This window comes from Calidris pugnax, unplaced genomic scaffold (genome assembly GCF_001431845.1).
Source record: "Calidris pugnax isolate Ruff unplaced genomic scaffold, ASM143184v1 scaffold113, whole genome shotgun sequence".
Classification (NCBI taxonomy): domain Eukaryota; kingdom Metazoa; phylum Chordata; class Aves; order Charadriiformes; family Scolopacidae; genus Calidris; species Calidris pugnax.
Window position 1 is genome coordinate 2,619,427 of NW_015090879.1, and position 142,239 is coordinate 2,761,665.

Below are 142,239 nucleotides of genomic sequence, written 5' to 3' on the forward strand. Positions count from 1 at the left end.
GCAGGACACTGTGGAAGCCCGAGTGGGTTGTGGCCGGGCTGTAGCTTGGGTGAGCTGGGTGTTAGCAAAGGTTTCTGCTCTTAAAATCTAAAATTTATTGAATATCATGGTGAGATTGGACCTGTCTCCCTTTGGAGGGGCAGTGCGAAGGAGGGCAGAACTGGTGGTGTGAAGGTGGTGGGGATGAACCCATGGAAAGCCTCAGCAGAGCAAGGGCTTCAGGCTGCCCCGCTCCCTGGGGCCTGACGGTTCTCTCAGGGACAAGGATGCTAAAGGGGCGGGCTGGAAATCATAATCACTTTACTTTAAAATGGCATGGTCTCCTGGGCTCTGACCAAGTAATTATGTTTCAAACTTGAAATGAAATGTCCTTCTTGAAATGGGAATTTAAATGAATTAGCTGCATCTATCAGCAGGCGCTGAAGGGGCTATTTTAATTTAAAAGCTAGGTATAATCCTGGCTTGGCACATACAGCTTAATTACAGTCAGTTTTAACAATAAACAAAAGCGCAAGGGGAGAGCAGAGCCTGGCCTAGGGAGCTCTGGGATTTACAATTTTTTTACAAGTATTGAAATTGCTTTCTAATTAATTTACTGTGACCTAATGGTATGCCTGTTGGAGGAAGTTAGTTAGCCCGGTCCCTTGGCTGAATTATATCATTTAACATTTAAATCTGAGACACGTGGTAAGAGGCGAGGCTGTGAAGATGCAGAGTGCTCCCCTTGCCCCCACGGTGCCTGGAGTCTCTGGGAACGGCTCCTTCTGCCCCAGGGCTGGGTGAAGTGACCAGGATAGAGGGAATCTGCTTAAAAATAACTGGAGTATAGTAAATGCCTTTAAATGTACCGTATCCCTAAATGAAAGGGTTGAAGATTATGCCTCTCATGAAAAAGTCGTAAGAACACAATTTCATTTTCTGCCACTAGTATGAAATTGTTGGAGAAGTGCAACAGAACATCCTGAGGAGGAGAACTCCTCCCCTGGCTGGTCATGAAATTGTACGTTGATAAGATTGCTAATTCTGCATCTGGTATTTATTTAGCAGCCAAAAAATGTTTTTTGTCATATTTTGGAAACCCCATCATTAGCTCTGTTATTTGTCCCATTAACAGAGCTCATCGTGCGTCGGAGTTTGCGGCTCATCACAGAGTTAGCACGTGGCTCAGAGCATGGCCCACGATGGAAGACAGATGTGTATCTCAGGCCTGATTATAAGCTGTAGCTGGCAAAACGGGGAGTGATTTAATGAAGTTTTGATACAGCTCATCAGATACTGAAATGGGAAGATGCAATATTAATTTAGAAACACATTATCGTTTCAATTGTAGTCATTCTGAAGAGTATTAATAACAGGGGAGATTGTGGCAGTTTGGAAAGATGATGTATTATTCTAAAGGCAAAAATATTCTTCAGAATTATGTTTCATTTGACACCTAAACATCTAGCATATTCCTATTATCACTGTGTAATCAATTTTTTTTGCCGTGTCTTCCATGCTTACAAAACATAATCACTTTAGGCATATCCTGCGCTGTACTGGAGGCTTCTGAAGTGGGTAGGCAGGACAAGCTTAAAACACTAGGTTGACAACTTTTATCTTTTAATCCTCAATTCTTCTGTGGATTTAAATGGCTTGAAATTCTCTTTGACAGCAGGACCTCCTTTTGCTGTCACAAGCAAAAGAAAGATGCAAATGTCATCTAAAACTTGCTCCACCTGTGGCAGCCTGTGACATTTCATACAGAGGGATCTGACCACCACTGCTCTGAAACCTCCAGTCCTTTCTACACTGAAGTTAGTGCACTTTGGGGGAAAAAATGAGTGGATCCTGTTCTGCTTAAAGAGCAGTGTAATTCCCAGTGTCTCTGTCGCTGATGACAGAAGATGTCAAAAGCACATACTCTGATTTTTATGACCCCAAGTAGAACTGAATAGAAAATTTGGCATTGGGTTCATGAATTGAACAGACTTGAATTGGTACTTGGTGATCTTATGAAGCCACAGTTCTTCTGACCATGACTTTTGCTCAGGCTGTCGCTGCGCCCATGTTCCTCCCTCTGTGTGAGAGCCGTCAGTAGGAGCTGGCAGGAGGGGATATGCCTTCTCTTAAAAAGTATATTTGGGGATGTCCCTCATGCTGTGTCTGCACCTGTTGGGTTTCCCTATTCCTCAACTTTCTGAGATGTGACAAAAATGAATGTTGTGGAAAACAGGCCTATGTGCCCTGAGCCACGCACTGCATGGGGGAAGCACGGAAACAAGTGTTTAAGTGGATCCCAGTCTATCACCAGCAGCAGGCCTGTAGCCCTTCATTGGAATTCTCAAATCCTCCTGTGATACGGGTACATGATCAAGTCCATGGGTGTCATCTGTGCCTTCTCCCTCTCCCTCCCAGCCCAGGGGAGCAGCTCCTGAGTGGATGAAGGCTCGGGGGGGGTGGCTGTGTGCCTGGAGGCTGTGTGTGAGGTGTCTCTGCGTCCTGTTAGAGCTCTGCTAACACAGACTCCCTCTGAAACCGCCGCTCACAACTTGAGCAAGCTCCGGTCTGAATAACCACTTAATTAACATAGTCTCCTGGCAATGGTGCGCAAGCGAATTTCCCATCTAAAAGCAGAGTCAAGGCAATATTTTGTGTCTATTCTTAGTCACATCCATTTAATCTGCAGATACTTGAAATCATCAAACAGTCTGGCTGTGGGGCAGCTCCTTCCCGATGTGTTACAGTGAATTCCAGCCTGTTGCACTCCTCTGTCAGGGTGCTGAGCTGGGTCCAGGACTGGTCCTGAGCTGACCTGGTCAGGGGGAGCTCAGGGGAATGCACCCAGTGGCTTCCCCCCAGTGGGAGCTGCGTTCCTGGGGTAAGTGGGGGCTCTCAGATGGCTCCAGTGAGTATCAAAACCAGGTGTTTTCTTCTGTTTCTAGCCCAGTCCTGAAGATACCTTTCTGGTGGCATCTCAGGAAGTTTTTGTGGCTGTCACAGCCTCTGGACTTCAGCTGTCCTGTGTGACTTCTACTAACCCCTTACTGGTACCTCATTGGGTTCTTGGCAGACGTGTGGGGCTCCAGCTGCTCGCATTGCTGTGCTTTCCATCATTTCCTGACACAGACAGCAAAACAACCTTGGCTGGTTTCTCCCAGGCTGTGGGATCTGTCACTCCCAAGAAGGCTTACAGATTTTATAGTGAAGCCTGGTGCTGGTGAGGGTGGGGATCCATGGAAGGTGTTTTCTCACAAGTGAGTCATCCCAGCAGTGGGTGGACTGTGGATCCCAGCTGCACGGGATGCAGATCCCTCTTGGTTTAGCAGCACACACAGTTTTAGAAACAAGAGGTGTTCGGGATGCTGCCTCCCCAGGGAATATACTGGAATAGAACTGAGCTTTTCTTAGGGAAGTGTGAGCCTGCTCTTGATAGCAGCATTAGTCCTTACTGACACTGGAATTTTCAGTGACTGCATGTAAATACCATCTCGTGGGTGTTTGGTAAGTGTGAGCCTGCCCTTGCAAGCAGGATTAGTCCTTACTGACACTGGAGTCTTCAGTGGCCGCATGTAAATACCATCTCGTGGGTGTTTGGTACTTCTGAGAGGCCCTGCTGTAGCTCACCTGCACAGCTTTTGTGTATTTGGTTGCCCAGAGTGGAAATACAGGGGCCTGGCTGCACCGTAATGGCCAATTACACAGTGCTGTGCCCGAGGAGGCACTGGAGGACACGATGGCCTCGGGGACAGGCTACATCTTAGCTCCTGGCATGTTCTCACTGAATAAAAATCTATAAAAATAAATCCTTGTGTTAGACTGCTAGTTTCACAATAACTTAAATCAACAAAGGCCGTAGCTACCTCTCCCGTGCTCGCTGCTCTGGCCATGTGATGAGGAAAGATAAATAATGAGGCAATATTTTACTCTTCAGGCTCTGCCATTGGCAAATGCCTCTAAATGTGTTCTGTGAATTTATGATGCTGGTGGCAGACTTCCATGGCAATCCTTGTAATTAATCACTCAGTTTAACAATGAGGAACATTTCATTGGTCTGATTAGCACCAGGTGAAGTGATTAGCACAATTAATCAGGTGCAGGGAAGGACTGGGATTGAATTCAGGTAGAAAAACTTTTGTTTGAAAACCAACTGTTTCCTGTTCTGAGGTGTGAAAACACCCTCAGCATCGTGTCCTCAGCTCGGGCAAAGCTGCTGGGCTGAGCTGCTGTGGGCTTTGTCCTGGGCTGGTTGTCTGGGGGGGATGTCCCAGTGCAGGGGACAAAGTTTGGATAAAGTGGATCTGTAAAAAAAGATCCCAAATATTACAGGCTAATGTGACCGTCCCTCTTGTGTAACTACAGTGGTACTGGAGCTTTCTATCCTGTCCCTGCCTTTGGAATTCATCCTGTAGCTGCACATTAGTTTTTAAATTGCAGCTGGAGGCCCATGTCTGTATCACAGACACTCAGGTTTGGGATTTTAGTAGTTCTGGTTCATTGTATTATAATTGGACAGCCTTGGGGAAATCGGTGTCAGAATTGATAGGCTCCCAGCAATTTTTTTGTATCTATTGGTGAATTACCGTGTACGTTTTTTCAGCTGTTCATGTGTTTATACATTCTCCTGGCTCTGCATTTCCTTCAGAGAAATGTACTAAGAAATTAGCGTCACAAGCAATGGGAAGGGACAGATTTCCTTTAAATAAGGTGATGTGTGCAATCTTCAGAATTGCTGAAAAGACCAATAGAACAATTTTAAAACAATGAGAAATATCTTGAGCTGTAATTAGTCTCTTACCCTGTGCCATCATGAAGACTTATGTGTTTCCAAGGCTGGGTGGGGAGCAGTGGTGCCTGTCGGTGAAGGTCTGGAGGCACCTGCAGCCCAGGCTCTGCTGAAGCATCTCTGGCCTGGGGGTGACTGTCCCCTGGGACCTCTGGTGTCAAGTGAGGTGGTTTCCTCTCTGGGTCATCAAGGCGTGAGGATGTTTTTCCTGCTTGTGCTCTGCTGTGTGAGTTACAGACAGTCTGTCACCTCTCCCCACCTCAGGTGTTTGGGGTTTCCCAAAGGCAGTGCGTGAGCACGTACCCATGCAGAGTGTGAGAGCACCAGCATTAGTTTCTCACTCTGGAGTTTCATTATTAATGCTTTCACTTCGTACTAGCAGCTACTGATTGTTACTGGTCCCCTCTGGGTAGGAGGGGGGCTCTCCCAGGAGCAGGTAGGCAGCAGCTGTGGCATCTGTGTCACCAAATTACAGAGGAGACCTCAGGCAGGGATGGGGTGATTCATCCAGATTAAGGCAGGAAACATGTTTTCCTGGTGCGTCAGATCCACCTTAGGAATCCCAAGGCAGCTGGTGTTCTCCAGCAGAGTTCACTGAATCCTTTGCTTAAATTAAACACTCCAGTGACAGAGGGATGCGGGAAATAGCTCTCGTTCCCTGGAACTTGACTGCTCAGGTTCCTTGTTTACTCAGTGTATTTGCCTTTTCCAAGAGTAAGGCCAGCCATTAATTTAGTAATTTGTGAGCCCAGCAGACTTGGAAGCTTTCAAAGGTTATTGCTCACCCGGCTTCGTCTCCCAGCCCTCTGGGATGAGCTACGTGAAATGCTGGAAATGGTGCGTGATGAGGGAATGCCCTTTGGAAAAGGTTAAGCCTCTGCTGCTTCATGGCAGCCCGGGAGGGCCGGGGGGAAATCAGAGGGAAGCGGGTGCTGCGCTGATGAGCGTGAGCCTCGGTGCCCTGCCTGTGCCGAGCCTCTGGAATGGGGATGAGCCCTGCCTGTGCCGAGCCTCTGGAATGGGGATGAGCCCTGTCTGTGCCTGCATGGAATGGGGATGAGCCCTCCTCTGCCCGAGCGGCTCTGCTGCTGCTGCCTTTGACATCACTACTAATCTCTTGGGGCGGTGATGCAAAATCCCCTCTCGCAATGTTCCTGGGATAGAAACTTCTCCCGCCTCCTCACACCAAATGGGTTTGTACTTATTTTAGTTCTGGCCTATTAGTAAACAAGCTAAATGCTTTTTTTTTTACATTGCTGGTGGCTATGCTCAGTTTTGTTCTTTTTTTTTTTTTTTTTCTGCAATATGTGTAATTCTGCATTTGGAAGGGAAATGGGACACAGCCATAGTCTGGACAACTGGAAGGAATGAGAACAGAAGTTGATTTTTAACTAGTAATAGTTTATACTGTACCACTGTAAGCACAGGTTGCTGTGTGTGCGGGGCCAAGCTGGGAGGTGCTGGCAGGTGCTAATTGGGGTTTGTCCCCATTTGCTTGTGTGGGTTCCTGCAGATGGGGATGGGGGAGCAGCCTCCCAGGGCTGCTCGGAGCTGTGATTCCACCTGCGAGTCAGTGAGATGCTGCAGAGGCAGCTCCACAGGTTTCCTGGCTCCTCCTTTGTTACAGCACACATCCTGGCAAGGCATTTTTGGTACCTCCAGGCAGAGAGCAGAGGGGGTGTCCCCGGGGACAGCCAGCCCATGGGCTCTCCTTCCATCCCCCACGCTGCCCTTTAAAGGGCAGAGCTCACAACCTGTTTGCCTTATGGTTAAACCAAGGTTTGCTTTGCAGATTATATTTATCACATTTGACCTTCATAATATTTTCATTCTTGCTACCCCCAGTGCCTCAGCTATGCCATAATTGTGGAGCTTTGTGCACTAAGTACTTCTGGATTACTTCTCTTTGTTCCCCTTTCTGTGCAGTGAAGCTGCACTTGGTTTTCCTCCTCACCAAGAGGACTGAGCCTCTCACCATCAGCTGGGGAGGGAGAAGGGGAAGTTGAAATGGGAAAGCCAGGAGTTTGCAGCCTGGTCAGCAGGCGATGAGCTGGGCTCTGTCAGTCCTCCCCTGCCCTGGGTGAGCTGCCTCTGAGCAGGGAATTCTGCAGGTCCCTTCTCCAGGGCTTGCTCTGGAAGGGAGTGTTCATGCAGCTCTTTCAGCTCCATTAAGTAGCACAGCTGCCCAAGCAGCTAAATGGATGAGGCTAATGAACATGTGCACAAGCTTGATGGTTCAGGAGCTAAATTGCCTGGGAGCAAGCAAAACAGAATTAGGCAAGTAAAGAACCTGATTGTTTTTCAAGTGATAAAAGATTGGCATGAATTACAGGAGGCATTAGAAATTTGGGCGATACGTAGATTTAAATGGATACATTTGTTTCAATTAAATAAAGAGGAGGGAATGAAATGCCTGTTCAGAAACATCATAGACTGAGGTTTCCATTTTATTTACTCTGATTCCTGGGCTAAGAATTATTGTCTCTAGAGCTGGGGATTGAGAGTTTTGTTTTGGTTGTGGGGCAGCCCCCCGAAGCAGAGGGAGGGCAGAACAGCTCATTGGGGCCAGAACAAGAGACCGACCCGTGGCTGCTCTGCAGGTGTGGGCTTGAGCCAGGATGGGGCTGGCTCCTGAGCTGGTGAGGCATTTTAAGGCATTTGAGCTGCCTTTCCCAGATGGGCTGGTGTGAGCAACCCAGCTCTGGGCTGGGCTTTGGCTCAGCTCAGGTGCACAGTTTGGGGAGGAAATGCAAAGACCCGGTACCTGCGTGTGGGGTGTCCAGGAGTCATGGGGAAGGGTCCCGTGGCTGCAAACCCCGTGTGCTGGTCACAGCCACCCTCCGGGAGATGGAAGGGAGGGCAAACCGAAGTCACAATGAAAACCTCACCCTTCCCATACAGTTCTTCTTCAGTGGATCTAAATCTTCCCATTTCGTCTGTGTTTTAAACCAGAATTTTAATTGGAAGTTTTATTAAGTTAGTTTCCAAAGCTGGTATTGCTTTTTTTTTTTTTAATTACAAGTGTGCTGCAGCCTTTGAAAAACACAACATTTCTGTGAAGGTTTCGGAAAGTATCTTAAAGCAAATTTTGATTAAAGCTCTAAGGTCTGAAACATGTGAAAAGTGTGGTGTTAGAGACAGTCTCCCCACGTAACGTGCTTTTATGAAACGCATGGATGTGTTCATTTACACCCACTGCCCTCTGGGGGGAAGGACATTGCCACTGGTTTTGACAGACAGACAACAGGCTCTAACCCTGAATTTCCCTTCCTTGTGTCCCATCTTAAAGATGTTTCCCCTCAGCCCCTGTCCCGTGACGATTGCCCCAACTCTAACCCTAAATTTCCCTTCCTTATGTCCCATCTTAAAGCTCCTGATGTTTCCCCTCAGCCCCTGTCCCGTGACGATTGCCCCACAGGGTGTAGATGCTGCCTTTTCCCAGCCCCACAGCCCTTCAGATAAATCTATCATCGGGTTCCCACCCCCGGTGCTCGGCAGCTTCCCTCCCGTTCAGCTCTCGAGATCACTGTGGCATTGATTGAATGGGAGATTCATGGAGGGAAATTAAGCCTCCAGAAGATACAATAATTTAAATAATTGGCAATTTTTTTTGTGTATGTGAGAACATGAGAAATACAGAGTGTTCATTCACCGTAAATTCCTCCAGGACCGTGGTACAGAAGCAGATGAATTCTTATGAAACAAAGATTCTATTTTCATGCAAATATCCCTCAGTAATAAAATACCAAGGGAATAAAAATGACAGGAAAATGTATGATGTACAAGCAGAATTGTTTCCAAAGCAGTGTATTTTCCACGAAGCCTCAATAGCTCTTTATGCTGGAGCCTGTGTTAGCAACAAGGTGCAGAGCGAGATGGGGCTGTGCGTGAGCAGCGCGATGGAGAGAGCCCCGATTCTGCTGCTTGTGCTGCTTTTTGACCGCAATTTCTGTGCGGAATCAGCCTTCTCCAGGCGTGTGTTGAGACAAGGAGGAGTCTTCTCCTTATGCAGGGTAGGAGAGCACAGAAGAAGGCCCAAAGCCCCCATCCCAGCTCTCAGTGCTGTCCAGATCCAAAGCATCCGAGATTCACTCGCAGTCCCCTCGGGGCCGCGGTGCAAGTGCGGGCACCAGCTCTGCCACACACAGCCCTGCCCTGCTGCTTGGGGACACAAGGAGGAAAACAGCTCCCACATTGCACGCATTTAGGGCTGGTTTGGACTATCCTTTGCCAGCAGCCGTTCATCAGAGGGACTTCTCTTCACCATCGCAGCCTCCGACAAGTGCCAGTGCGATTCCAGGGCCAGGACGGTGCCCCTGCTGCGGGCTGAGTCAGGCCGTGCCCCATCACCCAGGCTGCTTGGTGCAGTGCCAGGCTGCTGCAACATCCACCAGGGCTTTCTCTGCTCTATCTTGCGCCTTACAAGCATGGTTTTAAACATTAGATGAAACTAAATTAATCAATGTATAAATTAATTACCAAAAATGACTTAGCCTCAGAGACTGAAGCAGGGATGTGTGAGAGAGAAACCTAAATGCCAAAATTAAAATCTCGATTAAATTTTACAAATAATGGATAATTACAGAGCTTTTTTCTTTTTTTTTTTTATGTTCATATTAAATTGTAAGGAATTATTAGATATTTAACTGACATTTATCCAGATAGCCCACAGCAAGTTAGGTAGCAGTTACATGCTGTAATAAATGTCAGCATTTAAAAATTAATTGCTATGCTATCTAACTTGCTGTGGGCTGTCTCGTTAAATATTAATGGGATGTCTAAAAATATGTTATGAGCTGAAAGGATTATTTGGATACGGGATGGCAGAGTTATAAGGCCTGGAGGCGGAAAGCTGTGTTTGAGCATCATCAGTTCACGGGGGCGGCTTCCTGACGGGGCAGCTCCCGGAGCCCCACGTCTCTGCAGCAGGAAGGGGGCTCTGGGGGGAGAGGGGGGCTGAGCCCCACTGCTGGGGGAGCCCGTGCCCAGCAGTCTCTTCTCCACAAACAAGTGGATCCCTCGGCTCCTTTGATAATGCACTAAAGGGAACCAGTCCTTGCAGGGATCACAGAATCACAGAATTATCTAGGTTGGAAGAGACCCTCGGGATCAGTCACCTTTTCAGCAAGGATGGAGGTGTTTGCTTGTTTTCCCCTCTCCCCAGAGGAGCAGCAGGCTCTGTGGGTGCCTCGGGGACCCCGTGCTGCTGGGGGGCAGAGTAATCCCACCCGACTGCAGCTGCTGTGGCTTCAGTGGGATTCTGAGGAAGGAAATACCAAAAAATTAGACGTAAATACCTGTTTCTGCCTGTTTTACCCTCTGTGTATAAATCTTTGAGAATTTGGGAAGAAAACTAAACACTGCGTGTGTCCCCGAAGGCAGTGTCACATCCCTCCTGCACCCCTGTCTCCTGCCCTTAGGCTCAGGCTGGGGGAAAGGCAGTTTAAGTGTGGCCCCCCTGTTCCCTTCCATGTGGAGATGATACCTGGTGGGGCAGGGTAAGGATGAGCGAGGGCGGAGGCAGTCCAACCTGAGTACTTGTATTTATTATTTATTTTGAGTAAAAAAGTGCTAAGTGCTTTGCAGAGAATCCACATCTGAGTGTGGCAGGTGTTTAAAAAGCAACGCAAGGACTGGGAGGGAAAAGTCTTTTGCAGCTCAGTGATACAAACCGAAGGGATATTTTTGTTCTAACTCAATCTCCCCCCATGAATAATGCATGCTGGTCTCCCAGAAACACAGGCTAATCGGAACTATACTGTGTCGATGACAAACACAGTGCATATTACTGTAATAGAGCTTAAAGACCATTCCCATTGACTCTTACTATTTAAAGCTAAGAAACGTGCAATGTGTTTTCCCAGTCAGCCACCACTTTAATGCTTTGCTATTCCCCATACACTAATAAAGTGTTTAGAGTGAGCAAGAGCTCTTGCACAGAGCGGAGAGGATGCGGGGTCTGGCTGTGGGATGGGTTATTCCTGTGGCCAAAACCTTCGGAGCAAGTACAGAAGCCTCGTGGGGTTTCCTGCCTGAACCCCTCTGCAGCAGGGCCACTGACAGAGCTAATTAATGCTGCAGCTGAGGAAATCCCTGTCCCCAAGCCCCCCCACTCAGCCGGGCAGACAGAGTGAGGGTCTCTCCCCAGAGCAGACCTGTGTACACCCTGGGTGCTGGTAGCTGCAGGGCTGATGCACAGCCCAGAGCAGGGGAGTTTCAGGGCTGTGTCAGGCTCCTCTGCCTCCCGATTCCGTCTCTTGCTTTTGTAGCTTCCAAGATAAAATACCCCACGATGTGGCTTTTCAGTCAGCTGAAGTGTGTGACTTGGATCTGTGTGGTTTTTGAGGGGTGCCGTCTCTGAACTAGAAATGGTGGGGCTGCTGCAGAAATACTTCTATGAATCCTCTGCCTGCCTTGTGTGGGAGATGTTGTCTTTCCTCCGGCACAATTTCTGTCCTTTCCAGCCCCCGTCTGCTCCCAATGTGCCCTGTAATACCCGTGTGACGCAGAATATCCTCTGTGAGCACCCAGTGTGACGCTTGTCCAGCAGCCTGGCTGTGTGATTCAACAGAAAATGACCATAGAACTGAATTTAAGATGCTTTGGAGGAATTCCCCCTTCCTTTGCCCTGAGCAGGCCAAGGAATGCGATTTCATTCATCATGCACTCAGTTCAAAGCACCATTTACTGCTGAAGGATTGAGCAAATATAATTTAAGGTTCCACTGTGCATGTGGCAGATTTAATTAGTGTACATGGGAGCTCAAAGTTGTTCAGAAAGTATTTGTTTGCATAAAAATAGGCTATGTCTGCAATTTAAACTGGAATAAAGTACTGCAGTTATGAAGAATTTAATGAGTTGTTGCATAATGTTCTTTATAAACACCATCCTAGATGGAAAATTGTATTAGGAAATAAAAACTGGGTTAGTACAGGCAGCCAAACCCAGCCTTCCATATCCTTTTGCTTACAGTGGCTGTAATTCCTCGTTAATGCCACTCGGTTAATCTGAGAGGGAGCTGTGTGTCTGCGGTGGTTGTCAGAGGAGCTGGGGTGAAAATCCCTCAGGCTTGTGATCTCCTCTCTGTGTTAGTGGGAGTGGGGCTCCCCTCGCCAGCTGTGACAGGGGCACGGGTCTGGGACCCAGGTGTCCCCCAAACTGTGGGGTCACTGCTGCTCCTCCAGCTCTGCCTTCATGTGGCTGTCTGGGACCTGTTCTCCCATGGTGTCCAGAGAGTTTGTCCTTAAACACTGCAGCTACTTGTGCAGAACTGTCAGAAAGTTACTGATCTGTGGGCTGAGAGGCTGGTACAAAGAGAGGAGCTCTGGGTTTGCTGTTGTCTTGTAGGAGTCTGTTTGCCACAATCAAATGTTGCATGTTAATTGTAAAACTGCTGGCAGGCTGCAGTGAAACTGGTGAGATTCGGGTTGGAGTGAAATGTGATGACACGGCACAGATGTATCTGAGGAAAAGAGGAAAAGGCTTTTGAGACAGGGATCCAGCTGCTGGGGGGAGACAAGAGGATTCACAACCAAATCCCAGCACTGATGTTCACAGGAAGGTGTGTATGGAAAGAACGAGCAACACTGTGTCTCCTCAAGCACGGTAACCTTCAGGTAGTGATTAAAGCCAATTTAGCAGGCAGGTGGCTCTTTCTCTCTCTGGATTCCTGCTCTCGTGTGTCTCGGGCCGGGGGCTCGGCCCCGTGCGCAGCGGAGCTTCGGCAATGAGTGAGCGTGTCCCAGTGGGACCCTGCTCCTCGTGAGGCTCGGGAAGGTCCCTGAGCTGTGACAGCTCACTCTGTATTTAAAGAGCACCCAAGCCACCCAGTGCTGAGCACCCACACTTGGAGACAGTCTTTTACCAGTCTAAAATGGAAAAACAGAGGGTGGGAGATATGAAGGACCCGGGGCTGGCACTGGGCACGAGGCTGCAAACCCACCCCTGGAAACACCAGCTTCCCTACAGGAGCCTCTGACTGGTGTCCCTGTAGATCTGTTCCTGGTGCAACTTAAATTGTAAGAATTATGTTTTTTATTCTAGCCCTTCAGCAAACATTCCGGATATTTGCTAAGAGGGAGACTAGAGCATTGTGTATTATTTTGCTTTTCCATCTCTGTCCAGTGGCCTGAGGTCATTCGGATGTTGTGTTTCAGCAGTGTTGGAGCTAGTGGGAGGCGTGGGAGGAAGCAGCATTCAAACAAACAGCATATTTAATTAGCTGTCTTTTTTGTAGGCAGGCTGCGGGGATGGGGATGTGGGTTCTGTTCTGGTAAACTTGTTTCAATGGAATTTCCATCTTACACTTCTCGTAAACCCCAGTAACTTGGGCAACACCGAGCTGCAGTTACAACCTTGTGGGAGTGAACTCTGTCATTTCCTACTTGGGAACTTCAGTTGATGCCTCGTACCTCTGGAGGTCACTGTAACAAAGACAAAAATACAGATACGGGAAATTGTTTTAAGATTTTTATTTGGCTGTTTGTTCTCTTAGTTGTTTTCTGTGTAACAGCACATGCGTGTGTGAAATCTGACCAATTCATGCAGATGTTTTAATTGATTTCTGCATGGGAATGTCTTGATCCTGCAGGAAATTGATCCCTCAGCCCGTCTTTCTCGGGGCAGACGTGGTGCTGTGGGACATGGATTAGTGGTGGTTTTGGCAGTGTAGGATTAAAGGTTGGACTCGATCTTCAAGGTCCCTTCCAGCCTGGACAATTCTATGATTGACTGCAGTAATCATCACCTACTGTGCCTGCCCAGTTTGAAGATTTTCCCCCTGGTCAGAAATGAAAGCTCTAACCTGGCACTTCACATCCTGCCCTCAATGGTTTAATATACTCTAATCTGCATGAAACCCCCACAAGCTCTGATCTGTCCCTGGAAAGCCAGGAGGTTTCTGATATTTAGTGCTCTTCCTAGAACTGCAACGTTGGTTTCTTAAGAGAGATAGTTTTAAATGGGAAAAGTAAAGTGAGAAGGCAAATTAACTCAAGATAGCACCTAATGGCAGCTCCAATATGTAGTGTTGGCCACCGAAGTATCAGTTGGTCCTTCTTAATAAAGCGAGAGATGCTGACAAATTGCAGTGTAATTTAACAGCTGCTAATTGTCTTTTTTGTAGTACGCAGTAAACCAAGAAGGGGCCTGATTCTCTCAGCATTTTAGTCTCTCTTTAGGGCTTCTTCCTCCTGCAGAGTGGTCTAAAAGAGCTGTAATGAACAGAGGAGCAAGAGCCAGCCGTGCACGTTGGCCAGATGTCAACACTGTTTTTCAAAACAGACTCAAACCTTCATTTTATTGACAGTGTTCCTTGAGCCTTGACTTCGGCTTTGGCATAATTGTATTTCGAAAGCTCCCCTTTTACCCCCTGTGGGTTGCTGTGTAACAGAAGAAAATCCTAATTCATGACCGTAATGAAAACACGTTGTTCCATGAACAGCTGAATTAACAAGGCCTGTGTATTGATTCTTGTTTATAGATGTACATCTTGTATTTGGATTCTCTGCTGTCTAATGAGGCATGAGCTCTGACTTGCAGCCTGGAGCGTTTAAACTATCCCTCCTTACTCTCTGTCCTCTGCCCCTGAAAGTCCTCTGCTCTTTGCTAAAAGCCTGGAGCAGCAGCTCATGGCTTCCTTCCCTCTCCCCTCTGCACAAACACCTCTTCTCCTGAAGTCAGTTGCAGCAGAAGTTTAGTATCTCTGCTCTGCACCAGATGGGGCTGAAACAGGCTACGGAATTAGAGGGTCACTGAGAGAGGAGAGAATGAAAACAGACTCCTGTTTCCCCAGCAGGAAGAACAGCATAGAAGAGGTGAGTGTGTCCCCAGTTAGAGGTGTAGGGGCCACTGCTCCCCATCCAGCCTGACCATCCTGCCAACGCAGGAGGCTGGGGTGGTTGAATTTGGAATAAAAATGTAAATATCTCTACAAATAGAATTTCCATTAATGCTACTATTTAAAACATTTTTTTATTTGAAAGATATTGATGGAATGATTTCCCCTGGTTACTGTTCGACAAGTTCTTAGTCCTTGCCAGCAGAGGTGGGTGCTGTTTCACACAGTATGTTGTGTCTTTTTAATCCAGTGTAGACAATTGCAGCATCAATCAAAAGGTATTATTCTAGGACTTTCTACGACAAATAAGAATTCATCATTCCGGTGATAGGCAGCATGACCTTCAACTCCTAGCACCCTAAAATAAAGTTTGTCTGAACTTTCCGATTGATGTAACCAGGCTGCAGTACAGAGCGTGAAGGTTTCTCATGATCTGAAGCTTGTGCTCTCCAGTTGTTTATCACCTGAAAAGCACAATGTCTATTCCCTGATATGTCAGGGTAGAGACACTATTTTTTGTTTGATGGCTCAGCTTGACTTTTCAATGACTGAAATTTCCATCCTGGGTTTCAATCACGTAAGTTAGTTCTTAGCCAAACTTGAGATGCCTTTGATCTCTGCCCATGGGTTAACTGCTTTGAGGAGTCTCAAAATTGTTGGTATTGTTGAACAGACAACATATTTTTCTTTTGATTAGACACCGGGGCTAGCACAACTGTCTGCTTTTCAGAGTTATCTGAGCAGCTTTCTCAAGTGCTGGAAGTTTACCCTTGAATATGACAGGTATAAAACATGTTTTCTGTGTCTGTGTATCTTTCGGTGCAGTGATTGATCTGCTGCATTAGTGCAAGCTTCAGCTTTGTCACCCTGGCACTTGGGGCTGAGCTGTGTGCTCTGCAGGGGGAGGTGACCCAGTACAAGATTACCAAGGACACTCCCAGGATGGAGTGATCACCAGTAGAAGCCTTTGCATCATTTGCAAATATATGATATTTGGTTAGTGTACTAATAACGCGCAAAATGTCCATAACAGAAATTGTTTCCAAGGGCAAACGCAGAGCCCGGAGGGGACACTCACAGCTCCAGCCTGTGCCCTGTCACTGCCTGCTCTTCGGTGTGCCTTAGCTGTCAGAGGTGTTAGCAATCAGCTGGCTAATAATATTAGCAGAGGTTTTTAACAGATCTGTGAGGCCGGATGGGAAATACATGAGGAACGTGGTAGGAGCTGTGTTTTGCAATTTTTCTGTAAATTAATTTTTGAAAATGAGCGCAGAAGCGCTGAAGATACATTGCAGAAGTAGGACAGAGCATGGCATATTCATTCGTTTTATTCGGGATAGTGATGATTCCTAATGAAAGTAGGCAGGAGAGCAAGGGCCTATCAATTAGTCCCAGTAAGGTGTTAAGTACAGCTTAAGTAAAGCGTTTTTTCTTCAAAGAATCACTTCTATCTCTCTACATCTCTGTGCTATTGCTCATTCCCCCAAATGTTGGGAAGCAACCAGTCAGTTCCAGTATGTGGTTTGTGATCCACTGTGCTGTGTTTCAGGGCTTCAATCAGCCCGAAGTACAGAGGAACCTCCTGCAGCTGGAATTGTCCCAGTACAGAGCAAACAGCACGAACCCCTTGCAGCTGGAATTGTCCCAGTACAGAGCAAACAGCACCCGTTGTGCGGGGAGATTATCTCCCTGGTTTTGCCTTGCAGTCATGACATGAAGAAAAGAAGGGAAAATCCTCAATAAGAGTTAAACAATAGTCTTCACACCTGGAAAGTTAAGAAATGCTAAATAGCAATTATAATTTTTAAAAGAATGTTTTTTACTGAAAATGATTTATTTGGAAACGAACATTTAAAGAGAGACAAAACTTGGTGTGTAGTAATGGAAACAGAATGTTCCAGAGTGTTGCAGCCCCCGTGACCTGGAGACACCGGGCAGAAGCAGATGCAGCTCGTCCTTCCCTCACCGTCCTGCTGACGCGGTGCCTGGTCTCAGTGGGACTGCAACATTAATTCAGGATTTGGGACCTTTTTTCTCTAAGTCTGCTGGTGCCACAGCAGCGGGTGGCATCGACCTACTGGGAACTCGGCAGAGCATGAATTGCCAGATGAAGCTGGGGAAAAAAAAGATATCTTGGAAGTTTGAATGGCAGCTGTCAGACGTGCAACTGAGACCAATCTCTGTTTAATTTGCCTCAAGAGATGAGAAATTCCTTGGTGACATTTAGTTATGTCTCCAAAGGTGGTAGAGGTTAGGTTTTTCTGGAGACCACTTCTCTGAAGTGTCACAGAATAAGTATTCAATTCACTTTTCTCCCAAGAGACTCTGGGCATCTCGTTGAAATACCAAGGAGAGAGAAGTAGAAAGACATAAAAAGGTCGTTAGAAAAATTTAAGAAAGTGGCATTTAGCAAGTGTAAGGGACTTGTGTCAGCTGAAATGCCAGCCTTTACACTAATTGTTGCACGCAAAGATCACTAGGAATGTTTTTTAGGGGACACCTCAGTGAAATGTTGCAATTCTCGTTTGTCAACAGACTTTAGTAAAGGGCTGTTCATGGAGTAAAAGGCAGGTGCAACACACCCTCCTATTGCCAGATCCCTAGAGTAAAGGAGTCGCTTGGAATTAGAGTAGCAACTGCAAACACTAATAGGTGGTATCTCCCAACTTAATTGCCAGAAGTGCCCATAGGAAGAAGCTTCTGGAGACAGAAGAATTTTCTTCATTAGTGGTTGTGTGGTGCCTCTAGAAGCACAGACGTGGAGGGATTTCCCTGACAAACCTCTCGCTGCTGTCGCTGGTGTCTTCTCACAGAACTAGTGGAATTCACTGATCTGTGCGTTATGAAGGGACGTGTTAATTAGCAGCTTGGCCCTGCCGATGCCGGAGGAGTGTGGGGAGCAGCGCTGTGGGCTGTGTGGAGCCAGGACTCCATCTCCCCAAGGGTTTCTCCCATTCTGCTCCCAACCCCTGAGCCAGGGAAAGCTGGAGGTTGCCTGTAGCAGAGAGTTGGCTCTTCCTGGGTTTTGGTTGTTTGCTTCCTGAATAACCTCACTGGGGAACTTTGGGGATGGGTGGCTTTTGGGAAAGACAACAAACAAGCAGGTATTAAAAAGAATTGAGGGGGTTTTAGTATTAAAATTAGTATTTTAGTGTAATTCCCCACATCCACAGAGTCAAAGTGCCAAGGGAGAATGGGATTATTCCTGGTGCCAATGTGCTGACTGGCTGCGAGGAAAGCTCGTTAAGAGGATTTTTCCTGAGTTCCTTCAGCTCTCCTCATTACCCCTATTTGATGCGGGCAGATCTGGTATGAAGACAAATGTACCTTCAGTGCTTAGGAAGTGCCAGTGTCTACTGAAATAATGAATTAAGTTACTGCCATGAAGCTTGTTTCACCTTGTGATGTGCATGTTTAATTATTTGACAGGTTTTGATAGAAAGTACAGCATTTAAGTGTCAGTATATTCATAGCATCTGGTTCAATGAAGTGATCTTTATGTATTCATGCCTTATAAATGGCTTTGAATGCACATCTAACAAGGGACTGTATTAGGCATAATAGCACAGGTACAGCAAAAAGGAGGATGTTTCAATTGGCATCTAAAAGGCATCAGTTTCTATATGGGATGACAGTGTGAAAGTGCCTCTTGGAATAACCCACGGAAAATGCAAGAGATGAGTTAAATGTGAACCCAGGAGGAAGGTCTTGAAGATTGTGCTTGCAGCAAAAATCTGATCAATGGAGAACAGCAAGCGAAACAATGGCAAAGCTCCCAGCTAAGTAGGTCACCAGTTAACAAGACAGTGACTCACGCAGAGAGGGAGAATTTAATTTTTAAACACCAAATCCTGAGTTTGCTTGAAACAAAATGTATATATAAATTTAGTAGCTGGTCAAATAGGATAAAAATGTGTTACGTTATTTCATTCTGCTGTTTGCAATGTTTATTCTATTTACTTATACAACGCTTTATTAACTTTTAACGTTTAAGTCTTTATTATATGTAAATGCTTTGTGTTGGTGTTGTGAGCTCCGGGCTCACCCGAAGCAGTTGGTACCCGAGCGATGGCGGTTGATCCGGGCGGTGCAGTGACGCTCACTCATCCAGTTCAGATCACTTGGTACCTGAGCAACTGTGTCACCCTGAGAAGAGCTGCTTGTTTTTCTGTTAGTGTTGCTCTGTATCATTTTCTGGATGCTGGACTCAAATTTGGGGGATAATAGAGTGTTGTCTGCAGACAGAGTCAAGTTCTTTGTGTCCTAACTATTCATAGATATAAAAATCTACATGTGGGTATGAAAAGCATGATCTATAAACCCACTGATGCATTGCCAGGGAAAGTGGCTGCCCTGTCAATTTAATTGGTGTATCCTTTATGTTGCTTAAAGGATGTGCAAAGTATAACTAAGGTGACATAATTCGGATCAATGCTTTCCTAACATATTTGTTCTATATGAACAGTCGATACCGTAATGCATTGCTTTTCCTCCAAGAGCTGCTCTGTGTTTGCTCAAACCTCATTTGAAATCTTTCTGCAGTTAGAATTAGTGTTTTGTCTTATTGATTAATGGAGAAAAATCTATAAGGCATATCTTAAAATCATTTAGCAATAAAACACTGTGTAATGATAGTGTCTTTGTGATATTTTTAATAATGACACAAAGAACTTATTCTTCCTTCTCAGATGTTAACACTGAGTTTATGTTAATGAGGGAAATTCACTGCAGCTCCCTGCAGCCACAGCCTGAGCTTCTGGTAGTCCCCAGCCTGGACAGTGGAGCTGTTTGTGGCTCAGGCTTCAGTCCTGGAAGGAAGTGCTTAATAATGATGATAAATCACTAATAAATGCTGTGAGCCCCACTGTCTTCTTTTGTCTGCTACACGATTTTGTGTCAGTGGAAAAAATCTCATCCAATTTTTGTACCTGCATCCTTTTGCACCCAGCAGTCTCTTCCTGTGGTGGTTTTAGTGGCTGTATCTGCTGGCTGGGGTCTGACCACGCATCGAAGCAGCCCCTGGGTCTGAAGCCATGAAGGGGCTGGGGATGAATACGGGGAAGGGAAGTCACTGTCAGCCCAGCCCAGTGCCTGTTTTTGGGGTGCGCTGCTTCAGAACTGAGTGCACTAATGGAGGATGCTCTTCTTTTGGTCTGCAGAAGGATGTATCTCGTTATTTTTGGGTCCCAAGCTGAGCTGAGTTAAGCCTACATCATCCCCTCTTAAACAGAATATAAAACGTCCGTGTGAAGCGATGCACCGACTTAATCGAATAGCTCTTCCGAGCTGTTGAATTCTAAATTGCAGCCAGTGAGTAAAGGTGAAATTCTTGCTATTGTACCGAGTCTTCTGCATTATCCAGACCGGCTCATTCTCCTGAGGTTTTTAAAAGCATCCTTGAGACATGAGCACAAATTCCAGACAGTGAAAGGAATTCAACTAGCAGTAAAATGTTTTATGTCTGGAAAACGTTTGAAAAGAGGTTTGAACCCTCGCCAAGCTTTGTTAGTGGTCGGCAAAAGAGAAGTATCTCAAAAATCCTTCAGCAAGAAGGGATGGAGCAGGAATCAGGAGAAAGTTTTAAACAAAAGCAGAGTAATTTTTGTGAAAAATTCGCAGCAGTTTTGCATGCAAGCAGTTTCTGATTTGCACCTTTCCAATGAAAACATTTGTCCTGTGTTAGTTCATGGGCAGAAGCTCCTTCTGTCCCCCTCGTGCGTGGCAATGCCAGACTTCCTGAAATCACAGGTTTTTCTCCATGGCATCCCCAGTACCTGATAGCAACTGGTGCCTCACACCACTGGGGTGCCCTTCAGTGGAGTCTGGGGTTTTACAGGGACGAGAAGGTGCTGTCTCTCCCGTTCACACGGGATGCAGCTGGGGAGGCCCCGCTTCACCCCAAAAACCGTTCCTGCCTGGAGCCGTAACCGCCGGGGGCTGCCCTGAGATGGGGGTCACTGGGGGGCGGGGGCAGCTGTCTGTGCATTCTCTTCTGGTAGATGTTTTTGCAACGATATGCTTCTAGGCATTGGTCTAAAATAATGAAATGCGTATGTATTTTTAGAGAGGATGTGAATTTTGGATTAATTAAGAATGTAAGTTCCAGGCTTCTTCTTTAGATGTGAGCTCTTATTAATATTTATAAAAAACTATTACATATTAATACATTCCTAATACATTAGATATGTGGCACTATCACTTTTAATGGATTTATTTTTTTTTTTTAGGACATCTTTGTAACTGTGGGGATGTTCTCCTCTGTCCTTCTTAGAGTTGAAAGAATAATCATATGGATTTATTCTCCCAGTGTTTATACAAGATTTTTTTTTGAAAAGCCTCCTTTTTAATTACCTTGCCAGCCTATCAATAAAAGGCTGTAGGCAATGCAATTTCAGCTGCAAGTAGTTGTATAAACTGCAATCAGAACACTCAAGGAGCAAAATGGCTGTAGGTATGAATCTGATTGAATCCAATACAGGGCACCGGTGCTGAGAATGCGAATGAGCGGGGAGCGTGGGCTGCTCTGGAGGTGACCGGGGAGGACTGGGAGCCTCCCGGGAAGCCTGGCACGGCTCTGGGAGCTCTGTGGGCACTGTCACCACTGTCACACCACACCAGGAGGGCTCGGCAGTGGCCTCACCACGGACCTGCCGAGGGTCTGCTGTTGGCACAGGACTGGGGGTGGCTTATAACTGACCTCCTGCATACCAGAAATGACTTCAGACCTGTTACCTGGAACTGAGTCAGGCTTTCATGGACAAAAAAGAACCTTCAGTCCTTCAGAAAGTGACCGTTTTAAAAAAACAAAGCAAGTGAGGTCTGGGCTTCTGGTGTGGTGGTTTCCGTGCAGGTTGGTACCGGTGTTGGGCTACGCCGTGCCGAGCTCCTGCCTCTGCAGGAGTTAGGATTCCATATTTTTTTTTTGAAATCTTTTTAGCATTCCTCGTTTCAAAGTTAATTTGCTTTCAGAACAACCCAATTAGAGGTGAATCACTCTGTATATGTGCAATTCTGCACTAATTGCTTTATTTGATCATTTTATATTTATAAGGTAAATGCTTTATTTTCTTTAGAAGGGAGCTATCATCGCCTCCCACCTATTGCGTCTCAAGGTCTTTTCCATTTTGTGGCTGGCTATTAGCAATAAAGAATAATGTTATTACAGGGTTGTTCAGAGAATTATGTAATTTGCAAACGAATCACAGTGAGAAGCCATCACGTCCTGTTTGAAGGAGGTTTGTGAGGGCCTCGGGGGAGCCCTGCTCACTCTGTTTGACACCACGGGAGCGGGAGCTCAGGTCCTGCTGGATCAGAGCCCTGCTCCAGGAAATGAAAAAAATAATTCAGTCCCTTGGGACTGGCCCTCTGTGGTGCTGAGGGGATCTGGTACCAATTCCTGGGCCCAGCTGATCACACTGCTCATGCTAACCCTCAGCAGCACACACCATCCCGTGTCCTGTGCTGGGCTGTTTCTCTGGGGGAAATCCCTACCTCCTGGTTTTGCAGTAAAGATCCAGACATAGTTAAGGACAAGCCTCTTTTTTTTTCCATGTTTTGTTTCATGAGTTTAGGATTAATTCTGAATTAGTTCACGGTGGTCTTAAATAAAATTAACTTAAAAATATTTTGCTATTAGCATATGTTGGCAAGAATAAGCAAGAAAGCAGGCCTGGTTTTCAGTCAGCCTCACAGTGTGAGAGCTCCAGCTCTAAATGTTCACAGCGTGTTCTTTAGGCTGTGTTAATAGACATCGATTCTCACAGACAAATTAACAGTGAACACTTGCAGGCAGAATTTTTATTAGCCGGGTCAGCTGCAGTAATCTTACTGTAAGTGTGAGCGCTCTCGATGGGATTTTGCCCAAACCTTCCCTTATTTCTGCTTCTCCTCGGGGCGGGTTGTTCTGACATTGCGCCCACAACACGACAGAGGATGATAGCGTGCTCTGCAGCCTGCAGCAAATTTTCATGGGAGAGAAAGAAAGTTCTGTTTCTAAAATTAAATGAATAAATTAACATTAGGTAAATTTTCTGGTGGTATTTACAATGTTAACACTTGAACTTTTGGTTTATTTGTCATTTCAAGGACACTGTAGCCAAATTAGTAATAAACATTGCTGTCTTGTAACATTTCAGTGTTGCAGGCAGTGCTGTCTGTCTCTAGCAGAATCCCATCTAACAACCCAGCAGCAAGGAAAGAAATTGGCACAAATTCAATTCATTCGGGCTGGAAATAAGATTGAGGAATACCATCACCTTAATTCATTATTATTTTCACTCTGTGAGTTGTAATCTTGTCATTATCCTTTATGCCATCCTTAAGATAATTCTGTTCTCTGGGGAGTTTCAGATATTTCTTGCCAGGTAGAGATGCTGGCAATAAAAGTTAGATGTCAGCGCACCGAGCGCGGCACAATAATTACAGGGGACACACAATCTCATTTGAAACCCGGGGAGCTCCTGGATAAGCAGGGAAGGTGCTGTGCCTGTTACGCCGCGTGGCAACTCTTAATGTTGTTGTTATACAGGTGTGTATTAGATCAAACTGTTTGCTCATTCCATTATGCATTTCCCGGGTAATCATAACTACAGGCACAGGATGCTCCTGGGATACTGGGGGGCCGTAAGGAAGTATTGAAATGCCCTTCTTCACCACCAGCTGTGTTTGAAATAAGAAGCTATTCTGAGTAATTTCCAAACCCACTGGACCAGAGAGCCGAAGGGTGAGACCCTGGAGCCTGCAGAACAGGGAAAGCTCGAGAAACACACAGGAAACCTTTTTGTTCTTTTGGCCTGGATCCAGCGAAGCAGCGTGTGTCGGACTGGGGAGGCTGGTTCCCAGTCCCTGCTGGTTCCCAGTCCCCCTACCATAAAAAAAAAGCCAGGACCGGTCCCTTCAGTGATCAGAGACTTGGGGCCCTGGGCAAGGAGTGGGTTGTGTTATCAGAGCAAGTTGTTGTACTTGAGTACTGTGTCCAGTTTTGGGCCCCCTACCATAAAAAAGACATCGAGGGGCTGGAGCGGGTCCAGAGAAGGGCGACAAAGCTGGTGAGGGGGCTGGAGAATAAGTCTTATGAGGAGAGGCTGAGGGAGCTGGGGTTATTCAGCCTGGAGAAGAGGAGGCTGAGGGGAGACCTTATTGCTCTCTACAACTCCCTGAAAGGAGGGGGTAGAGAGGTGGGGGTCGGTCTCTTCTCTCAAGTCACAGGCGACAGGACGAGAGGAAATGGCCTCAAGTTGTGCCAGGGGAGGTTCAGGCTGGATATTAGGAAAATTTTTTTCACTGAAAGGGTTCTCAGCCATTGGAATGGGCTGCCCAGGGAGGGGGTTGAGGCCCCATCCCTGGAGGTGTTCAAAAGCCGGGTTGATGTAGTGCTGGGAGGTCTGGTTTAGTGATGATGCTCCTTGTTTGTTGTGTGGGTGTCTATTTTTGTCAGTTAGGTTGACGGTTGGACAAGATGATCTTTAAGGTCCCTTCCAACCTAGAAGATTCTGTGATTCTGTTAGAGGTGACTGAAAAAGGAGATATTTGGTAAAAAGACCTGCCCTGCACTGGAGACTCCTCATGGGCAGGGGAGCCTGGTCCCCTTCCTGCCCTCCCCGGTGGCCACCAGACAGCAGTGTCAGGGGAGCAGGGGTGAGGGTGGGCAGCGCTGCTGGGGGACACTGGGGCAGGGACCTGCCTGTCCCTGCCCATCACTGCCTTCATCACACCGCAGGGATTTGTCCCCGCTCAGTAATCAGAGGCACCGGGCTGAGGCAGGGCTTGACAGCGTGATGGAGAACACGCGCTGCCGTGCAGGACAAATGGCTGTAGCTGAGCTGCGGTAACAGCCTGTAACGCGGGGGGAAAATAAACCAACCACCACCTGGAAGGCACAGACAGGGTGGGCATCCCTGCAGCCCCGGGCAGGGACCCTGTGGGGGCAGCTCCTGTGGCTGCCCCCGGCCCCCTCCAACTGCCAGCCCCCGGCAAACGAGAGACTCCTGCCTCTCCGTGGCTGTGAAAATACATGATGGGGAATATCTGTGAGAGCATCAATCTTCATGAGTGAGGAGAGGATGGAGTAGGGGAGTCACAAGTGAGTTATCCTGTCACTCCTGACAAATGAAGATAAATTGTGTGACACTGGCTATTTATTTATACACTTTGCTGGGTACGCACATGGGTGTGAGCAGGAGGAAGAGCGTTATGGCACCGATGTGACTGTGCTGGAAAGGCCTTTTGTAGAGGTGAGGTGTGGGTGGTTATTGCTGGAGCATCAACATGTAACCTGCATCCTCCCCTGGTCACGCTCCTGGTGGAGGGGGAGCCCTGGGTGGGTCCCTGGGGCTGAGAGTGGGTCTGTGCGTGGCATTTCGGGATGGGCAGGGACCGTGGGCAGGAGGGAGCTCTGCGACTCTGGAGAGGAACTTAAAAACTGCTGTAAAATGCCAGTGCTGCCACAGCCTGCCTGTGGGGTGTCGGGCAGATCTTTAATTATTCCAACAAAAAATCACCTGCCCATCAAACTAAATGAGACCAAACAATAATAAGCCTTATTTTGTTGAATTTGCTATTTAAATAATTTTTTTTCTTAAGTCGTGTTTGGATGGAAAACATAATAGATGCTTTCCCATGAAAATTTTTATCTTCTCTAAAATGTAATGAAATTATTCCCCTCCTCAAATCTCCTTAGTCTCTTTGTTGCTCAGTTACATGTGTACATATGGTCCATGGAGTCTCTGAAAATTCTCAGCTTCCTTGATCAAGCAAAATACAAAACTTAAAGCTGATTTCCTCACTGTCAATGAAGAAATTGAAATAAAGTGGAAATAAAGATATTTGAACTGCCAGATAATATTAATCCAGAACAAATGGTTGTAAACAGTGCAAGAATAATTTTAGATGAAAAATGAGAGAGAAAAATCAGGCTGTCAGGAGACAGAGCCTGAAACAGCCTTCCAAAAGAAATTCAAGGGAATAAAAAAAGGCATCTGCAATTATCAAGTATATCTTCACTTTATGCATTCTGTGTCAGGATTGTATGGCAGGGCTGGAAGAGACCATGGGAGACTTTTTTCTGGCTGATGCTTTCTGGGGTGGATCTCTTTGTTTTCCTCAAGCCCACAGCACTGTGAAGACTGAAGCCTGTAATTTTGAGAAGTGTGTATTGTTGGAACAAAGCGCTGATGGAGTGTAATCCCTGATGTTTTGCAGTGTTTGCAGCACACGCCTGATCGGGGGAGTCATGAAGATGCAGGACGTATGGGCCTGGGAGAGCATCAGGCACTTTGCATTATGCATCTTTATAGATGCAAATTTATTTTCAAATGAACCCTCAGCTCAGTGAAGTTCCACTAATCCTTTTACGAAGGCATGAACTGCGAAGTCCTGCACTGGGTTTGCTGCTGTTTGAGGGCCACCTAGGTTAGTCTTCGTGTTTAAAATGAAATTTTTATTATTTATATTGAGGGCGCAGTTTAAATTGGGGGTGACTTTTTGCTGCTCTGGAGAGGCTGTCCGGGAGGTAAGTCCTGCACTGGGTTTGCTATTGTTTGAGGGCCACCTAGGTTAGTCTTTGTGTTTAAAATGAAATTCTTATTATTTATATTGAGAGTGCAGTTAAATTGGGGGTGACATTTTGCTGCTCTGGAGAGGCTGTCCGGGAGGGAGCTGGTGTGAAATCTTCTGTCCAAGTTCTTCCTACCACAGAGTTGTAGCAGAGGAGGTGCCGTGTCCTTTAGTGTCCTGAGACCCGGATTGCAGCTGGATTCTGCCAGTGGAGCAGTAAAAGGTGTTCTGTTAATGCAGGATTGTGCCTGGTGCCCCTGTCAGATAGTGCCGGTGGGATCGGAGCGAGGGGGAGAGGCTGGGGGCTGGAATAGCAGAGTGACAGCCGGGGGGGCACACGTGTAGCCTGGGCTGGGTCTGGTGGTTACCCATTACCTTCCATCAATATGTTGATAAACTGTTATCACTAAATTATCCTCACAAGCTTCACATCAGTCGGGTATGAAATCCATTACTGTCTGTCATCCCGCTTGGCTAATGGAAGGAAGCCCTGTTTTCTCCATTAGATTTTGGTTGGGTTCCTTTATCTGCCCATTACTTCTCCTGTAACTCCTCCTAATGGAATCAGACTAATACAAAATGACAAAGAATCAGGAAAAATGACACCGAAATTGGGGGAGCTGTAAAAGCCTGTATTGCCCCTACTTGACCTTGTTAAGGGACGTGAAGTCTGAGTTAGTTTAAAGATTTGTTCCTTCAGTGACAGATCCCATGAGCTGGTTTCTTTTGCTTAATAAAATAAAAAGTAATTTTTGTTTTGCAACAAACTCAGTATACAAATGTCAGGACACAGAAAAATATTTACTACAATTAGTGCAATAGCTTCCCTGATCCCTTTGTCTTTATAAAAAGCACAGAGCATGGCTGCCTTATAATTTACTATTGTTTTATTAATTTAATCTCACTGCTCTTCCAGCAATCGTTCCTCTCAAAGGAAGGGATTTGTGATCCAAACCAGCCAGCCAAAAACCAAAACCTGTTTGCAAACAACTGAATAGAAACATTAATAAGCAGGAATGTAATGCACGTCCTACAGTCTGGGTGTTCCTGCTCCCCCACCAGCCCCACGGTTGGGATGAGGTGTCCCCAGGTGCTGTCAGGGCTCCTGCAGATGGGTCACCCCGGGTGCTGCGATGGCCAGAGCTGTTCAGGGTGCAGGGACTGGGCTGGGGGTGCAGGGGCCAAGCCTGTGGGTGCTGCTGGAGGTGTGCAATCCCCTCTTCCACAGGAGTTTCATGGGGGGACCGTGCCGGGCAGTGCTGATGGCAGATGTTCGCAGATATTTACTGTGAGCTGCTCCCGAAGGAGCCACTGATCTCTGAGCGCTGGGGAAGGCAGCTCTATGATCTGCCAGGGCTGGTGGCATGGCCCAGCCATCCCTCTCTGCTGGCTGTTGGCACCGGGGAAGGGATGCGCCGCAGGCAGCGCACACCCCGCCAGCTTCTATCTCCGCGGCGGCAGAGCCTTTGATTTACTGTGAGTAATACATAAAGGGGCTCCTGAGAAGCAGTTAGGGAATAGTGCCTTCGGGGAAGAGCAGGGGAAGGAGCCCTGCTGTCTGCTTAACAAAAGTACTGCCTCTCCTGGCAGTCCTTGCCTCTGCTTGAGCTGAGTATTTTTCTAACATTTCTGGCTGAGGATTTTAAAGATTTAGTGGGTTTGCGGGTTTTTTTGTTGTGGTTTTTTTTTTTTAATATTGCATGGACACATGAGATGAGCCCAGGCTATATAATTTTCTTCCCACTCCCTGTGTGCAGTCACTGAATTCATCTTAATTTCCTGCACCAGTGCCCATGGACTGGGAGCTGGTTTTTGCCACCTGTGAAGTCAATGGTGCTGCTCACAGGCTCAGGTGATTAAAGCGGTCAGACTCCAGCTAGGACACAAAAGTGCATTTTCTCATGTATGTTCTCAGTGTATAGTGCAGGGAAAAGATGTGGGATTATGGATATCGATGCAGGGGGCTGGAGGATGCCTTCAGATGCCATCGCCATTTCAGTCACAGCCACGTGAAGAGGTGGCAAAGCAGAGCCCAGAGAGCAGGTACCAGGGAACAGACTGGCTGGTTAATGCCTGTCTGAGCCAGAGCTGGCTGTGGGGTCTCCTGCGTGGCAGTTCTGGGGTCTGCTCAGCAGTGTAAACGAAGCCTTTAAGTCCCTTTGTACCGCCGTATCCATCACTTCACTGCAGCAGATGAAAGCTGTGATGCTTAATGGCACTTGCATCCTCCCAAACCCCAGGCCATTAGTTGAGGTTTCCTTGTCCCCGTCCTTCCCCGTCCCAGCTCCAGCACTGCCTTCCCTTCTCCATGTGCCTGCTGCTGCCCTTGCACGCTCTTTGTCCTCTGGCAGTTCCTGCAGACTGCAGGTTTTTTGAAGATGACAGTTCCGTTCTGGCTCTAGTTTTCACTCCTAGTCTGTTTAGTGTTTGCAGAAAAAGCAGTGAGAAAAGGACTTGGCCAAATCCCAAACAAAATCAGACGCGAGAAAAGCTCTTGGTTTCCAAGCTGCAGCACTGACCCTGGGAGTTTTCCTGTGCTCTCACTGATCCTCACTTCTGACATTTGTGTCTAAAGTTTCCCTACATGCTGGCTCTGAACTGATTGCTTTTGCTCTTGTGAATCTCTAATATACTCTTGCTTCCTTAACAAAAATATAATCCTGATCAAAGTTCCTTTCTTTCTCACTTGATTAGAGGGGAAAAAAACCACGGCAACAGTCTGGGGCTGGAGGGAGGATGAGCATTTCCCATTCCCACTGAAGGAAAATCTCTTCAGTCTTCATCCTCGGGCTGCTGCTACACTGAGCAGAGTCTTTGGTGTGCCCAGGCCCCTGGGGACTGAGTCATCGTCTCCTGAGAACTGTTAGAATTTAATAGAAATAAATATAGTAAATGAAGAGTGTTTCATGGGCAATTGAAAGGTCAGCACAGATCACGCCGTATTATTTGCTGTTCTTCAAATATCCTTTTCTGGCTGCTCATTAATCCCCAGACAGACAAGCCACAACTGCGTTAGTTCTCTCTCCCCCTCTTTTCCTTTTCCCCACCTCTGGCCAGCACCCACAGGGCCCTGGACTGTCACTGCTGTAACCAGTTGTACACTCTCCTCTGCTGCAGATATTAATTTTTTGTTTATAGAAAAATCCATAAGGTTTGAGTTATCAAAAGCTGTGTGCACTAGTGGGAAAGACACAAAATCAATGCTGAAATATTGCCTTATTTAATGGCTGCTGTAAATAGCTCTGTTATGATTCTTTAGTAGAGGTAAATTATGGAGGCACAGGAGAGGTCACTTGAACGTACTTGTTTGCAGCCTGGTCCCCAGCAAGCCCGTGCAGCTTCCCCAGCCCTGTTAGCATCAGGTGACAGGAGGCTGAGGTATCTCAGTCCCTGGGTTTGTCATCACTCACCAGAGAAAAGAGAGAGGAGCACGGGCTGATCCCGACGGGCTCCTGGTGCTTTGCTCTGTGTTTATTGGTACTTCCTTGCTGCTGGGGGAGCTGAGCCATCCCCTCCCGTGGGGATGCTGCTGGTGCCAGCCACGTCTCGTGGCCATGTCCTCCCTCGGGACCCTGGGCACAGCCCTCCTGTTGCACAGAAGGAATTTCATCTCATGTTTCTTCTCACTTTCTCCTTTTTCAAGGCGTGTTTTCAGAAACATCATTGAGGCTGATAAATGAGGCTTTTAAAAGGCTTTAAATACCTATTACTTTTAATGGTTTATTTCTGTGTCATTGAATGTAATTATCTCCAGTTGAAGTTCTTTCTAGAAGATATTTGGAGAACACTGGCATTTCCCCCCACGTTCCTGGAAAGCCAAGTCCCAGGTTGGGGTTACTGTGGTAACCCAGCTGTGTTTCCACCGGCAACAAGACTCACTACGGAGGAGAAAAAAAAAAAATAGCATTGTAGGATGCCTTTCTTGAAAGTCACAAGGAATTAGGAAATCCTGCTTTGCATAGCTCCTTGAAGGTCAGACGGGCTCACTCAGTCCAATCACACGTGTGGCCTCCAGCTCTGCAGGGCTCCCCGCAGCCGATAAGAGCTCTCCCTGAAGCGCTGCTGCAGCCGCTCGGGTACCGCCTGCGTCGCCCCCCGTCAATATTTAACTCTGGGTCAATACAGCTTGATGTTTGGCTTAACAGAACTTAATATCTGCCTAATGTCAGCAAAGTTCTTGCAACTGCACCGCTCACCACCTGGTTTCTGTAGGGAAGGGGTTTCTGGGCTGGGGACCTGCTGCTGGGGTGGTGAGAAGGGGACACAGCTCTCGTTGACCCCGTCTGCAATTCACCCCAGCTGATGGGGATGCAAACTTGGCTTACTGGGGCTGTCCTGGTAAGAGCGAGCTGAGTACCAGGGGACGTGGCTGTCACTGGCACAAGGGACTGAGTCACTGGTAGGGCTGCACTGCTGGGGTCAGCCTCATCCCCCACCCACCTGTACAGCCCACGGGGACCCACCAGTGCTGATGGGCACTAAAGTACAGAACTGGGGTCCTCTGGTCCCTGTCAGCCTCTGCAGAGGGGTGGTGCTGCTGGGTTTGTTTAGCTCTGGTGAGGGCTCCCCTTCTTTCCACCCTGCAGAGCTGCTCCGAGCCCGATGCAGTGAGGGCAGGAATCGCTGCTGGCTCCATCCTCCCCGCGAGCTCCACGTCTTCCTCCCTACGGGGACCCACCAGTGCTGATGGGCACTAAAGTACAGAACTGGGGTCCTCTGGTCCCTGTCAGCCTCTGCAGAGGGGTGGTGCTGCTGGGTTTGTTTAGCTCTGGTGAGGGCTCCCCTTCTTTCCACCCTGCAGAGCTGCTCCGAGCCCGATGCAGTGAGGGCAGGAATCGCTGCTGGCTCCATCCTCCCCGCGAGCTCCACGTCTTCCTCCCTCCTGCAGACTCTTTCCTTGGGCAGCAGTTAGCCAGTGAAGGTGCTTTCTTTTTATTATGGTTTTAATATTCATGATACATGCAAATTAGAAAAAAGGTAATTGTGCCAATTAACACTAAATAGGTTTTTCTCACACATCTTGAGTGATTTGATGCTTCTGCTTCTCTCATAAAAAATTTCCTGGTGGAACTGCCTCAGACTTGGTGTTCATACAAGAGCCTGCTGAGCTCCTGTAATTAAGCTGTGATTAGCCAGCTATAAATACGTGGTTTTGAATACAACATTGCACTCTCTGGGCAAGTGGAGATAATAAAGTGATCGGATCGGTGAACACCTAAGGTACATCAGTGACGGTGAGACAGTTGGTGGCCGTGGTTCAGTTCCCCTGGACTCTCTCTGAGCTGTGGCCAGAGCTGGACCCAGGCTGTGACCTCTGGGAAGGATGGCTGTGCCTGTGGTCCCTGTGCTCGTGGCTCTGCAGGTGGGTGTGAGGGACCCCACCTGTGGGGTGCCCTATGGAATCCCCTCTCTGCTCAGTGGTTAACTCAACCTAAAAATGCCTTTCCTTTAGGATGACCGGTTGGGTGTCCCTGGCTGTGAGCTCTGATGAGCTGTCAGGGCAGCAGGAAGGATGGAGCCCTTGCAGAGGGGCAGGCAGTGCAGAAACTCCCCTTCCCTGGGAGCTCTGTGGCTGTTACGTGCCTCTGCTGGGAGCACGAGGGCTGAGTCTGGGTGCCCACAGCTGGTTTCTGTTGCCAGATGTCAGGGAAGATCAATTCCACCAAGCGCTTGGCACCCTGTCTTACCCTTTATATTTGAGAGCGATGGTAAATTTGCTTGGTGGCCCCCTCTGCTCTCCCTGCCCCCGGTGACTGGGGCTCCAGAGGTGTGTGGTGAGGAGTCCAACAAGCCAGATCCTCCTTCCCAGCCAGAACAGAGCATTTCTCCTTGGCTTGAAACCATGGGCCACAAGGTTGCGTTCGTTCATTCAGGGATGTGATGTATCTTGTGGCCTCTGGGCCCAGCTGCAGCTGCTTGTAATGTCAGGGAGCTGCTCTGAAATGAATTACAGCTGATATTTCATCACACACATTATTCGGCTAAAGAATAAACTGGAGGAAGCCAGGACAATTCAGTGAAGAAAGCAAGCTGACAGTTCTTGAATAAATGATTCATTATTCACTCAGCTCTGGCCGTTTAGTGCACTTGCCCCGACTCCTGAACAAAACTCAGCTCCCTTCAAACCCTGCTGCATTTCCATTTCCCTGCTCTGACCTGATGTGGCAGATGAAATGTTCATGAACACACTTATCTTTCAAATTAGAAGTTCTGTCAAATCTGATTCTGTGAACCACTTGCAGAAAATTCGTATCAGCTGCTAATTTTCATCCCCTTACATCTCAAATACCAGTTGTGAGCTTTCTGACTCAATGTTATTTCAGTTTTAAAAGCACTTCAGGAAAAACAACGCAGCATTATTTGGCAAAAGAGGCAATTGTCTAAAGCACTGTCAGAACAAGCACGTTCTTTATCACAGGCTCTTTCCTCCCCATTACAGCTCCTGTGGGGCTGTTACTGACTTGGCCCCTTTGGAGCAGGCACTGGAGGAATAATGTGCACAAAATCCCCATGACCCCGAGCTAAATGGGTGCTCGGTGGTTGCCTTTGGATGTAGCCAGACGGCTCCACTTGAGCCAGTGGAAGGGAAATGCCCCTTCCATGTGTCAGAGGATGAGATCCATGGATGAAGGCAAGCGCTGCTTCTCTGTGTGTGAGCCCAGAGCAGAGCTGTGGCTCAGAGTTAGGCTGCTCTGCTGGGAGAGACATCCACCTGCCTGTCCCTGACACACGTATTCTAAGCCAAGTCCCTGCTGTTGAGCTGAAGGCAGTTTTTAAGGGGTTGGGAAGCGTCATGGATTTTGTAGAGTTTGGTATACTGTCGTGGAAGTGCTCCAATGGGTGTGAATGAGGAACCAAATGGGGAAGTTTGAAACTCCAGAAGATTGTGCAGGAGCAAAGAGACACGTGAAAAGAGGGGCAGCACCCGAGAGGGAATGGCAGAGCCCACGCTGGGTGGAAGGGGAAGAAACAGAGAGATGGAGGAAAAAACAATGAAAAGATTTCTGCAAGATCACAACTGAACAAAATATCCTAGCGAAGGAGAAGATCCTAAACAGAATTTGGAGAAAGGAAAAGTCCTGGGCTGTGCAGGAAAGCGTGTCACGTTCCACGCCAGCCCCTAAAAACGAGTGAAAATACCTGTGAACAATCAGATCCAAGCTGCCAGAAGGAAACTTCACCCCGAGGGTTGTGAACTCATCCCTCGTCACGGCAAGAGCGCCCGCTCGCTGTTCTAGCCCCAGGCAGTGTTAGAAGAACCACAGAGAGCACGGGAAGTGTTAGCTTCAGTTCGAGTTGTTTCGCACAAAGAGCTCTATCCGTGTGTGTGCTTACTCAGACTGGGAGGAAACATACAGTATAGATGGAAAACTTTCCTTTTCATTGCTAATTTCTCCATCTGTTTTCTATCTTTGCTTTGTTCGCTGGCAGAACTGCGTGGGTGCTTGTCGGAAGAAGGGCGTTCCGGAGCCGTCGCAGAGCTCTCCTCGGTAAACACGATGTGATAGTCACTTCAAGTGGGGCTTTTGCAGTAATTCTCACATTTCATTCCTTTCTGCTCTGCCGATCCAGCTGAGACCTGCTGCTCCTCTTTGTCCCTTCGCTATTCCAGTCCATCCCGGCCCCCCACATGAACGCACAGAGAAGTACTTTTTCCAATTTAGAGCTGAGCAATTTTTATTTGTAGCTGTAAGTGGGTCCATTAGTGCTGGTCAGAGGAAAGCTGAAGAACATTTGGCAGATAATTGGGCCCGGGTCCATCAGAAGGTCTGGATGCGGAGCCTGCTGCACTATTTGCTGGTAAAACATCTGCGTAAATAGCTCTGCAGCTGAGGTTTCATTAGAACTGCCCATCACGACACTCCTCTTAAAGCTCTAAATACCCAAGGGACTCCTCTGCGTCTACCCAAAATAGCAAGCTCTCCACTTAGAGCCCTGCACTGAGACTGGGGTCGTTGCATTTCAATGTTCCTGGCTGTAGGCATGACCCCGGAGCCTTTGCTGTAATGTGCTGCACTATCAAAGCCCTGCTCTTCAGAGCACCTCATTAGTCTTGCAAGAGGTGAGGCTGGGGATGGCATCCAGCTGTGTCCCTGAGCTGAGTGTATGATTTTCCAGTCACATCTGGAAAGGGGGAGATGTGTAATTGGATGCAAATGGTCATCTGTCAGAGGGAAAAATGTCTTTTCCAGTAGGATTTTCTTTGAAAAGAAGAGTGTAGCTTTGAAGGAGAGGGGATAATTGTAGTGTTTGTGGAACTGAGTGACAAAGTCAGATATAATTTCAGACTCTTTCCCCAACTCTGTTCATTTTCAGCCTGGCAGACACACAGAGTTTTGCTGGGGCCCCTCACTGCTGTCTCCTCCCAGCCCTGGTTTCCCCACACGTTTCCCCTGGCTCCGCTGCTCTGAGCTCCTGCTGCTCTCACTTGTTGTTTCCAGCTGCCCGTGCCCAGCTCTGCTGCTCTGAGCTCCTGCTGCTCTCACTTGTGGACCTTCTGCATCTTGGTATTTGCTCGTGGCCTAATGCTCACTGCAGCTCAGGACTGGCTTCTAAAACTGCCTAGGGTTTATTTAGGTGATTGTCACAGGATCACAACCTCCTTTGAACCAAGAAAATGAACCTTCAAAACATTTAACACCGAGAGAAGATGCAAAATAGAGCTGTTCTCTTGATGCTGTCCCTACAGACAGGACCCCGTGTCATTGTCCATCACCAAACACCACCATGATGGTGGTGGAAGCTGGGGCTGAGGAGGTGTGGGGCTCCCTGCCTGTGGGGCAATGGGTAGTGGACCTTATTTCAGGTTATTGTTGCATCTCTGAGACCAGGTCAGAGGAGCCACTGTTTGCTCGTGGAGCTGGGGGTTGGTGCTGTGTGGGATGAACACACACCGAGTGGGGAGTTTTCAGACATGCAGATTTGTTTTGCGGATCATCATCTGTTCCTTCTGTGTGCCACTTAAACTGCTCGTTGTTATGCAAATCCCATAATGTATTTATGAGTGCTCTCCAGAGATTTCAAATGGCATCTAATCTGGTTAGGAGATCCATTCTGCAAGAGACATGTGTAACGTATTCAGCTAAAGATGAGATATTGGTGTTTTATGCATTTGACTAGAGACAGAAGCTGTTTTATCCTATTCACCGAGCATTACAACGCTCTTACTGACCCGAAACCCGTGTAACTGCCAGTAAGAAGAATAAACACCCAAATAAATGTGAACAAGCATGTACCAATGCATTAGGAGCTCCTGACAGCGTCTGCATCAGAGTCACTGCAAACTGTGAACTCCCCTGTTCCTGTGAATTAGGCAAGGCTGGGCTGAGTCTGTGCCTGGGTGAGGGACAGCAGGAACAGCCTCTGGAGGTGGAAGTGCTCATCCCTTCCCGAGCAAATCCATCCTGACGGCCAGAACCCTCTGGAGCTGACAGCACAGCCCGCTCCCTTCTCACCCCGCTCTTAGTTTCCCAACTTTAGACTGGAGTTTCTCAGCAGGGAGTGAATCCAGGCTGGGCTGGACTGCTCTGCACTTCTGCTTTGTGTCTTTAAGCTGTTTCTCCTGTCTGTGTAGCCGAGTTTGGTCAGGTGTTTACTGCTTCGGGCCCAGATCACTGGAACTGCGTACCCCAGTTACTGGTTGTCCTCCTAGAATCGTTATTTTATGGCCTGTTGCATCTTTCCTCTGCTCCCCCATCTCCCCCAAACTGGGTTCAGGGCTGGGTCCAGGTCCCCGCTCTGTCCCCCTCCACCTCCAGCTCTTCCTTCAGGGTGAGGTCAGTCCCTGCTTCCCTTCGGCTCCAGACGCTGGGTTTAGGGGGTCATTTTTGGTTTGATTTGCAAGCAAACCCAGAGTTTTTCCTGGTGCTGCTCCTCACGATTGGTGAGAGCTTGGTGTAAACAGCTGTAAAGGCTGCCCAGGGAGGTGGTTGGGTTGAGTCCCCATCCCTGGATGTGTTTCAGAGCTGTTTAGATGTGGTGTTGGGGGACATGGTGTAGGGGAGAACTTTGTAGAGTAGGGGAGATGGTTGGACTCCATGATCCCAAGGGTCTCTTCCAACCTCAATGATTCCATGATTCTAAAGTCATTGCAGTCATTCTCCCTGAGTTCTGGTCAGGGTGATGTGGTAACACCTGCCCAGGCACTGGGGCTACTGGTCCCCGAGCACCGTGGCTGGTCCCTTTCTGGTGTCCCCCCCTCTCTCTGCTGCCACGGCATCTCCAAGAGGAAACTGATGCATTTTCATTCTGTGACTGATAATTATTTTCTTGCAAATGAGTGTTTCTGCTTTACTGGCTGAAATGAAAAACTACATGTATCCTCTTGGAATGTTCCACTGCAAAAGCTTATTTCTGGCCAAAATGAAAAATTACAACACAGACTTTTTGATCAAGTGGCACATTTAGTTTCTGTTCCTTGATGTAAATGTTTCTGATTTTTTTTTTTTTTAATTCTGCATTAGAATTAGATTGAGGGAAATTAACTCAAACTCATCTTACTGAAACAAAAACTGATCATTTAAAAAGTCTCTGTGTTTTGACTCCAAAAATAAATTTAAAAGGCAAATGTCTTCAACAAAGCAGCACAAGTGTTTGAATAATTTTGATATGCATAAAACACTTTATCAAATTAATGTTTCATTTGAAGACAATAAATATTGTAAAATTTATAACCATAATTTCCCCCTAGTCATAGTGTATTTTTGAAATGCAGAATTGGGAATAGTTCTCATCTCCCGTGTGGCTCCAGGCGGCACAGGGCAAGGCACGGGGGGCTGGGGGGGCCCGAAGGGGCAGAGAGCCCCCCATTTCCCTGCAGCATCTTCCGTCCCTTCCCTGTCCTCTGCTCCCCAGAACTGCCCCACGTGCCACTGTAATGTTCCCTGTCAGATGACAGATTCCAGGGGAGCATTAGTAATTAGGAACTCCACTCTCATCGAGGAAAATAATTAGTGAGAATGCATGCAGTTTACCAAAGCAGTTCAATTAAAAAGAATAACAAGCTTTTTACAGCAACAAAGGAAGGACTAAGTAGACCTCAGTGAGTAAATAAAGCTGTAATCAGTGTGATTAATTTAAAATCTCAGGAAGGCATGAATTGGATTGATATTCCAAAAGTCTAATGTGTCTCCTGGGAGCACAGAATGAGTCATTCCACGTTTTAGGGAGAACATGAGGCCTCACTAATTGTGAACATCAAGAAAAAGTAAAAACGGACAGAACTTATTTTGCAATAAGTTTCTTTGGAAACACTGATTTTGACTAGTGTTTTCTTTAATGAGGCTCACACAAAAATCTGTTGCATTTAATAATTTTCCTTCAGTAGTATTTTTTATTCTTACTCATTTTTCTCTCCTCTGTGGTATGTTCAACTTTTCTACTCGGTATTTTGCAGTGGAAAAAGAAAAATCATGTGAGGGTCTTAAAATTGGTAACTCACATGACAACTATCTCTGGGCAAGAGCCTCTGATTCCTGGATCTTTCCCTTCGGAGGCGGCGCTGCGTTGCGGGGGGGTTCTGAGCAGTGAAGTGCAGGGATAGAGCAGCCCCCCCGTCCCCTCCTCGCATGGAGCAGCCAGCCCCTGGCGTGCATCCAGCCAGTTAGCTGGGCAAATCCGCCTTCTTGGAAATACAACTTGGTTTCTTCTAATTCAATTATGTTTCTCAAGGTCTCCTCTTGCTAAAAGTGGTAAAATTGTGTCTCAGCTGAAGAAAACAAATACTCCAGTGTGTGTCAGCCTCTTGTGGCACCCCGGAGAGAGCTGTGGGATTTAGAGCAGACATCTGAACAGGTAGAAGCAAAACGTACCCTCATTAAAAATGCAGCTGGATAAAGAGAGCTCTGGTGTGGTCCCGGCAGCCACCGGAGATGAGTCCTCTCTGGTGGGGGGGAGGTTGTGTGAGCCGGGGGGACAGACAGAGAAGTGATGGCACACGATGGGGCTTGTGTCAGTGCCCGCAGGAGAGACTCTGGTCCTCATCTGGTCAGCCAAAGGCCAGTCTCCGGTTGGGAAACCTGGTAAAAAGTTGCAGGAGAAGCATAATTCTAAATTGTAATTCTAAAACTTATGAAGTTGTCACCTTATTAGTGTTGCCTGGGCTGGACGTGGCCCTGGGACACAGCCTGCCCGTGCGACCCCAGCGTGCCCTCCGTGGGATACAATACATGGCACCTACCAAATACCTGTTGGGCTTTGTAGGTGTCCAGCAGGACTTGTTGTGAGGACACATTCCTTGTCCCTGTCCCCACGAGGGCAGCATCTGGGCTCCTCAGGGAGTGGGTGTTACGTATCCTCACCCTCACCCCGGACCCTCCGCCTCCCCATGGCAGACAGAGACCTCCTGATGCTGTTCCACAGGTCGTAACAGACCCCAATCAAACACTGAAGCAGCTTCAGAGGGAATTTCACTTTGTACTTCTTCCGATTCTGCACTGTTTCCCCCTCCCAGCTCCCCACAGTATTATGAATGATTTTTCAAATTTAAACGTACTGTTTACGTGGACCTTGTGTGTGAACTCTGCAGCGGCTCGTATCGCAATGTGAACGGCAGCATGAAAAGAACCTCTCCCTAAATAAATGCTGGATGCCGGGGAGCACCTGCAGCATGAATGAAAAATCAGGGGCGATAGGGCTATTTCAGCAAGTTCAAATTCCAACCAACCTCTTTGCAGCAGAGGAAAATGCTATACCCATACCCCCCCAAACTGCTCATTCTCACAGGAGAAGGATCGGCGTTTGCATTAAGTTCTCCCAAGTTTTGATAACCTTATTTCCCCCGAGGGAGTTTTCAGGCAGGGTAATGTATAGCCCGTTGTTGTATGTTCCGGATTCCATTTGCGGGAGATCAGTATTTTATTGCCAGACCAGCATTTAAAAATTGCTCTCTATTTTCTTAGCTCTGTGGGAACTTACGGGTCCCGGAATGGAAAGAAAAGGACTTTTTGATAAGGTGTGGGCTTGATTTGTATTTATTAGTTTTGACGGGAATCTTTATGGATTAATCTTGCTAGTTGCAGAAAGTAGTTCCTGAAAATGCCGGGGGGGGGGAGCAGGGGGTGGTGGGTGACCCCCCTCCCCGGGCACAGAGAGGGGACATGTGCCTGCAGAAATGCCTGCTGGTTTGAGTGCTCGGCCACCGGCGTCGCGGGGCTGGCAGTTCCAAAATGCGAGGGAGTGCTCAGCTTTTCCTAAAAATAGCACCTCTTTGAGGAGTTTCAAGTTCCTTCCTTTCTTCCTTTCTTTATGCCATCCTTTGGCAGCGGCCGGGCCGAGCCGTGTGTTACACTCTAATGCCTCCCGATGGGCTGCCTTTTGACTGACGCTGCGGTGCCTTCAGATCCCTGTGCCCCTTTCTGCTCTTCCTGCCACCCAGCCAGTCCCCGCAGAGCTGCCTGTTCCTGGAGAAGCAGCTGGATGGTGGGCTCAGAAGCTGGAATTTCCTCCTCTTCCTCTTCCTCTTCCCATCCCTGAGCGTCGCCTCTGCCCTGGCCCCGCTCCCTGCCCTGACCTGCTCCTGGGACTCAGCCCCAGGCTGCTTCCTCCAGCCCAAGATTCCCAAGGATCGACATCTCTAGGATGTGCATTCACACCTGGGTGAAGCCAGGGAGCCCAAATGCCAGAGCAGCCACAGTCCTGCTGGGCTGTCCATCCCATACTGGGTGCCTGCTCCAGCCAGGGCTGTGCTGGGGAGCCCCGTGTGCCCCCGCGGCCACCGGTCACCTCCTGCCAGCTTTCCCTTCATCAACTTGCCCCCTGAGTTTTCCACTTGTTCTCTATTCACTGAAATATCTACCAGAATGTCTCCCACTCCCGGGTCTCCTGAAGGGCTGAGGCTTTGGTGCAGATCGTAGGAATTATTCCTGGGACGGCGTTTGGGCTGTGTGCCACTCCAGCACAGCTGAGATCCTTCAAATGTATGGGCTCCTTTCCTGAAGCATTAACAGAGAAATTCACTAATTGCTAATTGCTGCTAATTAATCCTGTGTATGGTTTATTGTGTTTATGAGTAGATGAAGTATAACTTTCTTCCCCTCCTCGACAACTTGAGAACATTTAAGCCTTTTGTGTGTCTTGTTACATTGTCACGTTTCTGAAATACTCAGTAATTAGCTCCTGTCCCTGGGTTAGTGGTAACTGTGTGGATTGTTTGTTTTTTTTTCCTAGTCCGGTGCTACTCCAGGTATTTTCATGTCATGCAACAAATTAATTCCATTTTAATTTTGAGATTTGTCTCCCTGTGAGGCTGGTTTCTGTGTGGGGAGGGCTGGCAGGCAGTGGCCCCCATGCCACCTTGCAGTGAAGGACTTTTTAAGGTCACTGAGACCCTTCTGGCTTTCCCCACACTGGGAAGGGCTCCGTCCCTCGCACGCCGCAGCCCTGGCGCGGCAGTTGCAGGCTCTATCTTTAGTTAGGTACTAACTGCTAATTGTGTGCCTTTGCCTGGAGGTGTCTCTGCTCTTCTGTGTAGCTGAGTCCTGGCGGAATCTCTTTCACACTCTGAAAACTTTGGATGAAATGAAGTGAACCAGTTTTGTGGCTGTGTGTGCACATCTGGGCTGCTGGGGCTGGACTCTGAGGAGGAAAAGCCTCTTCTGTGCCCAGCGCTGGTGGGACAGTTGGATTGTTGGAGCTCCTGGACAAAGCTGAGTTATGAGGTCTCCTCCTTATTAGTAAATAGAGGATATATATTATTTTTTTAACACTTTATGACCTTAAGTTGCTGTCTTCTTGCAAGGAAAAAACCACTTTTAAGTCTTTTAGTCCAGTCCTTGTCCCCTGAAAGCTCTGTTCTTCTGAATCTGCTGTAGAAGAGCGGCACTGGCTCTGCAAATGGCATCATACTTGTTGCTTCTTGATGGCAATGGGAGATAAATGGATCTTCCATTCCCTCCAGGGGTAATGACAGTTTAAAAATGCCCTGTCCTGCCTCCACTTCCTTCATTTGGCAGATTTTTGGTAGTTTATATAATTTGGCAGCGATCCTCTGTCTAAACCATGTCCAACATTTCATGCAATAAACTTAATGGACTTTTCCATCTTTGAACAGCTGAATTCTTTCTGAGCAGCTGCTCTGGGTTATTGATGGCCTAATTACAACGCTGCCTTAGGCCTGCCACCAGCCTAGGAAAGACTTTTTTTACATATTCTGGTGTAAAACACAGAAGCAAAGTGTTTCCAAATGATCTTGCTTAAAGGAAGGGAGCAGCTCCGGTCGGGATTGCAGCGGCACGGAGCTGGGGTCTGGGGAGAGCAACAGCCAGAGCTGGGAGAGCCATTGAGCAGATGATGGGCCAGGTCCCGAGACATCGTTAACCGGGACACCATCAGCCCGGCACAAATCCTGCTGAGGGGCTGCAGCAGCTCCATGCAGAATTTTGGGCTTTTTTGGGGTGGGGGTCTGCCCGTTGTACCCGCTGCCAGCCCAGCGACAGCTCGAGGGCAAGCTGCTGGGCAGCAGGTCCCTGCAGCCCTGCCAGGAAAAGAGGAATTTCTCTCACCACAATGGATTGAGAAAATCTAAACAATTGTAGATTGTTTTTAAATTTTCATTAGAGACTTTGTAACGAAAATTATTATCCCTCCCCCCATGAAAAACAATAACATTGCACTTTCCACCCGGCGTTGTTGTTTACTTCATCAATCATCCGTGCTCATTTCAGAGCAGTGCCGTGGCAGCTTTCTTGGGTGTGAAAATTGAAATTTCAGTTCTTGTGCTTGCATAGAGAAGTCACCTGGTCATCAGTGGGTTTGTCCGGACTCTCTCATCAGAACTCAATCCTGAGGGGAATGAAAATTCCAGCTTTACTTTCTGGGACCATTCTGCAACATCCACCTAAATTGCACTGTGCTAGAAACCATTTGGGATTGTACATTTGTTTACCAGCCCTTTCTAGCTATCAGCATCCACTGGAAAAAAGCCTATAGGGAGTAAGAATGAATTCAAAAGGCTTCCAAATGTCGCATTTAACATTCATGGTCATTTAGACATTTCTTGATGTCCAAGTCAGAGCACTTTTGTACCTCACAGCCCAGCCTTGCCTCTTGCAGACAAGGCTAAAAGAGGTGAGAGGGAGAGAAAAAGCCTGATTCGATGAGTCTGGAAGGGCCGGGTCCTGGAGGAGCCGTTTGGAGAGGAGTCTTTAAGATAATGGAGGGTTTGTGTTTGCGTAAGCGGGTGCCAGAGGGCCGCTCTATCCAAACTGCTTTTAAACCCAACTGCCCATGGTGTGCACTGTAAATCCTGCTAGAAATAAATAAATAAACAAACCCACCAGCAGCGATTCAGCCGTCAGAATCTCAGACGGTTTTGTTTGTGTTATTTTCATTTGCCTGGGTAATCGAATTTGTTGGAATTAGGGGTTTGTCTGGATAATAACATTTTCTAACCCTCTGGAAGAGAAGAGGGCTGTGGAGAATACCGATGTACAGAGCGCTGTATTGATTGGAGTAAACTGGCCCTAGATAGCATCAATTACCCACTTCTGATGGATGTTTGCTTGCCGGCTGCCAGGTTTGGATTGCACAGCATTAGTCGCCGTCTCTGTCGGCTAGAAAAGCTCTAAAGAGAATGTGCCCCTGCCTTTGCTGGGGGTCTCTGGCGTGGGAGACCCCCTGCAACACCATCGGGTGCAGGGAACAGAGCACCCTGGCATCCCCCCCGTTGGCAGAGTCAAACCCCGTATGGGTTGCAGCCTTCAGCCGGGATGTCTGCGGCCGCTCTACTTAGCTAATTGCCTCTTTTCTAATGTTCTTTGGCGATTACTAAAGTCTGACGCTGCCAGATCTTTGGTGACAAAAACAAGGGCAACCTGTAATGGTTTGCAAAGCACCTTAAAGGCTGTTCCTCTGCCTGCTTCTCGGTGAGGCTGGGGAGGGAGATGAGAAGTGGTTTGTGAGCAGAGCGTTGTGAGCAGCCGTATCCTGGCTGAGCCCAGTCCTGCCCTGCCGGGCATTTGTGTTCTTGTATAGCTCTGTGGGGAGGAAAAAATGCAGCAGCTACACTTAATTTCTGCACTTTCCCCAGGGTTGTTCGGGCCAGAAGCAATGTGGGTGATGGTCCCTGGGCTCCGGTGTGTGAGGTGGCCCTGGCCGTTCAGCCCTGCGGTCTGCACCCACCTGATTCCAACCCAGGGCCTCTCTGGTGGCCGTGGTCCCTTGTGATGGGGGTCCAGCCCTGGGGACTCCCCACGGGCTCGCTCCCTGTGCCCAGGAGCAGGCAGGGACGGCTGACCCTGGCAGGCTCAGAGCCTCCAAGGAGGTTTGGGGTTAGAGACAAAGTGTGGTTTGGACCATGGAAGCACCAGGGCAGCAAGGCAACGCGGAGTTTGGATGTGTACGTAGGAACAAGCTATAAATGTGAACAGGGCTCTGAGTGTGAGCACGTTGCAGTGCATCAAGAGGACTAGGATTCATCCTGAGACAAACTATGGCAGTAGAATTACCTGTTGTAGCCGCGTGATCATTTGCAGGATAGACTGGGATTAAACAACCTGCTGCCCAAGACCCAGCTACTTGAGTCTCCCTAATGCTTCTGTGAACTGAAGGAGCCCCCCGGTCTGTTCCCGTCTGAGCAGATGAGTGGCAAAGCCATTAGCTTGGAGCATATTCGTTAATGTGGCATAAGCAGCCAAAGAAGATGTATTTATGTTCCTTCATTTGCAATTGATAATCTCCAGAGTGAGAGGCTGGCAATAAATTCCCTTCGCTGGTGCTGCTGTCCCTCCCCAGCCCACGCTGCAAAGGGAATAGACAGCTCATTTACATAAGATAATGAAACTGCAGCAAAATAGTAAAATTGCAAAGCAACTTTGTTTTAATAATGACAGATGCTTCTTAAACACTTCAATTATGTCTCTCGGAGCAGTTTTAGCTAGGCCACAAAAAAGGAGAGCAGTATTGCTGAAGGACTGGGGGTACAACCCATTCCCTCTCCTCAGCTTGAAGTTTCCTCCAAACCAAAACTTTTCTCCTTTGCTCAAGTGCTTTTCTGGTTGAAGGACTGTCCCTTTGGGGTCCTGAGAACCTGTAATGGTTTGCAAAGCACCTTAAAGGCTGTTCCTCTGCCTGCTTCTCGGTGAGGCTGGGGAGGGAGATGAGAAGTGGTTTGTGAGCAGAGCGTTGTGAGCAGCCGTATCCTGGCTGAGCCCAGTCCTGCCCTGCAGGGCATTTGTGTTCTTGTATAGCTCTGTGGGGAGGAAAAAATGCAGCAGCTACACTTAATTTCTGCACTTTCCCCAGGGTTGTTCGGGCCAGAAGCAATGTGGGTGATGGTCCCTGGGCTCCGGTGTGTGAGGTGGCCCTGGCCGTTCAGCCCTGCCAGCTCTGCACCCACCTGATTCCAACCCAGGGTCTCTCTGGTGGCCGTGGTCCCTTGTGATGGGGGTCCAGCCCTGGGGACTCCCCATGGGCTCACTCCCTGTGCCCAGGAGCAGGCAGGGACGGCTGACCCTGGCAGGCGGTCTGCACCCACCTGATTCCAACCCAGGGCCTCTCTGGTGGCCGTGGTCCCTTGTGATGGGGGTCCAGCCCTGGGGACTCCCCACGGGCTCGCTCCCTGTGCCCAGGAGCAGGCAGGGACGGCTGACCCTGGCAGGCTCAGAGCCTCCAAGGAGGTTTGGGGTTAGAGACAAAGTGTGGTTTGGACCATGGAAGCACCAGGGCAGCAAGGCAACGCGGAGTTTGGATGTGTACGTGGGAACAAGCTATAAATGTGAACAGGGCTCTGAGTGTGAGCACGTTGCAGTGCATCAAGAGGACTAGGATTCATCCTGAGACAAACTATGGCAGTAGAATTACCTGTTGTAGCCGCGTGATCATTTGCAGGATAGACTGGGATTAAACAACCTGCTGCCCAAGACCCAGCTACTTGAGTCTCCCTAATGCTTCTGTGAACTGAAGGAGCCCCCCGGTCTGTTCCCGTCTGAGCAGATGAGTGGCAAAGCCATTAGCTTGGAGCATATTCGTTAATGTGGCATAAGCAGCCAAAGAAGATGTATTTATGTTCCTTCATTTGCAATTGATAATCTCCAGAGTGAGAGGCTGGCAATAAATTCCCTTCGCTGGGGCTGCTGTCCCTCCCCAGCCCACGCTGCAAAGGGAATAGACAGCTCATTTACATAAGATAATGAAACTGCAGCAAAATAGTAAAATTGCAAAGCAACTTTGTTTTAATAATGACAGATGCTTCTTAAACACTTCAATTATGTCTCTCGGAGCAGTTTTAGCTAGGCCACAAAAAAGGAGAGCAGTATTGCTGAAGGACTGGGGGTACAACCCATTCCCTCTCCTCAGCTTGAAGTTTCCTCCAAACCAAAACTTTTCTCCTTTGCTCAAGTGCTTTTCTGGTTGAAGGAGCGCTCCTTTGGGGTCCTGAGAGAGGACAGATGGGTCTTCCCAGGGAGGTGACCCCCAAGAGAAGGGATGCTGTGGGCTGCAGGCAGTGGGATCCCAGACACCAGCCTGGCCATGGCTGGGGGGAACCCTGGCACCCCCAGCCCCTCTGCTCACTGGGGAGCACAGGGGGCTGCCACCGACTCTAAAAATGGTGCAAATCTCCATGGTTAATGATACCCACAATAATGACAGCGTGAGCAGCAGCCTAAACTTCTCTGAGCAAAATTCTCTGTCAAAGCACGGCAGACCCTTTGCTGTGAAGAGGCAGTGAATGGTGCGTCCAACAAAGCACAGGGAGAAAGATAAACACATTAATGGAGAAAAAGCCATAATGTGAATAAACAGCATGCGTGTAGAAAATGGAAAGAAATGGTGGGCAGCAGGGGAGGATGGAAATAAACTAACTAGTGCTGAAGGGTAAAAAGCCCTAAAAGGATGGGATGGTGCCTGATGTGCCTGAAATCTCCCTGCTGCACACCTTCAGGCTTTTCTGCAGTGATCCATCTCAGCCCACACTCTGCCTCTGCCCCCTCGCTCCCTGTAATGACCCCCTTCCCCTGCTGCTGGAGGTCGTGTTCTGGTCCCGCCTGCTCCCCTTTAATGCCCACAGAAAGAAGCCCCTGGTCTCCTTTCAGCCGGCACTGTGTGTCTTCGGGGTTGTGAGGTATTAGCTGTATCACAGTCAATTTGCTAATCTACAAAAACCATTTCAAGGCACATTATATCCAGAGCCCATATGTTGCTTCAGCGCTGCCAAAAGAGTTCTTGTTTACTCGGATCAGGCTTTCAGTCGGTGTTTGGTGTGTACTAAATAGCACCATTGATACTACTTAAAATAAAAGGTGTCAGCCCCTTGTCTGCCCCAGAAAATTGCTCAGCACTTTCGGCTCTGACAGTGTCCCTGTCACTAACACCTCCCTCTCAGTCGCCCTGGCTGTGGGGCCTGATTCTGCTCCTTTCCTGACCCATCCCCAGGGCTCTCTCGCAGCTGTGGACACAGCTTTTGGTTTTCCTCTGCATTTCCAGACATTAAAAGTATTAAAATAAATAAAAAAGCGCAACACCCCTTCCCCAACCTAAGAACAACCTTGCTAAGGCTGCTCTTGCCTGGCCACCCCCTGCGGTGCCAGAGAACCCCTGTCCCCAGGGAGAGGGGAGCACACAAGGATGGTCTTTACGAGATCCTGAAGGGCTCTGGGTGCTGGAAGGGCAAGAGCTTTTCCACGTGGGAAGTGATTTTATTCTGTGCAGTCAGAGCTCCCCGTTTCCATGGCTGTTACTGGCCCGTACGTTAGTGATGCCCACCCGGTTCCGCTGACACCCAGTGACCACGCTTGGTCTGTCAAACCCCACGGGGCATGAGGGAAGGAGCTGGGTTTCCTGCTGCCTCCTTCTTGGTTTCCATTACAGAAATGGCAATATTTTGCTTATGAAAATGTTTGTGTTCGAACTTTCCTGAGCCCTTCCTGAGTGACAAAGGTTTGGTTTGAAGGAGGAGGAAGGAGCTGGTGTCCAAACTTGCCTGAGCCCTTCCTGAGCGACAAAGGTTTGAAGGAGGAGGAAGGAGCTGGTGTCCCTCGTTGCTGGCCGGGAGGAGTCGTGGCCGTTCTGGTGGGCTGTTCCCCGGGAGCAGGCACAGGGATGTGTCAGAGCTCTGACACCCGGGGTCAGGAAACCACCTGCTCACAGATGTGCAATTACCGCTTTCAAATGGGATTTTTGCTGAAAAAAAAATGCAGGTTAAAAATTGTTCTCTCTGCTGAACTGAAAATCTGAAGTGTCTAAGGGTGCCTGGATGGAAGAGGGAGGCAGGAGGTTGGGCAGAGATGCCTCTCACCATTTCCCAATTTTCTCCCTCTTTTGCCCAGAGGGACTAATTGGTGCTCAGAGGGAACCAATCTCCTCCTTTATGAGTGAAATCTGCTATCTGATTAATTATTCATTTGTAGCATGATTGGCAGCTTTGAGGTGGTGGGTCCAGAGGCAGTAGGGGGTGATCCATTGACTGACAAGGTTAATTGCTGCCTTGCGTGGTTGGTGATAACGATTTATGTTGACAATTCCTGGGGTTTCCAGCGCAGACGGGGGGTTGTGGCGCGGGGTCGGGCAGCGCTGCCCCATCCTGCCCCGTGCTCTCCTGGCAGATGGGAGCAGCCCTTCCCTCGCTGCCACCCTTGGCACGTGGGCAGGGGTGTCATCCCCAGCAGCTGGTCTCTCGTGCTATAAGCGAGGAAGAAGCAGCTTTGCAAAGGCAGCCCTTGCTTTTACCTTCTTTTCCCATTCTTCCTTCTGACACATTCTCTGCATATTGATCAGGGTTCAGAACATAACAGTGAGACTCGGCTCCGCTCTGAAAGTCCCTCCTTGGCAGCGGCGTCAAAGCTGCAGTTTTCCAGGGGGGCGAGTGAATAGAGATGAGAAAGATTTATGAGGGTGACCCTTCAAAATAATAAAAATGGGAAGGAATTGTCTTTTAAATCTCAGCGTATAGGAAACGGCAACTTCTGGGGATTGTTTAATAAATGCACGACCGCAGCGTCTGAAATGCCACCTTTCCACCCAAAACATGGTTCCAAGGCAGTGCCCGTCTCTTGCAGTGAAGGAGAGGAGGGCTTTGGGGGCCAAAGCTTGCTGGGCTAACTGTCCCCAGGGCTGGGCTAGCTGTCCCCGGGGCCGTGCCTCTGCTTTTAGAGTGAGTTTTATTCTAACCTCAAACAGCACAGCTCAGGTCACTCTCATCGTTCCCATCCTGGAAACCACAGACATTTTTTCCTGGCCTCAATGTAATAAAGCAGAGTCATAAAGATTTCAGACTAATAAACATTGGCCTTTAGGGTGCTTTCAGCTTTTATCAGGCTAATAAGATTTTTGACTTACATGGAAAGGGAAAGCGGGTAAACAGAGCTTTTATGAACCCTGGAGCCCGCTGGGGACCGCGGTCCTGCCGAGGCTCTGGGGCTCGGGCACCTTTTCATAATGAAAAGCAGAGGTGGCCCTGGGCAAACCACGCGGGGAGAGCGTTCCTGCAGAAGGCTCTTCCTGGAGTTCCTGGGCTTCATTATTTGTCTGGTACCAGACTTCCCACAGGTGCTGGGGGCAGGGGGGGTTACACCATCTGAGCCTTATCTGCCTTACCCCGCCCCCGGTCGAAGGTGAAGCAAATGGGGCTGTTTCCTTCCTCCCGCCCATCATCACCAATCCCAAACCCACAGGGGTCCCCTCTGGCAGCAGCACCCACAGCTCTTCTCCTCACAGCTTTGGGTTCGGTTGTGAACTGATTTTTTATCATTGGCTTTTTATGGCTGATTATAGGAGGGATGGTGGATGTCGCTCAACAGCTTGTTCTTCAGGATAACATTTCAACAGGGAAGAAGGGAGTTGCTCAGCATAAACAGGCATAAATGTCATTGTTTTCTAGAAATTATTTTTATTTAAAATTTAAAACCATATTACTTCATACAGCAAACTGTGCACTTTGATATATCACAGTGTCTTAAAAAGGAAAATAATCAGAATTTTTTCTTTTTTTTTTTTTTTGGAAATTTTATTTACATCAGCCTAGAATGATCAGCAAGTAACACAGTTACTATGAAACCAAAATTGTTACAAAATGTTTACAAAAAACTATATTCATAGAAATTCTGCATGTCCACAAAGGAAAAATCCCCTGAATGTCATGGAGACCATTTTTTCCTTTATTTCCCCTCTTTCCTGTTTTTTTTTTTTTTTTCTTTTTCTTCTTTTTGTCCTTTTTTTTGAGAAACATGTCAAAATAAGGTACAGAGAGCAGAGGGCTCGTGACGCCGATGCCCAGCCCTGGTGGTGCACGGTTTGGGGGGGTGTGGGGCTCAGGCTGGTGACCACTGGGTGACAACTGCCAGCGTCTGCGGGGTCCCTTTGCGGTGACATTCCCAGAGACCCCTCGGCCAAATCCTGCTCTGCAGAAGCGCCTGCCGAGGGGAGGGCGGTGGGTGCTGGAGCTGGTTCCCCTCTGTCTCTTCCATCTCTTTGTGGATCCGTCGCTGCCGTCGCACCCAACGCGCCGCTGGGTAACTCTGGACAGAAAAGCAGCCCCCACCCCAAAGCCACCCGCTGTGCCCCTGCTCTGTCTCACAGGGGAGCTGGAAGGAAAAAGCAAGTGATAAAGGGACAGTGAACTGAGGTGGCAACAGTTTAGATACAGTTTAATAGCCCAGACCTGTTCTTTCTTTATTTTCTCCTCACGTTTTCAGTCCTTCTGCCCGCCGAGAGAAGAAAGGAACTGGTTTGAACCAGGTTGGAAGCCGGGTGGTTTCTCAGACGTGAGTGGCCGATGGTCACAAGCAGGTCCCCAAACAGCTCGCAGAAGGCTGTGAGGCTGCGTCTCCAGCTCTGCCCCTCTGGAGTCTCCCAGCATATTCCTGCCAAGTGTTGGGCTCCTTCTCCTCCTCTGCCAGAAACACCCACGGCTTATGGGCTCCTGTGCTGCCGGCCCCACGGTGAGGAGCACCTGGGGACTGATGGAGAGACCCCCGTCTGTGCTGAGCGGTGCAGCAGCTGAGCTGCCCCTGGTCCCGTTGGAGCTGCCCCTCATCCCGTTGGCAGCTGTGCTGCCCCTCGTCCTGCTGGAGCTGCCCCTCGTCCTGCTGGAGCTGCCCCTCGTCCTGCTGGAGCTGCTCCTTGTCCTGCTGGAGTTGCCCTGGGGGCAGGGGGAGGGCTGGGGGCTGGGACCCCCAGTTGATGAGGGGCAGGGAGAGGGCTGGGGGCTGGGACCCCCAGTTGATGGAAGCAGGATGCTGGTGGGGAGCAGGGAGACAGTGGCTCCCCCAGCCCCTGCCTCGGTTTGAGCGGTGCAGAAACACTTCCTTGCTCTTACACCTCAAAAGTTTTAACAGTTGGGAACCAAACACGGGCCGTGGTGTAGGTGCACGGAGGTCGCTGCTGTCTCAGGGCTGGTTTCTGGGGACGTGGGGAGGGCAGGGAGGGCTCTGTCTGCAGGTTCGGTGGGGCTGGCAGAGAGCACCCTCCTTCTGGACACTCCCCTGTCACTCTGGGGTGTTTGTGAGTAAAATCAAAGCGGTGTCAAAGATAAATAAATGGGGGTTATGGTATTAGTAATATTTATTTATTTGTTTTCTAGAAATCTGTCAAGAAGAAAAATGAATGCTATTTTCTGTGGTATTTTACTCTCTGGATGTTTAAAGCCAGTTTCAGGCTTTGTTTTTATCTCTGCCTTAATTGTAAAAAGCTTTTTCTAAGAGCTTAAAAATCAGCAAGGAAAACAAAATCCACTACTCTGAGACGCCTACGGGTTTGCAGAGAGCTGCAGGATGTCAGCAGCTTTGGGAAGCAGACCCATAACTTCCCATCTATGCTCTGCTGTAGGTGTTTGAGCAGCAAACTGTTAAGAATATGATGCCTGTTGAGTTGGCAGCTTTCACCTCAAATTTTTCATGGTGTCTATGAAAAGGTGAAAATTAACGTAAATTCTTTGCATATCTTCACTTGAGTCAATATATGACAAATTACCTATTTTTTTTTTTTTTGCTTTGGGTCACTGTGATGGTTCTTTACATCATGGAAAAAAACAAAATAAGGACAAATTCTGTTCTGTGGTGGGAGGGGGGAACAGCTCTCTCCCCTTGAGCTAATTTGCTAATTGTGATGAGCTCTACAGACAGCCTTCCTAACTGAGCCTGGGACAGAAACAGGTGGGGAAAAAAAAGCTGAAATCAGCTACAAACAGGTTTGTTCCTTTGGGCGAGGACAAACTCTCCAGAAAGGCCTTGCAGCGTGGGGAGGGCAATCGGGGTCAGTTCTGCTGCTGGTTCCTTGGGGGATGTGGGACCTCGCTGTGCTCAGGACACGGAGGGGGTTTGGGGGTGCAGAGCTCCAGCACGGGCTGCTCCATCCCTGCCCTCCCTCCGGAGCGGGATTTGGGGGTGGGTGCCGGAGGGGTTTCCAGCAGAGCGCGGTCTGCAGCAGGTCACCGTCACCCTCACGTCTGCGAGGGGAGGAGGTTGCTCTTTCCTTCAATGACAGTGTTTAAATCACAGCTTTTAAGCACCTTTGCAACACTCTCCTCATGGTGTTCTGGGTTCCAATGGGCAGAGCTGTTTCTGTGTGTTTCATTTTGCAAATTAATCAGCAGAGTGTCCCACTGCCCCCCCCCGGCGCTTCCCCTGGAGGGATGGAGCTGGGTGATGTTGCTTGGGTGTTACTTTAGGTCAGCAGAGGGGTCTTTGGTAATTCTGGCTAAATTCATCTGCAGGACCAGGCTTGTGGGTTAAGCAACCTGAAAATAAGAACACAGTTCATGGAAGATTTCTTAAAAACACTACATTTAGTCTGTGTTTGCTTGAATCAGGTGGAGATGCTGGGGTTCACCGGGCAGAGAGGGGGGGTCAGGCTTGGCTCACACGGCGCTGCTTGTCCCGGGCCAGCCCTGGCCCTGCCGGCTCAGACTTTGTCTGTGGGGTCTCTGACGCCGTGGAGAGCGTTGGACCAGACACAGGGTCCTCTCCTGGGCTGAGCGTGGCCGCAGCGGAGCTGAATTTCAGGGAAATTGGTACCGTTTGGCTCTAGGAAACGGCTCTGTTCCTGTTTGCTGCCTGTGGGATCGGCCATTTCCCGTGGGATTGGGTGCTTCCCGTGCATCTTTGCAGGAGAGATGGAGTTTTGTGGGAAGAGTGAAGGAGCTGAGACCTGGAGATGGTGGTGTCACCCTCAGGCTGGACTTGGTGGAGGTGTCACCCGGAGGCGGCAGTAGCTCCCACACACTGTCCCATCCCTGGCCAGGAGCTCGACTCCCTTCAGGCCAACTCGCCCCTTCGCAGCCAGCTCTCCTGGACCTCCTGGTGAAGATGTGCGTGGTCTTCTCCCTCCTCACCCTCAGGGACCTCTAGCTGTGGGTGGCCACGGCCAGCACAGCCCGAGGTGAAGGGGCTGCTGTGAGATGCTTTGAGAGAAGGCGCAGCTTTGACCATCGTGGTGCTTCCCAGATGCCTCTCCCTTCCCGGACACGGTGTGGGAGCTGTGCTGTGTGTGTCGGTGGGACAGACGCTCGGCTGCACCTCAGACTGTTCCATTTATTGCCATGATGGAGGAGCCTCGTGTGGGGGCTCCTCCGTACCCGCCGGGGGTCGGTTTGGCTCAATTCTGTTTCGCCTCCGTGTGTTGTCAGTATGTAAACATCAGACTCCTGGATGGTGGTGTGTTTGGACTCCATGAGGCCTGTAGGATCTAAGTGTTAAAAAAAAAAAAAAGGGAACGAAAAATAACAAAAACAAAACAGAAAAGCCCCAAGACCCATGTTACAGTCCGTGCTTTGAAGTTCTTGCTTCCGTGCCGGTGATGGATGCAGCTGTGTTGTAAAGGCCTTGTTCTTGAAATGAACCAAACCAGGCTTTTTTTTTTTTTTTTTCTATTTTTTTTTCTTGTTTTTTAATCCTTTCTTCCCTAGTTAAGAGTGCATCCAGCCTCGTCTGCTGCAGTTCCTTCCCTCCCGCCCCCCCCCGTTCCCGTTCCCTAGGGAAACACGGGTGTCAGCCCGGTGTTGCAGCTCATGTTGTCCTTCCCCGGCAGCCGTCGGTCGTTGAAGGTGTGCATGTTGATCACGGCGTCCGTCTTCACCATGACGGGTGGCTGGGGCTTGTGCTTCACCCGGCGCTGGCAGGTGAGGGACAGCCGGATCTCGTCGGCCACGGCGCTGCAGAAGGAGCGCTGGGGACAGCGGGGACAAAAAAGGCAGAGTTACTGGGGGCAAAGAGCCCTGCTCCCCTCTGCAGGGTGGGAGGGGGCTCGGATCGGGCTCTGAGGGGGCAAGAACCAGGGCTGGGCTGCATTTCACAGAATCACAGAAACTTAGTGGTTGGAAGGGACCTCTGAGTACAAAACACACGCCCACCAGAAACACCACACCCACCAACTAAACCCCACACTCAACACCTCACCATAAACCAATAACCTTGGGCACTAGAGCAGGCCCTGAAGAGCCATGTCTATACGTTTCTTAAATCCCTCCAGGGATGGTGACTCCACCACCTCCCTGGGCAGGCTGTTCCAGTGCCTGACCACTCTCTCAGTAAAGTAGTTCTTTCTAATATCTAATCTAAACCTCCCCTGCCGCAACTTCAGACCATTTCCTCTGGTCTTTAAGGCATCGATTTAAGGCATCGGCTGCACTTAGTGGGACTTTGGTGACACACAGACATCTGGTGGACCCCTCTCTCCTTTGGCAAGGGCTGTGCCTTTGACAAAATCCCACAAAGGAGCAGAGCTACAGGTGGCTGCCCGAGTGCTGGGGCTTTGGGTCACTCCTGCTGGGGGGCTGGGAGGTCTTTGTGCTGGGAAACAGAGGGCTATTGAGTCCTGCTGGGCTGGCTAGTGGGCAGGTTTCCTTCATCTATCTACTCCATCACGTGGCAGCGTGCTGTGATTTCTGCACGTCCCACTGCCTGCAGCACAGCACGCGGGAAGAGGGCAAAACATGGAAACAGTTCTCTTGTTCCATGAGCACTGATCGGGCACCGCAGGTGGGATGGGCTGGTTGTGTCAGTGTTGTGAAAAGTTGATAAAATAGTATGAGGCTTCCTGGTGGACCCTGACAAGTTTCTGGCAAGTTTCTTGAGGCCCTTTGAACAGGAGCAGGGAGGAGAGATGGAGACTTCATGGTGTTACACCTGGAATGTGCAACACGATGGCCCATGATGGTGCTGAGAGGATGTAACAGCTCAGAAAGGTCCCTTCCCAGGGACCTATGTCCGTAATTTTATGACTTATGTGTTGGCTTGCTCAAAATTACCCTCCAAATGTTTACTGGTCTAATTATTGCAGACCCTGCTCAGAGCAGACCTGATTTACCCCCTCCCCTGAGGCTGTCGGAGCGGGACGGACACAACGAGCCTTAGGGAAGGGTGTTTTGGGGGTGCTGCATTCCAGCCCTCGGACCTCCAGGCAGTGGGGGCCGGGCTGAGTGCCCCTCTCCCTGCCTGTCTCTGGGGCCAGTGGGCAAAATCCTTAGCGGTGGGGCTGGTGGTGGTGCAGGGAGACGGAGGAAATCAGTACCTGCTCGCGCTCCGCCGTTTTGCGCAGCTTGTAGATGAACTCCACCATGGCCACGAAGACGGACAGCACCAAGCCTGCTGCCAACACGATGAAAATCCCACCGATGTTTTGGATGCCCAGGGCACTGGCCTCTTTGTTCTCATCCTCGGGGCAGCCGTTCCCTCGCCACCACTTCTCCTTCATCACGTGGAGCTTGTCCTCCTCCTGGAGCTGGAGGATGGCGATGGTGATCTTGTCCCTGTACGGGGACCCTGGGGAGGGGGAGCACCGTCACACACAGAGGGAAAGCGAAAAGTCACACCAAGCAGGGAACGTATCTGCACTGACCAGGGCTCTTCAACAGGCAGAGAGTGTGAGCTTTGGTCCTGGGAAACTCGCTGGTGGGAGAGGGCCATCTTAATCCCATCTGTTGTATTTGTGGTAACAGCCCCCCTCCAGGGCTACCGATGGAGACCCCCCCATGCCACTTACCCATGGGAGTGCCGATCCCGTAGCCTTTGGAGTCGATGAGTCCCCCGATCTGCGTGAGGTTGCAGTTCCTCTGGGTGATGTATTCGATGGTGGTTGACTCCATCAGCAGAGCGTAGTCGGCCGTGAGCGTTCGCTGGATTCCTTCCTCGTTGTTTTTAACAAGTGCCGTGGGTTTGCTGCTCATGAAAGCCCACATTTTTTCAAACGTGGAGATTTTGGATTTCTGGAAAAATGATCCCCCCATCCCCAAAACAAGAATTAGTCATCTTTTTGCTGAAACCGTGTGTCTTCCCAGTAAATGATAATGACAGTTTGAGAACAGATCACATAATGGAACTATTGCCAATTTGTCCTTGTCTTAAACATCTCTCTACTTTTCCTGCCCAACACTGTTTGGCTTCGCCTTGCTGTGACAGGAGACACAGGTTCCAGCACACGTTGTGCAGAGATTCAGCATAAAGTCACTGCCCCAAAGCCCTTGTCCCATGGGTGGAACCGAATTGTTCCTTCCCTTCCCTAAGGTAGAGCCAGACCCTGCCTTGACGCGCCGCGGAGCTCGCTGGTGTGACAGGCCATCGGTGTGGCTGCTTACAGGGATTAGGTTCTGAACCAGAATTTTGTTTATCCTGTAATATTTCTGCACAATGAGAGAATACAGAGAACATTTCAGGGGACATGTTTTTCTCTTTTGCACACACTCTATTATATTTTTGTCTTTCCTCAAGCATCACAAGGAAACATGTCTCCTCTGAGATATGTGCAACTGCCAAACAAGTTTAACGTATCCACGTAAACAGAGGCATAGAAATATTCAAGAAGATTGTCTTACGGCTAAAAATAAACATGGATATTCTTTCACTACAACAGACATTCTGATAAAAAAAGGAGGAATATGTTTTCTAGCTTACTAGTCACATTCATGTCTTTTTCTTCTTCTAGAAAATGTGTTGGGTGAGTAGAAACATGGTTATTTTGTGTCTTTCCATAACATTTGAAATATACCATTTCTCTAGGACCACCTTCTGAATTGTCTCTGTGTAGGTTGTCACAAAAGACATAACCAGCTTCACTCTGGGAGGACACCCCAGGAGAGGGCACATCAGTGTTCCCTGTACCCCGTCACTGGTCACTACATTCCCTGTACCCCATTACTGATCACTGCGTTCCCTGTACCCTCATCACCTGTGTCCCTGTGGGTGACCGTAGCTCTCCTCAGCCCCGCTCTGTACATCCAGCTGGGCTCTGGAAAGGCTCTTGGATATTAAGGCTTATTGCTGCCTGCTCCTTTATGGGCCATTTTTCTCTTCTGCCTAATTTCTTGTTTTCCCTAGATCTCTTTTTGCCTTCTTGCTCTGGAAGAGGCGGCTTAGTCAGCCAAAACCTCCTCCTCCACAGCCCTCCTTAGCAAGAGCCTGAAGCTGGCTGATAAGTTGGAGGGGCTGATAACTCTTTGTGCCCTGAATCAAGGCAACTGCTCACCTGCAGCTGCACGAGGAGTTGCTGCGGCAGAAGCTGCACTTTCTGGTTGAGCTGCCATTTATCTCCGTTTCAGGGCTCTGTCCTTCCATAAGAAAGCAGGAGATGGAGCCCCAGCCCATCCCAACTCCTGCTGTCACATCTCCCCCTCACTTTTCAACATCACCCCAAACATGCCAGCATCGGTACTCCTCATAAAACCAACCACTATAAATAAGGGTAAATTAGCTAAGAAAAAAAAGTCCTTCAGAATGCATTATATTTCAAATGCTTTGCCTGGCCAGCTCCTTTAGTCAGTGCATTTAACAGAAGTTGCCATGTGGTTTAACACCCTGAAGCTGGGGAGTAGAGCACGGTGACAAGGGCTGTTCCTCTGCCTTTAACCCCGTGGGCTCATTCTCCTGCCTGAAATCACCGCAGAGTCATTTCTTCTCAGTTAAAGCTCGTGCTTGTTATAATCCACTTGATGAACGTGCAGTAGTGGCTGCGCCGCAGCAAACTCCATTCAAGAGGCAGGATAATCTCCCTCACTTGAAAATCTGGGCCAATGCCTGTAAGGTAGATTTGTGGCACCTATCAAACCTCAAAGAGCAGCAAGAAATGTAGCCTCCAAAAGGATTATTAAATATCTGTGCATTACAATGGGTAATTGAAATGAATAGCATACTCGGCTGGCTGATAACGACTTGTTTAACATTTATATAGTTCACATCAGAGGCCTCTGGGTTCACTGCCTCTCCCTTTCTCTCCTTCTCTTCCTGCATTTAATGCTCCTTGGGTGTTGACACAGGGCGCTTAAACAACATCAGTGTTCTCCCAGTTTAAAGCATAGAGCAAAATAAACTGGCAAAAAATCAATAGGCTGCATTTAGTGAAGCTAATAGGACTTGCATGAGGTATTGTAGCTCTTCAGGCAACTTAAATTACATGAGACAGGGTTCCCTGGAAGAGAAAAAACACTTTTCTCTTCTCTTCTTAAATCACCGCTTCTGACCAGCTGAAAGGACTTAATTGTGTTTTGAAATGCCAGGAGCCCAGTTTCCTTGGCTCCTGCTAAAGAAACAGCCAAACCAGAGCCCCGGCGATGAGCCCCTCCGCAGGGAAGGGCTGTCTCCCCACAGGGACACCCCACCGGTGCCGTGGCCTCCAAAGACAGGGCTGTGGTAGCCCAAGCTCTTGGCGCAGGGAGGGTGCTCCACACGTCTCTGCTGGAGGCGTTCTCCAGCTCTCCCCACAGCCTAAAACCTGCCACCTCCTCGCTGGGAATTTATTTGCTGTTAGTTCCTTTAACTTGGCTAAAGTGAGATAAGAACGCTCCTTTTCCAAGTGAAAATTCCTCAGCTGTAATTCTCAGCAGCGGTTTGATAGACCGGGCTGTTGGTTAAAAGTCCAATTTAGGAGGGATTGTCGGTCGGGGTGGGAGCAGTCAGCAATCAGCAACTGCAGAGCAGCCCCGGAGAGGAGCACGGGGGGCTCCAGCACATGCCCGTGGCTGCAGAGCTCCCACCACGCTGCAGTTCAGCATTTTTGGGGGAAAAGTTGTTCCTTCCTCCCTTTCCTCCTCAGAATGCTTCGGCCGTGCTGCAAAGGTGGTTGCTTATCTTATGGGAATTTGGGTGACCTCACTGGAGCACACACCATTCAAATAAGCAAAACCACCTTAGCAGTAATTTAATAGTCAGTAAAGGATGCACCTAAATTGTGTTTATTTTCTTGGATTTTTTTTTTGTGCGTGTGTACATGGTGTTTTGCTGGACCTCCGATTTTACAGCTTCAGTAATTTGCCTTAAAAAAAATAGTTACTGGTTTGAACTGGTATTTGCTGTGCTATGGTTAGATGCAAATTTCTTCTCTGTGGAATGGCCGTTTACTTTTATGGGCAGCAGAAAAGAAAGCTGAGCTGGTGGTGGGCAGAGACCCTCCCGCGCCCCTGCATCCTCCAGGGGGTCCCCAGGCCCCCCTCGATGACAACTTCGCTCTGTAGATGAGGAGGAACCGCTTGGTTGCTCCGAGCCATTAAGACAAATGGCCTGACACTGACTTCTTCCTGGCAGAGAAATTCCGGAGCGGGGAACTCCGGGACGTTGGGAATGATGGAGGTTATTGCTAATAGAGAACGGCGGTGTTTGACGCTGATGAGCGCAGCCACAGTCCGCCCCCGGGGGGTCCTGTCTCTCCCCTCCCACCGACGGGTGTGAGTGGAGCTTCTTGTTTTGGTCGGGATTAATAACATCAGAATCTGGGCCGTTGTCCTCTGTATCTTCATCCAGCCCCGAGCGGGTGCCAAATGAGATGCAGGTATGAAAAGCCAAGGACCAGCCCCTCTGAACGCAGCGATTGCAGCGGCGCCGAGAACGCCTCTCAATTCATTCTTCAGAGTCACAGCTCAGAGGCTGCCTTTAATAACCAATGCTTCAAGACCAGTCACCCAAATAAATTAATGGAATAGTTTAGAGGAGGCACTACAAGGCATCTTGCCAAGACATATATGCTTTTTTATCAGTGAAATTGGCAAGAAAGTAACTTTCGGGCTTAAGATTTTCAATTCCAGCCTGTATGAAAAAATAAATTGATTTTCACCAACTGAAGATACTTACTCTTGAGGATTTAACATTTCTGTACAAGTGAATATATATGTACACACACACACACTCACACACACTCACTCCAAACCACACATTAGACCTGGCGTTTCTTCAGCGGGAGACGGCATCCTTTGCAAGATATGAAGGATTTCTGGTGTGATTTATAACGAAAGCTCGATGCTGCTCCTAAATTAATTGATGTGTGTTTATTCCTGTAACTCCATCTGCGTTGCCAGGGAATAAATCGCTTCTCAAAAGTTCCTCTCATGAAGTCAAAATCTGCCAATACAGTGGGTAGAGCTCTCTCCTGCCCCCCGTGTGCCGGGCGGCTCGGCTGCCCCAAGGACCCCCCCATGGGAGTGGGAGCTTTGGCTGTGGGTCTGCCCCACAGATGTGGGGCTGGCTCAGTCGGGAACTTCTGCAAAGACTTGGATGAGCTCTATGTGACCCTCGTGCCTGGCCATGGGCAGAAATCTGGTTGGCATTTTGGGAGCTGTTGCAGGGGACGGTGAAGATTGAAGATGGAGAAGCGGAGGAGCGAGTTCCCAACGTGAGGGGAACTACTTCGGGGAGGAGTCACACAAGGAGCAGGGAAGCAGTTTGGGCTGAGTCCAGGTAGAAAATCCATGAAATGGGTACAAGGAGGGTCCCAGTGAGGATGCTGCCATCGGTCTGTTCAGCAAACTGGAGGGTGCTTGTCTGCCAGACCCCCGGGAGCGCTCCGAGAGCCGCAGTCGCACACCCTGCGGGGCTGTCTCTGCCCGTACCCCCCGCTGGAGCTGAGCAGGGGAAGGTGCTGTGAAGCTTCGTGCCCTTGGCCATTCCTTCCACCCGTCCAGAGGGAGGACAGATCCTCTGCAGACACTGGAGGTGCCCATTGCCCTGTCCCCAGACCCTTGTGCTGTTTGACAGACGTCCCCGTGAAGGTGGCTTTGAAGGTGGCACTGCCAGAGCAGCCGAACTGGAACCAGCGGCTTTTGCCCCGATGTTGGACACAGACCCCACCGAGGGGTGGGAGAAGGTCTGGCTCTCCCACATTTCACTGTTCACGGGGGACAAGTGAACAAGGTGTCATCCCATCAGCACTCTCACTGCTCCAGCAACAGAAGTGTTTGTCAGAAGGGACATCCCTGAGAGTTCATCTCCAAACAACAATAACAATAAAAAAGAAAAGGGAAAATAGGCTGCACCGATAAACCCTGCCCAGTGCCCGCCAGCAGCCTGAAGAGTGACTCTGATGGATAATGATATGAAGCAATAAATGTACTCTGTCCTTGATGATTTTTAAGAAAGACCGTTTCCTTTTATTTCCACATAAAACTCTTACTGGAAACAGTAGTTAAAACACAACAGTAAAAGTCTGGCTGTTCCTGGTAGCTGCTGAGGGTTTATACTGCTCTGTGGCCATGCATCTGGCCCTGCCCCAGACAGACCTGGAGGCACCAGCTCTACTGTGACAAACTCACCCACAGCAACCGGCCCTTCCGTGCAACGTTTGCATTGCCCAGAATTAATTAAAGATCAACCCAGATACTGTGACAAACTCACCCACAGCAACCGGCCCTTCCGTGCAACGTTTGCATTGCCCAGAATTAATTAAAGATCAACCCAAAGTCCTCCATGTTTCTTTCCCAATCTGTGTTCCTGCCTCTCAAAGTAAGCACGGAGATTCACAAAGTGGCTCCATAACCAAGTCATGGCCAAGAAAAGTTGCAGGAGGATGCTGCTGTTCCCTGGTATTAATATTCAGCACGTTGGCTTCCTTTAATGAGTCTTGGCAATTAAACTGCTGACAGCCCAGCGGAGCTGCCTTTACACTGTGCCTATTCAAATTATTGCAGTATTCCAGGCACAACCTGATCTTTAAAGCATGAACTGTCTTTGTTACACTTTGGCCCGTATATTTCCTTCTGAATTGGGTTCCCGGGGGGGAAAAGGACCCTTCCCTGTGCTGCCCCAGCAGAGGTGGGGGAGGGACCCCCATTCCCTCTGGCAGAGCTGTCCCCAAGCTGTCCCCAAGCTGTGACCGGTGCTCCCAGGGGAGCCCTGAGAACTCCACACCTTGCCCTGGAAGGCAGCTTTTTGAGTTCATCATTGAATTTTAATTCCTCTACAGATCATTCCGTAGATTAATCATCCCTCATTTCTATCCCTTTATCCTCCCACTCTTTTTTTCAAAGTGTGTTTTTACAGGCCAGCTGTGGGTTTAAAGGTCTTTTTAAGTGCCTTGGTTTCTTTCAATATTTTAGGCAATAGTGAAATATGAATGTTCTCAGCAACCTCCTCTGCAGTGTTGGCTAACTTCTGAAATTAATTATGCTTTAAACAGAAGAAATTAGTATAATTTGATTCTGATGCATTGGTGGTGTTACCTTGTACTGGCTTTCAGAGGTTAATAAAACTTGACTACATGAATGTGAATACCTGAAGGACAGGAAAGATATTTCAGCCATAAAAAATCCTGGTTGGAGAGGACACTTTGCAACATCTGCCCAGATTTAGGCTGGATTTGTTCCCTGTCCCTGCAGGGTGGCTGGGTCACCGAGGGCCCAGGGGAGCTGCTGTTGGAGAGACAGGGAAGGAGCTGCAATGGGGGAGACGTGGAAATAGGGAAGATACTTTAGGGAATGTAAGATTTTTCCTGTAGGGCTTTAATATAAGATAAGCCTCTCCTGCTGTGCCTAATATGTTCCTCGTCTTAGGGTGTCAGATCCAATAGTGGGTACGGTCTCCAAAGCTGTAAAATCAATAGAACTTTGTAATTCTAACTTCAATTAGCAACAGGGAGCGGGGGATTTAGCCGTGATGTGAATCTGGGTAAGTTAAACTGACAGGGGTCAGAGTTGGGACAAGGGTGTGAGACTGACACAACCTGCTTATAGGAGAAGCAGTGGTGGCTTAGGGACCTTTTTGTCTCTGGTTCTTTGTTCTCCCTCCCTTTGGCCCGAGAACATTGTGTCTCTGCCGGGATGGCAGAAAGCCTTTGCCTGGTCTCACCTTGAAGAAGGTCATGGTAGCTCCATCCTTCACTGCTCCGTACTCTATTTTTGTCTGCTTTGCCAAGTCATCTGCTGAGTCGATGGGGGATTCCATCCTCTCCACCGTCAGGAAAGCAGCAAGGTTGGCCGTGTAGGACGAGATGATAATTAGGGTGAAGAACCACCATATGCCACCAATGATCCGTGTAGACAATGCTTTGGGCATCAGCTCGGAGCCTGGGGTTGGGAGAGGGGGAAGGAGAAGGAGAAGGAAACAAAGAGAAAGGACCTCCGTCAGGAAAGCAGCAAGGTTGGCCGTGTAGGACGAGATGATAATTAGGGTGAAGAACCACCATATGCCACCAATGATCCGTGTAGACAATGCTTTGGGCATCAGCTCGGAGCCTGGGGTGGGAGAGGGGGAAGGAGAAGGAAACAAAGAGAAAGGACCTGGTTTAGATATCCGTATGTACATTATATACATACCCACATACTTATAAAAGTTTAGGTTTCACTGTCAAAATTGCAACAGCTGCGTAATTAAAGCCAACTGGTTTTGAGGCAAATTATCCAGACGTCTTGCATGCAAGGAAGTCGGTGGGGTTTTTGTAGCATTTGCAGAAAAACCCTCTCCCTTTATTGCTGACCTTGGGTACAGTGCACAATTTACAGGAAACATTCAAACTGAAGTAATTAACTAGGCTGCTTTTATGAGATTTAAATAGCAAGCCATTTATGAACTTTTATGAGTGTTTTGTTCTGCCATTTAAAAAGTGCTTTGCCTTTCTATGGATTACTTTTCAAAGGACTCACTCTAGGGAGTGTGTTCAAATACACAAGGTTTAAAAAAAAAATATCAAACGGCAAGAGAAAGGAACTATCAGGGTCCAGTACTTTGAATGCTGGTTAGAAGTGGGGAAGCAGGAGATGTTACAGCAGAAAAGGTGTAACAGGTCTGGAATGACTTTTATTGAGCAGCCATGAAGGACTAAATGGGTTGTGCTATTTTTGTAATTGCCCAAGACACCTTTTAAATCCAGGAAAGAGCTTTAGGTTTGAAACAGCTGCGTGCAGAGGATAAATCCAACCTGGAATTGGCAACAAAGATCGGGCTTTGCAAAGCAATTTTAAGCAGTGTGGCATCAAAGCGTAGCACGGGGTGCAGCTCTTCTCCCGGCTGAGTGCGGCGAGGAGGCACCAGGGAGCGGAGGAGCCTTGGGGATGGAGAGCTGCTTCTCCAGATCCTGCCTCTTCCCCATCCCATCTCTTGCCCTTTGATGCATTGGAGGGTGTGACATCAGTCTAGCTTTGAAATATTATTTTTCTTAGATGCAGAATAGAGTTAAAAAGAATTCGGCTCTTTTCATTTATCAGCATCTGATAAGAGGATGATTCATCCTGCTAAACCCTCTTGCTGGGAACTGTCCCTGTCCATCAGAGCCGAGATCTGGGAAGAATTTCTCTCTCAGGCTGCGGCAGCAGGAGGAGAAGGGAGCAGCAGCTCTGTGTGTGCCACCAAGCTGATACTATGGTTCTTTTGCTTTCTGGGTAGAACTACTGATACACGGTAAATTAAAGCATGGCAAATGTTTGACATTTTCTACTTATTTCTATTCCTGGATTTTCTGCAATTAGATCACAGCTGAATTTCGTTCTTTATTCAGAGCTGCTCACAAGCTCCCCCTCTGCTGTCTTCCGAACAGATTTACTCTATTCATTCCTTCTATATATATTCCATTTGCTCTATTCCATCCACATATATGAATGTAATCCCATCCATATCCCATTTCTAAGGTTCCTGTCACTGTGGTATCTCACACCGATGACGCTGACAGCGTTGGGTCTCGCAGGCGGTGGCTGCCAGGCAGAGCTGCCTGGGGGAGCTCCTCACCATCCCCTGCCCCTGCGGCCCTCACCCTGGAGTCTGGGGCCATCTCAGTGTGCAGAGTGACCAGATGAGGCTAAAAATGGAGACAGAGCAGAGGGAGAGGTGCCCTGTCTTCTGTAAAAGTTGATTTAAAACTGAGCGAGCCAGGACAGAGATCCTGAAATTAAATGAGTCGGTTGAATGAACATAAGTAGGAATATGCAGAATCTGTGGGGTGCTGCTGAGTTGGGTGAATTAAACAGCCGATGGAGACAAAGGCAGGGTTCCTCCTGGGGGCATGGTGGGGGCTGCTCTGTGCACCCCAGCAGCAGCACACGTGCGAACACGGCACCGCTCCATCCTCTGGGTGCTCCCAGATGGCAGGCTCCAGAGCTGCTCCTTCTGACACCTGCCAGAGCCTGCACGCTTCATTAATGGTAATTATTGTATGCAGTGGCACGTGTGTGCTGGTGGCTGGCTGAGCCCATGGGGCTCTGCGCTGTGGGGCAAGCGAGGGGTCTGTCCCCAGGGCTGTGGGGGGAGCTGCTGGGACGTGGCCTTGACCCCTCAGGGGGTGGAAAGTACCAACAGAGGCAGGTGTCAAAAAACAAACAAAAAAAAAAGACTGAGAAGCTCCAGCCTGCTCTGGCACAGAGGAAATCGGATGGTTTTCTTGGCATAAAAGCCTTGGACCTTTTCCTGGTGCCGCAGACAGGGCTCGGTGCTGGCACCCGTCCCCCTGTCCCTCCGTCCAGGCTGGTGCGGTGCGTTGGCTCGGGGGGTGTCTGCGTTGGCTCGGGGGGTGTCTGCGTTGGCTCAGGGGGTGTCTGAGCAGGTGAAGTTCAGAGTGAGCGAATCACAGCAAACGCAGTCCCCAGGAGCCCCTGAGCTGCGGGTGGCAGCTGGTTCCCCTGATGAGATTATTGTCCATGAGCCCTTCGCTGGCCTCAGCCCCAGCCCGAGGTGCTGCTGTGCCCGTGGCTCCCCAGGGAGCAGCTCCCCAAGGTGCTGCTGTGCCCTGGGGCACATCCCCATGGGGAGCAGCGGGTGCCCAGTGCTGCCCAGGACTGCGGGTCCCGGGGGGTGCTGGGGGAGAGCTGCCCCCCCTCTCCCACACCTCACTGCCTTTCAGCAGGGAGCCGGTGCTGACGAGCGCTTCTGTGCCTCTTCAGATCACAAACAAAATAAATTTTAGATTTAAAAAGCCTCCGTGCTGCAGAGCTGGGGGTGGGTGGGCAGGGAGGTGCCGCCGTACCTTGCTGCATCAGCGCTCCCATCCCAAACCAGAAGCTGTTGAACAGGGTGAAGTTATTCTCCACGATGTCGGAGCCGGGGTTACAGGGATGAGCATCGTACCACTCGTACGGGCTGAACCTGCGGCAGCACATGGAAAGCGAGAGCTCGTTAGTCGGGATGTGGCATGACAAGACCCTAAAGGAACAGGAAAAAAAGAGCCTTAATGCATCTCGTGCTGCTGCACAGGGCCTGCTGCCCCCTTCCTTGTGTCAGACAAATTCAGCCGAGATTTTCAGAAGTGACCAGCGTGGCTGTAAGCCCCGTGTCCTGCGTTGCAGACAGCAGGGAAACCTGGGAAGCCAGGTCCTTCTGAAGTATCTCAGGTTGCTTCCCCAAAGCCTTTGGTCACTTCGGATCATCTCCGCAATGCTAGGTCAGACGACAGCAATGGAGCACACAACTATGGGATGGGATGTGCAGACACACGACCTCCAGCCTGAGAATGCATTTATTTCCAGAGCGTGGGGGAAAGTGGCATTTCTAGATGGACTGAGGAGAGATGCTGCAGTGGTTCTGCAGCGGTAGCTGGGACAAAAAGCAGAGTTTGAGGGGACTTTCCTGCTATTGCCCTCGGGAATCAGGGTGGGATTGAGCTGAGTGAGAAGCAGAACTTTCCACCATCCAGACAAGCAGGAATCCGGCACGGTCAGGGCACCAGCACAACAGGGGACACTGGTGTGGGTTTGCCATGGAACTGCTGTGATGCTCGGCCCCATTGCAGGTGGTGGGAGAACATTATTCCCTGTGGGAGCACATTTATTCCCTGTGGGAGCATATTTCCATGGAGCACGCTGTAGCTCTTGGGAAAAACCAAGGGAATTTTCTATGGTCATTTCTGCAGATCCTGCCTAGGGTTGGTAGGGAAGCGCCGCTGTGAGCACCGCTCTTTTAGCCAAGAGCTGGGGAGGATGCTCAACAGGAGAGATGCTAATGTTTTTTGAGCTGTTTATTTACATTTTCGAAGAGTCCCAAATTTTGCAGAGATTAAATTAAAAACATAATTGGTATAATTGCTTTTGAACCAGGCATTAATTATCATCTCCGCTTCCTTCTGAAATCTCTGTAGCTTTACAACAGCCCTTTTTTTTTAAAGCCCAGCCCACAGTTTGCATTGGGAGCTATTTCTCTCTGTAATTCTCTGCCAGACGCGCCGCTGCCCAAGGAGATGTCATCTTGCTTCATTTCACAGGCCCCGCGCTCAGGCAGTTGGATGTGTTTGGAGAAAAGAGCCACAGCTCTCTCCCAGGTGCCCCCCAGCACGAAATACCCCCCCAGGCAAACACCTCCCCAGGCTCTGCCCTGCACACGGAGGTGTCTGTGACCACGGAGCCGTGGTCCCCAGGCAGGAGAATGGAGCAGGGCAAAGCGCAGGAGGATGCTGTGGGGCAGACCTTGCCATGGGGGGTGATGGACTGGCTGCAACCCACAGGACTTGTGGTTTTAGGGAAGTTCACCCTGGGTACATCTCTCCCAGTTTTTGCTTCGATTTTCCACACACAAGATAGAGGTTAAGGACCTCTCCCCTTCCATCCCCGTTATCTCTCTGTCCGGTAGCAGGAGCGTTGCCTGCTCTGGGCTTGCAGGGTGGGACCCAGAGCCCTCACCGTGAGAGTCCTGCTCGTTCATCCAGGTATCACTGAGCCGGTCTCACTGCCCACCTCTCCCTGCTCTTTGAAACAGGAGAAAACCAGAAAGGCAAACAAGAATTGGCCTGAACTCAGACCTGGCTTTACATGCTGCCTGGTTCTTCAAACTTGCTGTAAATTTCTGCCAGAGGCGTACGAAGGATGCGCCCGGGCCCTTTCTGTCAAATAAAGCCAGAGTTCAAGAAATAGATGAAAACTTTCTTGGGCTGCCAATGAAAGGCTATGAAACAGAAAGGGAATTGGTAAGATCAAATGAGCCTGACAAGATGACACGCTGAAGAACTTCAAGGTCTCTGTGTGAAAACCTACTGGTGCTGCTCAAATGACAGAGAAATATTCAGAAAAGTGCAAAGCAGCGACAGAGCCTTCAGTGCTTGAAAAGCGAGTGGGACCATTAGCGGAAACCGAGGGGTAATGAAGGAAGAAGCGAGTGGGGCTTGGTGACCCCATATGGCTGGAGCCACAGTAAATGGGGCTGCTCGGGGGGCTGGCTTCCCTCTTCCACAGGTGCAGAAAGGTATCTGAGAAATATTTAATCAGAAACTGTGATTGTTTTTCTTGTCTCTTATTGGCCTTTTTGGCAGGGAAACAAGGGAGCATTTCAATGAAAGTTTAAAGATCTAACGCAAAATACTTTTGAGTCTAAATTGCATCTCCAGAGACATTTCTTATGGATGACCCAGTCCTTGTTGCAATTAAGATGAATATTAAACCCACCCGCCCCGTCGGGCACCCCAAGGTGATTAGCTGTAATTTGAAGGCGGCGTGAATCTGAGGACAAGTGACAATTCAAATCAGCAGCCACAGCCCCACACCACAGTCACCAGACAAATTACCCCCACGGAGCCCTATAAATTGCTGGTGTTTATAGCTCTTTGGGGGCCGGGGTGGTCAGGAGCCGGGGCTCCATCAATAACTGAGAAAGACTGATTAAAAGGGGAGATGGATCAAATACATCCTTTGCCTGCCTCTAAAGAGTCCCTAAGTTGGTTTTAAGTGGCATTGACCTATGATCATAGCGTCAGCAGAGGACTCTGGTGCCTAGTTCAGGATATTCATGTCTCTGAATTAAGGCTTTGCTATTTTGACTGTGGTTTTCTCCTGAGAATTGAATTTTAGAGGCCTTGCTGGGGTCAAAACCAGATATTGTTTCCATTACTTCCGAAAGTAGTAAATATTTTCCCCATGAAATCTCTTGCTCTTCGTCTCTTTGTGTTGAAAGATCATTTCTGCAGAACCTTAATTACCCTGAATGCATGGTGTTCTTTGAAAGAAGAGGAAGACAGAAGAAATGTCAGGGGGGAAACGTGAAAAATAAACTGTAATTTCAGTATTTTATAGGTTTGATTTCAGCCAAAAAATAGCCTGATAGGGAAAAACTGCTGTATTACATCATAACTGCTTTGAGGTAGAGACATTCTGAGGCTCATTTCACGTCATCTCAGAGCAAAACCAGAGACTAAAGCACAGTTCCTCAGGTTTTCATCCCTCGGTGCCAGCCCCAAAGCCCAGCTCACGTGGTGTCTGAGGTGTCTCACCTCGGGGCCTGTCCAACCCATTCCCTTTGACCTTCCCTCAGATTTTGCCATTTTGCCATTTTGCCTTCTCTGGACCCGCTCCAGCCCCTCAATGTCTCTTTTGTGGTGAGGTGGTATTGTGGTAGGAAGAACAAGAGGTGCCGTTTCTGTGTGTTACACTGCTGCTGAGGTGGGATGAGCTGTCGGGAGGTGTTTTGGGGCTGCTCTTTGTGCTGTGATGCTCTGAGCACCCAGGGCTGGGCTCCCGTGGGCACTGGGCAAAGCCTGCCCATCCTCAGGTGGCTCCCCGGGGACTCGGAAAGGTGCCTGGAACCCGGCACAGCGCCCTGTTGTAGCCACACAGCACAAAGACCAGGAAGGAGAACAATTGCAGCTAAAATCTTGGGCATGGAGGGCCTTCTGTGTCCTCCAAGCCTGAAGCACAGCCCCTCCAGCCCTGCCCATCCGTGGAGGCAGGATGAGGCCATGTGGCTCCTTCCCCGTCCCAGGCGGCTTGGAGTAAGGCTGCCTGCAGAGCCCGGCTTCCTTTGACAGTGTGTCATTGGGGTATCACAGAGTAAACTCAGGAAATCATCTCTAAATGCCTCCGTGGACCTGAGGGATGTTGAAAATAGCAGATTTGTTGTAACACCAGGGTTAATGGATTCTGGTTGCTGTAGTTGCGTATTTAATCTTTACTTTGACTACGTGATTGATGTCGGTGGGGTCAATAGGAGCTGGTCTCTGAAGGATGCTCTGAGGAAAGCTCTGCACAGCCCCCCGTGGGGAAGGGGGTCCGTGTAGAGCCCCAGTCTGAGGTGGGGGGTCAGCAGGGAGGTTTCTGGAGGCACCACTGCCATAACTTGAACTGGAGGAGATGAGAAGTGCATGGCTAAGTGTGGGCTGTGCTCAGGAAACTTCCCTGGGCACCACGTTCCCAGGGGATGTGCAATGGCTGGGGAGGGCGCCTGCCCGGCAGGAGGGAGCCAAACGCTTTCTTTGGGTTGGAAAAGGTGGAATCACGTATTGCAGAGCAGCCCTGGACTGCGCGTCTCATCAAAGACTCTGTGAAGTTAATAACACATGCAAATATATGCAAATTCTGCTGCTTTTAAATATAGAGGTTTTAAACATGCTAATTAGATGCATATTAATTTTGTAAACAGACGCATTGTCTGATCCCTAGCAATGAGGTCTCCATTCTTTTGATGCAGGGAAGGGTTTGTGGAGCTCTGCCAGTGCGGGGTTCAGAGAGAGGGGCTGGAAATGGTGCAGGACACGGGGGCTCTGTGTCCAGGACACAGTGGGGAGACAGGGCTTCTCCACAGAGAAGGTGGGTGAGAAGGGACCCAACAGGAGCAGGAATGGTGAGGAGTGATACAGAGCAGGGATATCGGATCTCCTGTTCCCCTTCGTTACACCAGGGAGGTGCCAATGAAATGGAAAGGCAATGAAATTTCGAAACCCACAGAAGAAAGCGTGTTTTAAAATTCTTTTGTACTGGAAGTCTCCTAAATCTGTGGAACTGCCTGCCCTGCTACAGCAAAAGAGGCTTAGAGGTTTATGTTAATAAAGCAAACAAACACAGGCACATTTGGTATGGTGAAGCAGTACAAAGGATATAGCACAGGCTGGAGCCAGCGAAGAAGAAAACAAATTTCCCCTGTGGATAGCTCATCTTTAATTTTCTCCACGGGGTTTGCATCACCTCTGCCACCTCCCAGAGATACAGCTCGGAAAGGGGACAGAGCCCCGGAGCGTGACGGTGGTGAGCACCAGGAGCCCGGGGTAGTGGACCAGGAGTAATGTCATTAATGACTCGGGTTTAACGCTGCAGCTCCCGCTGGGTGCTGGATCCCTGCGACACACCAGGCAGCAGAACGGATCTGAGCGTGGAGGAGTGTCGTGTGGCATGGCAGCAGATGTGGCAGCAGATGTGGCGTGATGGCAGTGGGGAGGGGTGGCACCGGCGTCCCCTTACCTGGCTATGACAAAGAGGACGCAGCTGACCCCCAGGTAGGCCAGGAGGATGTACATCCAGATGTCCGGAGACAGGGGGTTGAGGAAGGAGAACACGCTGGGGTTGGTCCCGTTGGGTTTGCGGTACAAGATGCTGACCCCCAGCGTCATAAAGGGCTTGGAGAAGTCTATCGCTTTCTCCCGGACGTGGGTGATGGTGAGAGGAGCAACGGCCAGATCAGCTTTCTGTGCAACAGAGGGGGAGGGAAAGAGGGTGTCAGAAACCAGGGCGTTTCCACCCCCTGAGAAACACCCACAGCCCTCATGCTGCGCGGTATTGGGCCAAAAAACCCCCAAAGTGCAGCCCTGGGGCTCCCCAGAAAGAGGGGGTCAGAAACCAGGGCGTTTCCACCCCCTAAGAAACACCCACAGCCCTCATGCTGCGGTATTGGGCCAAAAAACCCCCAAAGTGCAGCCCTGGGGCTCCCCTCTCCCTTTGTGTGTGGGGTGCCAGTGCCAGGACCCCCTGTCCCCTCCCCTCCTCTGCCCCTGGCACAGGCTGGGTCCCCAGAACCCCCTCCCTCAGGCTCTGGCTGTGCAGAGAACACAGAGCTGTCCCCAGAGCCCCTGTGTGACACACGGACGGGTGGGCTCTGGGCAGCTTTCTGTGAGCTCTGCTCCAAACCCTGCCGTGAGGACCAGGGACCCTCTGGGTGCATCAGGCACCCGGGGCAGGACGGGAGGAACGGAGCGGGTGTGATACGGTCCAGTTATTGCAGAGAGTTCTCATCCCTGCAACAAAACCCCAGCACAGACGCGGGGTCTCTACAACACGCCGGACAAGATTCCGGAGGTGGTGCCGTGGATGTGTTTACCATCCTTAAAAGAGCTGTTCCTGATTTAAATCCGTGGGCTGGAGAGCGAGACGTGGTCTGGTGTTTGCTCGTTAGGAGTTCCACTGCACGAGCACAGCATTCATCCTGACTTCTTGTACGAATTGTCTTTCTTTCTATGATTTCTGTTATTTAACGGTTTCTACGCCAGATCCAGTGAGTAGCCACACACAGCCTCTTGCTTCAGAGCTGCCTTCATTTCCTCTCACTAAACATTCATTCAGGATCTCAAACCACCCGTCGGTGAGCACGGCCCAGGCTGCCTCGGCATCGGCTGCTCTGCCAGGGCTTCAGATCCCTCTTTTGGTGCCACTGACTTGGGAGGGAACACAGCAGAGGAGCTGCCTCTCTGCAGTTGAGCAGAGCCCACCCCGTGCCAGGAGCCCAGCACACCCGCGCGAGATTTATTTAGCATCTGGTTCTGAAAATTAAAATTCTAAATTAACCGTGAGTGATAATTAAGTAGCGATATAGTGGATTTGTCATTACTTGCAAACTTTAAATCAATATCTGCTGTCTGACTGGAACAGGCTTTGTTCCGGCAGAAGCTGTGGGTTCCCTGGAGCAGTTGGTGATGATCTCTGGCCTGTCCTGTGGGAGAAGGTCGGACTAATGATCTCATTTGACCTCGTAAATTTTGTGATGAAAGTCAGTGGAATATTTTTAAATACAGGAATCTGGGCCGCCTTCTTTCTCCGCGAGCTTTTCTCCATTCCATAGGTGTATGTGTGTGCGGGAAAGAGCTCTCCAAAGAATGTGCCTTTAGAGCTCCTGAACAGAAGGGTTTCAGGAATTCTCTAACAAGGGTAAAAATATATATTTTTTTCTAGGGTGGTTCTTTAGCTGAGCCCTGGTTGGTTCCCTTTCCTCGTCACTTTCCAAATGGAAATATATTTTAAAATCAGCTTGGTACAGAAAGTGTCCATTTCAATCACTGGCATTTGTCAAAACTTAGAGAAAATGGAAACAGCATGTTCTCAGTGAGCCCTGTTGTGCCAGCCTGAGCCCTGTTGTGCCAGCCGAGGCGGCGGTGCCACTGGTGGGCAAGGAAGGACAGTGAAGGACGGTGGGTTGGAGGAGAGGACAGGCCGTGGTGGCCACCTGGCTGGGATGAAGGTCTGTGTCCCGGGAGCAGGGGGTGATGGGTTTGGAGCTGCTCTCCCCACTCGAGAATTTTGGCTCAGCCGCCTCCAAGATCACAAGGGAAAACCGGCAACAGAAATGCAGCATTTCAGCTCCTCCATCGCCCTGCGGGGGTGTCCTGACTCACCAGGGAAACCGAAGGAGACGTTGAAGGATTTGGCTATGGATTTTTCTGAAGGAGGAGACAAATGAGCAGTTCTGGGGTCAGCGCTCGCTCGCAGCCACCCCTCGGAAAGATCCGTGGTCAAATTTGTGGAAATAATAGAGCGAGGTAAATAACAGCTGGGAGCGGGTGCTTCACCGTGGAAAACGAAGAGAGAGGAATCTGCGTGGATGCCCAAGGATCAAAATGCTTTTAGTGCAGAAATAAAATTTTACTGTGTCATTTGAGCAGCTCCTGTGATTTGATCACAGCCCCGTGTCCTTGGCAGTAAATGTCACTGGGGCGGGATGGAGCGTGCATCAGGGAGCCCGCTCCGCGCCGTGTCCTCAGCTATTAAAGGCAGGACGGGGCTGCACTTCGATATCCTTTTTATCAATGCAGATTTTTTCTGAAGGTGGCCTCTAATTAAGGGTTTGCTGACTGAGAGGATCTAAATCAAAACCCACCAAGGGTGAAGCATTCATTTGTCGTGCTCTGACATTACAAACCGGGAAGTCAATTATCAGGCCCTGGCTGCTTCCTTCCCTCAGCCCCAACTTTTATGCTGTTGCACAGTAAGATGGGTTTTATTAAAAATGAGGAATTATAGCAAGTGCCAGTGGCTTAAAGGCTCTTATCCAGCAAAACCACTTAAGCACACGCTTCTGTTTTACCGGAGCTTGCACGCCTTCCAAGTCTTATGTATGTTCCTAAGTGTTCTGCTGAATTGAGGCCAGAAAGATGGATGTTGCCAAGGCAGCTACACACCAACTGCAGCCACTTCTCCAACACACCTTGAAGGGTTTGAATCTCCTCATTCTCCCAGCGTTACAGCATTTTCACTTGGCTGGAACTGATGTGGGTTCACCAGGTGTTCAGTGGATGGAGGGTACTATTCTCTGCAGAGATATTTGGCTTTTATCAGAAAATGCTAAGTCTTATCTCCAAGTCCTGTGTTGTCGGGGGGATGTGGCCCGTGGGTCAGCACAGCTCTGCAGGGCCACGGTCACTGTGGAAATCCTGCAGCATCCGACCTGCGCCGGAGGAAAGCTGCGTGTGACGGCCGGTCACAGCAGAGCCACCAACAGCATAAGCACAGAGATAAATATTTATTCAAGAAAATAAGCTGCCTCTGTGCTTATTTTGCCAATCTGAGTTAGGTATTTACATAAACTAATTATGTGTGCGTTGCCTGAGAGACAGGTAAATAGTGCATATTTAACTTATTTAATTGTTATTCAGGTGTCTCTCCGGCAGCATCGACACTTTCATCCCTCAGGCTCTTTTGCCACCAGCGCTGGGGCTCAGCCCTTCTCTGCTCCCACCAGGTCCCATCTCTGTCCCCTCCTTTGCCTGCTGGGCTGCCGTGTCCCAGCGCCCTGTCCCAGCACATCCTGCTCCATGCTGGCCTCCTCCTGCCTCTTCCTGCACCTTTCCCTGTGGCAGAGCCAGCTCCAGGGCACAGAGAGCCCAGAGACAGAGGGACTAAGGCTTCAGCAGGCATCTGAGTGCCCTGACAGCCCTGTGCCCCCAGCCCTCCCCTCTGGCCAGGGGCAGGAGAATGTTCAGCCTCAGAAGTGATGCTTGAGGGAGAAGTGATGCTCAAGGTCGTGCCCGGGACATCTCAGCTGCCCTCGTCCTGCCACCGCGTGCTCCCTGCGCTGGGGTCAGCGTTAATTGTCTGCCTCCAGCTCTTAATGGCTGCTCTTACAATTTCAGTCCTAATTTAGACGTCATTTTTGTCAATGAATTTATTTAATATCAGTGGTGAATTAAGAACAGATGTCGGCAGAGAAAATCTAGCTGTAAGCTGTAAACCGAAGAGCAGAAATGAGGACCATGAAGTCCTGTTGGGCACCTTGTAATCTTTGCTTTAGGAAAGTCCCTCGGACACAGAACTACCATTAATTGTACCCAAGAGATGTCATAGGCTGCAGGATCCCAGGGAGAAGGGCTGTGGTTTTAGAGACAAGTCCTGTCCTGTGAGTTACTGGCAGGTGACAAGGCAGGTCCAGGGAGAGCTGCAGGAGGGAGCAGGGGACTGGGGCTCCCAGTACACACCGCAGTGGGACCCCATCACCTCCAGTGCTGAACGTGGGAAACACCAACACACGTGATTAACGATGCTGAGCACAAAAGGAGAAAGTGCAGGCAGCTGTTTTGGCTTATTTCCATCCCTCCCGAACACCGAGTTCCTGCAGTGTCTGAACTAGAGATGGAGGATGTTTTATCCCACAAAATTGGTTTTTTCCTATCCCTGGCCCAGTGGCTTCCAGATGAATCCCCAGTTCACGACACTTGAAGTAAACATCCACTGGTGCAGGGACATCAATGGGAATGTGGCACTGTGGTGCAGTATGTATTTCTGCCAGAATTTACTGTCAATAAATGCCTATTTATTGTGAAAGTGTTAAATCAACTGTCATAAATCGTCCCTAAGGACAGACATTACATCTTCTCTACAGTTACCATTGGCAGGGATTTCTGTTAGAAACCCTATTATTTTCCATACCTTTTTTATTCCCACATGAAGTTTCAGATTGAATGGAAATTTGATATGCACTGTCTCAGCAGAAGACAAGTTTTATTTGTCAACAAGTTTGTGCAAAGTGTCCAGAACAACTCATTCTGCTGGGTTTATGTGGTTCTGCCACAAGAGAGAAGATTTGCAGGCACTGTTTTGCCTGACAACTGGAATTTAGAAATCATAATGGACGGGCCACAAGGCACAGGGTAGTTTTGCTTGTATGAATAATAATTTCTACGAATAAACATCAATAACAGCTCACTATTATGAAAGGAGGAGCTTTGACAGCTGCCAGTTCCCTGTTTATTATGGATACAGGGCAGAGGCCCTTCTCTGTGTCACCTGGGTGTCCCCAACCTCCCCAAATGCCAGTACAGGGACACACAAACAAGAGAGAAAATTTGCAGGCACTGTTTTGCCTGACAACTGGAATTTAGAAATCATAATGGACGGGCCACAAGGCACAGGGTAGTTTTGCTTGTATGAATAATAATTTCTACGAATAAACATCAATAACAGCTCACTACTATGAAAGGAGGAGCTTTGACAGCTGCCAGTTCCCTGTTTATTATGGATACAGGGCAGAGGCCCTTCTCTGTGTCACCTGGGTGTCCCCAACCTCCCCAAATGCCAGTACAGGGACAGCCTTCAGCTTGTCTGACTGAGGCTGCTCTGTGGGAGCACTGGGGGAGAGTGACAATAAACAGCAAACTGTGGTGAGGAGAGAGTCAAGGTCTCCAGAGAAGAGACCAAAATCCCTCCAAACAGGGATTTTTTGTGCTGAGGGAGGAGTGGTGGATGAAAGGCAGCGGGGCAGGGCTTTTTGCATCTAATGGCATGAAGCTCTTCTCCAGATCTGCTGCTGGGGACCAGGAAGACAGGGTCATGCTGTGAGCTGCTCTCACTGCTGTTGCTTTTCCTGTTTATGCTTAAGGCCAGAGTAGAAACAAGCAATTTTACAAAGGATGATAGCCCGAGGCATTCCTGCCTATGGCCAGGCGTGTCTGGATCAGAGAGGACAGGGGAAGGAGGAGGATGCGAGACTCCAAAACAAGCCGTGAGAGCTCACTGCGTAAACAGCCCGTCCTGTGTCACAGGCTGTGATTTAAACCTTTGTGTGACAGGCACCATCGTCCCTGAAACACTATAATCACACACCTCCCCAGGTACCCTGCCTGCCCCTGCGCCCGGCTCCTTTCAGGCTCTATTTCCCACCCCCAGCAGAAGGCATCCTGTGTGATGGGATGCCCCATGCTTTGCCCATCTCCTTTTCACCAAATTTCAGCCTCAAATCAGGCTATTCCTGGTACATCTGCCGCTGCCATGGCTCTCAGCCCTCCCGAGTGATATCCATCACTGGTTTAGCCTCTTATTGTGCCTCAGAGCACCCTCTCCTATACATGGGATGTTCACCCCAGCCTGCACATCAGCTCAGCCACCCAAGGTTGGGGTGTCACAGCATCCTGGGGGGCTCAGTCTTAGATGCACGTGAGTTTAGTGGGTCTTCAACAATGCAGAGACTTTCCGCATGGAGTTAATCCTGGCCTGGGTGTCTGGACCTGACTAAATCCTACCTGCTTCGTGCTCCCACCTGAACGATCCCGATTCTTTGATGAGAAGGACACACTGAATACGGGGGAAAGCCAGCCCAGATGTCAAACTCCCAGCGTGGGCAGCCCTGTTTTCATCACTACAACTCTGTTTGAATTGCTGTCTCCAACGCTTTCCCTACTAGGTGTGAAATCAGTTTGAACTTTCCCATTGCAAAGCGCCCATCGGTTGTTCCTTTCCCCACACAATCTGAAGGCGCTTTGCTGCTGAGGAAGGGCCCCATCTGGTCGCAGTTTCACTTTTTAATGCTTTACATAAACACTGCTATAAAAAGCAATGACATGCAGATAAAAAAAATAATGGCTTTGTATGGGGCTTGGGCAGTGGTTATAAATCACTCCCCGGCGGGCATCCAGCCACACCTGGGAGAAAGCAGAGCTTAAACCTGATGCTGCAGTAAAACTTGTGAGAGGAGCAGATTTGGTCCTTTCCTGGTACTTTATATTAATTTGTTTTTTAAATAGTTAGCCAAGAAATACTTTAATGCAGGTTGACGGTGAGTTTTGTGTTACTCGATGAGGTGGTTCCTCATACCTTCCCCTTGTCTGTCTCTTAGCTGACCATAGCTTTGGGAATGGCTGAAAGCCTCCCGAGAGCCCTCTAACATCTTGTGGGAGGTTGGAAGTGACATGGTTTGGGCTAAATGAGGGTCTGGTTTCTATTCCCTGTATCTTATTTCCTACTTTGGAGCGATTTACTTCTCCAGAGCCCTGGCCTGTGCTCGGTGTCCCCTCCTCTCTGTGTCACACACATCACTCAGCAACAAAGCACCAGCCCCTTCCACCGGGATGCTGAGTGTCACTTGTCTAACTTAGGGAGCTGGGATCTGTATTTTGGGCTGTGTGGAGTTTTCTGGAAGCAAAGCTAGAAAGGCAGGTTTGCAGAGCCTGAAGTGTATTCCCCTGCGAGACGCAGCCCGGCTCCCCGGGGCTGTCCTTGCCTGCCCTTCCCGCTTCTCCAGGGCCAGCCAGCTCGGGACTAAGCGCTCTTCTCAAACTGATTAAGCATCACTTTGTCCCTAGAAGGGACATAATCATTATCATCTGCATTTTACAGATGGAGGAAGCATTGCACAGAAGCAACTTGTCCAATGTCATTTAGGGCAGACAAGCCAAATCCGGAAACGCAGCCCCGCTCCCCGAGCCCCAGCGCCGCAGTCTCGCTCCAGACAATGCGCCGTTATCTCCTCACAGCGCAGCTCATTTACTGGAGTGACTCACCCAGCAAATACATTCTTCTCACATGAACTGTAAGAGCATCACAGCTGCTACGTACGTGGGATTATTTTTGTCTCTTTTCTGCTTAGGCAATGTTTTCAAAATGCAGCCAGGAACTCGAGAGGTGGTCCAAGGGCTGCGCCACTTGAGCAGGATGTCGAGGAGAGAGCTGTGTTACGCTGCTGCCTGCGCCGCGCGGCCCAGACATTAATTCTCTCCTCATCTCTTCTTCCAGAGACCTTTTCTGGGAATCAGAAATTCATAAAACCACCAGCTTTCCTCACCTCCCCTAACTGGGCTTCTGGGATCACAGGATGTGCTGGAGGCAAAATATCTAATTAGGGAACTGAGCAACCCCTGGCTCGAGCGGGGGTTTCGGAGTAGGTGACTTTTTGGCGGCTGCGAGAGTAAAGCTGTCAGGACAGTTTCACTGGTGTTTAATGGGCTTTTGGAAGTGGCTGTGGAAGGAAAAGCGCAGCTGCTGTGTGGCAGGGGGAGCTCCGGGTCCCGGGAGATTTTAGAAAATAAGCTGTGTTTATAAAAAAAGAAAATAAAATATGTTAAACTGTCCCCTATACACCTGCTCTTGCCGTCTGGATCCATCATCTGGATTCAGCTGAGCTGGGCCTGGCACAGGCTGGGCCTCGGAGCCACCTCGGAGCTGTGCCCTGTCCCGGGTTTGCCAGGCACAGAGGGGGTCTGCGCTGGAGCCATGGAGCCCACCTCTGTACTGTGAAAATGCCCATTTTCAGGAACTCCCAATGAATATTTGGAGGTGCCAGACACAGAGATACCCCTGTGCACCACAGGACCAGCCCGGGGGGGGTGGTCAGGAGCTCACTGTGTGTGTCCCCAGCCAGGGAGCAGGAGGGACCCGGGGACAGCCCACACCGCAGACGGGTCTCACTCACGTGGTCGATGAGCTCCTTGATCATGCCGTTCCACTGCCCCTTCTCGTCCTGTGCCCCGTATTTCCCATCCTCCACCAGCCGGATCTCGTAGGTGAAGCCCAGGATGATGGCCAGCTCCTTCAGGAGGTCGATGCAGTAGCCCTCAAAGCGGTCATTCCCAAACAGGGCCGTGTCGGACTTTCGGAACATGACAAAGGGCTCTTCCTGCACAGGAGAAGGCAAAAAAAAGGTCCCCATTAGGGTTCAGCCGCTGTCCCAGCAGGGACAGGGCCACCCCTGTGGGTCAACCTGAGCCCCGCGGCGCAGGCTCTTCAGGCAGGGCTGGCACCGTGACATGTTGGGAATAAATTAACTTTGCACAGCACATCAGCTAATTAGCAACCTTGTTTACCCCACAAAATTTAATTTTGTCTCTTCTGAGCAGCCAACTGTTTTCCATTTGGTAAGATTTCAGGGAGGAAAAATAACCATTTCATGCTCTGAAAAATGGAGAGAGTTGAGAAACAATAAAGGGGGGGAGGGCAAATGGAACCCCCCGTCCTGCAGAGCAGTTGACCCGCTCCACAGTCCTGTCGCTCGCTGCGGCGAGAGGCTGGGGGTTCCTGGGGGGCCAGGAGCCGATGGCCAACGGTGGCCAGCCCGAAACATTCCCCAGTTGGGTTTGGTCACCTCTTGGCTGGCAGTAGCTGGTGGGACACAGGGCTCTGCTGCTGCCCAGGGAGACTTTCTGCTCCAGCTCCTCCTGCCCTGGAGCAGGGAGGGAGAGGGCGAGAGCACCTGAAGCTCCAGGGATGTAATACTAAATCAAAACCGATACCACGGCGCCGATAGAGTTGGCTTGGGACGCGCGGCTCGCTTCAATCCTGCTCTCCCTGGCCTCCTCCTCAGCTTTCTTCCCTGGAATTAGGGCTTTGTTTGTGAATCAGCTGAATCTATGGATCTTGATATAAATACACCGGCTCCAAAGCAGCCATAAAGCACTATTAATTTTGGGAAGCGCTGTAGGGATTACATACATATTTAACAGCCGAAGCACTGAACATTAGGACGCCACTCGCTTCAGTAATGTATCTCCAGGTCTCAAACATTTCCTAGGGGGTAATTCTGAACTCTGTGAACCACTTATTCACGGACTATTTCACAATTTATTACTGAAAATGGCCAGACATCCAATTCACAAGCTCTCTCGGTTTGCTAATCGATTTCTCAGTGAAGGTGCCCTCAATTTCATAACTTCACAGTTCCCATATTGCTTGGGGAGAGTGGCGCTGGCTGCTGGGGTAATATTTCTCTTCCAACAAGTCACTGCAATATGAGCAAAAGGGGAAAAAATAACCTTTTATGCTTTTGCTTTTAAAGGTTCCTCCTATGGCTTTTCTACAATCATTTACACCAGTGCAAAAGTAGAAAGGGCTGTTGCAAATGCAAATAAAATTCAGGGTTGTATTTTCTGATTAGAATCCAGTATATGAAAATGCAATTATTGCAGAACTCAGGTCTAAGTACATTTCCTCCTCCTGCAGGCAAGGGAATGGCAGGGCAGCGGTGGATTTGAGGCAGATGCCCCGTGGCACATGCACAGGCCCAAGGAAGGCACAATTAATAGGAACTGATACCACCCTTGTAGGTTATGCAGTTTGTAGATGCTCACAGAATGTGGCATGAAAATGCTGCCCAAAATACACATGTCCAAGGCAGATGGCTGACAGGGCTCCTCCTGGATCCATCATTTTGCATTATGCCCTGGCCTTTGAGGTATGGTGATTATTGCACCCCAGACCTTTCCACAGCTCTGGCCGTGCCTCCTACCCCTGACAAGATGTCTCTTTTCTGGTGTCCCTCAGTCCTGTCTGTATGGCTCTCGCTGTCCTGAACTTATCTGCTGGCCCTCAGCCCATGCGTGGTCGGGTGCTCCTCCAGCTCAGGGCAGCTCTGCTGCCGTCCCTCCAGCTTCTCCTCATCCCTCCAGCTTCTCCTCATCCCTCCAGCTTCTCCCCAGTGATGCCAGGCTCCCAATCCAGGAATTGTCTCCGACCTGTGGGCCTGAGTTCTAATTTAAGAGAGTTGGGGTAGAGGAATTACTGTGTAACTTCTGGTGTGTTTTATCCAGCCACAGAATGGGTTGAACAATTCCCTTTGAGCTATCCTGAGCCTCCACCTGGGAGTGATGCGATGTGATGTGTTATTCATGTTGCCCTAAAAATTTGCATCCCTCACGTCCTGGCACTGGCAGCACTTTAGGTTACCTTGCTAAAATGAACTAAACCTGGCATGGCAGGTCTCTCCAGTTGTTAGAAAAACACCGCTTGAATTTGTGCTTTCTGAACACACCAAGAATCCTTAATGCAAAAGAAAAGACCAGCCAAAGAAACACGGGGTGTGTATCACACCCGAGTGCACCCACGCTGCTGCCAGGGTCTCAACAGGGGTGGGCTTACAGTCTGAGGCATGTGGAACTGTTAAAGTGCCTGTTGCTTGGCCGTTTCTCTACTGCTTCTCAGGAACTCCTGACGTGATGGTTCATTTCAACAACCAAAGCCAGGGAGGAGCCATCGCTGCTACCAGCTCCGCTAACACATGGCACCGGGGCTCTGCCCTGCTGGCACCACCATTCACCATCCCGCGGCGCTGGCACGGGAGAAGACTTTTGGACTGGGAAGGGAAGGAATTCTTCAGTCTCCCCTGCATGCTGAGACATGAAAGCAGTGTGTTACTGAATGCAGTTGAAGAGCTGAGCCTGCACCTGACTTGGGAAGAGGGACTTGAGTGAAAACGTTTCATTGGAACAAATGTTGTGTGATGAATGGGAAGTTCGTTAGGAGGGGTGGCTAATTTGCAAGGAAAGCTGCTGCAGCATCCATATTTAGCTCATATTCTGCCTGCTTCCCTTCTGCTAACCCCCTGTGGAGGGACACGAGACCTTTGGTTCCAGCCCTTCTTCTGCCCTGGACCAAGTGTTCCCATTCCCTGTTCTCCTCTGGTCCTGTTCCTCTCTCAAACCCCACTCTGGTGGGTCCTGTTCTTTTGGGCAGGATGGACCTCAGGAGGGATCGCACTGCTCTGGACTGGGACTGCATCCCCAGCTGGATCTTTACCACATAAACCTTTATGCTTCCCTGAAAATATGGAACATAAAGGGCGCAAAACAATTTCCATTGGCAAAACCATAATCCAGGTCTTCCCTGTTCTCCTCTGGTCCTGTTCCTCTCTCAAACCCCACTCTGGTGGGTCCTGTTCTTTTGGGCAGGATGGACCTCAGGAGGGATCGCACTGCTCTGGACTGGGACTGCATCCCCAGCTGGATCTTTACCACATAAACCTTTATGCTTCCCTGAAAATATGGAACATAAAGGGCGCAAAACAATTTCCATTGGCAAAACCATAATCCAGGCCCAGTTGTGGGGAGTGTGTTTTTTGCGTGGGTTTTGTTGCTTCTTGGTGTCAGCCACGAGCCCGCGCTGCCTAACGCAGCCACACAGAAACCAATGGCACTAGTCATAATTCATTATCCAGTTGCGGGTAGTTTTTTGTGTTGGTTTTGTTGCTTCCCGGTGTCGGCCACGAGCCCGCGCTGCGAAACACAGCCACATAGAAACCAATGGCACTAGTCATAATTCATTAGATAGTAAATAAAAACTCATTCTGATCTGATGCCGGCCGTCAAACCCAATAGCGAACGTGAGACCGAAATGCAGCGTGACAGCAGGGAGCGGAGCAGGCCTGCTAAGCAGCCGTGGTTTGCTGGATAACGGCATTACTCTTAGCTGGGTTATCAAATATGGACTTAAGAGGGGGAAAGAAACAGGATTGTCACAGCCAAGCCGGGCCGTCTGGTTGTTCTCAGTATTTTCTCCTGGAACAAGACCACTCCTACCCGAGGAAGCAGTGCCAGCCTCTGGCAGTGCCCACCACCCGCCCGGGCACTGGGGATAAATCACAGAATCCCAGAATCTTCTAGGTTAGAAGGGACCTCAAAGATCATCTTGTCCAACCGTCAACCTAACTGACAAAAATAGACACCCACACAACAAACAAGGAACACCATCACCAAACCATACCTCCCAGCACTACATCAACCCGTCTTTTGAACACCTCCAGGGATGGTGCCTCCACCACCTCCCTGGGCAGCCCATTCCAATGTCCGAGAACCCTTTCAGTGAAAAAATTTTTCCTAATATCCAGCCCGAACCTCCCCTGGCACAACTTGAGGCCATTTCCTCTTGTCCTGTCACCTGGGACTTGAGAAAAGAGACCGACCCCCACCTCTCTACACCCTCCTTTCAGGGAGTTGTAGAGAGCAATAAGGTCTCCCCTCAGCCTCCTCTTCTCCAGGCTGGATGGGCGATTGGGAGCGTTCCAGGAGCTGAGCACACACAAAGCTCCTGCACCCACGAGGGGAGCGAGGGGTGACAGGACACCCATGGGTGGCTGCAGCGGAGGAGCTCGGCCAGGGCCAGCAGCAGCCCCTGGGCATGGGGGAGACATGCAGGCCCAGCCTGGCCGCTGGCAGCCTGCGCCGGAGCGGGTCCCCAGCGGGGTGCTGTGGGGTTTCAGAGGTACCAGATACCCCCCAGATCTGTGGGTGAAGGAAAAAGTCTTGCAGTCTCCTACCAGGAGAGTGGTGACAATCAGAGATCTGTTGCTCAGCGAGTCGGTGACGTTAGGCCCTCGTCCTTTGGAAATTTCGGTGATGTTCAAGCCGTCGGAAGGGCTCCACGCTCCCACCTGAAACCAAGCAAGAAATAACTGCATGAACACCCGGCACGTTCCTCACTTGCTCTCAGCAAACAGAGGTTGGTTCTCTCAACTACAGGAATTTCACTGAATTTCACTGAATTTTTAGAGTTGGAAGGGACCACAGAGATCATCTAGTCCAACTCCCCTGCTGAAGCAGGGTTGCCTAGAGCTAGAGCATGTTACTCAGGACTGCATCCAGGAAACAGAAGCAAAGCTCAAATTATCATCTTGTGTCACCTAAACAGAAAATTCAAATTAACCCTTTGGTAGCAGGTCACTCCAGCTGCACACACACCGTAAGCAGCCCTTACCCTGCCCTCTGATGCAGGTGTGTGAAAGGAGATGACAGTTGACTGGAATTTAGGGGCTGAATGAAGAGTTTGCAAAGGTACTGGGTAGAGCAAACAATCAGAATGTGCTGAAGACTCAACTCTGGGCAAGGATAAAGCAGAACGAAAGAAAACAAATACAAATATGAGGCCATTTTCTTTCTTTTGTGTTTCCCCACCGAAGCAAATTGGTGGGGAAAGTTAAAAATGGCCTGACCAGTTCTGCAGAGCCCTGGTGGGGACCATTCCCATCCTCTGCGCTGTGGGGAACTGTGTGGAGCTTTCTGACAGGTCCTGGAAGGTCCTGGTGGCCCCTCAGGGAAGCCCCCGTGGTGGGAGCTCTTGGTCCTGGCGGTGGATTTCCTCAGGCGTGGGCACCGGCAGCGCAGCCACCATCCTCCTCAGTCTGAGGTGCTCTGTTTTTCTCAAGCTCTCAATTTCCATAAATCATTAGACTTTGAAGAAGTCTATTGACCCAGAAATGGCAAGATCTGTCTCTCTCTAAAAAAAAACTCATCTGAGCGACTCTAAGCCTGTTAACCTGATCTCCGCGGTGCAGGGGAGGCTTCAGAACAAACTTTGAAGGCAGGAGGGGCTAAAGGACTGTGACGGTGAGATAAAATGTGGGGAAAGCTGGAGGAATGTGGGATCGCTGCCAAGAGCCGGAGCGGGGTGGCCACGCAGCCAGCCTGAGAGAGGGAAAAAAGAAAGCCCCATGTGGAAATGGGAACAGAACGATCCATCTGTAGGGTCAAACTGCGAGACAGGACTCAGAGAGAAACCAAAGGCAGACAACTCAAACCCACTGGGGAGCCAGGAACTTCCCAGGTTTTATTTATTGCTATTTTTAAGATTCTTCAACCTCTTCAGCAGTCCAAGGGGAGGACTTGGTTTTACCGCATCCCCAAAAAGAGACTTTGTAATGAGCAATGCTGCCTGGCAAAAAAAAAAAAAAAAAAAAAAAAGTAATAAATTCTAGAAGAATTTCCATGAACTTTGTGAAAGGCTCTAAATATTTCAGGTAAAACCTAAGCAATCCCCCCTGGCTCCTTCGATCGCACCAGAGCTGCCGTGTCAGGGGATTATTATTGTGCATAGGAAAAGAGAAGCAAGGCTAAGAGGCCCAGCAGCACCACAGACTCAGTTAACTCTGCCTTGCTAAGTTTTCTTTAAGAGAATTAAATACATGGCACTTAAGGCTGAATTAATCAGTTTAAAATATTAAAAAAAGGAAAGAAAAAGGAAAAAAAGGAGCGCATGAAGGGAACTGTGCAAGTCAGATAGTCAAACTACATGTAATTAGGTTTAGTTAATACTCCTGTAATCCCTGGAACATCCAGGAGGTATAAGGATCAGGAGTTCAATCCTAAAGCTCAACAAACATAAGCTATTATACATCATACACAATCCGTACGGGATTTGTTTGTAGTTTGGCGTTTTGTTATTTCAGATTAACTATTGACAGAAACCCAGCTTCAGCAGAGATTTGACATCGATACTTTAAAACCCCTCTAGAGCTGACAAGAAGCTTTCAAAAAAATAATAGTGGGAACTGTGAAATCTCTGAATTGCTGGAGACAAAAGTTGAAGGGCTGTACAGAGAATGCATCAAGGTTTGGCGGCTTCCTCTGGGCTTTATGTGACACACAATAGCAATAAATAGGGCTGGTGCCAGCTATTCTCCTGTACACCTGAGGAGTGTTAGTGTGACGGATAGATATTGCAGTTGTACTTAAACATTTAGATTCTCATGGTAACCAAATACTCGTACAGTTTTTTATTATTCTCCCAACACGGCTCTCCAGGAGAGCTGGTGCCGCTCTACTCCAAAAACACGTGTCGGATTTTTTTTTGGTTTAGACTCTATGAACAAAATATCTTGTAAAATAAGAAGTCAGGCTGCAAAGATGGTCTCTTGCTCAGTTGCTATGAGAAGGAGGCGTCTTCCCCTGCTCCCCTCTCCCCTCCTGCCTGCCCAGGCTCGGCCGATGGCAGCTGAGACTGAAGGTCACTGGGTTTATTTGAAACGTTTTCTTTATTCTATATTTGACACCAAAAAACTCTCACGAGGAGAGCGCTGTGGTGACCCTGAGATTTTTTACATGCAGCAGGGAACTCGTGCTGTGGTGTGAAAGTGTGGCGACAATTTATTTCCAAGTGAAGGAAAAACAAACTGTAAAAAAGAGGGATGGGGAAGTCGAGCTGTTTGGTCCCAGAGATCTTCACTGCGCAGGACCCGTCCCCTCCGAACCGGGGGGTGATCAAACCGCTGTCTCCAGCCTCGGGGGCTGCCTGCCTGGACTCTTTGACTCATTCCCCAGCCCCACCTGGGGACATCCTCTATGCCTGTTGGGCCACTGGCCACACGGCTAATTGGAAGGCTAATTGGAAGCCCCTCTCTGGGCTCGGGGCTGGTGTTTCCCTGGCCCCAGGGCCTGTCCCTGCCGGAGGGTGCAGGACGCGGCTCAGCCCTGGTGGCCCTGGGCATCGTGATGTGTGGAGGGGCAGATGCTGTGCCAGAAAGGGATTTACTGCCCAGTCTCTCTCCCGTAAATCCTCCAGCCACCTTTAGCAGAGCAGGGGCTCAGAATCCCTCTCAAAGGGGGGCAGGCTCCTTGAGGAGCCTGATTAGAGCAGAGCCCTGGGCACAGCTCCTGTCGGGATCAGCTCTCCCACGGGCACCACTTGCTCCTCTTCAGGCCACTCGCTGTTCTCTTTGGTCTTAAATGGACTGATCTCACCTTGAAATCCGTGTTCTAGGAGCTGTAATGCTTTGCATACTGCCTTTTGGTGTTTTTTTTTTTTTTTTTGAAAAGTAGTTGAAGAGAAGGAAATTAAATCCCCGTGAACACCTGAGAATCAGATTTGCGCATCAGCATTGTGTCCCTGTGCCCGGAGGAGATTTGCACTAATGAGGAGGATCTGAGCTTCAGCCTCTGTGCCCTGTCGCCTCTGGGTGGAATGAGACCCCTCCAGCCAGGCAAAACCACACTTCCCTTCTTTTCTTATTGTCCCTTAGATAACACAGAGAAGAACCAAACAAATACACACTGCCTCCTCCTCCTCCTCCAAAACCCAGGCTGGAACAAGCTGGTGCCATTTCCAACCCTCAGGCAGTTTTAATTGTGGGGAATCACACAGAGATGATGCTTTCAAGAGCTTTTGCCTCCTCAGGGAAAAATCAACATTTTGTAAGTGAGCCCAGCAAGATGGGGGGGGGTGGGAGGGACACGACTTTATTCCTTTCACCTTTGCCTGGGCAAGGAGAGGTTAACGCCTGCTCAGAAAGTTTTCTTCTGGTTCCACTATCCCAGGAAAGTGCCACAAGGGGTTCTGCAGCAGTCCCTGTAATCCCCCGCACCTCGCTTCAGGGCTAGTGAGTCATGGTTGAGGGGTGGAAAAGGATCTGAGAAATCCCACAAAGTAAATATCCTTTTATGTAAAAACCAGAAAACATGGAAAGAATCCAACCACCAACCATTTTCTCTATTGCCTGAGTATCAGAGTCAGAGTTAAGCCACACGCAGACAAGACAAACCCTGCCTACCTTTTCCAGACCATCTTCTTTGAGGCTGATGATATCCAGGTCAAAATCTGTCCGTAAACCGCTAGTTTTATTAAAGACAATTCGTCCCGTTAGTCCTTCCCATTGAGCCTGTGGAAGGAGAAGAAGTAGCAGGGCTGTTACTTGGCATCATAAATAATCTTTTGCCCTCCACTGTACGTTCTCTTAATTAGTCCTTATACCAGTTCTTTCTCCCCAAAGAGCATGATTAATTAATAATCCCCTCCGTCACTGTTGGGACTGCAGACAGAGCTGTAGATTTTCCCAACTCTCTTGCAGTCCTTGCTACAATTTTTGTTCGCACCTTTTGTGCTCACCAGCTGTTGCAGGACATGATGACTCAGGAGAAAACTCCTTGCATTTATCACGGCATCCTTGTGTGCTGCATTTATCCTTGTAGTGCTGATAAATACTGGGCTGCGGGGAGCCTGGGCTTGGGACAGCTCCAGTCGAGCTCATAAATAATCCTTTTTTGCACGAACCTGCTGATGCTTCCAAGGTGTGTGGAAGCTAAAATGTCCTGAGTGCTCCCCTCCTTCCTTTCGGATGGAGAGAGGAGCAGCAGCACTAAGGGCTTGTCCGTGCCAGTGGGCTCCGTTGCTCTGGAAGGGGCTGGGAATCGGGTGGGTGCTGCTGTGTGGGTTCCCTGGTTCGGTTTGGGGCAGTGTGATCCCAAAGGGGCTGGGGAAACTGGGGAAACTGTCCTGGAGATTCTCAGTGTCTGACTGGTGCAGGTCCTGCACAGCCTGGTCTGACTTGGGCGCTGGTCACAGAATCACGGAATCTTCTAGGTTGGAAGGGACCTTAAAGATCATCTTGTCCAACCGTCACCTCACTGACAAAAATAGACACCCACACAACAAACAAGGAGCATCATCACTAAACCAGACCTCAGTTTGGGGCTGGGGAAACCCCCATCCTGGAGATTCTCAGTGTCTGACTGGTCCAGGTCCTGCACAACCTGGTCTGACTTGGGTGCTGGTCCTGCTCTGAGCAGGATCTTGGGGTAACGATGTCCAGATTTGTCTCAAATACAATTACACTGTGATGCTGTGTCTTTTCCACTGTGAGCTTTGCAGCACCACCAGGATTAATCTCCCTGATTTAGGGGGCGAGAGAGCCCCAAATACCCCATGCAGGCTGCGTTAGCAGGGCAGGCACTAAGGTGGTCCTGCTCCGAGCAGGAGCTTTGGGGTAAAGATGTCCAGATTCATTTCAAATACAATTATGCTGTGATGCTGTGTCTTTTCCACTGTGAGCTTTGCAGCACCACCAGGATTAATCTCCCTGATTTAGGGGGCGAGAGAGCCCCAAATACCCCATGCAGGCTGCGTTAGCAGGGCAGGCACTAAGGGATAGGGTGGTGTTTGGTGCCTGCTCTGTCCAGGGACCACATTAGGATGTGCTGTAGCATCTTTGCCGGGGGGGTGCTGCCGGGGGGGTGTTCCCTGGGGGGTGCCAGGCGCTGACAGGGTTTGCTGCTTCGCAACCATGTCTCAGCAGTGGGGAGCTGGGACTCGGGCTGCTTCCCCTGAGCAGAGCTCCTCGCTGATGAATGGGTTTCCTTTACGGATGGGGGAGCTTGAAATATCCCAGAGTGGTGAAGGTGGCATAATGGATCCTCAGGGGGCAGCGACTGGCACGTTTCCCAGTAAATACATTCCCCTCGCTCTTCCTCATTAATTCCTGAGGAACAGCCTCCTCCCGGCCTCGCCACCCGTGAGTTTTGGGGACGGCTGTGCTCGGTTTGCTCATTGTGGCGTGGGGGTGGTTTGCCCGTGGGAGACACAGCCTGCGGAGCCCCCCGGGAGCCCGGGAAAACACGGAGTGTTTGATGTGCCCGGTGGGAGCGAACACAGCTCTGTGCAGAGCCCTGCACCTCCTGCGGGGCCACGGGCTCTGTGTGTCCCCTCACCTCCTGCCCCCATCCCTGGCCCTCTCCCCCTGCTTTCTGGGGAGCCCTGATGGCTCACGGGGGAAGGTGGCCTTCCCGGGGGTGGCAGGGCCACCATCCTGGTCCCTTGGCAAGTGGGAACAAGCAGGGCTTCCCCCCAGGAGTGGCAGCGCCGGAGCAGGGGGGGGGACACGGAGGGTGCTGGTGTTGGGGGAAGCCCAGGGGAGAGGGTGTCTGTGACGAGGCTTTGTCTTTTTGGGGGGGCAGAAAGAGCAATTGCTGTGCGTTGTGGTGGCAGTGGGGACAAAGCTCATCCCCGGGAGGAGCTGAGGTGGTGCCAGGAAGGGAAACAACAGGCAGGCACTGGAGTGTGAGGCACGGGGTAATTTGCAAAAGGAGCCAACCAGACAAATTATTTACACTCTCTTTTGGCAGCCGGCTGGAGCGGCTTTCTGCAGGAGTGAACAAAACATGGAACAGGAGAGAGAGAGAGGCAGAGAGAGGAGAGATACCATCTTCAGTGCCTATTAAGAAATAAGTTCATTCTCCCTGTGTGATGGGAATCGTTCTTCCTCCCTCCTCCCTCGCTGCAGCTCCCTGGGCTCTGGGCGCTCTCTCTGCAGGGACGTGCCTGCGTCCAGGGTCCGTGGGGTCTGCAGCAGGAATCATAGTAACGATTGACAACGTGCTTCTGCTCTTTTCTCCTTATAAACTTTAGGGGATTTTATACCCAGCCTTTTAAATATGGCATGTCTCCTGTGCTGCAGCCAGTTCCCCCGTGAAGTGCCACGGGCACGGAAGTTTTAAAAGGCCTTAGGGTAAATAAGGGCTTTTTATCACAAAGACATATCTGGTGGGTTTGCAGTATCTCCCTGCAGCTCTGCCTTCATTTTTTTTTCCTACGTGAGGGCTCCTTTTTGCAGACAGAGCAAACCCCAGGGGGGAGTGCAGGGATGTGGGGGGGTTTTTTTGGGGGGGGATCTGGCCACCTCTCCCAGTGCTGCGCTCCCTCGCAGAGCTCCCTGCTCCCAAACGCCTGCGCTCGGGGCTGTTCGCCTGCTTAGGCCAGATGCAAACAAACAATTATGTGGGCTGCACAGAGAGAAATCATAATGACTGAGAGCAGGGAGGGAAGGGAGCTGCCTCCTCAACCCCCTAGCTCCCCACTCACTAAAGCGGTGGCTCTGCCAAGGCTGCCCATGGGCACACGGGCAGTGACACACGGCGCAGCCACCGGCACCGAGCGGCACCGAGTGCCCTGCGTGGACCCTGAGCAAATGTTCCTGTAAAAGGGAAATGGCTATTGCTCCGCTCAGGAATGGCCTCGGAGACAGAGCAGTCCAGCTGCTCTTGACGCAAGCAGGGGCCAGGGCAAGTCCCAGTGACAGCATGGGGGAGTTTGGCTTGCTTTGGACGCTTTGGCGCGGCTGCACGGATGTTACTTTGAAGGCAAAGACAGGATTTTTCCTTTCTGGGTGCACTCAGAGCCTGGTGCTGCTCATCCAGTTGTACCTTCCCCGGGCAGGGGGTGTTTATACCCCTGAACTCTCCAATCCTCTCTGCCTCCTGCCTCCCACGGCTCCTGCTGGGGAAGGTTTGCCTTTAGCGGGGAGCGATTTTAGTCGCAAATCATGCTTTTACCTCTTTTATAAAATTCATGAAGCGGCCACCAAACCTCCAGGCTTTGTGGCGGTGGCACTGCAGGGAGTTGACGGTCATCTGAGGGGCGCGCTGGTAGCAGACAGAGACCACGTGCACGGCGTCGTACAGCAGGGCAGCGTCTGTCTAAACACAGGGGAACAGCGTGCGTGTCGGTAGCCGTCCCAGAGCAAGGAACATTGGGCTGGCAAAGCAGCGGGGTGTCCCTAAAGTGTGGCAGGAGAAGCTGCAAGAACCCCCTCTGAGTTACCCCCTGCCCAACACCCCTGAGACCCAAGGGTCTCTCTGTCCTGGTCCCCTCTCCACCATCCCACCCCCGGGTGTCCCACCCAGCACCCAAAGGAATGGCTGGGCTCTCAGAGACCCCTGGGTCTCCAGAAATGGTGTAAACGCCTGTGCTTTAACACGGGGCTTGTCTAAACCTCCGGGTGACCCCTCATCCAAAATACATCCCCAGGACCCAGAGCTCTGCACGTGATAAAGCCTCAGCAGAGATGGGGAAAATGTCATTTCTCTGTGTGCATCTGTTCCCTTTCTGGGGCACGTACGACTGTATTGTCAAAGAAGGCAGTTCGCTATTTCTAAATGCAGAAGATAGTAACAAAATTTTCTTATTTAGTCTGCTTTGTCTGAGTGTAAAAAAAGCCTCTATGAGAACATATAGTCCATGCTATTTTGTACATGGGGAAATAAGAAACAGAGAAGTTAAACGGCTTGTCCCTGGGCATGGAATTTTCCAATACGACCCAAACTGTCACTGAAATCAGGACCTCACAGATTTGTAACATCTTCCCACATTTCAGTGATTTGAACTAGGGAGAACTTCTTTTTTTGTTCCGTATAATGTGATGGTTTTAGATTCAATTTGAGATGCCCCATCTCATCTCCAAACACTGATCAAAAGAATTGGATTTGTTTTTCACTCCGATATGGTCAGTCCTTCTAGTGAAAATACATTACTCGTCGGCTTCACAGAGCTACAAACCAGATGTGAGTGTAGCGGCAGCATATAAAACACAATCAAACGCAATAATACAGCAAATAACTGGGCAAATATCTAACAGGACGTGGCCGTGGAGAAAATCCTGCAGCATTGACAGCCCTGCCCGTGACCTTGCCCTCCTGCAGCACCCTGGCACGAAGAGCAGGGACCCGACCCGTGTCCCGTGGGCTTGTGCTCGTGGGTACAGGAACGTCTCCCAGTGATTTCAGGGTGAAATGAGGATGATGGGGCCCTCCTCCAAGGAAAAATAAAGAGGAGGGATACGAGGAGCCGTTTCAAGGTGAAAGTCTGGGAGGCTTTGCCACTTGTGGGGGGGTTTCTGGCAGATCTGAAGGGAGAGGGAAGGAAGGAGCCAGTCAGCAGTTCTGGGGGTCGGGGACAGCCTGGCGGGGGGCACAGATGGGCGAGCAGGTGCCGTACCTTCCGAGCAGGAGCTCAGCGGAGCAGAGCTGCCATCAGACCCTAAAGGAGTCATCAAAGCTGCAGCAAACCCCATCTCTGGGCATGCCTTTGGCTCTTTTTCCCTGCATGGATCCCAGGGAATCGCCTGGCCCAGTCCCACCGAGTGCTGGGCTCCCAGTGCCCGGGAACTGGGGCTGGGCTGCTCTGGGGGCTGCGGGGACATGGTGGCATCTTCTCACTGGCAGAAGGGAGGGGAGGGAAGGGACATGCTCTCTCAAAACAGGCAAATCCGTGGCAGCTGGGCCTGCAAAAGGTGGGAGTTAACCCAGGAGGGGGGTTCAGGGCATCCGCCAGCGGCACTCGCTGTCCTTGAGGGGCGGTTATTAAAGAATTCAAGTAGCCACCTTGGAAAAGGCACCTGGGATGAGTTGTCACTGGGATGACAACCAATTACGGTAACACTTAGCCCTTAATGAACATTCCTGCCTTCCCCTTCCGCCCCGGTCTGCCCCCCAGACTTCCCCCGTGCTGTGTTTAAACTTCTCGTACCATCATCACGCCGTCCAGCAGCCCCAGCTCCGCCTTGGGCGCCGACTGCAGCCGCTCCATGGACCACTTCTCGATGATGGAGGATACGTGCGGGTTCTCCACGTTGAGGATCCGGAAGCCGGTCAGGTTCACCCCAGAGTAGCGATATGGTTCTAGGTCTAATGCATAAAGATCCTTAAAAGAGAGAAACTAGTTTAAACATTTTGTTTAGCTTTGCTCTGTTTGTCTTTGCTGCATCGGCTCACGTCTGTGTTTGAGGTAGGCAGGCAGGAGGGTGCCCTCCTGAGCTGGGGGGGCTGTGCTGTCTGGTGCCACCAGGCGCTGCCTGCAGGGTCTTGAAGGGGTGGGAGAACTCGGGTGTTGTATGGGCAGGTTCACCCACCCAGGACACGACCACGTGTCGTACGGGCAGGTTCACCCATGCGCCGCAGAGGGAAACTCCTGCCAAAGAACTCGCTCTCTGCATAAAGGAGGCAAGTGGATTGTGGGGGAGAAAACCAGAATCGCTCTCTCTTAACTGTCAAAACAGAGGCTTGTGACCAAGGAGGGGGACACACGGCAGAGCTCCTGTCGCCGAAGCTCCTGGGGGCCTTTCCGAGGAGAATTCGCTGTGAGTGCCGAAGCCCGCAGGGTGCTGCGGGTGACAGAGCAGCTCTGAATGCAGAATGCCAATTTGCAGACGGCTCTCAGAGAGGAACTAAGACGCATTTCTTGACATTATGACCAGCCTACACAGTCTGCAAGTGAATGAGAGTGCCCTTTATCCGATTTACCAGCCCTAGGGGGGGAGTGGGGGGGCAGTCCCGGGCTCTGCTGGCAGCCAGCCCGCCGGCAGCGCTTGGCAGCAGCCAGGGGGATGTGGAGGCCTCTGCGCTTCTTTAATGCATCTCTTGGCTCCGCTGCACGTCTAAATATTAACTTCAGCTCAGGGATTAACTTCAGTGCTCAGTGACTGGTGGAGCAGCCTGGGGTCGGGCGGCAGGGGAGAGCATGAGCTGAGCTGCTCTGCACAACCCGGGGCAGCTGAGCTGGGGGGGGTCATCTGTGAACGTGGTGGGGAATGGCAGTTGGGTGAGGATGCCCTCTTAATGGGAGTCATTCCTTGGATGGGACATATTTCATCAGAGTTTATCCTGAGTAATGGCTGCAAGTGATCAATGGCAGTAAAAATGTGGGGAGGCAGAAAGGCAGTGCCACTGTCTTCTGTGATAGAGGGTGGGAGTGAATGTGGGAATGATGCTCGTTGCTCTTACAAGGGATTACAAAAAAAAGAGTTTAAAAACAGCGTGGTATGATCTGGCTGTTGGTGTTTTGCATAAGGTGGCCATACTGGTAGGACACAGCCACACCATGGGGTCACCCAGACACAGCCTCTGCCAGCAGCGAGCTCTGATCTGCCCACGGTGGGGCTGGAAAAGCACTGGTCCTAAAACACTGCCCTCAGCAAAGCACAGCAGAGCCAGCTCTTCCCAGCGACCGAGACTCCATTCGCAGTGGGAGAGCCACGAATTCTTACAGCTGTTTTGTTTTAATAAGCTTTGGGGGTTTGATCTTTTCCTTAAGTGCTGGCCTCTGACTTCCCCCCCCCCAGACGTGCTGCTGATGGATGCCACGTTTTCAGCTGCAGGTGCAGCCGGGGACCGAGCCATTAATCACACCCACTACAGAGCCCAGGGGCTGTGGTGTTTGGCTGTTGGGTTTTTTTTCCCTGAAAAATCGCAAGTACAAACCTCTACCTTTTTGTTAAAGGGCATTGTGAAAACCAGGCCATAATGTTGACTTTTAAATGACTTACGGTGACTAAGGGCAAATACTGTTGTTTAACTCAGACAGATGCTTATATCCCCTGGATGGAGAGGGATCCCGGCTGGGGGGCTGTCACTGGGAGGAGTGGCCGTGGCTGTACTGGGAGGTGTGTGTGTGTCCAGTGCTGCTGGAATAGCAATCCCTGATGTCCTCGGTCACGAGCACACTCGTGTCGTGTCACGAGCCCCAGGTACACTGAGTTTAACCAGAATGCCTGACTCAGCACTCGTGAGGAGCTGGACTGGTTGGGTTTGGTCACTCACGGGGAGAGGGGAGGGTGGTGTGTAATTGCTGGTTGCTCAAGACCTGGGATGAGGTTCCTGGTTCTTCCCCCCCCGTAACTGCTGTGAGGGGCAGAAGTGACAGCAGGCGCTGGGGAAACGCCTGTGTTTGCAAGGACTCATGTTCACAAGCTGCTGAGAAACTCCTGGAAGTGCTGAGTGTCAGGGGGCTGTCGCTGCCTGGGACTTTGGAGGGTGTAAAATCTGTGTGTGCGTTAGGCTGAGGCTGGGAAGGCTCCCTCCTCCTCCTCCTCCTCCTCCTCCACTGTAGAAAAGGCTGATGGGGCTCTTCATGCTGAAGTCAGTGAACTGTAGTCTTGCTGCCTAGCAAAATGTTGAAGCGTTTCATGCCAAGTGTTGATACACTGTGCTCGGTATTGACTGGGGACCTTTTAGAAACATTCAGTATAACATAATAGACTAATTCATTAGCACCCCATGGGTCTAGTACCGCAGAAGCCGAAGCACATGCATTGCAAGCTAGGAAAACATTGCCTTAAGGAATGACAGATTAAAATATCTTTCCCATGATATAACTGTTATTTCAGGAAAGTGGCATTAATTGTGATTGCTTATCTATTAATTTATTATAATTCTTCTTTTCCCACCTCCAGGCTGTACCTACACATGAAATGTACTCTAGGCTCAGCTGGGGCTGATTAATAGGAGGTTATCTGGGAAATGCTTAAAGCTGCCTGGAATAGATAATGGCAGCAGGGGTAATTAAAATGTCTTTTGCATTTGAAAAATAAATTTTGCAGTTTTTAAGGGTTAGTTTAGTCTGTTTCTTTCCTAAAGGCAAAAAGATAAATTGGATTTTCAAAATCACACAAAAATTCAACAGTAAATCAGACAATAGCATCCTAAATGGAAACACAAGCGGGGCACGCCAGAAAACCCAAACCAAAACGCCTCCTGGAGTCAGAGAAGAACTGGCCCGTGTTTAATGGGAGTGGAGTTAATTTCAAGCCGAGCTCTTCTCATGCAAAATAAACCTGCGGCAGGAGCTCCTGAGGCAGCGGGGCTGCTCCCGCGGAGCACGAGGTGAACACTCGGAAACACACACCCTGTTGGTGCTGTCTGCGGGACTGCAGCCTCCCAAAATCACACACACGCTCCTCTGCCAGCGCCTGGGAGATCAAAATGACTGGGGGGGGCAATAAAACCAGAAGCCACATCTGTGCAAAGGCGGAGCGAGGACCCCGTCCACGGGCAGCCGCGGCAAAGACTGACGTCCCTTGGAACAGCAACGCCGCAGTTCAGAGATGCTACAGCCACGTCAGTGTGGGTGATTCTAACCCAAATCTAACTCCAGCCCCGCTCTCGCCTTCTCTCAGGGTCCCCTTTCCCCTGCTCTTCCCACCCCACCGCCTTCCTGCCCTGCAGCTCTGATGAGCGACCCCAGCCCCGCTCTCTTGCCTCCCCCTCCCCAGCCGGCTCTGCAGCGGGGGGTGACAGTGTCTGCACAGAGGAGATACTTTACCAGAGTGGTGAAGATGAAGTGGTAGTATTCTGTCATCATTCCCATTGCCATGGCCTTGGGGAGAGCAGGGAAAGGAGGTTAGTAAGAGCGGATACAGGAATATAACAACAGTCACACAACATAAGGCTCACTGCTGTCGGCACGACTGGGAGAAAGGGGTTGTCTTTCCTTCCCAGACACAATGAACAACCTTACATCAGCCTGTGCAGAATGACCAGAAAGCAGCCTGTCCGTATGGTTACCAGCCCATGTACTGGCTAAGAAGTGAAGGAAAAGGCTTTTTATTTCTTACATGTGTATTTCTGGTGCTCTGCATCCCCTCCCCTCCAGTGTCTGTTTGTATAATGGTGCATACAGCTCCTGTCTGTGTGTCCCTCCTTCCTGCACACTACAGCCGGACCCTAACGTGGTGCCTGGTTTAGAAATGGGTCAGTAAAAGCAGAGGCAGAGGGATGGGGAGTGGGAACATCTCCTGTCCCTCAGCCCTGGGAGATGGTGGGCCAGCCCCGAGAGCTGTTGGCCAGCCCCAACACGGAGGATGGGTTGTGCAGATTGCTGGGATCTGCATAACTGAGCAGTGGAGAGAACATGCTGTTCAGTGAGGTCTGGCAGAGGGACCGCGGGCTGAAGGGACCTTGGATGGACAACCTTGTCCAGACTCTACACAACATGAGGGGAACACGGCTCCATCCATGAGGAGGGTCACCTTGGAGCTGGTGGCTGGCTAAGGGGAAGAGACACCCGCAATTTTGGCTGCCATGCTGACTCTGAGAGCATGTTTTCCGGAGAAAACATGCAAGAGAACTTTAAAATCTCCACTGACGGGAAAGAGACTTCAGGTTCCCCCAGGAAATGTTTCCTTCCCTTGGTTCTTGCTAAAATTACTGGGGCGGAATTTAGCTCCGAGGAAGGAAGTGACAGTTTGAAAAGAAGTGAGATGGCAAAAAAGAAGGGAAAAGGAAAGGAACTAGATTACAAGGCTTGATACTGTAACTCCAGAGCGTAACTTTATCCCACGTTTTCTGGCCTGGGAATGCTCTTGGGAAGCCTGGCAGCTGCCTGTGTGGAATGTGCCACCCTGTCCCCCTGTCCTGCCTGGCCCCTGGGGCTGTGGGGTGCAGCTCCCCCAACCTCTCCCCAGGAGCAGTGGGGAGCAGTATCTCAGTGTGAGGCATCAATCAGATGATGTGAAACCAATCAAGAGTCAATCAAGAGGTTCCAGCTCTGGTTCTGCAGCCGGATGGGTGGCAGATGGAAAGCCCAGAGCTGCTGTGAGGAGTGAGCCCCGGGTTCCCAGAGCTGGCAGCCTGTGTGCGGGGTACAGCTGGGGTGTGGGGAGATGAGTAAATGATAAACCTGGTGGATAAGCTCCAGGCAATGGCCAGGATGGGAACTGGGAGCTCCATTAAAGTGGAGACAGGCACATCTGTGCGCTGCAGAGCCCAGCAACTGTTCAGAGGCAGCTGCCAGGAGAGGAGAGGAGCTGGGAAGGCAGAGAACAGATGTAAGGCCTGAACAAGTTACCAAAAATGAGCGAGGCTGGAGAAGCTGGGGTAGGACGGGAGGTCCTCACGAACAGGCCTAGCTATCTGATAGGTTTCTACGATGATTTGTTTTCCAAGAGGTAAAATAATGAATGGTTTGATGTCTGAGTCGCTCCAAGGAACACAGACTGGAGCAATATGGGGCAATGTCATCTCTGCATCTCTGTGCCAGCTCTTGTGTTGTTATTCATGGATTACTAACCCATGAGGCTTTTTTACTAATCCAGTTTAAAAAAGCTGCCCAGATTATCAGAGAGTTGCCTTTCTGCTGTGGGAGCGTGGGACCTGAAATACCCTGGGAGCAGGACGTGGGCTGGCTGGATGCTGTGTGCTTGCCCAGGGCTACCTCGGGCTGGAGCTGCTCAAACCCTTTGATGTCACCTGAAATGCCCAGTTAAAATCAGCACCAAGGGGTGGAAATTTGAGCATGAGTCCAGAGAGACATCTTGTGTGTGCATTTCTTGATATGGGTAGAAAAATTGGGAAAAGATGAGGTTTCTGAGCTTCCTAATTCTCCAGAGAGATGGGAGGGTCGCAGTGCTCAGAGCCCCCCCACTGCCACACACTGGTGTGTGGAGTGTGCAGGGGCTGGTCAGGGGATGGTGTGGGTTTGTGAGCCTGACCAAACTCTGAAAATATTTAACAGTTTTTTTCCTGAGTAAAAATACACTACGTAATATTGCTAAGCTGAAATCCGTAGCTTTGGGTCCTGAAAAAAGCCCAACACACAGACAAAAAGCAGCCAGAAGGACTCAGAAAGACTTCTTTCCCTCCAGTCCCCCCTCTCCTCCATCTTCCTCACTCTGCACTCGCAGCGATGAGCAGAGCAGATGGCACAATAAACTATAATAAACTGCATAATAAGTGAACGGCACCAAACACAGCCAGCATGTTAAAATAATAGGCAGGAGACAATGAGTCCCATATATTGCTTTCTGTAATAATCCCTCCCAGGCTTTCTGATTTCTCTGAGCACTTCCCTTCATTTTACATCAAGCAGGCTGCAAGAGAAGTCGCTTTCCATGTGCTTGCTTTCTCAGCCCTTCAGGGGATTTATTTAATCTATGTGGTAGTGTCTTGCTGGGCTGATATGTGCAGCACTTCCACCAGCTGGTTTTCAGCATCCTTTGTGAGAGCGTTTTCCTCTGCCTCATATTGACCCTGAGACCTAAAGGCACTTGGAAATGAGGAGCTGGGGTGAGCAGCAAACCTTCTGGTCTGCGAAAAATGCCAGTGGAGGAACTCGGGGAGAAAGGAGAGAGACCAAATGAATGGAAAATCACTGACATCTGGCTTAAAGTCCAAGAATTGCACATGGAGCTCAGGAGGGGACAGCAGACACCGTCCCTGCCCGCTGGCCCGGGGCTGGCTGATGGCAGCGAGATACCGGACTCTGGGCAGCTCGGAAATAGTGAACCAAAACACAGAGGTTTATACCCTGCCCTGCCTGGGGATGTAGAACCAAACCCAGGGGTATGGAGCAGCACAGGGGGGAAAGCAGATATTTGAAACTGGGAAGTGTGGGCAGCTGGTACTGAGCGGTGACAGCGGTGGCACGGACAGCCCTGCTCTGGGTGGAGAAGAGGGACAACAGCCCATCACGTCTGCTCCCGTGACGTTTGTTCGTTTTGTGATACTTCCAGTCTTTCAATGAAAACTACGTTTTCTACAGAAATCCGATTGCATCCTTGAAGAACATAGAATCATAGAATCATAGAATTGCCCAGGCCAGGGACCTCCAAAGGCCATCTAGTCCGACCCCCCCGCAGTCAGCAGGGACACCCCCAACTAGACCAGGTTGCCCAGGGCCTCGTTGAGCCTCTCCTTGAATATCTCCAGAGAAGGGGCCTCAACCACCTCCCTGGGCAACCTGTTCCAGTGCTCCACCACCCTCCCAGTGAAGACATGCAGTAGCTCTTAATGCAGCTGTGGGCTGTGGACAGAGGGGAAGCTGAGGGTCTGCACCCCCGTCTGTGGGGCTCTTCCTACAGTACGGCCACCCCGTACGCCCTCGGGGGCCACTTCTCCTTGGCCCCCCCATGGCCCCCACTCACCTGCTTGAGGATCTGAGCCGCCATCAGGTGGCTGCAGTCGAAGATGATGCGGAATTCCCTGCCCCGCTTCATCTCCTTCAGCAGTGGCCGCGCGTCGTCGGTGTCCAGCGGGAGCTGGCGGATCTTCAGGCGGATGTTGTACCTCGATGGGGCCATGATGAGCTCTTGCAGCCGAATGAGCCCTTCAGGCATTGCACAAAGACAAACCCACCGTGTCACAGAGGACTCTGCCTTTCCCCGCAGGCTGGGCAGCACAGAAACTTATTTCTTCCTACATTATTTAAGGGAACACCATCCAGGCTTTCCTCCCTCCTGCAAATGGCCGGTGCTAAAGGCGTATCAAAACCAAGGCTTCCTGTGTCAAAACCCCAGGTATTTCCAGAGCGGTGGTTCAGGGCAGGGGGGCTTCTCCTGGTGTTTCCCTGCAGCCCCCACACCCCCCGTGGCACAGCTCTGCACCAGGCAGGTCCTAACCTTTGACATCACTGGGATCACGACATATTTTCTTAAGCAAATGTGCCCTTGAGAAAGGACGGAGTGTGATAATCAGCTATGCAACAAATTAAAATCTGCGGTATTTACCATGCACAGCAGCTGAAGGAAAAAAATGAATCTGGGCTTAGATTTATGAATGGCAAAGCTTATAATGGTCACTTAATCACAACTCGTAACTTTCTTACTACCCTTAGAATTCATTTCTTTTCAATGCAGAAGGCACAAAGCCGTGCTGGAGGCAGCTGAGCAGGAATTATTGGTATCTACTGTTGCAAGAAGAAACTCAGCAGATGCCTATTGCAAGGAGGAAAAGGGAAGCATGTCCCTCTGCATAGTGGAAGAAATACGTTAGAATATGCCACGAAGGGAACATACTGTGACCCACATTTGCAAAACAGGGATGTCAAACTGTGTTCTCATCAGCCCTCCCCTAAAGAAACCATTTGGTTTAGTGGAATTAGGTTGGACAGGCCATCCAATGTGTCTTTTGTTTTGGGGGTTTTTTTATCTATAATGCTGTGCAGTGCTTTGCTTTGTTTCACTGTCAACAGCTTGCTTTATGTGAAAAACTTTCTCAGCTATATTTTATAGAATTAGCCAGAAAACAAAAAACTTTCCAGAACTACTTTTGCTTTTAGCTGGGAAACTGCACCCTCAATGGCAGCTGCAGACCTGGGTCCTGTGCAGACGGGCACCACGCTGCCAAATCTGGCCGGGCTGAGCCAGAGCACCCCAGCAGACAATGAATCCCCCCTGGACCCTCTGCGGGTGGGAGGGTGCTGAGGGTCCCCCCTTCCTACGTGCTTTGTGAGCTAAATGCTCCAGAGAGGTCCCAGAGCCTTCTACAGCTCTCGCCTCAACGCTGGGGAACCGGTGTGTCCCCGCACACTGATTGCTGCATGGGGGTCATTTTGCTCCTAAAAGGGTTTGTTAGAAAGTTCCTAAATGGGACCCACAACAAATAATCCCCTGGATTCCTCCCTGAAAGCCCCTCCTTTCCCTACCTGTGCTGTCGTCGTAAACCACGGTGGCCGACCTCCACTTCAGATACTGCACGAGGTCCAGGATGGCATGGCTAAGGGAGGCGTAGTCGGGGTACAGGTTGACATAGAAAGTGTCCTTGTTATCCAAAGGGTGGTGCTTCCATCGAAGCTGGATGTGGGGGACTTCCAGGGCGTTGCAGATAGACTGGACGGCGTTGGTACAGGAGCCTTGGGAAGGTCCAAATATTGCTACGACCCCCAGAGCGAGCTGGTCACAGGCTGGAAGAGGAAGAGGAGGGAAGGGAAGGATGCGGTCAGTGCCGTCTGGGGAGGGAGGAAGGATGCTGTCATTGCTGTAACAGGGCACTGCTGCAGGAGAGGGGGTCATCAGGACAGCCTGACCCACACCATGGGGCAGCAGACAGACAGACAAGCTTCTGGGCATTAACAGCAGCGTAGATATTAGGTAATTCCATCAGTGAAGAGGAGGAATTCCAGCAGGCGGGGGTCTGGACCGGTGGTTAGAGGCACAGGGGTGTTTCCAGAGGAGGGAACAATGGCTGGGGTGTGTTAGAAGAAAATTTCTGCACTAGGGATGTTAAAACTGCCAGGGATAGACTCAAATAAACAAAGGCCTGGCCTACAGACCTGTGCTCAGGATTAGAAGCAAACACTGAGAGGAGTTTGGTGAGGCTTGCAGAGGAAAAAAAGCATAGTTGTTCCCCTTATATTAAAAAGCCTCCGGAAGGTCAGCTCCTGGAGGACTTCTCATCTCCATCACTGACTGGAGCAGGACAAAATGAGCTGCCGGGTCTCAAGTCAAACCATGCCTTTTTTAATGACTAAATGGCCACAAAGTGGCTAAGTGTGCTGTGCTCTTACCTTTCTTAGTTGCTTCAAAGCTGTCGTGGAAGTGTATCCGCTGAATGTCGTAGGTTAGGGTTGTGTTAGGCAACAAAGTTCTGTTTCTATTTATAATATTGGCAGAAAATCTGAAGGCTTGCTCCTCAGCACTCATAACCTGGGTATTGGGGCCATCTGCGTACTCAAAGATTCCTCCTGCAAGACAGGACAAAACCAGCATTAAAGCCACAGAAAGTTTGATTATTAACCTTGTGTAGCAAGGATGAGAAAACTGTCAGACAGAGCTGTGGCGTTTGCAGGCTGGACGGGGCTTGTTCCCAGGACATTTCCTGGACTGAAATAAAACGAAAACGTTTGGGTTTTTGTCAGATGCTGGTCCATGAAGGCATTCAGAATACCAGCTTAACAGGGGTCAAGTTTAAAGTCTTGGAATGCGTTTATGAGAGAGATGAGTGGCTTCCTATAGAACTTTGGGGGCAGACCATGGGGAGGGGGGGCAGGGTTATGGCCCAGGGATGCTCCAGGTCTGGGCTCTGCGGAGTCACTGCGGTACGGAGCCGGCACTGCCCTTCCCTCCAGGGACACCCACCTCCCAAACCCTTCTCCCTGTCCTGGGCTGGGAGGCAAGCAGTGCAGTGCTGCTCCTTGCTATTTTTAGTGCCACTTTTAGTGCCCTTCTCATCTTTTATTGTTCCTCGTGTTAGCCAAGTTCTTAATTCAGCCCAGCAGAGACTGCTGAATTTGCCTCCCCTCCAGCTCATCTGCTCAATAATGCACATGGTGAAGGCACGCTCGCCCGTGTTCAGAAGTTGTTAATGCCATTACACCTCCCCAAGGGCAGCAAGCTCATGTCCCAGTATCGCTGGGTTTCTTGGCTCTGTATCTGTGAGTCTTGTCCCCGGATCCCCACTGACAGCAGCTCTAATTGAAGTGACTCGGTGCAGGAGTAAATTATGGAATTGCATGTCCTTGTCTCCGAGATGTCGGCACCGTCCTGCGCCCCAACAGAACCACCGAAAGACACAGAAACCTCGCTCTATCTTATTAAAAAGTAAATCAAAATAATTAATGGATGAGCCAGATAAGCAAGCGCAATTGGTAACAGATGGTCTCTGGGTTCATTAGCAGAAGGAAAATCTTCCTCTTCAATTTAAGGTGGACCTAAATGTTTTGTTATAGACACCAGATGTCTTCTCAGCCCTCCTAGTTTTCAAGCAACTGCATGAATCCTCCTCCAGGAGCCAGAGCACATTCTCTATGGGGTTTGTGGCGATTTGGTGTAAAACATGCTACTTTGCAAGAGCCAAGCTGACCTTTCCATCTGCACTGCCCCCCAGGAACCCTCCCAGGAACCTGACCCTGAGCAAGCCATGGTAGCCCTGCTTGGAGATGTTCCTGGTGAGGGCACAGAGGGAGCTGCAGAAGGCTCTGACTTTTGCTCAGAAAGCTCTGGCTTCTGCTCCCCATGAGGGTGGTGAGTCACTGCCCTCCTCCCACAGCCTGTGTCCCCAGTTGTACAGTGCCTTTGGTGATTAATTTACATTCATAAACATCTAAAAATGTTTGAGCTGTTCATCGCATGTCTCTGGCAGAAACAAATATTACTGATCTCAGTAATAACTTGGGTAATAGGGGGGAATAAAGAAAAAGATAGGTGGACCTGCTCTGGCAGGGGGTTGGACTGGATGATCTCCAGAGGTCCCTTCCAACCCCATGTGATCCTGTGACTCTGTGTGAATGCTCACTCTGGAGACCCATTTCAATCCCACACGGTCTGCAAGCACGTCGCTTATCCCAGGTTTTCAGTGTAGAGTGTAGCAAAACTGGCCAAGTGCCTCATTCTCACTGGATCCTGCCAAAGCATTTGGTTACTGACCGGTGCAAGGAAAATCACTCATCCATCTCGAGGTCTGCACATGCTGGTAGCTCAGTCTGAGTTTGTTAGGGCAGAGAGAGTTCGCACACAACATAACAGCAGAAACAATAAACCAAACTAAAGTGAGCATGAGATTCATCCTTGTCTCTCTGTTGAAAGCTTTACCGTCCAGAACATTTTAGCAAAGGATTTCTTGTTTTCTAGCATCATCCTGAAGTGATAACTGGGTTGATGTTACATTGATTATCAACTCACTGACATTAGGCTCTCTCCCAGCCCAGAGCTTTCAAGGTTGCTTTGGAGCATGTCTTATTATGACAGAATGTAGGACTGGGTATGTGGATTATTGGTGTTTGATCCCAAATAAATTCATATTCCAGACATCCAACTGGAAATAACAGGCTTTTTGACAGGGAAGAATTTTCTGTGCAGCCACCCAATGCCTCGAGCGTGGTGCCAGGCGGCGAGGAGGCAGAGAGGCAGGAGGGATGTGTTCCTGGGGGTGCTGAATACATGGGGAGGATGTGAGAGCTCCTGCAGTTGCCAAGGTGTTGAAGAGCAGCCACTGCATGTCCCAGCCTGCTCTTTCCTGGGGACCTGGGGGCCGGGGAGCCTTGATGCAGGTCTGTAGCCGGGGGGGCTGAGCGCGGCCCCTGGCACCTCCCGCTCCCTCTTGGCTCCTGCGCCTCTCCTTCAGAGATGTTCATCCCCATCATTATTTAAAGAGCCTAATAACCGGCTTGGAACAGCTGATTAATGCATAATCTTCATCATGATTACATAGCATAACTGGCATTAATTTGAAAAGCCGGCTAATTATGAAAATAATTGTTGCAGCTTTTTCATTTGAACAAAATGGAGAGTGTCAGCCCCGTGCTATTGAGAGAATGAGGGATGTGACATCAGAGGGCTGATCCCCGGGCTGGGGGGACCCCCGTGTCCCCCACACCCCTCAGTGGGAGAGATGAAGCCGTGCAAAGCTGGGCAACCTGCTGGAAAGGGACAGGACAGACGGACAGAGGGATGGCACAGGGGCCTTCCCACACTCACCTCACCCTGACGCTGCTCTTAGAACAGTACAGAAAGTCAACGGGCTGTAAAATCAACAACAGAATAGTTTCTACTGTTATATGCTACCTAGAAGCAAGTTTCATCCCAGACAGTAAAACTAAATGTCCTTTAGTGTTGCTGTCTGTCACTGAACCACTCTCCACTGAACCTCCTCCCTATTTTTTACGATATTTCAAATGTCTTAGAGATCAGTTGATGCAACTCCCTTGGCCTGGTGCTAACAACCTTTTCCCAGTATTTCTCTGTTTGTTCAGGTCCCAGCTTCCCCTTCCTCCCTTCTTTCAGAGAGAAGTGGCTGCGGGGGGGCTGCGGGCAGGGACGGTGCTGGTCCCTTGCCCGGTGGATGCAGCCCTGGAGCCCCTGCTGCAGCCCCGTGCCTTGTTCAGCACACACGCAGGTTTGACAACATCAGGTTGTGTTTGTTTGTGTACATTTCTCCCTGAAAACCTGCTTTTTATGCTGTCTTTGTACGGCCTTCGGTGCGGTGGGATCCGGGTCTGCAATGAACCTTCAGCACAAACTGTCCATTCTTTTAGAGAGTAGTGGCTGCGGGGGGGCTGCGGGCAGGGACGGTGCTGGTCCCTTGCCCGGTGGATGCAGCCCTGGAGCCCCTGCTGCAGCCCCGTGCCTTGTTCAGCACACACGGAGGTTTGACAACATCAGGTTGTGTTTGTTTGTGTACATTTCTCCCTGAAAACCTGCTTTTTATGCTGTCTTTGTACGGCCTTCGGTGCGGTGGGATCCGGGTCTGCAATGAACCTTCAGCACAAACTGTCCACATTCTCTCAGGCGGGACAGGATCAAACACTGTCAACTGTTATCTCTTAATTTTACATATTTTTTTATGGAGTCATCCATTATTACATCTGACTTAGTGGGTTTTAAATATCAGTCACCAGACAGGTTAAATAATGGCTCAGTTGCCTTTTACCTTTAAAGCAGGCTAATTGCTCTCCACAGAATGTCAATCCGCAAATGAGAAAACACTCTAATTAGAGTCAACTTCCCATCTTATTATTTTATATTGTTTTATTTGATGACCACTGGCGTTGCTGCTGAGGTGTTGGGGGGGTTAAAAATTCAAAATGAGAATCCAAAGCAAATGCCTGACACTCTTGCTTTCACCCCAGCCCAGCAGAGTGGTACCAGGGCAGCCCCGGGAGCAGCCCCCGCAGCACGAGGAGGGGGGTTTTGCTGCGAAGCCCAGAGGAGCTCACTCCTACTGAGTCGCAGAGAATTAGAATCATAGAATCATAGAATTGTCCAGGTTGGAAGAGACCCTTGGGATCATCGAGTCCAACCATCTCCCCTACTCTACAAAGTCCTCCCCTACACCATGTCCCTCAGCACTGCATCTAAACGGCCCTTAAACACAGCCAGGGATGGGGACTCCACCCCCTCCCTGGGCAGCCTGTTCCAATGCCCGACCACTCTTTGGGTGAAAAATTCCTTCCTAATGTTCAATCTAAACCTCCCCTGTTGGAGCTTGAAGCCGTTCCCTCTCGTTCTGTCACTAATTACCTGTGAGAAGAGACCAGCACCAACCTCTCTACAGTGTCCTTTCACGAAGTTGTAGAGAGTGATGAGGTCTCCCCTCAGCCTCCTCTTCCTCAGACTAAACAGTCCCAACTCCCTCAGCCGCTCCTCATATGATTTGTTTTCCAGCCCCCTCACCAGCTTCGTTGCCCTCCTGTGCACTCGCTCCAGCACCTCGAGATCTCTCTTGTATTGAGGTGCCCAAAACTGAATCCCATGAAACACCCCAAATCCCACTGATGTCCATCAGAACAGGTCCAGCTCCGTTTGCAGCAAGCGGAGAGGCGCTGCCCTCCTGCCATCCCCGGGAGCTGAGGCTGGAAGAGCTTTGGGAGAGCCCCAGGTGGGAGCCAGAACAAAGTGGGGTCAATGGGACTGGAATCCTTTTCCTGAGCTCCTGCTCTCCCGAGCTGCGGCTGCGCAGGCTGGACGCCACCGGGGTTATTTTTAGCTTTGTCGAAAAGCTAAGTCAAGAGAGTCAAAGTATTTTAAGTTTTTGCTTTCTCCCCTCTTCCCCTTTTTAACAAAACAAACAGCTTCATTCTCGGAGAGAATATTCCAACAGCCCTCAGTGTGCGGTGTGATCTCTTATCTTTTACTCCTTAGAAAATCACGGAGTTACTTAGCTTTGAAGAACAACTATTTCTGATAACACTTTTCTCTCCCCCGCTGACAGTGTTGTTAACACATTTAGACAGCTTTCTGACAGTCGCTTTCCATGTGACATCCTGGAGAAATTCTTGTTTTGAAATAGCTCTTACTGAGGCTGGAGCCTCCTCCGGGGACGCGAGAGCTCCTGCCTCTGTCTCACAGACCTCTCATGCCCCAAATTTTGTGTATTTTTTCTCTGAGGTCACAAAGTGTCTGTCTTGTTGAGCAGCAGGGCTGGCTGTGGCACAGTGATTTGTCCTCTTCTGATGGGCTCTGGTTTGGGGACAGCATCGGCAAAGGGGCCGATCAGGACCAGTTACTCATCATTTAGTGCCTGCTCCTCCAGGACACCGCTCGGCAGGTCCCCGAGACAGGGGGCCAGGGGGACAGCCCCTCCTCACACGTTCCTCCCCCGGGAATGCCTTGAGAACTGATGCCTCTGACCAGTCCAGTGGAGAAAACTTCTCTGTCGTGGTCCAGGTCCCTCCGGGGCCGGTGTTTATAGCGATAAAGAGAAATGTGATTAACACTGGTGGGACATGAAAGAAAGATCTTGGGAGCATGAGGTTGTGCCTTGGGAATGGAGCTGAAACTCCCACAGCTACCTGTAAGCAGAGGCTGTTACAGTCTCAGGTGCAATAAATATCACCAAAAAAGAAAAAAAGCAATGACAAGTCCATTCCCAAGAATTCTCTCCTTGCTCTTTCCCCCAAGGAGCTGCTACTAGAAAGTACTCCACAAGTAACTGCGGCTGGAGCTGTGGTCGGTCCCTGACTCAGGCAGGCGCTGAGCGGAGCCTGCTCTGATGTCGGTCCCAGCTGGTGTTCTCCAAACAAACAAAACCCTCCTGTACATTGATGAGCGAGGAAGGCAGCACTGGGGAAAGTTGGGAGCTCCCACCCTCCAGCACCCGTTCTGTTGAGAGCCCTTTTTGCTGCCCGGGAAGCCCTTGTCCCCAAGAAACGTGCGGGAGGGCCCCCAGCTTCACTCCACCTCCATGGACTGACGATGCCCATGTTGTATCTTCCCCGCTGGAAGCATCCCCCATGTCCCCAGTTCCCTACAACTGGTGGAGCCACATGGGGGCTCGGCGCAGCCCCTCGTGCTCTGTCTGGGGTGTTCATGTCTCCCCAGCTCGTGTGGCTGGATTTGCTCCCTAACGGCCTTCAGAAGAGGAAAGACGTCGGGCAGGGAAGACAGCTCTCACCATGGTGAGCTCAGGGGAGGCAGAGATAGAGGGGAACCCCCAGTCCCTGCGGTGGCCGGGAGCTCCCCGTCTCCACAATATGGAGAAAATCAAACGTGGAAATTCAGATTTCCAACCCAAACAGCAGCCCCAAGGCACCAGCAGCCTGCCCTGGCACTGCCACACAGCCACCACCGCGAGACTCCGGCACGGGGCCCAGAGTCGGAGGGGGACGCTCTGGCGCTCGGCTGCCTCCCCCCAGCCCAGACCCAGCGCTGCTCCCCTCCTGGGGGGGGGGTCCTGGGGACCCACTGCCACTGGGGGGGGAGCTGGCAAACCCAGGAACACCCCCAGGATCTCAGATTCCACCCCATTCTGCAGCAGAGGGAAAGGCCAGGTACTTGCTGAGTAATGCCAAGAAAATGAATTCAAGCAGAAAATGAGCTGTGTGAGACGTGTGTCCCCCCGTGCGAGACGTGTGTCCCCTGTGTGGGGGGGATTCTCCCCCCCCGGGACACACACCCGGATTCTCCCCCCCGGGACACACACCCGGCACAGCGGGCTCAGCCGCTCCCGGGGGACGGCGCTTCCCTCTTCTCACGTTTTAGATATTGAATATGCAAAATCCTATTTCATTTGCACTGAATTAGGTACTTCACGTCGCAGGGGGTGACATTCTTCTCCGATGTATAAGCTGTTTAACAGATGAGCAGTCAAGTGGCAAAGAAATACATTATTAATGCTTCTGCTTAAATTAACTGATTAAAACCACTGTAGCTAAAATGTGTGTATCAGCACTTTACTCGCACTAAATGAGAAATTAATGGAATATGGCGGCTTGGTTTTTCACTGAGCAGTAGATGGGGATGCTCTGGATGGGGATGAGGCATCTCATGGAAGTTGCCACTGAGTTTGTGGCCACAGGGTTTGGTGTTTGGCCAGTGGCTCTGGGCACGGCTCATCCCGTGGGGCTGGGGCACGGGGGAACGGACCCCTTCCAGCTTCTGGGGGCAAACTTCTCCTTGTTTGCAACTCCTACTTACTTGGCCTAATTGGCAGCGTTTCCTCTGCCATTTCTTTGAACGAGCTGTTCTGGTGGAGCATGTTTTACATCTGAGAAAGAGCATTTACCGCAGCAGCAGCGCGTAACCCCGACCAAGGCAGCGGATCAAAGCGCTAATCTGAGATCAAAGGCCTTCAGCAGTGCTACAGCAGAAATAAATTAACTTAGCAACAGATTCCTTAATGATATTTACATTTTTAATTTGCATAATACATGATTAAAATGAAATGGGCATTTTTATTTTTTAAGCAGGCTCAATTAATTAAAAAAAAAAAAAAAAAGCGGCATCATAATCTCCTAGGAATAGATCCCCACCAAGATAAGGGCAATGAAAATGCCAGGAAACTTTTAATTTACCCAGCACAGCGTAATGCACATCTCCACAAGTGACCAGTGAGTTGCAGCCCAAGGTCCCCCCGAGGGGCAGAAGGAGCCCAGTGACACCCCGTCACACCAGTGTCCCCAGTGGTGCCTGGGGAAGGTTCTCTCAGGCGCCAGAGTTTTACTTGACGCAGGTTTATTTCTCTGCAAAAGTTGGATCTTGCAAGTTGTGGGTGGGCTGCTCGCCCTCGAATGGTTCTTACTGTCAGATACCTCACCAAATACCTGGGCTCACGGCAAAGCTGGGGGGACTTTGTACAACGGCAGGTTGTGATGGAACAAGGGTGATGGCTTCAAACGGAAAGGGGAGACTGAGATGAGATGTGGGGAAGAAGTTCTTTGTGGTGAGAGCCTGGCCCAGGTTGCCCAGAGAAGCTGTGGCTGCCCCATCCCTGGAGGGGTTCAAGGCCAGGTTGGAGGGGGCTTGGAGCAACCTGGGCTGGTGGGAGGTGTCCTAGATGTCTAGGACTAGATGGCTTTAAAACGACCCTTCCAACCCAAACTATTCTATGATTAACTAGATGGCTTTAAAACGTCCCTTCCAACCCAAACTATTCTATGATTAATTAGCAGTTCAGATTTTTTGTGCATGGGTTGCCGCAGGTACGGAGCTGAAGCTCATTGTTGATCCCCATCCCTGCTGAGTGCCACCGCACTGCCAGGAGCAGTGGCCACCTTGGCCTGTGCCCACCAGCGTGGGGCCAGTCCCTGCCCAGCCCTGCCGAGGGGGGGGGGACCCCCCCCGGGCTTCACCTGAATCACACAGCCCCTTCCCCAGAACCTCGCCCAGACCGTGTAAACTCAGCAAACTCGTCCTGGAAATCCCCGATAACTGAATAAATCAGGCATGCCCAGATGTCATTTTTATGGTCGTGCTCTGGGCTATAAACACATTTTAAACTGTAATATATGGGGAAAAAAAAAAGGTTTGAAAGCTTAAAATTATTAAGGATCTATAATATAGGGTTTAGGCAACACAGCTGTAAGTATATTTTCCTATTGTGTTTTATTGGCCGGCGGTGTAATCCGGTGCTGGGTGTGATGTCCATCTGGCACCCAGCTCTGGTGAACGGGGAGCAGAGAAGCAAGGCCACAACCAAAATAAATCCCAGTTCCTGCCCGGGATTGACTGGGCTCGGAACAAAACCCACAGGATGATAAAAGGCTTCAGATTTGTCTTTATTATGTGCCGCAGAGCTCAGCGCTGGCACCGGGTCCCCCCGCACACCCTCTCCTGTTTTACCTGGCAGTAGGAATCTACCTGGTATAAATATGAAATAGGAGGTGTCCTGCAATGAAACGCTGTCTTACATCAAAATTCAATCCAATTAAAATTACAATTATTGCATGTTAATGAAATTCTTCTTAAATATTCATTGCTAAGCCCCAGCTAATAAATGTTAATACCCACCTGGCATGTAGCATGTAATATTAGACTTAAGAAATCTAAATTAAATCCTACACTTCATTTACAATGTAACCAAATACCGACACTCAACTGATTGTCTCTCATTTTTGCGTTGATGCTTCCAAAAATCAGGGCTCTAAGTAAGATGATGCATTGAATAGCAAATGCAACTCCGCAAATATTATGACATATTGTTTGTCATCTGCCCTAAATATTTAACAGTTCGGTTTTACAAGATTTCTGTGCCACATGCTGCTTGCTCCCGATGGCTGCTGAATCGGATCCATTCAGGAGCTGAGAATCCCAGACCCCCCTCGGGGAGTTTGCTGTTGGCCGCTGCTGGATTTGTCCCCCTCTTTTTAAAAGAAAGCAGAGAAAGGGGGAAAAAAAACCCAACAACCCACAGAGTTCTCTGGAAAAATTGTTTCTGCTTGATCTCATCTCCTTTCTATAGAAAAACCTCTATGTAGGGAAAGGTCAAAGGTGTGTAATAGATGTGGGCAGGTTCCCAAGAGGAGCAGGGGGGAGCACAGGGCTCCCCATGATCCAACTGCCCCCCACTGCTGGTGCTCGGGGGCAGCCAGAGGTGTGAGGGGGAGATCTAGACACCTTTTTTAGCCTTTTCATCTTCCTATTTTAATGTAGTTAAACAGAGAAAATCCAGACCTTGCCAGGACGTGGTGCTGGGAGCTGGGGATGGTGCGGGGGAGCGGGGGCTGCTCCCAGGCTGGGCTTTGGGGGATGGGTGTTGCTCCGGCCACGCTCTGAGAAATAACCTCAGAGCCCAATTTTTGGTGAGATGGGTTTTTCCTACCAATTTCTAGGTAGTATCTCAATTGACTGAGGAGCACTCCTGGCAGTGGAGCACAGGGACCCCCCAGCCCCAGGGGGGAGGGCAGCGCTGTGTCGGCACGATCTGGTGTTCTGTGGGGATAAATAAAAGCTCAGGAGTTTTTAGATATTCCTTCACAATCTACCTTGACTAACGTCTTTCACGGTGGGAAAGATCTGCCTGGAGTAGGCATTTTGTACAAAATTGTTTTATGAATGGTTATTTTTCCTTCCTTTTTTTTCCCCCCCATTTCTTAATTGTCAATTCTGAATGTCCAGGGTAATTACAGCTGAAAGATTTGCTGACTTAAAAGCAGCACTTTATTCCGGGGAATGAAAGTAAAAAAGGGAATGACAAAAGGGTCTGCTCTGAAAAATGCTTTCATTATTTTCCTGTCATCTGTACTCTGGATTTACAAACAGCTACACCCGGAGCAGGGGGTGCAGAGGGAGCACTGGAACCCTTTTAAACTCCCCTAAATGAGCAAAACCAGCTATTAAAAATCTTTTCTACCTCGCAAAAGGAAACGGATGCACATGAAATAGCTCAGTGTGGGGCTGGGGGGTACCTGTGGCTGAACACACTGCTCGCCCCGGGGGGAGTGGGGCTGTAGCTCGGGGTCCCCATTGGGGCACTGGGCACTGGTCCCCAGCTGCCACCCATCCCAGAGGGTCGGACAGTCCCTCTGGCTGCCCACGGCCGGGGTGGGCACATCCAGGGATCCCACTGTCCCTGCGACGGGGCTGGACGCCGTTCTGTATGAATTGAACCCAAGATGTGTTAATGAAGCTGAATATTCATTATTATGACTAAACAAACTAAGCGAATCACAGATTAAAGTGGGTAAATTATTAGTTTGGGAGCTCAGGAAAGGGGGAATTTGAAGACTGGTCCCGTTAGAGAGGAGGTGGAGTAGGAAAACTTTATTAATAGACTGAAATCCAATTAAGAATGCACATGAGCCATTGTCCAGTGCTGACACCTCTGTCAAAGTGACACGGCTGGGACGGTGCCACTTGTCTGCTCAGCACTGACCTCCCCCCTCCAGCTTCACACCAACCCCCAGGGCTTTGATGTTTTGTGATAATTCCAAGATTTATCATCATGATCACTGTTTATTTAATGCTAAGGACACTGTTTCCTCAACTACGGCATTATGAATTACCGAGGATTATGTGTTCAGTGGCTCCTATTGATCCATGCAGGGCTAATTAATGAGATACATCCCCCAATCATAAACATGAGCAATAACACATGCCTCGTTAGCACAGATGAACAAATTGCTACAGGGAGCGTGGAGGGTGGGGGCAGGTCTCCGCAAGGGTTAATGGGGTAATAGCTGCTGATTGAAGTAAAACTTCTTTCACAACCCCCTAAGCAGGGGGTGAGGAGCAGCACCTGCCCCAGGACACAGCTGGGTTATTGCTGCTCTAATTGCCCTGCCCAGGGCAGGTATTTCTGCCCCTGGGGGCACCTGGGGCTGCTCTTAGAGCAGGGGGAGATGCTGAGTGACTGGAGGATCTGCAGAGCTGAGGTATGTTTGTTGAACTTTCTTTCGATAAAAACAATTCTCTTATTGTTACGTGGAGCCTCTTCTGTAGGCAATGCAGGAATTAGCTCCTTCTGCCAGCTCTGGAGCAGGGGACAGGGATGGGGTCTGGGGCAGGAGATGGGTGAGACTGGGAATGTGGCTCAAGTTTGGGAGCTCCTTTGCTGCTGGGAGCAGAGCCCTGCCCAGACCCACACCTCCTGCCCCATGTCACTGCTGTGGGTCCAGGCCTGTTGGGACAGCACTCAGGGTAAGATGTTGTGGATGAGACTGTGAAAGGTGAACAGACTGGCTTCCACTGGATGGTAAATAATCACAGAATCCCCTGTTTTTTTTCTGGACTTGTGCTTTGTTTTTCCTCCTCCTGCTATTTCTTTCATTGTTGGTGAATTGGTCCCCCCTGTGTGATGGTTGTATATCGGATGGTGAATAACCCCTTAGTTTTTTTCTGGACTTGTGCTTTGTTTTTCCTCCTCCTGCTATTTCTTTCATTGTTGGTGAATTGGTCCCCCCTGTGTGATGGTTGTATGTATGAGCTAAGCTGCAGCTATAAGCTAAGAGTATGATGAAGTCAATGGAAAAAATGATTTGCTGTAAGTTGGGCAAACTCAGGAGGAAGGGCTCCTTGTGAGTGGGAGATGCAAAAGGAGCTTAAAATGCAGCTGAGCTGAGTCTGACTTTGATTATAAAGTGTATTCAAGGAAGAGATTTCTGACAGAAAAGCTGAGTGAAGGCTTCCTATTTCCCACCCTATTTATAAACCTGTGAACATGAGCTGACGTTCTCCCCCCCCCAGTGGGTCTGCAGGGAGCAGGTTGTGGGGAAACAACATGGAGTTGGGCAAAACAATCCTCCCCTCTTCCTCCCACGTAGGGGATGTGTAGCCGTGGGGCAGTGGGGGGACACAGGGACAGGGAACTGAGCCGCCCCTGCTCCTCACCCAGGCTGCAGGACAAAAAATGACTTGTAAATCCTCCTCTGGAAAACCCGTGCCGTATCCCTGGCAGTCCCCTGCCATGCTCACTTCAGAGATTTTAATTGCCGTAATCCTTGTCTGTGTTGCAGCAATACAGTGCTTGCTTCCCCAGTAAACGGGAGTTAATTTGGGTGCATTCAATTTTTTGGATTTGGGAGGCTCTTCCTGAAGCATTCATGTTGAACTAACAAATTTTTATTAATGCTTTCAAACGGAGATGAAAATGATGTGTTATCTCTGAGATGTCAGGCTTGATGAAACCCCAAATCCCACTGGTTCAACCCCTGCTCCTTTGCTTTGTGTCGCTGAGCCCTAACGCAGAAATGATGCTGCCGTGCCCTCCGAGATGAATGCTGAAGCCCTGACTGGATTAGCATCCTGAACTGCTTATTCCAGCTGGGCTTTCTTGGCTCAAAGAGCTTCTCTGAACTTCATTCATAAACGTGCCGCTAAAACAAGTGAATGGATTTGAAACGTTAAGTTTGGTCTCTCTGTTTTCCCTCACCTAAGCAAGCGAACAACTGTTTATTTCCTCCCATAGAGTAATCCAAACACAAATCCCAGGAGCAGCCGGGTTAATCCTTTTGGCAATTGAAGCTGGTCAATGGAATGCAATGGAAGGGTGAACATATTGGATTGGGTGGCAGAGATAGCCCAGCCTTATTTCCTTTATCCCTTAACGAGGGGATGGCTGGCCAGCACGCTCCTGGCCAGGATTGCCTTTACCAGCATGGTGGCAGGGGGGGCAGAAGGCTTTGGCCCCCGGGGATGCAGCAGCTCCTGCCTCACACGTGTCCCTGGGTGGCTGCTCTCCTGGGGACCACGGGGCCAGTCCCCCCGGCTGGTGGCCCAGCTCTGCTGCGGAGGGATGGGACAGTTACGGTGGCAGCTGAGAATGAGCTATGGAGGTGTCTGCAGCCATCTGGGAGCTGAGGTGCTGCTTTCTTCCTCTATGCAGATTTTACTGTTAATAATGCTATTTTTAGCTTCCCTTTCCAGAACTCATAAAAGCATGTATTTTTGATCTCTTTCAAATATATCTCTCTAGCAAATCTGAAACATATTCTGTTGCATAAATATAAGAAACTTTTTTTTTCCATAAGAGTTCTTCAAATAATCCTCACTTGTTAAGTGCTGAACAAAGATACATAAAGGTCTATTTCTGCAGGAGGAACAGAAGTTAAAGGTCAGAGGGAGAACATGAGGGTTGCTTATGGAGCTAAAGGGATAAACACAAATGCCTTTCCTAATTTCTCTCATCCTCTTGAAGCTCCCCCACCTCTAGTGCCAATAATGCAGCATTTCCCGCAGCAGAGGAGGGGGAAAAGGCATCTGAGCTGTGCTGAAATGTTGAATCTTTTTCTGCAAATTTTCATTTTTTAAAGTAATATCAGATACTAATAACTAAGCCTTTTCCCAGTTTAATAACAAGGAATCTTCCCAATGTCAAAGGCATTATTAGAAACGATGGGGCCAATTAACTCCCAGAGTTTCCCAGTGACCTTTGAAGTCTGCACTGAGATACCCTCTGTATAAATAGACAAAAATAATATTGAAGGATGACGGTTGTTTCTTCAGTTTAGTAGAAAAAAAAAAAAGGTTTTCCTTAAACAAATACAGCAAGCATGAGCAGAAAGGTCAGGAGGCCAAGTCCTATGGCTGATGCAGAGAGGCTGGTGGTTAAACCATGGGGACAGGATGGAAGCAGGGAGCTACAGGCAGAGGTGGGATGTCCAGGTTGTCCTCTCCAGTCGCCCCAGCAAACTGGGACCAGCCCCAGTCAATGTTATGGCTGCAACGTGGACAAATGTGTGGCACCTCCCAGGCTTTGTCCTCTGGGAGAAGCTCTCCTGGGTTGTGTTTTGGCCAAGCTCCGCTCACGGCTCTTGGGCAGCTCGGCTCAGCAGGAGCAAACACTCAGGGTCCAGGTGAAGGTCTGGGGGTGCCCACTCCGCACCCTGGGCTGGGACTGACCCCCCATCATGGCCCAGCTTCGTCCCACTCGTGTCCCCACTGCTCACATGCTGCCTGCACCGATTAATGAGGAGGCATTTTGGGGCAGAGCACAAGGGAGCTGGTTTAATTACCAGGTTAGAAGGTATTTGTGCTTAAATTAACTGTGGCTCCCTTTTCCTCCCGTTACACAAACTTAGTTAAAAGACCAGTGAATAGTGCAGATTTCTAACAGGTTCTCTGGGAAGTGGCTGGGGCTTTATCTACTGATTAATAACCACAAGCTGGATTGAAGGTCAGGGTGTTATGTTCTCCATGGGTGTATAAAAATAAACGCAAAGATGTCCTTTCAGTATTTCTGCGCAGGCTTTGTGCAGGGGCCCAGAGCATAAACATGGCCATAAAATCATTGTAACATCACACAGCTCAATGACAATATACTGTCTAATTATGGAAGGCTCAAAGACAACCTCAAGAAGCTATAAAGCAGAAGTATAGGTCTATGGATGGATCCAAGATGAATCCTGAGGAAACTGAGTGAAAGAAATGGACATCAATGAGTTGTGCAGAAATAAGAGCTTGAGGAAATTCAACTATAAAAAGGTGGGGGAAAAGGGTTGTCTGTATAACTAGAAAGCGGCTGAAACAACAGACCAAAAGGGAAACATAAAGCCGGAAATTGGGTAATAAATCTCTGCCCTCATCAAAGAAAAGACAGTTCTATTGGAAAATAAAAACAACATTCTAGAACACAACAAAGTGGAATTTATAGTCCAATTAAAAATGCACGACTGAAAAAAGAAAACCTCGAATACTACTTATTTCAGGTAGAATACAATGAGAACTCAGCGTATCGGGGGGGGGGGAACCTATTGGAAACAGCAAGAAAACAATAGTTTGTGTGTGTGATTGATGAAAGGCTTCTCTCTGCCCCTGAGACACTGCAAAAGCACAAGCTGCTGTTCCCCTGGACTGTGATTCAACTGCTCGACACCAGTTGAGTGTCTGGCTCTGGTGTGTGGCCTGAGGGACCATGAGGATGGAGCCCGAGATGGTCTCACCTGCACCATGCCTTTGCCCAGGGACATCTGTACTGGGTCTGGCAGGACTTGGGGGGGGAAATCTTGTAGATGTGACTTAAACCTGGTGCTTTTAAACTATTGGGAGCTGTGACTGGAGACTGGGAGATGAAAGAGGAAGCAGTAACAGGAGTCGGGAGCAGCCATATGGCTCTCATCCCCTGGGGGACATGCCATGTCACAGCAGCAGTGTGGCTACAAAGCGAAGGGAACAGCCCACAGCTCAATGGCAGCAGATTGTCTAATTATAGAGGCCACAGAGACATCTTTAAGCATCGTATAAACCAGAAGTGCAGATCTGAGGATGAGTCTCTAACTCCCAAAGAACATGGAAAAGGAGGAAAACCACTGCTGTGCTGCCCAGGGAGGATGCCTCCCTCTTGGCCAGTGCTGGTGTTGGCACCGGGGAGGAGAGAAGGGACCCTGGTAGTGCCTCCGTGGGGCAAGAAGGTCTGTGGAGGGAGGGAGAGAGAAAAGCAAACACTGTTACGAGCACAAATGCTCCTGAAAACTCAGAGCAGCTTTTGCATGAGCGAGGGAAGCGGCGTTAGCCACACAAACCATCTGGAGCTCCCTGTGGGGATTCAATAAACTTCCTCAAATTGCTTTAGACGTTTTCCACTCTTTCCACTCATTTTATGTGCAGAGTTCAGCCAGACACCGTTTCCTATTCCAACACCACTTGTCACCTATATTTGGGTCGTTTTTCTTCTCTCTGCCCGTTGCCTCCCTCTTGGCCAGTGCTGGTGTTGGCACCGGGGAGGAGAGAAGGGACCCTGGTAGTGCCTCCGTGGGGCAAGAAGGTCTGTGGAGGGAGGGAGAGAGAAAAGCAAACACTGTTACGAGCACAAATGCTCCTGAAAACTCAGAGCAGCTTTTGCATGAGCGAGGGAAGCGGCGTTAGCCACACAAACCATCTGGAGCTCCCTGTGGGGATTCAATAAACTTCCTCAAATTGCTTTAGACGTTTTCCACTCTTTCCACTCATTTTATGTGCAGAGTTCAGCCAGACACCGTTTCCTATTCCAACACCACTTGTCACCTATATTTGGGTCGTTTTTCTTCTCTCTGCCCGTGCTCTCTGTTCTTCTGGCTCTTGAGTCTCTCATGTCCATCCCAGTGCTGACTCTGGGTGCAGAGGGACCCTGCACCTTGTCACGGGTCATGCAGCTCTGGGTGAGGCACAGAATCTTCTAGGTTGGAAGGGACCTTAAAGATCATCTTGTCCAACCGTCAACCTAACGCAGCTCTGGGTGAGGCACAGAATCACAGAATCTTCTAGGTTGGAAGGGACCTTAAAGATCATCTTGTCCAACCGTCAACCTCACTGACAAAAATAGACACCCACACAACAAACAAGGAGCATCATCACTAAACCAGACCTCCCAGCACTACATCAACCCGTCTTTTGAACCCCTCCAGGGATGGTGCCTCAACCCCCTCCCTGGGCAGCCCATTCCAATGGCTGAGAACCCTTTCAGTGAAAATTTTTTTCCTAATATCCAGCCTGAACCTCCCCTGGTGCAACTTGAGGCCATTTCCTCTTGTCCTGTCGCCTGTGACTTGAGAGAAGAGACCGCCCCCCACCTCTCTACACCCTCCTTTCAGGGAGTTGTAGAGAGCAATAAGGTCTCCCCTCAGCCTCCTCTTCTCCAGGCTGAATAACCCCAGCTCCCTCAGCCTCTCCTCATAAGACTTATTCTCCAGACCCCTCACCAGCTTTGTCACCCTTCTCTGGACCCGCTCCAGCACCTCAATGTCTTTTTTATGGTAGGGGGCCCAAAACTGGACACAAAATAGTCAGCACAGTCAGCCCCGTCAGGCTGTGAGGGCACAACACCTCACCGTGGGCTGTCCCAGTGATGAGGTGATGGCTGGTAGGTCTGTGCCCTGGGGAGTGACTCTGCTGCCAGCCCCTGCCTTCCCTCTGCCCCTTTGCTCTGTGCTCATCACCAGCCCCTGTCCCGCTCCATCCCCACCACGCTGCGGGCAGCGGTGCCAGCAGCTCCAGCTGGTGACCACATTTCTGTCTGTCTGCTGCTTATCAGGAGTCGGGCCACGGCCACCCGCGTTCCAGCAGTGAATTATGATATAAAAATAAGCATAGGCCTGATTATTGGCTTTGTCTGCTTTTGCAAACAGATGCTCCATTGTTTATTGAGCCTGTTCTCTAAATCCACTGACATGTACACGGTATTTTAGATTTGCAGGCACTCTTGTATCTTAATTTTTAAAGTGCACCCTTTAAAATACCCGACAGATGCACTTTACATGTTGTCTGTTAGCACGACCCTCTCCCACGGGATGGTGTATCCAGCAGCAACCACAGACCAGAAGAGCTTTGCTTCCCAACCCTCTCAGAAAAGCAGATCCCACCACACCCTTGATCTAAAGAAACCATATGTGTGTGTGTGTGTCACACACAGCCTTCCCTCGCTGGTGCTCAGTCATCTCAAGGAGGAACTTTGTTGTGCTGGAGCTGACCCCTGGCTTAGTGTCTGATAGTTTTCTTATAGAAAGGATGTGACAATACGCTGAAGTAAAGGTCATTAATTGCTGATTGTTCCATCTCACAACGTATAGAAAGTTGAACTCTTAGGAGGTTGCCCGGTGCATGTTCTCTGCTCTGTTTGATGGCCAAATAGGTACTTCTGGCACCTATATAGACTTAATTTGCTCAAATACCAGTTTTCTGTTCGCTGGTGCTCAGTCATCTCAAGGAGGAACTTTGTTGTGCTGGAGCTGACCCCTGGCTCAGGGTCTGATAGATTTCTTCTAGAAAGGATGTGACAATACGGTCATTAATTGCTGATTGTTCCATCTCACAACGTATAGAAAGCTGAACTCTTAGGAGGTTGCCCAGTGCATGTTCTCTGCTCTGTTGGATGGCCAAATAGGTACTTCTGGCACCTATATAGACTTATTTGCTCAAATACTAGTTTTCTGTGAACATATGAGCTCTCACGATGATAAAATTAGCTTGTGTCAAACATCTGTAAAATGCTATCTCTTGTCTCCGTGCAGAGATGGCAAGCAGTTTCATTACAGAAATCAATTTTATATAAGGAATATTTTGAAATATTATGCCTGCCGTAGTTGTTATGCACATGTTGGATAGCGAAGAACACCCGCCTGCTCATCATGCTGTTTGTGACATTTCCAAATCTCAGCCCAGTCCCGTCTACCAATATTGCAGGAGTGTGTCCTGAAAGAGGGGATTTGGTGAAGCTCTGCAATAATCAGCAATTTCAGCTCCTGGGGATACATAGGAACAATTTTCCTTGTGCTCCTTTTCATTTCAGGTTCCATTTCTGAAGAAACTTCAACTCAGCCCAAATTACCCTGTATTTGCCTCCCATCAGAGCGAAGCCATATGATAGCATTTACTTGATTTCTGTATGAATCCCTGTTTCTTAGTCAAGTACTTTTGTGCGTATCCTGCTAAATGAGAAGGAAATGCAGGTGCTTGAAGGGTAAAACCCAGCCTCGAATCACTGCCTCTCCGCAGGCTTGGCTGGTTTCGGCTCCCCAGCCCGAGACATCTCCTTCTGGAGTCCTTTCTGTCTGGAGTGGAGGTGGCCGAGCTGTGCCCATGGGTGACAGCGGTGACACCCAGAGCTGGCTCGTCCCCTTCTGAGGCTGCGAATAACCAGGGCTCTTCTCAGCACCTGCATTTCCAGTGGGATTTAATGGAAAGACAATAAGTCTGCCTGAAAGTTTTGGTGCTGTGTAGTAAGGACAAAGGTTTCTGCTGCGGTGCCAGGAGAGGCATGTGCAGAAGAGCCTGTCGGAATGGAAAAAGCCCACAAAGAAATACTGACCTAGGCCAGATGCTCTCTGCTGATGACGCCGGATCTGGGTTTGTTCTGCTTCTAAGATAATGACAGAGCAATTTTTCTAAGCATCTTGGTGACAGACATCTCTTCCCTGAGTTCTTCAAAGGGAAAAGCTCCTTTCTTCAGACCTCACTGAGGTCACTTAGGCTGCGGCACAACAACACTGCAGGGCTTTCAACAGCATTTTCAATTAACACCAAAATCTAATGAGAGTACATAATCACAGGTATTGGACGGCCACGGGACAGGCAGGAGACACGAACTTCAAATGCGGTGTCTTCAGAAACCCAGCTAAAACCAGCTTTTTATGCATATATTAGCCTGATACGTGCTGCTTCGCTTGTGCACTGCGCCGAGGGGACGGGAGTTGGTTAATTCTGAGAGAAGGAGAAACTGCTTTGCCCTGTAAGGACTGAGACAGGTCCCAAAAAGCAGAAGGGAATTGGGGAGGAGCAGCAGGCACAGCCACGGGTGGAATTCACATTGGAGTAAAGAACGGGCACAGAAGCCATTCATTCTGCCATTGGCAGCTGGGGCAGGGGACAGCAAAGGAGGATAATGCTCCCCCGTAGCTGAGACTTTGCTATTATTATTAATTTCTAATTCATGCATCACAACCACACAGCCCAAGACAGCCTTCAAGCCACAAGTCACCTGAGTCTGTGGCTGCTTTTTTTGCTTCGATAGTCAGGGAAAAATTCAGTGCAAATTCAATAGGGAGCGGAGTTTAGAAGCCATATATTAGATTTGTGCCCTAGAAAAGCAAGTAAAAGAGGAGGAACCTTTATTATTAAGTGTCCCTATAGCACAGCCTGCCTGAGAGTGAATTCGCCTGGCACATTCAATTGGAAATAATGTTTTCAAAAACAAGATGCGTCTGTTCTCACCTCCCCTAATGAAGTTATTTAGCACACTACTATTATACTGTTTCAAGAAATAAGATTCACCAGGTGATAAAAATGACAGAAAAAATTGATCCGGGCAGAGGAAGTACAGAGTGAGAGCCATAACCTGAGCGGCTGCGCCCCGGCAGCGCGCTTCACAGAAACTGCTCTTTCTAGCAAAGCACAAACTGCTTTAGAAATGTGCTGGCTTCTGGATTGCTCACAGTCAGCTAAACACACGGTGTTTAGAGACATCAGTTCAGGAAGGTGTAGGATGTGCTGCTTCCCAGTGGTGGGCAGGGTTGGGGTGGGCAATGATTACACCAAATAAAGAGAAGAAGAAGAAATAGCCCTTGAGCCCCTTTTCTCCCAGAATCAAATTTCCGATTCTGCTGTTGACATTTTCCGAGATCCACTGTACAACACAGACCTTCATCCCCTGCTCTTAGAGTAGAGTGAACTCTCTACTCACCTAACGTGTAGCCCTCTAAAGTGATGTCTTCTCCAGAGGGGCTGCACAGTCAGGCTTATAGTGATTTTTTTTCCCCCTAAAACATGATGGGAAAACAAGAAATGCCCAACTCCACCTTAATACCAGTGACCTGAGCCACGCAGGCCCCTCCAGCTGCACCCTACCAGCTTCTGTGCCTTTTCACCACCCTCCCAAAGGCCTTCTCGGGTTAATTTATGTCGGTCATCTCCTCTGGGCTCCACACAGCTCAGCCCCATTCACACCAGCACTGAAATCCAGCACTGAACAGGTGAGACGGCTTCATCACCCGAATCCCAAACCTCATCAAAGAATGAAGCCAGATTTATTTGACAACTGTTTTCCATGAAAACGTGTTGAGAGGCATTACATGAGCGCTGCTGCTAAATGCTTCAGCAATTGCCTTTCCTGCCAGCTCTGCCAGGCTTATATTAACTGGTCCATCTGCCTCCCCCTCTTGAACACCCGTCTCCCCACTTCTGGACCCCCCCGGCTCTTAGGCTGTTTGTTAGTCAGGCTGTGATTGCCCAGCTCTTGGTACTGGGAGCACTGGGAAGCTCTGCTGGGGTTGAGCCTCCTCACAGCCGCAGTCTGGGCTTCCCCCGAGTACCTATGGGAAGAAATACGCTTCAGCATCCCTCAGTGACATTAGACAGCACTTCTCTTTTCATGTAAAGATCGGAAAATGTGTATGAATCCTTTCTGTGTGTTGCTTTTTCAAGGCCAGTAACAATTACATCATATTCACCTAATAATGTCCTATTGATTTATTAGCATTTTGTAGGACTTCATCTGTTCTCCTCTACCTTGCCAACCATAGATATTTTACCAGAACGTCTTTAGATTTTCTTATAAATTTTCTACTTTGCATAAGTTCTAATTTATCTTTATTGCTACCAATTTCATATTTTTCCTTTATGCCTTTTGTTTTGTTTCTGGCTTTTAATTTTATTGCTGGCTTCAGTTCAGCAATAAACCGGGGTGGGCTCCTAGCCAAAGCTATCATCTTCTCTGATTTGCCAAGGAAAATGTCTCTCCATATTCTGGTAAATTCTCGGGAGCTGCCTGGTCGCAGTGTCCTCCTCCCGCTGGAGCGAGGGCTGGGGGGGCTCCCCGGGAGCTGCCGGTGGGACTCGGGTGCCAGTGCTGGGGGAGCAGTGCTGGAACCAGAAAGTGACTCAGAAAGATGAAGCGACCGGGTGTGTTGTGTCTCAGCCCCCTCGGAGCATTGGCTCTGACACAGCTCTGTTCTGCATTGAGACCCCCAAGTGGTGCTCTGCAACCAAGGGGGGGTTCAGCTCCTTTGGGGCAGGGTCTTTTCGTCTTTTCCTGCTGTGCTTGTCCTTCGCTGCAGCAGAGACACGGCTTGGAGGAGCAGAAAGATGCTCCTTGGTTGACACAAAGCAGTAGATGTTTCTGCGACTCTGAAGCGCCTTTTCCAGATGCTTCTGAACAGGTTTTTCCTTTAGTCAGATAGGGATGGAGCCCAAATCCCCCTCCTGGGTGTCTGGCCAGCCCATCTCCCAGTGCTGCGGGTGCCGGGATGGAGCCCGGGGAGCACGTTTGCCCCAGCCCCCAGCGTGGGGAGGAGGAGGAGGCTGGTGGAGCTGCTGGTGGATCCTGACTTATGGGAGTGAGGAGGGTGTGCAGAGCATCGCTGGCACCCGCAGCACTCCCACCTCAGCGTGTGTCCTCCTGCCACTCAGCACAAGCTGGTTTTTGCTAATGGAAATTATCAGTGCTTTTATCTGTGCTGCTGCTGGAACTGCTGCACGGTCCCTGCTGCTCTGCAGCCCGGGAGGGGACACGTGCCCAGCGAGGAGCTGCTGGCACAGCCTGCAGAGAGATGCTTCCCACACTGGCTCCAGTGGGATCCTCCTTCCCAAGCCCCCTCCGGTCCCAGTCCGGGGTTAGAGGAGGGCTGCGAAGCCCCCTCTGAGATCCTGCAAAAGCGTCTGTTGGGGTCCAATTTCTCCTCTCTTAAGCCTCCTCCAGGACGCCAACAGCATTTCCTGCTGTTTCGAGGGAGCTGCAGAAAGCTTTTCAACAGCCATGGTAAATTCAAAGTATTGGGATTTAAAACCAGCGGTCACGGGGGTCCTGATGTACCTGGCTAAGAGAAGGCTCCATTTTCTTTGCTCTCTGCGAGCCCACTCCAGCGGTGCTATTCCCAATAACGCACCAGTTCCTAGAATCTCAGGCACAGGCTGAGATTGCAGTATTTTTAAGACATAATGAAAAAGGTAATTTTCCCAGCCTCCCTGCAATCTTCATCATTGGGGAGGTATTTTGTGCAATTTTCAGTCCTAGCTATAATCATGCTCCCAGAGATGATAGCATGCTGCTGTGTTGCCAGGGGTTCTTTGAACCCTGCGGTGCTTTGGGCCCCCCCAAGTGAAGGGAAGAAAGAGCGAGTGCAGCCGGAGGTGCCGCCGCTGCTGGAGCTGCTCCCAGATAAAGCCCTGCGCCGCGAGCACAGCGTGTCGTCTGGGCAAAGGTTGGCCTAACACCCGGATTTGAATCTCTGATGGTGAGATGAGAAGCTTAAAAAACCAGAGATCAAAGGGGAATGAATCCCTTGAACGTGTTGGCGCACAGAGCATATGTCCTGTGAAAGGGACACCAACGCGTCCCTGGCGACGTACCCCGGTCTGTCACTCTCGTGCCGTGCTGTCGCTTTAGGGGACGAACCCACAGCGCTGAAATTATGATGAGCGTCGTCATCATTTTGGCAGGATTAGTTGCTGCTCAATGGAAGGGACACGAGGTTCACGTGATGTCCAGTGCAGTAGCCTGTGAGAACCTGATGGGACTTGGAAGAGCTTCTGGCTGGCCAGGGACTCAGCAGCCCTTGCTCTGTGGTGGATTTGCCGAAACCGAGGGTGGAGGGGGAAGAGGAACAGGCCTGATGGAGGAGATAAGGGCTGGAGCAAGAGGTGCAGGTCCGAAGGCAGCAAAGCTGCGTGGGTGCTGTCTCCCCCTCCTCCTGGGACTCCCTTTGGGGGTGGGCATCGAGCCTGGTCGGGGTGGCAGGGGAGCAGTGGGGCTCCCAATGCACCCCCAGACCCCGCTGCGGCTGCAGGAAGGAGCCGTACTCTCCCCCCACCGCGTCCCCTCGCCCCACAGAGAGGGTCTGTTCCACCAAGAGACCTGGTGTTGTGCAAGATGATATTTCAGAGCTGTGAGGAGCGTGTCGCTGACGTGTGAGCAGTGGGTATCTGGGGTATGGAGAGCAGGACCGTGCTCCCAGCAGCAGCCAGAGCTCGGGGGGTGACACAGACTGGGATGAGCTCCATCTACTGACACAGCAGCTCTGTCACACCGACCAGGGACACGCTGGCCTTTCGCTCCCCGGCTGCTTGGACCAGATGAGAGGGAGCTGAGGGGTAATATGAAATAGCGTGGGGTCCGTAATGCCCCCGTGGCGGGTGGGGGGACAGAGCAGAGCCCTGTCACCCGTGGAACGGGGAGTGGGAGCCCGGGCAGCCGCCGCTGCGCTGGGGAAAGAAAAACCTGCCTCTTGCACTACGTGCCAGGAGCCATTATCCAGAAAGCAAAATCATCTACAGAAAGGACCGTGAGGAAAGCACAGCTCCCCGGGGAGGGGGGGGGTCTGCAGTGGCTCATCTGCAACCATGCACTTCATCAGGACGCCCCTGTCACAGCCTCGCTGCCTTGCCTTGCTGCTGGTAGGGCTTGTGATGTGTGTTTGCAGGCACAGGACACAAACAAGCTGTAATGCTCAATCAGATGATGTTGGAGATTTCAAGGAAAACAGAAATGAAAATGTCAAACCTGTTAAGCTTTGGAGTGCTTTCACCAGAACGTGGGCAGGAGGGACTCCAGGAGGGTGTTTAAAAATAGGAGCCAGAGGGAAATTGCTCTTACAGTGGTGACATTCTGGTGTTGATGCCCTGCTGGAGCACTGTTCGCTCTGCTTTTTATAGATCACAAAAGAAAAAAAAAAAACACCACAGAATCATGTGATGCTTAATTTATGAACCCACTCAAAACGCCGGGGCTCAAAACTCCGCTCAGTCATCTTAAGTTCAGCCTTGATGGAGTCTGTGTCACAGCTCTGAGTGCCTGAACAAAGAGGCAGGAGAAACACAAGCAGTTGTCTAAGGTTTGGGGCCTCTTATTGTCATATTTACCTGTGCGAGGGCAGCATAGGACACTTACAGCTGGGAAAGGTGGTATCTCACACCTGCTTTGCATCTCTCAAGTACAGGTCTCTGCTTCAGAGCGGAGCAGAAGAGCAGGTCAACCGCCTGCCCTGCTCTGCGCTGCTGCTGGGCTGCTCTGGGGCTCCTCTCACAAAGCACCAGCCACAAACCTACTGAAACCTGAATTTTCTGAGAGCATGGGGGGAGTGAGGAGCGCTGGGAGAAGTCTCAGGGACTTTAAGTGTTGAGGTGACACAGTTTGTTTCTCCTCCATGAGGTCACTGTGCACTTAAGAGACCAGGAGGAGGTTACTGGTGGGGATTTTACCCCGCTTGTTGCAGTTAAAGGCCATTTCATGCCACCTGTCACTCAGGCTTTTGCTCGGCTAAAACACGCATATGTGATAGTGTTAAGTCTTTTCTTGTGACTATTTACTGTAAGCCTTTGGTTTATACTATGTGGAATAGGAGAGAGCGTTGCTAGAAAGGTTTTTGTTAGATTGAAACCAGTGCACGGGGAAGGGGGTGATGTCCCTCCCGCAGCCCCCGGGGGCTGGGAGCAGAGGATCGGGCCCACGGCATCTGGTGCAGGGGTCCTGTCCCTCCTCCTCCCTCCCCTTCCTGAACAAGGGTGGTTTCCCCTGCCACCATGATGCGAGTGCCAAGGAGGAGTTTGGCAGGGCTGTGGCTGAGGGCTCTGCCAGGAGCCGTTTGGCAAAGGCGCCGTGGATGGAGGGGAGAGCAGGCCCCAGTCTGCAGCGAGGCCCCGCTCCCGCGGCCTGCAGACAAACCATTGTGTGACCTCTGCCTGGCTCATCTTGTTGTGTCTCCCCGTCACCCCCTGTCCCAGCAGGGTCCATGCCCAGCAGTTGTTTTGGTGACGGGGCACCCATGGCTGCGGCTCCCCCGGGCAGTGTCCCCGCTGGGACAGCCCAGCCTCAGGCCCAGCGTCTCCCCTCAGGTGTCGCAGGAGCCCAGGGGAAGGTTTATTTTTGCAGCAATTCTTTAAGGCTACCAGGATTCCCTAATGGTTACAGCTGCTCTCTTAACATAAAAGTGATTTGTTCTAAGCCTACAAACGCAGAAACATTTTGCCCACCCCATTTTTCTTCTTGTCTGAGAGGCGGCCAGGCTAATACATCACAGGGGCCGCAAAGCGACATCACAACCGTCAACTAACGTGTGAAAATGCTATGAATCATCTCGTCCGTGTCCCCTGCCAGGCTGGGGGCTCCCGTTGTCACTGCCCTGCCCGTTCCCAGTAACCCAGTGCCCAAGGCTCCTGGCTCTGGGTGCCTGGCTCCGCAAGGGATGGAGCAGCCCAGACCCCGCTGTGCTGAGCCGCAGCTGAAATACTGCGTTCTGGAAATCTGAGAGAGGGGGGGGATTCCTGCACCCCTTTTCCAGGTCTGACTGTGTAACGTGCCGTACGCCGTCCTCCCTGTCCCCACGCTCCGGCCTGTGTCCCTTCCACCTGCACCGTGCGCTTCCCACCCTCCTTTTCCTTCCTCTTCCTCTTTACATCAGGAGAAATTCACGGCTGCCTTTTCCCCTGAGTGTGCGAAGCCCCTCTTGCAATAGGTCCCCTTTGATGGCCAAACTTCCTCGCTGTCCCTGTCCCCATGCCAGCAGGAGCACGGTGCTGTGGGTCTCCACCATCATGGGACGTGGTGAGGATGGCTCTGCCACGGGTGGTCTCTGCTCTTCCATCCGGGCTGCTCAGGAGCCATCGCTCCCCCTGCTCCCGGTGGCAGCGGGACCGTGTGTCGGGTAATCAAAGCAGGGAGACGGCAAATCCACCCCGCAGTGCAAAGGGCATGGCAAAAATAAAGAGTCTGATCCAAAGACTCAGGTAGAAGATGACAAAAACATAAACAGCACGCTAGTGCCTGTAAATGAATTGCTGAGCAGCAGCCGGGCGAGCGGGGCTGACGGGCACTGACAGCTCCTCTCATCATCTTTTCAATTACCTGCTGAACGGGGGACCTCACACGCGGCACAGAAGTCACCGTCCCTTATAGAAAGCGGCTGGCGGATCCACAGCTCTCCCTTCCCTCCAAGGGAGGAGGAATAAAGACCAGCTTAGAAGGTCTCTAAGTGCTCATTCAATCCCCCAGCGGTATCGATCGCTCTCCTCCTGCCTGCAGGAGGGAGGGAGGTGGTACCCGTGTCCCCCTGCCCCATGGGTGCTGCTGTGGGGCTGTGTGCCCCCGTGCTGGGGGGCTGTGTCCATCCCTGGGCACCTGGAGCCCCGGATTTCCACCCTGCCAGCAGGAAAAGGGCTTTCCCGGTGCTGTGTCCAGTGGCTGCTTTATGCAAATTTAATATTAATATACAGGAATGCAAAGGATGCTCTCCTGCTGCCTGCGAGGGGGGGGAGTCACAGGGAACGTCCGGCTCTGGTACCCGGAGATCGCTGCCTGGCTTTGGGTCAGATAAAAAGCATCTCCTTGATGCAGAAATCCCAAAGGAGCAGAATTCCTCGGGCCCTGTCGCCACAGGAAAATGGAGGCAGGAGCTGCAGCGGCTGCGAACCAGCTGGGGGAGGGAGCGGAGCTGGGCTCCTGGGCTGGAAAAGGCAAAGCAGGGAAACAAAAACTTTGGTCACATAAAAAGTCGTAACGTTCACCTTATAAAACACACAAACTCAGTGATTTAAAGGGGGGAAAACTACTATTTGTTTCCAAATTTACAGGCAATAATACTTGATTTAGATCCTTGTCTGCCTCCTGTATAGACTGCAGTATAATTTAAAGGACAATAAAGTCTGGGACCATAATACCATCACCACAATAAATCAGGCTGGCTACCACTACTCAGAGCAGAAATTATTAATCTGTGTTCCAAATGATATGCCTGCATATTGCTTATTTTAGCTGTTTATGCGGCAAGCTGAGATAGCACTTTCCCCGTTATTATTTTTTACTTTTGCAGTGAAATACTGTCTCCTCCTACCGAAGGGGCATTTATTACCCAGTATATATGGGGGCAGCCTGGCGTGTTGCGCAGAGCATCTCTCCTATCAGGGTACAACTTTACGGCGTACGATGGTGCTGTTCAGTTCTAGGATGTTCTCCAGGCTGAGGGCACTCACTCAGCCCTGCCAGCAGCAGCCGGAGCGTGGCGGGGACGGGCACTGGGCAGACTGGGCGGTGGTGGGACAGGGCAGGCTCAGCAGTGGTGGCACCAGGCAGGCTGGGCAGTGGTGGGACACAGTGGGGAAGAGAGCGGGGCCATCCGGAGAGCCTGTCTGCAGCTGGGACCCTGAGACACCATTAGTGCTGTTCCCAGCCCCCAGGAATACCCTGGCCCCGTTCTCCTCACCCAGCACCTCCCAGGAGGGCTTGGGGCACCTTGGGACTGTCCGTGCCCTACACAACTACAGACCGTCAGGGGTTTTAGCAAAGTGTGTTTACAGCACTAAGATAGAATTTAGCTTTTGGACATGATGATCTTTAAGGTCCCTTCCAACCTAGAAGATTCTGTGATTCTGTGAAATTGAGGGGGATTTTTAATACTACAAGGGAGAGAAGCCTGTTAAATTTTGAAGGGCAAAAGCACACATTTTGGTGACAAAACACACTAAGGAAATGATCAAACTTTGATTTCTGGTGGCTGTTTTGGGTCCTGGATGGGTGTGATGCTGAGCTGCTGTGCTGGGCCACTCTGTGGCAGGTTCCCAGTGTGCCCAGTGCCACCCAGTGCCCTCGCACCCCACGGTGGCACCAGGAGCCCTGTCCCCACAGGAGGGTCACAGCGTGTGTCCCGGGCAGAGCAAGGCAGTGATTCACCCAACGCAAAGAAAGCAAGAATGAAACTTTTCAATTATCTTCCCTTGGGTTAGAAGGTAATTAAGCCAGAGGATTAATTAAGCCGGGGTCCAGTCTGAGCCAGGCACAGCTCATGTCCCACTGGCCCTGGAGAGGCGGTGGGACGAGCATCACTGCACACACCTCCCTTCCTTTTCTGTAAAATCACAACTATCACTAGGAATTTCCTCATCCCCCCAGACTCAGCTGAACACAAAACCCTGTCCCAGGGAACACGTTGGGAAGCGTCTCCTTTTCAAACCCTTTCCCAGTAACTCTGAAGCAATGGAGTGAAAATCGTGAGATTTTAAACTCCATAAGGTCAGGGACCGCTCTCGTGCCTTTGCTGAGGGTTGACCATATCTACCTTCCTCTAATAAAAATGACTAGAATTGTATTTTCTGTTAAGGAGTGATGAGATTAGCCCTTGAGTGGAGAACACCCCAGCTGGGGCCTTAATCTGAATGCAAAATAGTATGAGCTTCTTGTTTAAAATTAGCAGAATTGCCAACTCTTCTGAAATCCCTGGGATTTCCCGAGAGGAGACGGTGCCGCTGTCACGGGCAGAGCCACGCGCAGGCTCAGGCTGGTGTGATGGCACCAAGGGATTGGCATCGTTTCCCTTGGCAGGAGTGATCCGTTTTCATCTGGAGTAAAACACTAAGATGTTAACATGAATTTTAACATACTCCTCAGGACTACATAAAACCTTGTGTTTTTAATAAAGTGCAATTTATTTGTAAAGCAAATAGCGCATTTTCAAAAAAAATTTTTTTTGCAGCCTCCTACATTGTCTGCAAACCATGTTCTGTTTGAGGCAAAGGGCTGGAAGTTACATTTGTACATAATGAAATATTCAGCACTGAATTTTTCCCCAGGAATATCCCCATCTGTTGTTGGATTTCTCTTTCCTGCTAATTATTAAATATATCTGAACAGAAATAAATAATAGATTTCCTTTAAAGAAGCAGAAGTAAGATTTAATGAGTGTTTGGTGTTGGGGTGTGTTTTTCCTTTTGAAGTCACAGTAACCTTAATGTCCTGAGCCCCGGGTGTCCCCCCCATCACAAACCAGTAACCCCTGGGGGAGCAGCACCTCTGGTTCCAGCCTGGCTCCGTGCAGCCCCTCTGGCACCACCCGCTTCCCTCCCCTCTCACGAGCCACCAAGCTCCTCTCCAAACCCAGTCTCAGCCAATAAATACAACTTTTTCTGGCTATTCTCAAGGGACCTGCAGGACCCCGGAGCTGGGAGGCAGCCCTGGTGCCCCAGAGCCTCCTCGACCCAAACTGGACCCAAACAGTTGCCTTGACCATTTCACCCCCTCATGAACTAGCGTCGTGCCCTCACTGGAAGGTTTGTTCAGGGAAAATGGCAGTGGTTAGTTCAAAAACATCTCGCAAGATGATGCCCTTTCTTGGAGAGGTCTGTGGTCTCAGAATTCAGTGTGTGGCACTAGCTAGTGTTGTGCCCTCACTGGAAGGTTTGTTGAGGAAAAATGACAGCGGTTAGTTCAAAAACATCTCACGAGATGATGCCCTTTCTTGGGGAGGTCTGTGGTCTCAGAATTCAGTGTGTGGTCGACCCAAACTGGACCCAAACAGTTGCCTTGACCATTTCACCCCCTCATGAACTAGCGTCGTGCCCTCACTGGAAGGTTTGTTCAGGGAAAATGGCAGTGGTTAGTTCAAAAACATCTCGCAAGATGATGCCGGCTCCCGGTGCCATTGCTGAGCAGCTCTGGACTCCCCCAAATCTTCATTTACCCCAAGGAGCCTGAGGGCACTAAGTGTGTTGGTTACAGTGGCCAGGGCTGGCGAGGTGCTGGTGCTGTTGCTGAGCAGCTCTGGACTCCTCCAAATCTTCATTTACCCCAAGGAGCCTGAGGTTCCTCTGGGGCTGCTTTGGTGGAGCGTGATGGAGTTGGGTGCTGGGAGCTGTGTGCTGAGACGGGATATGGGACACGGGATGATGCTCCTCTGGGGAATGTGTTCTCCTTCCCTCGCGTTAAAAAATGCAGTGAAATTATTAAGAAATATGAAGGACTGACAGTGTTAGGCTACAGGTACAGGACCCGGTTTGGGGAAGAAGGTGTGAGAAAAATGGTGTTTCCTCCTCAGTGTAATTAATGATGCGTTTCTAGAAGTGTTGCCCTTTTTAAAAAATAAACCTGTGCTGAGACATTTCCCTGCAGGACCCGCCATCCCCTCTCCCAGTTCACACCAGTTCTGGGGGCGGAAAGCCCACTCCTTGCTCAACAGGATCCTTGCCCTTTTCGGAGACTCCTGGAGACTCCAGCAACACAGACAGAAAGTACCAGGAATGCCAAGAGGCTCCGGATGGCACCGGCTGATCCCTTCCCTGCCAGGACCCGGGTGCAGCAGGAGCCCCCCCTGCCCGCACTGACCCCCCCGTTACACTCCACATCGGCACATTTTCTCTCTTCTCACGGGAAGCAAATGTGTCCCTAATAGTGCAAATTGCTGCACAAGTGTTAATGAAACACATCGCAACTGTTAAGTAGGAAGAAATCTGTTACTATAAATTGCGTTTCGATTTCCTTATTACCAATTAGACTGAGAGAGTCAAACGGGTCAGATTTGTGTACAGCTCCTGGGGAACGAGTTTCACAGCTAAAATAACAGGAGCAGGAGCTGTCGGATCGTTTCCTCTGCCCGTCTGGAGGGAAGGGTCGGTGCTCAGACACGGCGAGGGGGCAGGATGTGGCTCGGGATGGAGATGCTCAAGGGTGTCTGTCCCTCTGTCTCTGCTCTCCTCCTCGGCCGACTGCATTTCCCACAGTCCTGAATATCCCTGCTACAAACAGGGAACCTCTGCCAGCAATTAAATATTCCTACCTCTAAGATTATTTTCTTAATCCACAATTTATATCCCACGTGTTTCCTGTTACAGGGTGGTTCTAAAAATCTACCAAAAGGCGTCTTGTTGATGACAAATTTTGAAGTTAAGTATGAATCCTGTTTGCGCCTTCCCTCTTTATGCCACAGGAACTTTCTGAGAAGGAAAAGTGAGAGCCACAAGTGTCAGGGAGATTAAAAGATCTCTGCAAATGAGCTTTGATTCATCCTTCCATCATTCCTGGAAGAAATGCATTGAACTATACTCCAGAGCTTGCTGTTCACGAGGCCTTCAGATGAAATCTTGAAACACTTAAAATCCGTACGTTTGGTAGGAACGACAGGTCAAACACTTGTGCTGAAAGGAAGTATTTTTAGTTTGTCACCTGGGAAAAAAGCTCCTTTGATTTTTCAAAAAAAACACATATTCCTGATGTGGAGATGAATAGTAACTGTGTGGTAAAACAATTTGGGATCCCTTCGTGGGCAAAGTCTGCGTGTGTCTGATCTCCTTCCGTCGGTGACAGCGAAGATGAAAGCTCTGTCTCCTCGTTCGCTGGAATATTTCATTCCTCCTCACATCTGTTTTCCCCAATTTATTCCAAATGACAATGGGATTAACATATATAATGGCAGGCAAAAATCTGACTTAAAATGCTTTCCACAGACTTTCTGTCCAGAAGATTCTGCTCTGTCCCTTCCAATTAGCTGCTCGGTTTTCTCTGAGTTAATTGTGGAGTCGTTCTGACAATTTGCAGTAGAAGGAGGGAGAGAAAAGACTGAGGCAGGAGCCAGAGGGTGTGAATTATTCAGAGATGACATGCAATTCTTGAGGGGACCCAGGTGACGTCTGTTAATGCTGCAGGACTCAGAAGACTTGGAAAACTTGGGAGTAAATTCGATCCTTGCTGAGACACCCCGATCTGGGGTGACATTTGTCCCTTAGCAGGACTTTAGCAGCAGCACAGGCACATGTGATACCTTCTGGAGATTTAAAAGTTCTTTCTCTGTGTGGCTTGTCTTCCCCGAGTCCAGACCCTCCTGGGTGCCTCCACCTGCACCCTCCGGGCTCAGTCCTGCCCATCCCCAGCCCTTGGCTCTGCGGCTCCTGTTTGGAGACCAAAGTGTTGGTGGCTCCGGGCACACGGGGCAGGGAAAGCCACCGGCCGGAGGGAGCTGCTGGGGTGACAGAAAGCTCTGTCAGAGTGGGCTGGTGTGCCCTGGTGACTCCCAGCTGAGCCACCACGGATCAGGGTCCTCTCTGAGTTACAGGAGGGGATGGAGGGTCCTCGTGGGGTCATTGGTGGGGAGAATGCAGAGCAGGGAACTGTGTCAGAGAGGAGATGGAGATGGAGATGGAGATGGAGATGGAGATGGAGATGGGGTTGGAGGTGGAGATGGGGATGGGGTTGGAGGTGGAGATGGGGATGGAGATGGGGATGGGGATGGGGTGGGGGTGGGGGTGGGGGTGGGGTTCATATAAAGAAAGCTCAGGGCAAAGGTAAGGAACCTTCCTTTATTCTTCAGGGTGTATTTGTGAATGATGTTGATACATTAAGGAGAGGAGAGGAGAGGAGAGGAGAGGAGAGGAGAGGAGAGGAGAGGGAAAGGAATCTCAGCACGTCTCAGTAGCCAGGTAGGGGAAGACGCCGAACCCCATCTTTTCTGGGTCACCTGATGAGGCAACCGCAGGGCAGCGTTCCCCATTACAGCACAAACTAACACGTTATGTCTTTGTTATGCTAATGTCCCAGCACTGCACAATTTAAATAGCACTTCCAGAAAAATTAAGTATGTTCATTGACACAGTGAAATGTTTTCACCCTCCATGTAACCTTCACAGTTTCTGTACAAAATCTATCAGTCAGTAAACTATTCATCTGCGAATGCTTACCAATTATTATGCTAATGTATTACAATACATTACAGTGAATTCTTTTTAAATGCCAGGAAATGCAGCTGTCTGGCAACCCACCTCGCCTGTATTATGGAGCTATCAATAAACAGCACAGCGTCTGCAACTGGATTTTGACTGCTTTGTCAGAACTATGCAAAACATTTCTTATCAGTTAATATTATGAAGGAATTCAGGAATTAAAGTGGTGTAATGTATTCTCCAGGCAGTGGACTCGAGAACGGCACATCAATACAGAGTAGATGGCTCTTGCATGGGGTTGGACTGAGCCAACTTGTGCATGGACATTCAGGTGGGCAGTGCAGGAAGGTCCTGTCCATCCCGAGGAGCCCGAGCACAGAAATGCATGCTCTGACACGTAACTGCTCCAAAAGTCACTTCTCTTTTTTGGAACTGAGTGATATTGAGATTTAGACTAGCATATGCAGACTGCAAATGGAGATGCTAGGTTATGTGTGGAGTCTAGCATACTAACAGTTCACACTGAGATGATTCCTTCCACGGATCATGGGAACTGCTTCCAGGTACCGAAAGGAACTCTCCCTCTCGTTGCCTGATAGAGGAAATATTCAATATTAATACACATTTGACTGTACTCTAAATCACTGAGAAATGCAATGATAAAAATCCTAATTTAGTATCTAGAATTGGTATCGCTTGTTGAAAGGATGGAATTGCATAGTGTGTGTATTTTGGGTTCCGTTGCGTTGCTCAGGGGGTGTCTGTGCTGAGCTGGGGGGGTCAGAGCAGCCCCCGGTGCCCGACTCTGCGCTCTCTCCTGGCAGCGCTTTGCCCGGGATGGATCGTGCAGACCCACGTCCCGGCCGCTCGCGGCGCAGCGCTGCCATGTGGGCTTACATAAATGTACACACTCAGTATTTTTAAACATTTGCAATTGCATCATATCTTAATGAATTCATTTATTCCTCCGTAGCACAACGCAGGCTGTGCATACATTAGTGGTCCAAAAAACTTCTTGGCTCCGAGGAGGCCCCCGATGATGAGGCTCCGGAGCCCCGTCCCGGTGCTGCCGGTGCCAGAGGATGCTGGCTGTCCTGCAGGACACGCCGGGCCTGGCTGCACACCCAGCTCTGTCAGATGAGATAGTCACACCTCGGAGCAGTGGAAATCTCCATTTTTTCAGAGGAGGTGGCACTTGGGGCCAGGAGCTGCTGGCAGAGCCCAAGTCCCATGGAGCCAAGGTGGCAGGGCTTGGGGCTGGACCCCAGCGGGACCTGCCCGGTGTCTCCCGGCTGCAGGGGGGTGCGGGGAGACCTGAGAGGAGCTCGTCCCCAGTGGGACCTGCCCGGTGTCTCCTGGCTGCAGGGGGGTGCGGGGAGACCTGAGAGGAGCTCGGTGTCTAAGTGAGCAAACCCCCTCCCTCTGTACAGCCTCCACCAGCCCTGCATCCTTGCCGAGGCACCCAGGCCTGGGGGTGTCAGAGCATCTCCTCTTCCTCCTCCTTCTCCGCTTCCTACTCCTCCTTCTCCTCATCTTCCTCTTCCTTCTTCTCTTCTTCTCTTCCTCCTCCTTCTCCTCTTCCTCTTCCTCCTCCTCCTCCTCCTTCTCCTTTTCCTCCTCCTTCTTCTCCTCTTCTTCCTTCTTCTCTTCTTCTCCTCTTCCTCCTCCTTCTCCTCTTCCTCCTCCTCCTCCTTCTCCTTTTCCTCCTCCTTCTTCTTCCTTCTCCTCTTCTTCTCTTCCTCCTCCTCCTTTTCCTTGCACCCAGAAACCTGCCCAGCATGATGGGTCCAGGATTTCAGTCCAGCTTTTCGGTCCAGGACAGTCTCAGTGGAGCGTGGTCCTCGTGGCCGACCAACCCCCAGACACGTGGCTCCCTGCACCCGGGGCTTGGCTCTGCCACAGCCCATTTCTCCCCCAGCCCCACCGTTCATTAGCTCCCTGGCCCTTTTTAATTAAGGTGTGGCAGATGTTTGGGAATTTTTAATCGAAAATGCAAAGAAAAATAAATACAGCTAGAGGCATCCATCAAAACTTCTCTGGTTCCCATATTTGTCTTTTCTCAGGAGCTAATATCCATGAATTTGGTTATTAGAGTCATAATGTTATAATTATTTCATTTAATACTCTAATTATCCCTTGTGATTAATCCTGACCATAACAGAAATGTCTGTGAGTCTGGGAGGCATGTTCCAATAGATTTTGCATTATGAATGTTAATTTGAGTTAACAAGTATGATCGCTAGAGGAAAGGAAACCAAAGAGCACGAGGACTCTAAGCTTCTCAGCAAGCACAGGGGCTTTTCCTGCCTGTGTTTGTGAGTAACTGGGCCAGGAGGCCTGAACTTCTGCTGGCGTGGGTGCTGGGACCGGGGTGGGACATCGGAGAGTCTGGGTCTATACGTGAGGGCTGTTCAGCAGCGGAGTTGGGGGGTGAGAGCCAGTGGGGGCTGCAGGCAGCCCCATCTCTGAGCCATGTACTGGCACGTACAGCCCCACTGAGCACACGCTCACACTGCCATGGCCACGTGCAACGGCCTCATGCGATGGCCACGTGCAACAGCCTCGTGCCATGGCCACGTGCAACGGCCTCGTGCGATGGCCACGTGCACTCTGTGAGCCCGGGGGGGTATGGGCGCTCTCCCTCTCCCCGTTGTCCAGCATCCGATAGTCCTACGCAGGGATTCACTCTGCCCAGGTGGAATTTGGCTGGGTATTTGGGAGCTGTCTGATCCCACCGTGCTGCCCCATGGGCAGTTGTTTGCAGCAGCAAAGTCACACTCAAAGAAGGTAAAAGTATCTTAAGTATCTTGAGTGTGTCTGTGGGCAGACCCCGAGCAGCCACAGCCCACCCAGTGAACACAAGCCCAGAATATTTTGGAATATCCCATCTTCAGCTCCAAGGGCCTTGGTGAGGGAGCTTTGCAGCTGCCAGATTCGCGTTGGCTGTTACACACACAAACACCCATTTACACACCTTTGGACTGGAGTTGTGCCGAGCTGAGGAACCGCTGTCGCGGTGGACACCAAAAGCAGCACTAAGTTTGGGGCTTCTGTCCCCTCTGGCCGCGGAGGCTCTGCGGGTGCTGGGGGCCGTGTGTGCCGGGGCTCTCTCCCAGACAAGTGTGCATTCACACGCACACCCAGCCACACGTGTGCCCTCACAACCCTCGCGTGCTGCCTCCAGGGACCCGCCAGCTGTGCCTTTATGTACAGAGGAAAGGGACGTATGGAGGGAGGGAGCGGGTGCTGCTGGCACAGCCCTGTGGGGACGGGCTCCTGTGATCTTCAGAGAAAGGCTCTTCCTATGAGCCAGACCTTTACACGGCACCGTGTCCGACAGAGCCATGGGATCTCCACCTCAGGGGCTGGGACAGGGGCTGGAAACAAACCTCGATTCATGCAAAAATGGGGGATTAGAGAGATTTCTGAGCGTGTTGTCTCGGGGAGAGCCTCCCCATCTCCCCATCTCCTCACCCAGCGCCTGGGCCCATCCCCAGCCCCACTGCTCCACCACCACGCGGCCAAAGCAAACACCATGTAGATTTTTTCCTTTATACACACAAACTATGGGGTTGCAGAAAACAGCCTTTCAAACTGAGGAATTACTGCTGGCTTCTGGCTTCTGTGTCCATCTGTCAAAATAACTGCTGACAAAGGGTGAAGTCTCTGGCCTTGCAAGTGCTGAAAGATGCCGAGCAAGAGAAATGCTCGTGCGAGGAGAACCTTTCACTGCGGAGAGTTCTGTGGCCTTTACATTCCCGTCGCCAAAACAGTCCGTCTTTGAGAAACCAGGAATCCTGAAGATGCTGCTTTTGCTCTCATGCTCTGAGGCTCTCGAAGCTCCAGCCCCACTGTTTTTTTCCTGCTCCTCCTCCCCAGTCAGCACTGGTGAAACTGGAGCACTGCAGGACCAGGCTCTTCCTCTGTCTGGGGCTGAGCCGTACACGGGGTTCTCACTCTCCTGCACGCTACTGCTTAGAAACCACCACCGCTCAGAGAAAAAAATAATTAAAAATTGCTAGTAGTGACAAGGGTTTTGTCCACACGTACAGCCCTTGTTTTATCAGCTGCGCACAGGGCTCGTGAATCCATTTATTTGCTTTGGTTGATTTCCAAAGAGCTAAGGAGCTGGGTGTCTCCACCTTTCCCTGGAGCTGCGGGGTCTGGGTGGGGATGGCACCGGTGACTGAGGAGGAGATAAAACCCGAGGATGTGAGGGGGAAGCGAGGTGCCTGCGGCAGAGCCCGTGCTCAGAGCCATCCCCGTGTCCCTGCTGCTGCAAAGGCAGGATGGGCTGGCCAGGGTCTGTGCTGTTTTGCAACAGGAGTTACCAGTGATAAACAAATTACCAAAATTTACTAAATAGCATAAAGCACCTGCGTACACAAACTCGCTTTTCCTTTAAACAAAGGAACACCTGGCAGCGCCTTAACTTCCCGGGCTTTGCAAATGCTGTTCTTGAAATGTTTCTTCAGGTGCTCCCAAACGTCTGGGAGTCGGGCTCTCTCAAGCTCCTACTGAAATGACAGGGGCTGGAGCCAGCTCTCTAATTTTAGCTACTGAAATGGGGAAAGACTGAGCCAAACGAGGCAAAGCTGCCTCTACAGCCTGGAGTGGAGAGCAGAACCTCCCCAGGGCTTCTTCTGTCGCCTGGATGGCTGGGGGCAAACAGGGAATCGCCTGGGGCTGTCTTACAGCGAGGGAAATCAACGTTCCCTCCTTCCTTCCCTTCTAGTCCACAGCCCACACGGTTGTTCCCAATTTAGTTCACCTTGTGGTAAGTCCACAGCTGCTGGATCTGCCATCGCTGCCCCGTTTGCCGCAATACGCCCGGGTTTCTGGCATGTTGGTGCCCCACATCCAAGCCCCAGCTCCTGCCCCACACGTCTCCAGCAGCCACGCAGCTCCCAGGGGGTTTCCAGGTCTTCCCACCTCCGCTGTGCCCATCCCTGGCACTCTGGGGACAGTGGTGTCTCGCTGGGGGACGGGTCTCCTTGTTAGTGGGGACAGAGCCCATTAGTGGGCCAGAAAGATCCAGATGTTGGGCAGCTGCAGAAGGTACACACAGCCAGCGGGTGTAGGGGGGTGGCTGGATCTCCTGCAAGAGCAAAAGGGCAGTTTCTCCTCCTGTCTCCATTCTGTGCTCCACACAACGGGGCTGTGGCCTCTGGCCACCAGAGAGAGGGTCTCGATTCCACTGAAAAGTTCCTGTCCAACGAGACCCTTCTGCTGGGTGGCCTCAGGCATCCTCGGGCTTTTGGGAATGCTGTGGGATGTGGAACGATGGGCTTTATGGAGGTGTTAAGGACGTGCTGGGCAGCAGCACCCAGGGATGTGCTTCAGACCCTTCTCAGACGGAGCCACATGAAGTTTCCCAGAAGGAGTGAACCCCATCCCGTGTCAGCAGAACCACCACCACCCCCTGGATACCCATTAAAAGCTGTTTGGGTGTTGTACAGCAGGGAGCTGTAGTTAGGAGCAGACGCAGCAAGGACACAGGTGCCATACCCGGGGTGACTGTCACCCCCAGGTCGGTCTCCTCCCGGGGACACCCTCCCTCGGGAAAAGGGCTCAAACCTCCTTCAGAGCTGAGCCAAGGAACTGCAGGTGGGGCTGCTGGGGGGAGATGCTCCTACAGCTCTGCTGCCCCATCGTGATACCAGGACGGGCAGGACAGGCAGCAGCACAGGAGGAGACAGACCTGGGTGGGATGAGGCAGCGCAGCCGCCTTGGCTCCAGCCTGAGCCCCGTTTCCAGAGCAGCGACTGCCAACGAAGCCAAGTCCCCCTTTTCTGTGTCTCTGGCAGCCAATTACTCATTTCCAGTGCGACAGCCTGTTCTTAATTTGGCAGTTAGGGGCTTGCTGAAGGAAATAATGCAGCAATGTCCTCTTAGTGGGAGTCTCAGAAACAATATTCTAAGAGACAGGAGAAAATTAATGCGAAAATGGGGTGTTTACAAGCCCCTGTCACTGCCCATGCTTGAAGGACTGACTATTAACACCTGGTCAATAACAAGATCTTTCTCTAAAGATTTTTTTAAAAGGCATCAAGGATGATATTGAAGAGCATGAAAATAATCTGATTAATATGATGTCTCCTTGAAACATTTCTGAAACGTGGGAAGTGTTACTTTTACTGCAGGGTACATTTCCGGCACAAAGTGAAAATCAAAGTGCAGAACAACACAAAATGCAGAGATCCTTACTGCACGGAATAATGAGGCCATAAAACCAAACAATAAAGTTAAATAATTTACCATAAATATCTAAAGCTCTG

General features: G+C 50.1%; 1 protein-coding gene across 1 annotated transcript; it reads right to left on the reverse strand.

Annotated features, from left to right (window-relative positions):
* Positions 1-50,279: 50,279 nt before the first annotated feature.
* Positions 50,280-102,703, reverse strand: GRIK3 (glutamate receptor, ionotropic, kainate 3). Its single transcript, XM_014946589.1, has 15 exons — positions 102,502-102,703; positions 101,641-101,898; positions 100,142-100,323; positions 96,544-96,597; positions 92,974-93,147; positions 91,002-91,145; positions 87,449-87,556; positions 83,447-83,560; positions 78,836-79,039; positions 70,414-70,637; positions 65,229-65,347; positions 62,126-62,343; positions 55,068-55,290; positions 54,597-54,847; positions 50,280-53,252 (listed from the first exon to the last, which is right to left on the reverse strand). Exons 1-15 carry the CDS (start codon positions 102,701-102,703, stop codon positions 53,058-53,060), a joined length of 2,670 nt encoding a protein of 889 aa, XP_014802075.1. The 3' UTR covers positions 50,280-53,057.
* Between the last annotated feature and the right edge of the window lie 39,536 nt (positions 102,704-142,239).

Excerpts from the sequence above, each read along its gene's own strand:
- GRIK3 (XM_014946589.1), bottom strand. The coding sequence starts at position 102,703 with ATGCTGGTTTTGTCCTGTCTTGCAGGAGGAATCTTTGAGTACGCAGAT. Across the intron at positions 70,638-78,835 it reads TCAAGGAGCTCATCGACCAC|AAAGCTGATCTGGCCGTTGC; the intron begins GTGAGTGAGACC and ends TCTGTTGCACAG. Across the intron at positions 55,291-62,125 it reads CTACCATGACCTTCTTCAAG|AAATCCAAAATCTCCACGTT; the intron begins GTGAGACCAGGC and ends TCATTTTTCCAG.